The 109,334-nt window shown below is 50.1% G+C and overlaps 4 protein-coding genes and 1 non-coding gene across 6 annotated transcripts; 4 read left to right on the forward strand and 1 right to left on the reverse strand.

The window, feature by feature from the left end:
- The first annotated feature begins 15,113 nt into the window (after positions 1 to 15,113).
- POLR3H (RNA polymerase III subunit H) lies at positions 15,114 to 27,718 on the forward strand. Of its 2 annotated transcripts, XM_065887739.1 has the most exons (6): positions 15,114 to 15,224; positions 17,669 to 17,765; positions 24,188 to 24,274; positions 24,745 to 24,808; positions 26,225 to 26,426; positions 27,665 to 27,718. In XM_065887739.1, exons 1-6 carry the CDS (start codon positions 15,114 to 15,116, stop codon positions 27,716 to 27,718), a joined length of 615 nt encoding a protein of 204 aa, XP_065743811.1. The 2 variants fall into 2 exon arrangements, with proteins under 2 accessions (XP_065743811.1, XP_065743812.1); XM_065887740.1 differs by lacking the exon at positions 24,188 to 24,274.
- A 1,323-nt stretch (positions 27,719 to 29,041) lies between these two features.
- Positions 29,042 to 81,138, reverse strand: ACO2 (aconitase 2). Its single transcript, XM_065888395.1, has 18 exons — positions 81,080 to 81,138; positions 52,776 to 52,912; positions 48,419 to 48,677; positions 45,021 to 45,113; positions 41,070 to 41,228; positions 40,695 to 40,845; positions 39,252 to 39,356; positions 38,156 to 38,247; positions 37,008 to 37,113; positions 34,981 to 35,138; positions 34,697 to 34,770; positions 33,835 to 33,946; positions 32,819 to 32,941; positions 32,425 to 32,580; positions 31,305 to 31,496; positions 30,709 to 30,841; positions 30,088 to 30,209; positions 29,042 to 29,582 (listed from the first exon to the last, which is right to left on the reverse strand). Exons 1-18 carry the CDS (start codon positions 81,113 to 81,115, stop codon positions 29,445 to 29,447), a joined length of 2,346 nt encoding a protein of 781 aa, XP_065744467.1. The 5' UTR covers positions 81,116 to 81,138; the 3' UTR covers positions 29,042 to 29,444.
- Positions 81,139 to 81,644: 506 nt separating this feature from the next.
- Positions 81,645 to 90,648, forward strand: PHF5A (PHD finger protein 5A). The gene is made up of 4 exons (XM_065887750.1): positions 81,645 to 81,699; positions 82,127 to 82,150; positions 82,651 to 82,817; positions 89,991 to 90,648. The coding sequence occupies exons 1-4, from the start codon at positions 81,648 to 81,650 to the stop codon at positions 90,078 to 90,080; spliced, it is 333 nt and encodes a 110-aa protein (XP_065743822.1). The 5' UTR covers positions 81,645 to 81,647; the 3' UTR covers positions 90,081 to 90,648.
- On the forward strand, positions 83,693 to 83,765 carry TRNAR-CCU (transfer RNA arginine (anticodon CCU)). Its single transcript has one exon. It is a non-coding gene; the product is annotated as a tRNA-Arg (tRNA).
- A 13,515-nt stretch (positions 90,649 to 104,163) lies between the features above and the next one.
- On the forward strand, positions 104,164 to 105,195 carry TOB2 (transducer of ERBB2, 2). The gene has a single exon (XM_065887891.1). It carries the CDS (start codon positions 104,164 to 104,166, stop codon positions 105,193 to 105,195), a length of 1,032 nt encoding a protein of 343 aa, XP_065743963.1.
- Positions 105,196 to 109,334: the final 4,139 nt, after the last annotated feature.

Here is a 109,334-nt window from a genome sequence, read left to right on the forward strand (position 1 = left end):
GACTCCTAACCACTGGACTGCCAGGGAATTCCCATGTCCCCATTTTAGAGAGAAGAAAACTGAAGCAGTCACAGAAAAACTTGCACATGAATGTCCATGGCAGCATTACTCATAACAGCCCCAAAGTGGAAACCACCCAAGGGTCCAACAACAGATAAATGGATAAACAAAATGTGGTTAACCATAGAGTATTATTCAGCCATAAGAAGAAATGAAGTACTGATACATGTTACATTACAGCTGAACCTTGAAACCGTGAACCTTGAGATCATGATGCTGTGTGGGAGAAGCCAGTCACAAAAGACCATGGATTACATGATGCCATGCATGCGAAACGTCCAGAATAAGCAGACCCATAGAGACAGGAAGTAGATTAGTGGTTCCAGGCTTTGGGGAGGGGGAAGGAGAATGAGTAGTGACTGCTAATGGGTACAGGATTTCTTCTGGGGGTGATGAAAATGTCCTAAAATTGACTACAGTGATGTTGTACAGCTCTGTAAATACACTAAAAGCCGTTGACTTGTCCGTCTTAAGCGGATGAATTACATGGTGTGGGAATGATATCTAATAAAGCTGTTACCAGAAAGGAAGACAGGCAACAAAGCTACCCAAGATGACACAGCCAGGAAAGCAGGAGATGACGGGCCCTGCATCACAGCCCTGGGTGCCTGCTTCCCTAACTGGGTGAGGGTGGCCGGGGGCAGGGAGAGGAGCTCGGCCTCCCTTTCTGCAGGAAGCAGGGCGGCGCGGCCTGCCCACTGCACAGTTTTCCCAGGCCTGGTATTGTGCTTGGCGGTGACAGCCTGTGCTGGGAGGTCATGGCGGGTGGAGGGGAGGGAAGGAGGTGGGGGAGGGGCAGAGGCAGCCCACAGTGGTTACCAGGGAGATGCAGCTGAGCTGGGCCCTGCTCTGGCCAGCCAGGCCTCCAGACCCAAGACTGAGTGAGCGTGGCTCCCAGGTCTCATGCAAAGCGGGCAGTGGGGAAGGGGAAAGAGGCACTGATTTTCCAGGGTTAGGGTTGAGGGCAGCCCCCCTCCTTCCCTTCCCCCAAATGGGCCAGGCAGGAGAGGGGGAGGAGAAGGGGATGGAGTAAGAGCAGCAATAGACATTCATCCCCTCTAGCTCCCAGTCCACAGCCCCACCTACCCAGAGGGGCTCCCAGGGAGAAGGCAGGGAGTTGACCTTCGGGCAGGAGCTGGGGCTGGAGGGGCAGACGAAGTAGCCCCCACAAGTGCCAAGAGCACTGCTCTGCGATCTCCCCTCTCTCCTTCCTCTTCTGGAAAATGGGGATTACAAGAATCCCGCCTCCGAGAGCTTCAGTGAGGATGACATGGGATGGAATGGGGGAAGCACTGGGTAGGTGCTGGGTGAGAGGGTGCTCCTTCCGGACAAGGTGGCTAAGTTGGGCGTGGAGGGGAGAGGGAGTGGGCAGAAGGAGAGACCCGCCAGCCAAAGCCGCCCCTTATGCTCATCTTCCCTGTTTCCCCAAGGACTCACCCACACACTAGGTCCCTGCGCTGCCCCTCATAGCTTCTCCTTTCATTTAGTTCCTGCAATAGTCCTTTAAGGCTGGTGCTATTATGACCCCATTTTGCAGATGAGGAAACTGAGGCTCAGAGAGGCTGTCACTTACTCAAGGCCACACAGCAATTAATGTCTGAGCCAGGACTTGAACCAGGGGAATCCGACTCTGGAGCCTTGGAGTGGGAAGTCAGGAGTCCTGGGTTCAGCCCCTGCATTGCTACTGACTTGCTGTGTGATCTTGGACAGAGTCTTTCCCTCTCTGGTTCCTGCCAGAGCCCTGGACTTGAAGAAACTGCACAGTGCAGGGCAGCCTGGGAGACCAGGGAGAACGGAACAAGGGGGTGCTGAGCAAGCCTCCAGTTCAGACCCTTTCTCCAGAATATTGCCACAGAAGGGGGCAAGTGAAGACAGGGCTTTTATTGTCTGAATGCTATACACAGTCTTTACAAAAAGTCTTTACAGGACTTCCCTGGTGGCGCAGTGATTAAGAATCAGCCTGCCGACGCAGGGGACACAGGTTTGAGCCCTGGTCTGGGAAGATCCTACATGCCGCGGAGCAACTAAGCCTGTGGACTACAACTACTGAGCCTGTGCTCTAGAGCCTGCAAGCCACAACTACTGAGACTGCGTGCTGCAACTACTGAAGCCCATGCGTCTAGAGCCTGTGCTCTGCAACAAGAGAAGCCACCGCAATGAGAAGCCTGCGCACAGCAACGAAGACTCAACAGATCCAAAAATAAACTTTTTCTTTAAAAAGTCTTTACAGAAATTATTTTCCATTTTTAAATTTCCCCGTTGCCCTCAAAGGTTGAAATCACAATTGTTTCCATTTTACAAATGAGGAAGCTGAAGCTCAGAGAGGATAAGTGACTTGCCCAAAGTCACACAGCAGGTAAGTGACAGAGGCCAGATTTGTCTGAAAGCAAATGGTGCTTTTCCTGCGAGGATAAATTCTGTTCCTGGTTCAGCCAAGACAAGGCTGAAGTTTTCCCAAAAGAACTTTCCCTGAGAAAGGGGAAATAAACTCCGAGAGCAGAGAAACAGATGTGTCTGTAGAACATGTGCTTCAACTCAAACAGAGCTAAACCCTAGCTCCTGAGGAATTCGGTGTGCCCAACTGGGGGCATCTCTGGCCTGGAATAATGCCCTTCAGAACTAGCAGTTGGAGGGCAAGAGGACAGCTCAGGACCCAGAGGGCCCAGGACTGAATCCTGGCTCTACAGTGTCCTAGCTGAGTGACCCTCCCTCTTTGAGCCTCAGTTTCCCCATCTGTCCAATAGGGCAAATCGTAGCACCCTGTCCAGGTTATGAGAGGAGCTGGGAGCTGTGTCAATGGTCCACCTGTGAGTGTTTTGGTTCTGACCCTGCCAGCCAAGATCCTCTTCATTTCCCTGCAAGAAGATCAAACCCCAGCAATTCCACAGACAAAAGGGCCAGGGGAGCTGAAAACAAAACATCAGGGCTGTTCGGAGATAACCCTAGGCAAGGTCGTGATACAGCTTCACAGGGCTGTGAATGGTGACTCAGCCCTGACAGCAGGTGGCCATCAACCTGGTGTTGGGGCTCCTCCAATTATCAGCTCCCCAAAAAAGAACTGGGCAGGAGATGGCCCTCAGAGTCCTCTGTTGACCAAGCGAATCCCTCTCCTTCTGGGCAGATCAGGGAAAGCAAGGTGGCTCAACCACCCAGGGCTGTGTGACCTGGGGCAAGCACCTGCCCTTCTCTGGGCCTCAATTTTCTCCTCAGCTATATGAATCATCATTGGTCCAGATGACTCATGAGGGTCACTCCAACTCTCCTCTGAGGTTGTCAGAAACACGCACGTCACTGAATATGATTGCCAGGCTCTGGGACAACAAACAGGAGAGGAGACAGCCCTGCCCTTAGAGGGCCCCATTCCACTGGGGGTAGCAGATAGACAAGTAGAACACAGGGTGGTTAGTCCTGATACGACTAGATCACAGCCACCGGGACTTCCCTGGTGGCACAGTGGTTAAGAATCCGCCTACCAATGCAGGGGACATGGATTTGATCCCTGGTCTGGGAAGATCCCACATGCCGTGGAGCAACTGAGCCCGTGCTCCACAACTACTGAGCCTATGCTCTGGAGCCCACGAGCCACAGCTACTGAGCCCACGTGCCGCAACTACTGAAGCCCATGCTCCTAGAGCCCGTGCTCAGCAACAAGAGAAGCCACCGCAATGAGAAGCCCATGCACCGCAACGAAGAGTAGACCCCGCTCGCCGCAACTAGAGAAAGCCTGCACGCAGCAACGAAGAGCCAACGCAGCCAAAAATAAATAAATAATTTATAAATTTATTTTATAAAAAAAGAAAACAAAACAAAATTCAAGTAGTGAGTTTAAAAAAGAAAAAGATCACAGCCACCATCGTGTGCCAAGTGGTATGCCAAACCCTTTGCCCTGTTTCCTCATTTACTCCTCACAACACACCTACATGATAATTACTGTTATTAACCCTGTTTTTCAGAGGAGTAAACTGAGGCCCAGAGAGGTGAAGAGTCTTGCTGGGGTCACACAGCCTTCCGCACCCTGGAGACGTTTTGGGGGGCGGTGCAGAAAGGCCTCCGGTGGGAGGCGCAGCAGGTCCCTGAAAGCACCTGCCTCCCCTGGAGAGGGAAGAGAACAGGGCCTGGGGTTCTATTTCTGGCTTTGTGCTGACTCAGACTGTGACCTTGGGTGAGTCACTTGTCAACTACAGCAAGCTTAAAAGCAACTCCCTCAATAAAAACATCCCAGCCTGAGCCCCCATTGTGGAGGAACAGAGAGGGGGAGGAATGGGTATGGTGGCTTGGAAAGGGGAAGGGCAGGGAACACAGGGTGATGGTGGAAGGGCTTTCTGAACTTTGAGGTCTTGTCTGTGATGGGCCAGAGGAGGGTGAGGAAACAGCCTCAGAACCACCAGAGAGAAGCTGGCACTTCCCAGGCCCCTCCCCCTCTCCCAGCCTCCCAGACACTCCTTAAAATACATCAGTGCCAAAGCTGCTCTAGCAGCTGGAGGTGACCTAATTAAACCTGGTTCTTTCCCTCTCCCACATCATGTTTGTGTGTTTGTGTGTGTGTGTGTGTGTGTGTGTGTGTGTGTGTGTATTGCGGGGAGGTGGGGGTGCGCTGCCCCGGCCAATACTTGAGCTTAATTGAGACCCTTTAACTCTCCTCCTTGTCATGTCCCCAGGCTGCCCTGGGGGGCTGCTATGATTAAGCCCTTTGGGCCTCCTTGGTATTAGTGGGGGTAGGGATGCCATCATGGGCACCACGAGATCCATGCTCACATCCCAGCTCTGCTGGGCTGCGTGACCCTGGGCAAGTTGTTTTCCCATCCTGAGTCCCCCTAGAAAGAGGTACGGACTGGTCAAAGTCACATTTAGACTGGCCAAGCTTGCATTCAAATCAATATAACCCCAAAGCCCATGAGCTTTCCAGCGTGCCATGCCACTCCTCCTGGTGACCATCATGTCACTGGCTTTGGGGCAGGGGAAGAGCTCCCCGCTCCCATTGCTTTTTGCCTCCCATCCTAATGCTCTGCATGGACAAAGGTCTGAATTGCCCCAAGACCTCTTCCCACCAGGCTCTGGGTCCTGGTTTTGCTGGTTGTTACCAATGGATGTGACCAGCTCAGCTAAGCCCTGAGCTCCCTCTGCTGGTGCCACTCTCAGCGACTTGCCTCTAGACCAGCTTGCAGGTGTCCCCTCCCCACCAGCCAGCTGTGTGGGACCCCCCAGTCCCCCCTAGGGAGGCCCCCTCCAAGGCCAGTGGACTTCTGTGAACATTGCCCATCCATCTCTCTCCAGGCCTGGGAAAAACCTCCGTGGCCAAGATTGTCCCCTGACCTCTCCCAGGCCCCTGTGAGCTGGTTCCTGCTTACACCTGTCTTTGTTTTTTTGTTTTTGTTTTTGGAGGAGGGTCAGACAGATCCAGAGGGGTGGGGCAGATATGGGGAAATAGATGTTTTTGGAAAGGACTTAAAAGAAATGGTGGGGGGAGGTGGGGTAGGAGGCTGGGAGGAGGAAATATCCAGAATTTGGAGGACCCAGAGGCCTCTGGGATGGAGTCAGTTTTGGGGAACTGGCTCCCCATCCCCCAGGGGGCTGGAGACAGCCCCTTCCGAGGGAGACGTCTCCACAGGAGCATACCCAGGCGGGCATGATGCCAGGCTCTCAGAGAGGTTGCCCACCCTCCACCCGGGCGCACTTCCTCTTCCCCTCCCCCAGCCCCAGCGGATGCAGCAGTTCACACTCTGTATTTATTATTGTTCTCGCTCCGCATCTCCCTCCCCTCTGCCTGGGAAGAGTCTGCAGGCTGGCAGATTGGCAGGAACCTGCTGTCTCCCTTCTGGGTGCCAGCATCACCCCTTATCTCCGCCTGGACTCCTTGTGCCAGGGTCAAGCCACTGAGGAACTCGGCACTAAGCAAGGCTGCCCGAGTCCCTGAATCCCACGGCAGGGGACCCCGCAGCCCCTGGCTTATCACCCCTGCCCTCCAGGGGCTGCGTCCTGGCAAGGGTGGAGGTTACAGCCAGACCAGTGGGCAAGGGAGAGGAGTGGCCTTAGGAGAGGCAAGAGCTCCTGGTGGGGTTGGCTCTGAGGCAAAGGGGAATATAATAACATGGAGCCACCTCTCCAAGCCAATTGACACCATTATCCCCCATCACATCAGGGAAGAAATAGTCAGGATGAGACAGCTGCTCCAGGTCCAGCTGTCTGCCTGCCCCAGACGGTCCCTCCCGACCCCCAACCCAGATTCCAAGGGGAAAGACCTATTTTGCTCCCTGCTGCACTCTTTTTTCAGTGTCTGGTAGGAGACACAGTGATTTCTCCAGTCATTTCTCTCCCCCTGGCTCCCAGACAGGAGGCTGCGGCTTGGCAGGTGTCTGATGCTCTCTGCTTCTTGAGCCAGACACAAGTCCCAGACACACACCACACACACACACACACACACACACACACACCCTCTCACAGGGAGCCACACAGCCTCAGCTTCCCCTGGGGGCCAGGGAGAGGGAGCGCTCATGTGCTTGGCCGCCTGCCCCTCTTCTGTAAACTGAATGGGGCTGAACCAGCCCCAGGGGAGGTGCCCACCTTCCCAGTGCCCCCAAATCACGCCTCCCTCCTTCGCCCCTGCCAGAGCCAGTTTCCAGTGTGCCCTCTGTGTGCCCGCACGGTCTGGCCCCTTACCTCTCCCTGGCAGCTGAGGTCCTGGCACTGCCTCCTGCAGCTGGCTTCAGACTCGGCCTCTCGCGCGCGCTTGGAGCTGATGAGCAGGGGCTGGTCTGAAAGATGAGCTGTGTGTATGACTCTGTGTGTGTGAGTGTGTGTGTGTGTGTGTGTCTGTGTGTGTGTGTGTGTGTGAGCAGGCGGCACCTCAGGCCCCTCACTCACTCACTCACACACGCCTTCCTCCTGACGTCAGGAAGAGCTGGAGGGCGGGGCTGGGATGGAAATTTGTACTCCCTGCTTAAAGGGACACAGGACCCATCTCATCCGGCCCCGGCACCACCTCCTGAGTCAGGCGCAGGCAGTGCGAGAGAGTTAGCTGCGTCTCTCAGGGCCCTAAAGCTTCTTTTTCTGGAAAGTGGCTTTCATTGCCAGGCCAGGGTATAATTTGCCCTGCCAGGTGGGAGCCGTGGCTGAGGAATGCAGAGGAGGAAGAGCTGGGGACAGCCTGCATTCCTGGCAGTGCGGGAGCAAGTGGGGCAGTGAGTGTGTGTGTGTGTGGTGGGCCGCGGGGTGGGGGGTGAGTCTGGGAGAATGGAGGCCACAGCAGGGTCCCAGGGACTCTCAGACCTCCCTCTCCCCTCTGTACCCTCTTGTGTCTCCTGCCCTCCACTGGTCTGTCCCTCACTTGGCTCTGAGATCCTCGTGAGTGAACCCACGTGGGTAGGTCGCAGGAACCCATCTCTTCCTCTGACCCACAGCAGGCCCTTGAGCTATTTCTAGTGAATTGAACTGAAGAGGAGTGAACATTTGCTTCAGACACACACACACACACACACACACACACACACACACACACACACACGCACCACAGCCTGGGAAGCTCTCCAGAGGCCCTGGATGTGAGTCTCAGCCCCAGTGCTTCCAAGCTGGGTGACCTTGGGCAAGTCTCTTACGACTCTGGTCCTCCACACGCTCTGTAAAGTAAGGAAGGAGGCCCTTTCTGAGGCGGCTGTCGGAGGCTCCAGCGCAGCCCGTGTAAAAGCCCCGGCCTGGCTGCAGGAGGCCCCTACACACTGGTTCTTCTTCCCTCTTCCCGTCCCTTCTCCTCAGACTCGGCTTGGAAAGAACAAAGTCTGTCCCTCACATATCTTTAGTACTGCTGACACAGCATGGCATTTTCAAAAGAAGCCTTATTAAAAAAAAAAAGGAGTGGGGAGTTTTAAAGGAGACAATTAAGAAAGATATAAATACCTAATAAAAATAGCTAGTAAGAGGCATTGAGGGCACCCCACCTGTCAGGCAACCTGCTTTGCCCTCATTTAAAGCTCAGGACAATCCAGCAATGTATTATCGTCATCTGGATTTTGCTGGTGAGGAAAGAGTGGCTCGGGTAGGATGAGTGACTCGCCTGCATTCCTTATCTGGTTAGAGGGGTATTTGAACCAATGTGACCGCTTATCCATGCCCTTCCAGAACGTCCCAGAACAATCAGTTTTCTGATTCTGCAAGAGAGATGGTGATACACGTCAGCTGTTTTTACCTGAGGCCCGGAGTTCTGATTCTATTCCACCCAGTCTGAGGACCCTGTGCAGAGGACCCCATCCCTCCTCTTCTTCCTCTCTGCCTCCATCTCTTCTAAAGATAATAATAGTTTCCAAAGTGCCCGCCCAGGCATCATCCCACCTGTTTCTTATAACAAGTCTGTGAGGTTTACCTGGGTGAGGAAACAGGTGGCACAGATGGGCCTGGGCCCCAGGCTCTAGACCCATGATTTCCACACTCAGCCACTTGTTTTTCTGGAGAAGGGCTGGGGCCAGGGTGGACACCTGTGATTTTCCCTGCCCACCACCCACTGTCCCTTCTGGGGGGAAATGCCTCCCTGCTTTCACCTGGGGACTCCCCTCTCCCCTGTCTTGGTCCTCAGGACCCCTGGCCCAGGCCGGGCCAGTCAGAACCAGAGTCAGGCCTTGGGCTGGAATGCCTGGCAGGCTCTTCTCCCGTGGCTCCTGAGTTGGTAGAGTTTCGGCCTTGGGCTGTTGGTGGCTGGGCGTTAGAGCCAGCAGAGGGGAGTGGCCAGGGAGGACCTCTCTGAGGTGGCGACGTTTAAGCTGAGCCCCAAGTGACAAGAAGTATCTGGCCTTGCCACAATCTAGAGAGAATTGTGGCAAGAGGAGATGGTGTGTTAGAAGGCCCTCAGGTGGGAGTGAGCTTTGGCGTGATAGAGGACTGGGAAGGAGGCTGATGTGGCTGGAAGGGGTGAGGGAAGTGAGAGGTAGGGTATGAGCCTGGAGGGTGGGAGGCAGGGCCTCAAAGGCCAGTTCTGAGGAGACTGCGGCTTCGTCCGCTGGGGACAAGGCCAAGGCAAGGGCCAAGGGCCTGACCTGTCCCTTCACGTCCAGCCTCCAGTCTCTGAGGCCCTCCCCGCCCCACCAGCTGGCAAACACGTGCTGTGACTGCCAGGCCGCCAGGGAGCCATGAATGAAGGAGGCTGGGCTGAGGTTTGAAGTAGGGTTATGATTATTCTCGACAAAGACGAGAGGGCACGGCTGTTCATGCAGGAAAAGAGCAGCCTGTGGCACCACCCGCCTACCCACCAGCAGCTGAGCTACAAAGAAATCATCTGCTGAAAACCAGGGGCTCCGCCATGGAGGCTATTGCTGTGGAAACCAAGCATTCAAAAGCTCATCTCCTCGAAAGCCTCCGTCGCCTTGGAGAGACTGTAGAGGTGAGTCAAGGCAGAGCAGCCTCTTAGTCTTACTGATTCCAATCCAATTATAATCCCCGTTTTGTTGTTGACTGTCAGCCCACAAGTGGGGGCCAGTTCTGGGCTTATGTGGCCTTGAATCCACATAACCCTTTAAGGTACATACACTCCTAAGGTGTTGGTGCCGCTTGACAGATGCTGAAACTTAGGCACAGAGAGGATAAGAAACTTACCCAGCACCACACAGCTAGTGATAGAGCTGGAATTAAAACACAGGAATTCTGATTTCATTACATTCTTGTTCTTTCTGCTACACCACACCACACTGCCTTTGCAATGTCTTCAGTTCCCTGGATGCCCTTCTCCTCCACTGTGAGACTCATCTCCAGCCTCTACTAACGATTTTACCCAGTAAAGCAGAGTGGTCCTTCCCTCCTCTCTGGCTATGCCCCAGTCATCTTCTCTAATTCAACTACTGCCCTTCTGCCAGAGAAGATCTTTTCCTGCAGTTCTGACCACGTCATTTGTTCATTCACTCATACATTAGACAAATATTTACTGACTACTTACTATGTGTCAGATGGTCCAGGCTGGAAGACTGCAATGAACGAGACAGGTATATGCCTTGAGTTTACAAAGCTCCTGTTTCATCTAGGAAGAGACTTAGCACAAAGTGCACAAGCAAATAAATGTATAGTCACAAACTATGAAGACAACAAACAAGCAGGGTGAGATGAAGGAGACTAATAGGGCCAAGTCTACCTGCTGAGACAGAGGGCTGAGAAGGGGCCCGGTAAGCTGAGCCCAAGGCGTGAGAAGGAGCCAGCCTTGTCAAAAAGCAGGGAAGAGGGTTTCCCTGGTGGCGCAGTGGTTGAGAGTCCGCCTGCCGATGCAGGGGACATGGGTTCGTGCCCCGGTCCGGGAGGATCCCACATGCTGCGGAGCAGCTGGGCCCGTGAGCCGTGGTCGCTGAGCCTGTGCTCCGCAACGGGAGAGGCCGCAACAGTGAGAGGCCTGCGTACCGCAAAAAAAAAAAAAAAAAAAAAGCAGGGAAAAGTGTTTCCCAAAGAGAGAACAGCAAGGGAGAACTCCCAGAGGCAGGAAAGGACTCCGCATGTTCAAGGAACTTCAGGTCAGCAGTGTGGCTGGAGCAGAGGCCACATTGTGTAAGGTTTGGGGGACCTGGCAAGAGGCCCGCTCCTCATCTGAGATGAGACAGTGTCGCTGGCAGCCTCGCAGCCTCATCCAGGGTAATGGTCAGGGCAGGCAGGAGGACGGGGGTATGAAAGGCTCTCCTGGCCTTGCCCCTAACCTGGAGCCTACCCTTAGGTTGGTAGGTGAGGGTCTCCTTCTGCTGTAGCTGCTTGGATCCTCTCAAGTCACTAGGAGAAGCTCTCTGTGATGGGGTGAGGGGGTCCCTGGCCCACAGCCGGCCTCCCTTGCACCCTTCCCTGAGGACCTGGGGCTGGAACAGCCAGGCTGACCAGCTGACCTAGGTCTGGGATGGGCTGTGAGCCAGGCCTCTATCAGCCATCTGTCCACAGATGTGCGCTCCTGGACCTTGGGCCTCCAGACTTCTCAACCCTTAGTGCTCACCTCCACTCTCACCTTCTGAGCCAGGCTGTCCCTGACCGCCTTGGCCAGAGGAGCAGTTCTCACTCACTTGCTATCACATTATGCATGTGACCTTTCTCAGCAGCAGTGCCTGAGGTGATCTGTATTTGTTTCCCCATTTACTGTTGGTCCCCCTTGCTGTAGCACTAGCCCTCATGCACAGCAGCCCTAACAAATATCTATTGACTTTCTGTACTTTGCTTTTGGCTCAAACCAGAACAGAGAGCAATGTCCTGGGATGCTTTGTTTAGGTCCCTTCTAGAATCACCGTTCCCGGTGGTCCTCAGCTATGCCTCTGCCTCCATGGAAGGCATTTTTAAAAACATATTTATTATTTTTTTAAAATAAATTTATTTATTTACTTTTGGCTGAGTTGGGTCTTTGTTGCTGCGTGCGGGCTTTCTCTAGTTGCGGCAAGCAGGGGCTACTCTTCGTTGCGGTGTGCAGGCTTCTCGTTGCAGTGGCTTCTCTTGTTGCGGAGCACGGGCTCTAGGTGCGTGGGCTCAGTAGTTGTGGCACGCAGGCTCAGTAGTTGTGGCACACAGGCTCAGTAGTTGTGGCACACAGGCTGTAGAGCACAGGCTAAGTGTTTGTAGTGCACGGGCTTAGTTGCTCCGCGACATGTGGGATCTTCCCCGAACAGGGCTCAAACCTGTGTCCCCTGTATTGGCAGGCGTATTCTCAACCACTATGCCACCAGGGAAGCCCAAGGACAAAGTCCATTTTGAAGATGGAAAGTCGGATAGGATAGCAGCAGGTTTGTGGGGTAGAGACGACCAGGAGCGCCATTTTGGCCCAGGTTAAGCTTGAGTTGCCAAATGGGCATGTGAGCAGGTAGGTTTGTAGACTGTGCAGGGGAGCCCGCCAGTTTAGAGGTGGGTAGAGGAACCTGGGAGGTGGAAAGAGGATCCGGGTGTGTGAAGGAGGAGGGAGTGATCAGCTGGGATAAATGCTGCCCTTGAGGACTGAGAATTACCACTGGATTTGCCAAAGTGGAGGCCATTGTTGACCTTGAAAAAGCAGCTTGGGTTGAGAGGTAGAGCCAAAAACCTGACGGGAGCAGGTTGAAGAGAGGACAAGAAGAGAAGATTTGGAAACAGCAAATGCAGATGGCTCCTTCAAGGGGTTTTGCTGGTTAAAGGGAGCAGAAAATGGGGCAGTAGCTGGAGGGAAAGGGGGCCAAGAGGGTTTTTTTTTTAAGATGTGAAAAAAATCTTAATTGCTTTCTTAAATTTGAATTTTATTCAGTTTTTAATTTGAATAGGTAATATGTTCCTATGATCCCAAACATCAAAGATTCTGAAGGGCATTTGAAAAAACAATTCTCCTTCCTACCCCTGTCACTCTCCCATACCCCTCAGGCATTCAGTTCCTTGCCCTGGAGACAGCCAGCGTAATTAGTCCCAGAGCACACACTCATGCATGCGCGCACGCACACACACACAGCATTATTTTTCTTTTTATATGAATAGTAACATCCCATATAGACTGCTCTGTGCCTTGCATTTTTTAACAATATATTCTGAATATCATTCTATCTCAAGACACAGAGAGCATTTGCATCCTTTCTTATGGCTTTGCATTATTTCCCTCTATGGTGCACTGTGTATATTTTTTCATCCAGTCTTCCGCTGATGGACAATCATTTGAGATGGGTTCTATCATTATCTCCATTTTACAGAGAGGCAAGGAGGCGCTGAGAGGTTCACCGGCTCCACCACGGTTGCTAGCTAGTGCGCTGCAGCGTGGGAACTCCATGCCCTTAACCACCACTGCTCTCTCCTCATCCTCCTGGATTAGTTTCCAACCCTATTTCTCCTTCACTCCTACACGCTTAGCAATTATTTTGTTATCCCTTTGTTCATTCAATATGCACATATTGAACATATTTGCACAAGCGCTGGCCTTGTGCCAGGCACAGGGCTAGGCCCTGAGGATGCAGAGGGACAGGACAGAGAAGTCCTCTGCTGTCGAGGAGCTTGCAGACTAAGTCTTTGTGTGTTTTTGTAAGCTACCTCAAAGCTTCTGTGGCAGGACGCAGAGAATTAATAAAGAAGCCTGGTCCTTGTTTTAACTAATGAGGAAAGCAATCGTGCCCACAAATCACTGTTGCAATCCTATGAGCTGAATACTATAAAAAAGCCTGGGAACTCTGCAATTCTGGCCTCATCCCCTGAGCCTGGCCCTCCTCCAGTTTCCCATCTCAGTGAAAGGCCTTAGGCGTTGGCTCCTCCCACTTCCGTCCACAGGTCCTCCACCCTATCTCTGAGAGCACCCCCTGAAGACCTCTGGACTCGGCCCAACTTTGCTCTCCATGGCTACCAGCTTGCTTGGGTCTTCTCTTTCAGGGGCCACCCAGTAATTTCCTCCCTGGTGTTCTTGTCTCCACACCAGCCCCTTCCCATCCACTGTCCCTCCAGCTGATGTGTCACTATGTCATTTCCCCGTTCTGACCTAGAAGGTGCTGCCCTTGGGCTAATGTGGTGGCAGCATAGCCCAGTGGTTAGGATGATCATGGGCTCTGGAGCCTGAATCCCAGCTCTGCCACTTATTAGCTGTGTGACCTAGAACGACCCACTTAACCCCTCTTTGCTTTAGGTGAGGCAAAATGAGAAGAGATAAATGATAATGAGATAAATTAGATAACAATGGTAATAGCTCCTACCTTATACAGCTGTCGTGAGGATTAAAAGTTAATGGTTAGTATAATAATAAGGCCCTTGTGATCTGGACCCTGCCTAGGTCTCCAGTCTCACCAGTTGAGGGCAGGAGCTGGGATGTGTGGTGGCTAAGCTCCAGGGCAGCAATGAAAAGGCTCTCAGGGCAGTGGTTATGGTGGTGATAGCTGTGGGAATGGAATGAAGAAGGAAAATTTGAGAGATATTTGAGAAGAAGAAATAATGATCTCCTAAATACTTTTTTAAAATTTATTTATTTATTTATGGCTGCATTGGGTCTTCGCTGCTGCGTGTGGGCTTTCTCTAGTTGCGGAGAGCAGGGGCTACTCTCCCTTGCAGTGCATGGACTTCTCATTGCGGTGGCTTCTCTTGTGGAGCACGGGCTCTAGGCGCGCGGGCTTCAGTAGTTGTGACACGCGGGCTCAGTAGCTGTGTCACATGGGCTTAGTTGCTCCACGGCATGTGGACCAGGGCTCGAACCCATGTGCCCTGCATTGGCAGGTGGATTTTTAACCAATGCGCCACCGGGAAAGTCCCGTCACTGAGGTTTTTGTTTTGTTTTGTTTTGTTTGTCCCAGTATATTATCACTTTTCAGTTGAGATGTAATCTGCCTACAATTAAATGCAAAGATCTTAAGTGTTGAGCTGGATGGGTTTTGGCAATTATACACAAATATATACAATTATATACATCTCTGTAACCAGCCACTAAAAGATACAGAACATTTCTATCATCCGAGAAAGGTCCCGCCAGTCAATTCTCTCCGTTTCCAGAGTACTGTAGGGTCTAAGCACACTGTGTTTGCGTTCTGAAAGGATCACTCTGGCTGCAGCTTAGAGGACGGCCCGAGGCCAGCAAGGAGAGTACTTACCGGCTGGGCGAGAGATGACTGGATTGCACCGAGGTCGCCTAGCAACCTGAGAGCGCTGTCGCAGGGTTGACAGCTGCGCCTACGGCAGGCAAGGCCCCACCCCACCCCACCCAGGCCCCTCCCCCCAGCCCCGCCCCGCGCACGAGCCGGTAGACAGCTCCGCCCCGCGTCGGGGGGCGGGCCGAGGATTCTTATTGGTCGGTCCTCCGGAAGCTACCGGATTCGGAGTCTCGCCTGAAGTCTTGCCGCCGCCGGCTGCGTGTGGCTTCGCGGTGCGTGGCGGTGGCGCTTGGCGAGGGCTGTGTGTGGCTGGCCGCGCACCCCTCCCGCTCGAGCCCAAGACCCTGCGGCTGAGCCTCATTTTCCTCTCTTTGTAGTAGCGGAGCACGCCCCGCACGGGACACCCCTACGGTGCAGCCCCATTGCTGGCCTGGGGGCTGGTCACAGCTATTGGAACGGGACGGAGCGGGCTCGGGGATCCCCACTGCCCCAGGCTCCGGTGCGTGACTGACCCACCCGTTCCCCGAGCCCCCCGCGCAGGGTGGGATGTTCGTCCTGGTGGAGATGGTAGACACCGTGCGGATCCCCCCGTGGCAGTTTGAGAGGAAGCTCAACGACTCCATTGCCGAGGAGTTGAACAAGAAGTTGGCCAACAAGGTACTGGGTCCACGGGGTCGTGGGCAGGCCTTGGCACGGGAGGGCCCAGCACTGCCTACCCACCCGCTGCCGGCCTGGCCATGCCAAGCCTTGGAGTTGGGCAAATAGCTTAAAGTCTCAGAATTCGGTTTCTAAGCCTGTGCATGGGATGGGGGGTAATCCTTAACCCACTAGGATGCTGGCAGGAATCAAAAGAAAAACTGGGTTTGAAAAAGGCCTTGTAACTGGGAATTGCTAGCGTCCCCACTTCCAAATTACTTTGCAATCTAGGGCGAGTCCTTTACCCCCTCTGGGCCTCAGTTTCCATTTGTAAAATGGAAATAATAATTGCTGTCCAACCATGCATTGTTTCTGTGAAGATGGCTGGTAGTTTAGCTGTAAGGAGGTTTATCCATTCATTCCTGCAAAAAAATGTTTGTGCACCTTTTATGTGCCAGGCTAGCATGCCTGAGTGCTGGGTCCTCAGAGGCCTTCCCATGGCCTTTTCTGAAGCAGCCCTGCCTCTGCAGTTATTCTGTGCCATATCACTCTTTCCTTCTTAGCACTCACCACTCTTTTCTTATTTGTTTACTTGGTTACTGTTTTTCTCTTTCCCTCTCCATGAGGGCAAGTGACTGTTGTCTTCCCCATGGTATCCCCCATATTTAGCCAGAGTAGATGTTCCATAATTGTTTATTAAATGAATAAAACAGACAAGCTTCTGCTCTGTAGTGTGGTGGGGAAAGCTGATATGGGTGAGAGACTCCCACAGCTGAGTGTGTGATGAGAAGTTGAGGTAAATGTTATGAGAACAGGTGTTCACAAGCCTGTGGAATGAAGGAACTTCACCTACAATGAGGGAGACAAGAGGGTTTGCTAGGGAGGTGGTGCTTGAGCTGAGATCTGGTGGTGAAGAAGAACTAACATAGGGGATTTGTTTTTTTTTGGGGGGGGGAGGTTCTGGGCAGAGAGTAGAGCTGTGCAGGAAGCAGAAACAGGATGTGCAAAGGCCCTGTGGCAGGAGGGAATATCGCATCTATCATGGCATGGAGGGGCTGGTCTGGCCTGAGCACACAGAGAGAGGAGAGGCTGGAAAGTGGTGGGAGCCAGGTCATACAGGGCCTGCAGGACTTCATCGAATAATGGTCTTCAGCAGGAGGTAGTAGGCTGAGGAGAGAGCCGGAGGAAGATTGGCTGGCTGTAGGCAGGAGGCAGGTCCCTTCCATAGAGCCTGAAATTACAGAAGGTGGAGTGTACAGACCTGGGGATTTGTTGTTGGTGGAGAGAACTCATGGAGTCCTTAGTGGATGGTGTCTGATTACTTTGTGAGGTAAAAGGAGAAGGGACCTCTAAAGGACAAAGAGAAAAGGTGTGAAAGTTACAAGAGGGTATATAGTCCTTCTGTAATGCAGGTCCTTCTCTGACCTGTTCAGACAAATATTTCTCTTTTTTTTGGCCACGCTGCGAGGGTTGCAGGATTTTAGTTCCCTGACCAGGGATCGAACCGGGGCGCTCAGCAGTGAAAGAGCTGGACTGCCAGGGAATTCCTAGACAAGTATTTCTGTATTTGAATCATTGAGTCATTTGAGAGGAGGCCACACAGAATAGGTCCAAGGTCCAGCCAAGGGCACACATCTCCTTGTGCTTCCAAAGCCAGCCGACTCTGCCTCATTGCCCTGAGGTCTGGCCGGGACTCTGAGTTCTCTGAGCTTCTTGCTAATCCTTGAACAGTCCTGCAAGGTCTCTAACTGGGAGGTGATGACGCTGGTGTCAGATAAACAGACACCAAGCAGCTAGTCCTTTGCAGCATCCTGGAGTGGAGATGGGTCATGGGATGTCCTCTGCCTGTTCTCTGCCCAGTTTCAGGGCCTCCCATGTGTCACTCTGCCAGCCTCAGTCCCTGTGGCCCCGTCTGTGTGTCCGAGACTTTGTGAGCAGAACAGCGATTAGCTGTGGTCTGACATTTTAAACTGTGAGCTCTAGTATGGAACTGGGGCCTTGGAAAGTGTAGGTTTAACCAGGGGTTCCCCACCACTGATCCTTATTAGTAATGATAATGATCCTTGATTGGTGATTGTTATTTCTAGCAGGTGAGCTGGCTACTGAGCTAGGTACTTCGCAGCTGTTCTCTTGATTTAACAACCCCACAGCCTGGTATGTCCATTTTTGCAGATGGGGAAACTGAGGCTCAGAGAAGTGACCTTGGAGGTCACACAGGGAGTGGTGGAGCTGGCGTTGTAACCTGCATCCGTCATGTCACCAAAGACCTTGTTCTTTCCAGAGTTCAGCATCCTCCCCGAGTTCCTTACCTCAGGCAGTGCCCCAATGCATTTCCAGCTGTAAAACGGGGATGATCATACCTGCCCGGCGCGGGGTGGGGGTGGGAGGTGGGGGGTGGATCTCAGGAGAGACTGCGCAGGGGGCTGGGCCTCGAGGTCACGGGCTGTGTACACGGATGCCCACAGGTCGTGTACAACGTGGGACTCTGCATCTGCCTGTTTGACATCACCAAGCTGGAGGACGCCTATGTGTTCCCGGGGGACGGTGCATCACACACCAAAGGTGGGTGCCCTCCTTCTGGGCACTGGGCTTCTTGGGGCTCAGTTTTCTGTAGGGGGAGTCCTCGTCAGGGTGTTGGGAGACCTGGGGCCTAGTCCTGACTCTGCCAGGAATTTACTGGGTGATCATGGGCAGAATCTTCCCCTTTCTGGGCCTCAGTTTCCTGTCTATAAGAAGGGGAGGTAGACAAGGTGATTCTCAAGGCTTCTCCAGCTCTGAGATTGTGGCTCTGTGTCTGTGTCCCCTTTGGTCTTGTGTGTTATATGAGCCCTGCTCTGCCTGGCTCTCAGGCTGCTCAGGTAGGGTGGGTGGACAGATAGTGGAAGACAATTGGAGTAGGCATTGCTAGCTTAAAAGTGGGGAGAGCGGAGGGGAGCACAGCTGCCCCTCTTGGGGTGGTGGCTGGTTGGGGGTGGGAAACTTTGAGGGACACCAAGACATAATGGTTAAAAGTGTGGCCTCTAGGTTTAAATCCCAACTCTGCTACTTACTTGCTGTGTGTCCTGAGCGGAACATGTAACTTCTCTGTGCCTCTGTTTCCTCTTCAGTAAAATGCAGTTAACAGACTTTATTTTTTTATTTTTTAACAGTAGACGTTATTGTTGTGAGAATTACTAAGTTAATATGTACAAAGCTCTCAGGACAGGACCTTGGCACAGAGCAAGTGCTTGACGGCTCATCGACTTGAATTGTTTCTCCAATTCTGTGGGTCAGCTCGGTGGTGGTCTTCTGGGCTGGCTTGGCCAGGGCTGGATGGTATAGGGTGGTCTCATGTGTCTGGTGGTTGACAGACTGGTTGGATGGGGGGCTTCGGCTGGGTTTCACGTCTCTGCTCGGTGTGGTGTCCTCTTTCAGTAGATAGACTGGGCACCAAAGCACAGATGCTTTTCAAGCTTCTGCTTATATCCCATTGGCCAGAGCAGGTCACGTGGCCGAGGCCAGAGTCTAAGGATGGAGAAGGGCTTCCTCTGGATGGGAGGGGCTGCGGTCACATTGGCAAGGGATGTGCACCCCGGATGGGAGGGAGGAGTAGAGGGCGGGTCACCTTGAGGAGAGGGCTCAGGGAGGAAGCGGGGTGTTCTTCTCTCCCCTGCCTGGACAAACCAGATCAGAAGCAGAGGGCAAGGGCGCCATTGAGGTGGTCCAGGGCTAGTCGGGGTGCAGGCATGCCTCTCGCCTTCCGCTGGGCGCTCGCCCGCCTGCCCCAGACCCTCTGAGTCAGAATCTCTGGGGAGGGGCCTGCAGGGATTCTCACACAAGGCCGCGTTTCAGGAGCCCTGCCCTGGCCCGTACTGGGGGGGGGGGGGGGGGGCGGGGAGTGTCAGCCTCAGCACAGAGATGTCCAAGCATTCCAGATTGTGCTGTGAGGCTGCCTGGTGTGTGTGTCCAGGAATCCAGAGACTTAATTAGTTCTCACGGATGCCGTTGAACTCTGTGGAGAGCTGCGTGTGGGGACCAGGACGGTTTCGTTAGCAGAAAGACCAGTCGGTGATGTGGACACAAGGCCACAAGGGCTCTGAGCCCAGTCTCTGTCGTGGGACAGGGGCCTTGCTGTCCAGGAGACAAGTGGTCAGGGGGCCAGAACTTCAAGAAAAACTCAAAGGGACTTCCCTGGTGGTGCACTGGTTAGAAATCTGCCTGCCAATGCGGGTGACACGGGTTCGATCCCTGGTCCGGGAGGATCCCACATGCCGCAGAGCAGCTAAGCCCGTGAGCCCCAACTACTGAGCCTGTGCTCTAGAGCCTGTGACCCACAACTACTGCTGAGCCCACGTGCCACAACTACTGAGGCCCGCGCGCCTAGAGCCCGTGCTCCGCAATGAGAGGCCCGCGCACCACAACGAAGAGTAGCCCCGGGCTTCCCTGGTGGAGCAGTGGTTGAGAGTCCGCCTGACGATGCAGGGGACATGGGTTCGTGCCCCGGTCTGGGAAGATCCCACGTGCCACAGAGCGGCTGGGCCCGAGAGCCATGGCTGCTAAGCCTGCGCGTCCGGAGCCTGTGCTCTGCAGCGGGAGAGGCCACAGCAGTGACAGGCCCGCGTACTGAAGAAAAAAAAAAAAAAGAGTAGTCCCCGCTCACTACAACTAGAGAAAGCCCGCACGCAGCAACAAAGACCCAACGCAGCCAAAAATAAATTAATTTAAAAAAAAGAAAAAAAACTCAGAGAAAAAAGTTAAATATGAGGAAATTCTGTCCGTTCATTTGGTTGTGTCTGCTGCTTGGTGTAGGACTTCACTGCTGGTTTTCTTATCCACCCTGCTTCACCCTGGGTCCCCTGTGTTCTTGGGAACGAGGTACAGGAGTAGAGCCCAGGGTTAGGCCTGCCACACAGACCTGGAGTTGAATCCTGGCTCAGGCCCCCCTTCGTGGGGACCTCAGGCATGTGACGACCTTCCTCAGCCACACTCTCCTCATCTGTATAATGGGGTAACACTCGTGGCTACAAGGCTCCTCAGGGCCTGTTGAGCATCACGCAGGGTGTCTTTGGTCTGTGGTGGGGATCGGTGGCCAGGCTTCGAGGCTGAGCACAAGCCCAGGCCCCATTCCTGCCACTGCCTCGCCAGGGCTGTGGCCAAGGGTGTGCTGAGCGGGGCTCCGCACCGGGCCTCTGCGTTCGCTTAGAGGATTATTCATTTGCCAGTTGCCTTCTGCTTCTTTCTGTTTCTCCTCCTACTCAGGCCAGATTACTTTACCTGTCTCTCTGAGACTCATTCCTGGAAAAACGGTGTAATGATAATGGTACCCGCCTCACACAGCCCTTGCGAGGAATAAACGTGAAAAACCACGGGAGGCCTTTGGTCCGGTGCCTGGCGCGTAGTAGGTGCTCACGACATGTTAGCCTTTGTGACTGGTGACACTGGCCCCGACTGGCCAGCCTTATCCCTTGTCACTTAGGGTACCTTTCCTTGGCACCAGCCCTGTGTTCTCCATGCCTGCCAGGCTGGCTGGACTCGCCTCCTTCCCCTGCCTCTGGCTGAACTGGGGCTCCGCTCTGGGCTCTGGAGCAGCATGTCTTTGTGCCCACCGTTTGCTTTGCTCTTTTCCCTTGTTTTTTAAGTTGTGATAAAACACATATAACATAAAATTTACCATTTTTAGTGTATAGTTCGGTGGTATTCAGTGCATTTACATTGTTGTGTGGCCATCACCACCATCCATCTCCAGAACTTTATTGTCTTCTTTTTTTTTAAACTTATTATTTTTTTTAATTTAATTTTATTTATTTATTTATTTTTGGCTGTGTTGGGTCTTTGTTGCTGCGTGCGGGCTTTCTCTAGTTGCAGCGAGCAGGGGCTGCTCTTCGTTGCAGTGCGCGGGCTTTTCATTGCAGTGGCTTCTCTTGTTGTGGATCATGGGCTCTAGGCGCGTGGGCTTCAGTAGTTGTGGCATGTGGGCTCTAGAGCACAGGCTCAGTAGCTGCAGCACACAGGCTCAGTAGTTGTGGCTCACGTGCTCTAGAGCGCAGGTTCAGCAGTTGTGGCTCACGGGCTTAGTTGCTCCGCGGCATGTGGGATCCTCCCGGACCAGGGATTGAACCCATGTCCCCCGCATTGGCAGGCTATTCCTAACCAGTGCACCACCAGGAAAGTCCCTTTATTGTCTTCTGAAACTGAATCTCTGTCTCCACTAAACAACAGTTCCCCAGCCCCTGCCCCCAGCCCCTGTCCACCACCATTCTATTTTCTGTCTCTGTGAATTTGACTACTCCAGGTACCTCATGTGAGTGGAATCATGGTATTTGTCCTTTGTTGAAACGCATCATATCCTGAGGCAGCCCTACCTATCCTGGGACAAAGTTTGCTCGAGCCTACAACTAAGAATGGGTCTTCCTCTTCTTACTGGTCCTTCAGACCCATCCTTTTTGACTTTCCAGTCTTCCCACCTGCAGGCTAAACATCCCTAGAACTTCAGATGGGGGTCTTGGGAGGTGGCCCGCAACATAGCACCATCCCAGCTGGCCCTCCAGCTGGTCTGTGGCCTCCTATTTTATTTTATTTATTATTTTTTTTGGCCGTGTGGCATGTGGGATCTTAGTTCCCCGGCCAGAGATCGAACGTGTGCTCCCTGCAGTGGAAGCGTGGAGTCTTAACCACTGGACCGCCAGGAAAGTTCCTTCCTTTTTGTTTTTTAATTGAGATATAATTCACATACCATGAAATTCACCCATTTAAAGCATACGGTACAGTGGCTTTTAGTATATTCACCAGGCTGTGTGACTGTCACCACTGGCTAATTCCAGAACATTTTCATCACCCCCAGAAGAAACACCGTTCTCATTAGCAGTTACTCCCCGCTCTGCCAGCCCCTGACAGCCATTAATCGACTTTCTGTCTCTGGATTTGCCTATTTTGGATGTTTCATATGAATAGAATCGTAAAATACGTGGCCTTTTGTGATTGGCTTATTTCATGTAGCATAATGTCCTCGAGGTTCTTCCATGTTGTTGCATGTGTCGGTACTTTATTCCTTTTTGAGGCTGAATAATCTCCCATTGTATGGATATATCACATTTTGTTTATACATTGATCTGTTGTCAGACACCTGGGTGGCTCACCATTTGCTTCTGGAGGTAATTGTTCCAGCCTTGAGCTCCCTGGGCACAGGATCCTGTGTCATCCTGTCCCTGCAAGCCCAGTGCCCAAATCGGGCCTGGCACAGACCTGGCAGAGGCTCCGTGGGGATTTATTAAAATGAACCGACATTGAGTCATACAGGGGACAGGATTTTTCCACACTGTGCGTAAGTGACATCTGCCCTCATCTACCCTCTCCGAGGTCAGCATGCGGCTCTCCCATCTTAAGAAGGCTCAGAGGCTTGTATTTGTCTCCTCCCAGGGAGGGAGGGGCACCAGCTGCCTCCTCTCCTTTTCCCACACTTTCCTGCCTGGTGGAGCCATGGGGAAGCAGCCTGGTGGGGAGCTGGGGGCCAGGTGGACCCTGCTGTCCTTGGGGTGAGGCTGCCAGTCCAGGCAGCTGAGGGCATTGGTAGCAGAAGCCTGTGTTTGGGGATTAAACCCTTTCTGAGGAAGGCAGATTCAACCCAGTGTTCCTGTCTCATGGTTCGGGAAGACTTGGAGTTTCCCCTTGGCAGAACAGCTGTGTGACTGTGAGTGGGTGACTCAGCCTCTCTGAGCCACTTGCGCATGGTCACACTGGGGAAGCATGACATCTGACACAGGTGGATCGTGATGGGCACTGGGCGACTGCCAGGGGGCAGCCTTACGGTTATTTACTAGCCCTGGCGGAATTCAAGCCCTAGACACCACCTTTGGGGCTCGGTGGACACCCCGTGTGTGTGCGTGCACGCATGTGTGCAGGGCAGGGGGCAGGCGCTCAGCAAGGGGCAGCAGTGATGGAGTGACGGCTTCTGCCAGGCTGTGGAGTCAGAGTCTGTGATGTGGGCACAGACCTTACCTGATATTTTTCTTGGGGTCAGGTGAGTAGGGACCACATAGGACAGGACTTGAGAACCCACAGAGGCATTTTTGCTGGTTTATTGGCTCTTCCCCCACCCCAAATTCCAGAGCATTTTTAGCATCCTGTTCCAGGTCAGAGCTATGCCTGGGGCAAACTTTGCCAATCAGCGGGAGATGGGGGAACTTGTTTCCAAACCTGGTTCTCTTTGCCAGTTGCTTCTGCCCTTGTTAGAATTTAAAGGAGAGAGCCTGGGCTTCCCTGGTGGCACAGTGGTTATGAATCCACCTGCCAACGCAGGGGACATGGTTCGAGCCCTGGTCCGGGAAGATCCCACATGCCGCGGAGCAACCAAGCCCGTGCGCCACAACTACTGAGCCTGTGCTCTAGAGCCCGTGAGCCACAACTACTGAACCCACGTGCCACAACTACCGAAGCCTGCACACCTAGAGCCCGTGCTCCACAACAAGAGAAGCCACCACAATGAGAAGCCTGCGCACCGCATTGAAGAGTAGCCCCTGCTCACTGCAACTGGAGAAAGCCCGCGAGCAGCAACGAGAACCCAACGCAGCCAAAAATAAAAATAAATTTTTTTAAAAAAGAAAAAAAAGAACAGCAGCCCGGTAATTTAAAAAAAAAAATAAATAAATAAAGGAGAGAGCCTGGAGGAAGGCTGGAATTGACTTTGGGGTCATTGCTGGCCCAGAATCTGAGCTCAGGTGTGACTGATGGATTTGGGAACTGAGCCTCAGTTCCAGGGCCAGTGCTGCCGGCCTCTCACAACGGGGGCCAAGTTGTGGCCTTGCTGGGGACGGGGCCGAGGGTCCCTCTGGCTTAGCTAACAGGTCTAGGCCCACAGGCACCTGGCGTGGACTGCTGTGTGGCTTCTTGGTGCCGCCACGGGGTCAGCATGCCAGTGAGTGAGAGTGGACACTGGAAAGCACAGGCCACCCCAGCTGGAGCAGCCTTTCCTCATGGCCTGCTCATCACTGACACGCTTTCATTTCCAGTTCACTTTCGCTATGTGGTGTTCCATCCGTTCCTGGACGAGATTCTGATTGGAAGTATCAAAGGCTGCAGCCCGGAGGGAGTGCACGGTAATGTTGGCCCTGAGTCCTCACATGAGACCCGGGAGCACGCTGGGGGCAGATGGCGGGGCTGGCCTGCCTCCCTTTAGCTTCTGTGCTGGGCCTCATGGTCAGGGGAGGGGTCACATAGGGAAAGAGAACCTTCCCAAGCTGTCTGAGCAGCTTGTGCACAAGGGGGATACTCAGCCCCCTGTGCTATAACTGTGAGGACCTAGGCCAGCTGGGGGCCTTCACTGCAAGGCTGTGAGTCAGGACCTCAGGGCAGGCACTGGAGCTGGCAGAGGTGACTCGGGGCCCTTGGCATCTGCTGGTCCCTGTTGTGCAGTGTCCACCTCGGGTTTGGGTGGCTGCTCAGGCTATGGCAGAGGCGTGGGGCTCTGGGGTGGGGACGGGGCCCAGGGTTCCATGGGCAGCACAGGGTAAGGGCTTGCTTGTCCATTCTGAGCCCCGTCTCATGCTGTCACCTGCGTGTCTTCCAGTCTCTCTAGGGTTCTTCGATGACATTCTCATCCCTCCAGAGTCACTGCAGCAGCCGGCCAAGTTGTATCCTCCCAAGGTTAGAGTGGGTCATGGAGGAGCTCGGGCCTCTCCAAAGGAAGGTCCTCACTCTTCGAGGTGGCCTTGGGTCCTGTGACCTGATGCTGCTGGCCTCTGCCTACCCCTCTAGCTTGCATTTTGCTCTGGAAGCACTGACCTGCCTGTACTTCTCACACTGACTGGTGTCTGCACACCTGCGCCTCCATCTGGACTGTCAGGCCTGGTTCCAGCTCAGTGCGCTTAGGTTGTCCCTTCAGGAGTCATCTCAAAGGTCACCTCCCTCTAGAGGCCCGCCTGACTGGCCCACCTCCCCCCTTCAGCTAACATTTGAGGGCTTGGCTCTGCGGGTCCTAGGCTGGTTGAAGATTCCTGTTGCTGGCTCCCCCATTGTCCCTGTCCCGGCCCTTGCCTGCTGCACTGGGGTTGCTGTTTCTGTGGGTGCTCACCGAGACCGCTCACCAGGAGGGACCCCATCTTTTCCCGACTGTACCCGCAATGCCCAGCATGGGACCTGGCGCAGAGGAGGGGCAGGACCCATCTGCGGGGTTGCCATTAGAGGGCAGCATGTCTTTTCGGTGTGAGCTCTGCTGATTGGAGGGGGGCCATCCAGCAGAGCCGGCAGTAGGGAGCCGGGGTGCGTGCGTGTGTGTATGTGCGTGTGCGCGCATGTGTGCAGGGTAGGGGCTGTGTGTGGCTCTGGAACTTGTCAGAAAACCTGGCCCAGGCTGGCCTATCCCTCAGCCTGGTGACCTCCCATCCTGCCGTGTCCTCTTGGAAACTGGGCAAGTCCTTGGGCTGCCTGCTGTCAAGTGTCCTGAGGCACGGAGAGGGACGTGGAATTGCACTATGCGGAGAACGCTGGCCAGCGTCAGTGAGCACTCGGGCCGACCCGAGGGGTCCTGGGGAAAGCACATTACACGTGTGCTGTTTTATTACCTCCCCACCGCAGCCCTGGAGGGCAGGCCTTACTGTAATCTCTGTTTTACAGATGGGGACCCTGAGGCACCGAGAGCTTGGGCCTGGCCCCTGGTGGGTGGTGGAGCTGAGGTTTGAACTTGGCAGTCGGCCTCTGAGAGAGGACACATGGGCAGAGTAAGACCTCAGGCACCGAGGGGCTGTGGTCATTCCATGTTGAGGCAGAGCTCGCGCTGTGCTCTGGAGCTCCTTCCTGCTCTGGTGTCCCGTGGTGCCTGCCCGGGGTCCGTGTTCCCAGTCTGGATCCTGGTGCCCAGGAGATCCAGCCACTCACTGGGCCCGGCCCGACCTTGCCTCTCGCACACAGCGCTGGGCCTGCTTTTCCTGTGACTTTCCAGAGCATCTCAGCCTGGGATTGGATTTTCCTGGGGCGTGCCGTGGGAGGACTCCCCAACACTCTGGCTCCCCTGTGGCCTGGTTGTTGCCTTGACCCTGCGCCCCACCCAGCGATGAGGCAGAGCAAGTGTGGGTGTGGGAGTACGAGACGGAGGAAGGAGCGCACGACCTATACATGGACACCGGCGAGGAGATCCGCTTCCGGGTGGTGGACGAGAGCTTTGTGGACACATCCCCCACTGGGCCCAGCTCAGCCGATGCCACCTCTTCCAGCGAGGAGCTGCCAAAGAAGGAGGCTCCGTACACGCTTGTGGTGAGCTGTCCTCATAAGACTGCGGGGAACCGCGGGGCGGGAGGCCCCAGCAGGTCAGGGTGCAGGTCCCTGTTGTGGGGTCTTGGGCAGTCCCTTCTCCCTGGGGAGCCCCATTTCTGCAGGCCAGGGCAGCGGTAATTCTTTGTTTTTTCCTTATAAATTTATTTTTTGGCTGCATCGGGTCTTTGTTGCTGTGCGTGGGCTTTCTCTAGTTGCAGGGAGCGGGGGCTACTCTTGGTTGTGGTGCGGTGACTTCTCCTGTTGCGGAGCACGGGCTCTAGGCACGCGGGCTTCAGTAGTTGTGGCTCATGGGTTCTAGAGCACAGGCTCAGTAGTTGTGGCTCACGGGCTTAGTTGCTCTGTGGCATGTGGGATCTTCCCGGACCAGGGCTCGAACCCGTGTTCCCTGCATCGGCAGGTGGATTCTTACCACTGCGCCTCCAGGGAAGCCCAGGGCAGCAGTAATTCTTGCAGTGAGGTCATAAAGCTGCCATGGCTGTTGGGGAGGGCAGGGGAGTCAGACCCCTGCCCACAAGAGGGATGACACCAACTGGACAACAAGGCTGTGGGTCAAGGGGCTGAGAGAGAAAGAAACCAAGGGAGGGGTGGTAGGGCTGCTCCTACTACAAACCCACACGGCCTGAGGTGGCAGGGAAACTGCAACCGGCCAGATCTGACTTGGGTCCCTTTTGTCTTTTATCCTCATGAAGCCAGACAGTGAGCGACATATGACAAAAGTGGGATTTCAGGGGCCTGCCGGTAGGGTTTTCTGGTATAACGTGGGCCCCGTAGTTCACTTTTAGGGCAGCTGTCTTTGTCAGGATTGTGGGTGGCCCAAGGCTTCCCCTTTGTGTGTGTTTGGAGGCTGGGGCTCAAGGTTACTAGGCCTTTCTGGCAGAACTAGACCACGAGTGGCTCAGAAGCCAGGCCCAGGACTGGTCTGCTGGTGCCTGTGTGGGCCAGGCCTGGGGGCGAGGGGTGAGGGGCTGTACCCTCGGTAAACCAGCACTTTCCTTACATGCCTCAGGAGAGGCTGGAGCAGGAGAGGGGAGTCTGGACCAGCGGGGAGTACTGCTGCAGCTCCAGCATGTCCCCAGAGCCTCCTGGCTGGGGTGTGCCCCACCCTCCCTTTGGCCTGTGCTGGGCGCCTAAAAGGAAGGGCCCCCATTGCCTCCTGTCCAGGTTGGCTCCAGCTCTAAAGGTAGATGAAACATGCCTGTTCTCTCTCCCCCTGGCAGGGATCCATCAGTGAGCCGGGCCTGGGCCTTCTCTCCTGGTGGACTAGCAGCTAGCACTGGGGCTTTGACACTGGACCCTGCCCAGCCCTCGGGAAGGTGGTGCGGCGGGTCCTGAAGACAACAGGATGCCGAGGAGCAGGCTGTCCCCTCCCCTCCTCCTCCCAGACCTACCCCACTAAGTCCCACCGTCCACATGGACTTCTGCCTGTCAGTGACAACAAAGATATTTAATAAATGATGGCCACGTCAGTTGGGAGAGCCACCATTGTCTCAGTGTTCTAAGGTTACCGAGTTGCCACAGCTGGGACAGTTCCTCACCCCGATCACTTCCGGAGATGACTTAATGGCGGGACTTGGGGTTTGAGAGCTCCAGGCTGCCTCAGGCTGTGCTCTGGGCCAGCTGAGCTTGGTGGCTCCATAAAGTAACAGCAAGAGGCTGGCCTGGGGCAGCTGCCAGTTGCTGATCAGAGTCTGACCTTTAAGGGAAAAACCCTCTTCCCACCAGCGTGTGGAAGGTGGGGCGGCCTGGCCTCAGCTGACCAGCTCCATCAGGAAAGTGGGTGCTGTGGATTTTGCTGGCCCAAGGGGGTGAGGGCTGGTGACCTGCTGCTGTTACTCCCCCACCAGCAGTCCAGCAGGAAGCCTCGGGCCAGCTGTCACTTTCCGACCTTGGCCACACCAGGAACAAACACCCAGTGGGTGTCTGCTTGTGATGTGAGATCCTGGCACCAGGGCAAGCACCCCATCATTTACTCAGCAGAATGGCTTTGCCAGACTCCTTCTGTCCCTTCACTCATTTCTGCCAGGAATTTTTGCCGGGACCAGGACACTGTTTTGTAGCACCCACCCGACGCCATGTTTCTGTCAGGCAAGTCTTGTCCTGATGAAGGAATCTCCGTGGAGCCTGCCTCCTGCCCTGGCCTTTCTGCTCACAGGGACACAGGGCCGTGGAGGTATGAGTAGTGCCAGTGGGCAGTGCTCCAGGGAGAGGAGCAGTTGCAGAGCAGTGCCTGTGGCCGCCCTGTACTAGAAACTAGGGAGCAGTACACACATGGACTAGCTGTGACCTTGGACGTGGTGGTCTGTCTGTAAAACAGACACTCTCTGGGCATTTGAAAGGCAACTCGATGCCCAGGGGAAGTGGGGGCTGCATCTTGGGCCAACCCCTCCCCCCCGCCCCCATTGGGGAAACTACTGGAATGTGTGGGCGTGGGGAGGGGAGGCTGCAGGCGAAAGCAGGGCGGGAAGGAAAGTGGGAAGTCTGGTGATGGGTCCGGCTGTGGCGTGGCTGTCGGCGTCCACTGACTCTGGCTGTGAAGGACCCCCCGCCCCACAGGCTGGAGTTGGTAACAGCACAGACACCATCACTCACAAAGGAACACTCACTGAATCTGGATTCTTATTTTCCTTAGAAGAACAAAAGGATCTTTCGAACCCTTCAGCCACCAGTGAAATGATCATGCAGGAGAAAAACTTTAGATGGGAGTCTGTCGTTAAAAATAAATACCGTTGCCCAAAGCTGCTCAAGATCTGAATCAAACTAAAAACAGGAAGGTGGGGGGTTGATACGTTATTTTAAGAACCTCCCCACCCCCACCTGTGGGTCACTCCATGGGCGGACGGAAGAGAGGCCAGAAGGCCTGGCCACACCATCTCGGTGGTGAGTGAAGCCACGGCTGGATCGGATCAGATCTGGTTCTGGTGACGCAGAACTGCACTCGTGACACCGGAGCTGGGTCCGAGGAGCAGGATGGGCGGGCGCTGGTGGCAGAGCAGGACCTTACTTCTGCTGCAGCTCCTTCATTCTGTTCAGAGCACTGCCAGCGCGGAACCACTCGATCTGGGTCTCGTTGAAGGTGTGGTTCAGGAGGATGGTCTCCTGGGTCCCGTTGGGGTGCTTGATGATGCATTTCAGGGGCTGGGAGGAGGAGGGGGAGGAAAGCAGGTATGGGTGGCCTGGCTCTTGGGAACACGGCCCTCGGTTCTGGTAGAGGGTCAGGAGGTAGAGGGTCACTGCTCTGGGTCCTTGGGGCCAGCAAGGCGAACCAAATCCTAGGCCAGGTCTGGGCCTCGGTGGCCATGCTAAGACCTAGATGGCTTAACTCCTGGGGCCAAGAAGGTCCTGCAGGGCATGGGCTGTTGGCCTCTGAGTGCCAAGCCTGGGCTACTGAGTGGACGGTAGGAGGGCCTGAGCTGGCTCTACCCTCATCTCTGGGAAGGCATTTCCTTCCCTCTCTAGGGGGGTTACCTGGAGAATTTAGGGGCCCTTCTAGCCGGAACAGAGGCTCATGGGAGGAGGTGCAGGTAGGGCCAGGTTTAGAAGGAGGGGAACCAAGGTGGCTGCCCCCTCCATTCCCCTCCCCTCTTAGGAGGGCCCTGGGGGAAATGGGCTGGCTGGTCCACCTCCTTCCCTGGTTCCCTACCTTGCCAGGGGCAAAGTCCTTCAGGCCCTGGATGGTCAGCTTGTCCACAGGGTGAATCTTGTTGTAGTCGGCTGGGTCAGCGAAGGTGAGGGGCAGTAGACCCTGCTTCTTCAGGTTGGTTTCTAGAAGGCAGAGGGCACGCTCAGTCCATACACGGCAGGTTCCTTTCGTGAGGAACCTCACCGACCAAGTCTAGTTAAGGCTCTGGGAGAGGCACCCCTAGTCCTGTCACATGGGGACAAACCTGGGGCATCCACTACGAGGACCAAGGTGGCGCACTCCCAGTGACGTGGGGCCCTATGCAAGTGTGCTTTGGTGCCTGTGTTTCCTGAAGCCTGTGACAATCAGAGACAATCCTTTGACCACGTGCCCTGGATTTCAACTGCTACAAGTTTGGAAGCAAGACCAGCACATGCTAGAGATGGGAAGCCGTGGGTGTCAGAATCCACGCAAACCTGAAGGGGCAGAGGCTGGAGGCTGGTGATGGTGGGAAATGAGCTGCCGACACGCCCTAGGAACCAGGCGTGTGGCTCCAGGCCCCACTGGGCCACTGGCAGGTTGAGGAACCTTGGGCTGCCAGCAAGGGGAGGTGGATGGGGCTGGGATGGGGCTCCAGCTCACCGTGGATCCTGGCGAAGCTCTTGGTGATGATGGCCCGGCCCCCGAGGTGGCGAGGCTCCAGTGCCGCGTGCTCCCGGCTCGAGCCCTCGCCGTAGTTCTCATCTCCGATCACCACCCACCGGATGCCATGTGCCTGTCAGGAAAGTAAGGAGCGAGTTCATGAGGGAGAGGAGGGCACTGGCCCCCCTCCTGCACAGTCCTCGGGCTTCCTAAGGCTCACAGGTCAAGGAGCTAGAGAGTCCCCTCCTCACCTGCTCCCCAAGGACAGGTGAAGTTAGAGGTGAATCTGGCCCAAACCAGGCCCTGGGAAGACGTGATGAGACACGGGCCCTGGCTGTCTGCAGTGGGCCTGGGAAGGTGCGACACCCCCCCCGCATCAGTGCTCAGCCTGGAGGCAGGCGTGAGTGGGGGGCACAGTGTCGGGGAGAGCCCAGGGCAGTGGCGGTGACAGACATGGGACTGCCTCCGTGGCACTGGGACACTATTCAACTGCAGAGTTACTGGTATGGACTCCCCCTGTCCCTGAATCACCCACTGCCCCATGCAGCCACCAGGAGGTGCCAGAGGACCCCCATCCCTAACCCCCACCAACCCACCTTGTAGTAGCGGGCAGTGTCAGGGACGGGACCAAACTCCTGGGTGACGGCATTGCGCACGGAGTTGGCCTTGCCATTTTCGATGTTGATGGCACCAATGAGCAGATTATTGGAGATGTTGTCCAGGTGCCCACGGAACTTGAGCCAGGGGCCAGCAGCCGAGATGTGGTCAGTGGTACACTTCCCTTTGACCTGGGGTGGGTGAGCACAGAGAACAGAGGTCGTGGCAGGGCCTCTGAGTGGCGGATGAAGGGAGAGGCCCTCTCGAGGCAGGCAGCGGGACCCGGGGATGGGGACACGAGAAGGATGTCGGGCTGTGACACAGGGTCTACAGTTTTGGCGTCACCACTCTGGCCACGAGGGCTCAGGCAAGGCTGTCGCCCACCCCTCAGAGGGGGTAGAGGAGGCTGGACATGGAGGACACGTATGTCTGCTCACTCACCCTTTAGACCTAGGCCCTCAGGTAGGAGATGCCCAGGCTGGAAGACCAGCTACAGATCTCATACCAGACACAGAGAGGAGCCCAGGGATATGTCTGGGTTCTGGCTAGTGACTGATCAGTTTCATCTACTACGTGGGCCTAATACTGGCCGTGACACTGCCTGGAGACCCCACAGTTAACAGCATAATGCACGTGTGACATGGGTCTGAGGCCTCTGTCTGTACCACAAGAGCTTGTCTGCTCAGCTCCCAAACACAGGCCATACCCCCGATGCTCAACTGTGGGAACAGAGGAAATGACGTCTTCCGGAGCTTGTCTTGCAAGCCAGACGTGTGGAGACCTGGCTGTGCAGGGTCACATGTGCCCATCTTGCCCTCCCTGTGCTGCATTCACTACCCCCACCCACTGGAGGTGGCCCTCACCAGCTGGAGCAGGATTGCTGAGGGCCTCAGACAGCAGCTGGCCAGACTCAGTTCTGCCCAGCACGGGGCAGTGGAAGAGGGGACACAGATGCCCTCACTCCTCTGCAGCCAAACCTCCCTTCCTGCCCCCACCCTAATCTTGACTGTGTCCTCCACCATGGTCCATAGGAGAACGTGTGGTTTCACGGCCCTTCCTACCAATCAAGGGAGGGTGCCCTGGCAGCAGGGCTGTCCTCCCTGTCCCCATGCCACTGACCTTGATGAGGATCTGCAGGTCCTCCAGGTCTTTGCCATCCCACTTGTCAAAAGGCTCCAGGAGCTGCAGACGCTGGCTGGTGGGACTCACGTCCACACGCTGGCCGCTGCTGTCCTTAGGGGGGTGCTGGTAGGTGTCCTGTCCAGGATCGAACTCCTGCAGCAGGGGACAGGGCACATTGGGTGCCAGCCCCTCAGCCCCCATTCGGAAAGGCTCTCATGGAAGGCAAGCTCCCCCGAGCACCAAGCCGCTCTCTCCCGGTGAACACGGCCGCTTCACTCTCACAGACAGTGAGCGTCCCTCCTGGGCAGGAAGTGTCTCAGCCACACAGCGGCCCTGAGGCCCAGGCCGAGGCGGGCGTGCAGGACAGGTGGCCGTGGTGGTGCCTGCTCACCGCTCGGGGAAGCTCATCTGCGTCTGGAGCCTCCAGCTTGAACTTCTTGCCATCCTTGCCCGTCAGGAAGTCAGTATCTGGGTTGAACTTGAGGGTGCCAGCAATGGCCAAGGCTGTGACAATCTGAAATGGAGGTGGCCAGTTTGTCAGTCGGCACCAAACTCCACTCCCATTCCTCCACCTCAGCAGAGACCAAAACTGAGCTGGAGCCCAGGAAATTTCCAGATTCTCCACAGACCACTCTTCCCCTTAGAGGTGGGAGCTGCAGGAATCTCCCTGGGACCAGGGCCATTGGGCCCGCAGGGGACTCATGAACCCAAGGGTAATCTGGCCTCTACCACCCCCACTGGGGCCTGACCTTAGAGCCCCCTCGACCAGGGTCAGTGCTGGACCCAGAGAGGCCGGAAATGCGGCTGCAATGAAAATGTTCCTTAATGGGCACTGAAAACATGGGAAGGGCCATTTCTTCACAAAAGTATTTCTGGAACACTCATTCAAAAAACCAAGTTACAAAAGACTGGCCAAGTGCGGACAACCACTAAGTGCCCGGAGCACGCGGCTCAGTGGCTGTTCACCATGACAGCGGCCTCCCTCCCGGCTCAGGGACAGTGCGAGCACCTCCTGCGCTGCTCCTGGGCCGCCGACAGGACCCTGGGGCACAGAGGAGGGGAGCGACAGGGTCGAGGCCATAGGGCTGGGTGGAGGTGGGCTGCCTTCTGTCCCCAGGTGATGCTAAGGCTCCTGCTCACCATCGCAACTGTGCTAAATGAGACCTCAGGCTCCTGCGACCGAGCGGAGCCAGGTGGGGGGCACCAAGGGAGTTTGACGCCTGGGGCCGGCAAGGTTTATGGCTCTTGGTTTCTGCCCTGACAGTCCCTTGCCCTGTGATGCCAAGCCTCCCTCAGCAGCCCTGCGGGGTCAGACGGCCTTCCCCAGTGCCCCTACTCCCCTGACCGGCCAGCAGCAGGGCCCCGAGAGGCCGTCCCAGGTTAGGGCCGGGCCTGGCAGAGTCTCACCTCAGGGGATGTGACGAAGGCATGGGTCTCGGGGTTCGCATCATTGCGGCCTGTGAAGTTCCTGTTGTAGGAGGTGACGATGGTGTTCTTCTCCCCCTTCTTGATGTCCTTTCTGCCAGGTCAGAGGGGACAGAGTTAGGGATGTCTGGCCTTGCCACCTGGCCCATCCTGCCTAGCTCATGGCAGAGGAGGGGGAACTGGAAAGACCCTGAAAGGGTCACCTCCTCCCAGAACTCACACACACAGAGCAAGAGGGAACCTCGGGCATCAATGAGGTTTGCTTGAGACCACACGTAAGACAGAGGCCAGACCAAGGCCAGAGTTTCCTGACCCGGGCACTGCTTCCTTTCAAGAGGCTGCATCAGAGGTCACCACTGTGTGCATTACGATGAGGCCCCCCTGGCTTCTTCCTGCCACCCCAGGCTCGTCCAGGTGGCCACTCAGTGCTGCTGGGGGCTCTTCCTCTTTACTTCCAGCCCAACTTTCCAGTCCTTCCTGGAAAAGTCTTCTAATGTGCAACAGCCCCAAAGCCAGAGGCCTTGGGCTGGGAGTTTTCACTTCAACGACATCTCCCCTCAACATCTGGGGCTCTGTACCCCAGGACATAAAGGGCCGTCCTATCAAAATCGTGCTTCTGGGGCTTCCCTGGTGGTGCAGTGGTTGAGAGTCCGCCTCCCGATGCAGGGGACACGGGTTCGTGCCCCGATCCAGGAAGATCCCACATGCCGCAGAGCGGCTGGGCCCGTGAGCCATGCCCGCTGAGCCTGTGCTTCTGGGGCCTGTGCTCAGCAACGGGAGAGGCCACAACAGTGAGAGGCCCGCGTACCGTAAAAGAGAAAGAAAAAAAAATCGTGCTTCTCACCTGTCCCACTGGCCAATGCAGGGGCCACAGGCATTGGCCAGGACGATGCCACCCACGTCCCTCAGGATCTGTGCCTGCAGCAGGGACAGAGGACAGGGAGTTGTCAGGGGCAGGCTGGCAGCTGATGGGAAAGGGTGGTTCAGCAGCCTGAGGGATGAATAGCTGATGGGAACCCTGGGGCCTGTCCCAGCCCCTGCCTACAAGGCTGTGGTTTGTTCTGCCCTGAAGCCACATTACTCAGCAGTGGGGTGGGGGAGCCAGGGGCGGGATGCGTGGGCACTCACGTAGCCGTCCCGCTCAATGGTGGCACGGATCTGCTCAGAGCCTGGCGTGATGGTGAACTGGGACTTGCACTTGAGTCCATGAGCCAGTGCCTGCTTGGCCACAGCAGCTGAGCGCCCCATGTCCTCGTAGCTGGAGTTGGTACAGCTGCCGATCAGACCTGGTGCATCATAGGTGGTGAGGCCGGGAGTCAGGAGGAGAGAGTAACCAGAGCTCTCCACCTGACCGCAAATGATCCAGGTCTGGTCAAGAGTTCACCAACTCTGCTTCCAACAGAGACATGTTGGAAGCAAACTACCTAGCTGTTTAAGAGTAAAGGATAAGCTCCTCTTGACCCAGCCATTTAAGGGAAGAAGATGTGGCCAGTGAACACGACACTGAACATGCGTGGAAGCAGTACAAGCCACTCTTACAGTAGTACAGTCTGCATGTGTATGCACATCAGCAGGCCCACACTGAGACACTTACATGACTGCTGCTGCGTGAGGGCCTATAGGCCAATTTTCTTCTTTTATACTTTGTAGTATTCTCTGGCTTTCTACTTGGTTTATAATCAGGGGAAAAAGGATTCTTTTTAAAAAGTCTGGCTTCCCTGGTAGCACAGTGATTAAGCATCCGCCTGCCAATGCAGGGGACATGGGTTCGAGCCCTGGTCCGGGAAGATTCCATATGCTGTGAAGCAGCTAAGCCCGTGCGTCACAACTACTGAGCCTGCACTCTAGAGCCCACACTACTGAAGCCCGCGTGCCACAACTACTAAGGCCCGCGCGCCTAGAGCCCGTGCTCCATAATAAGAGAAGCCACTGCAATGAGAAGCCCACGCACCGCAACGAAGAGCAGCCCCTGCTCGCCGCAACTAGAGAAAGCCCGCACGCAGCAACAAAGACCCAACACAGCCAAAAAAGTAAATTAAGTAAATAAATCAGAAAAAGGAAAGTCTATCACAGTTACTCAGAAAGTCAGTAAAGACTGGATGACATCACACTGTCTACAGACAGAGACAGTCTCTCTCACCAGCTCAGGAATTTAGTTTCTAATTTTAAGCTACCGAAGATTTGTTTGTATTTACTTCAACTCGCAAGGCTGAACACATTGTATAGCACTTCATGCCAGGCACCACCGAAAGCTCTTACCACACATTAACTCGTCCCACTTCCCAGCAATTTTAACAGGTAAGTACAGTATCACCCTCGTTTTACACCTGGGGAACCGAGGCACAGGAGGTGAAGTGATTTGCTCTCAGTCACCCAGCTGTGAAGTGGCAGAGTCAGATTCATACCCAGGCCACCTGGGTTCATGTGCTTCACAGCCACACTAAACTGTGACAACAGTGATACCATGCCAGTGTGTCCGTATACGTAAAGCATGTAAAGTAAAATCAGTCGTCACGGTTGGTAAGAGGAAGTGTTTGTAAAACAGAAAATTACACACACCAGTATGTGCATGTTCACAGAAATACAGTATACCTGTCAAAGAGCTTCTAGAGCTGGTTCTGGCTGAGGGTGGAGATTAGGGGTGTTTTAAAATACTTCTTATTTGTCAATATTCTCTACACTGATATATATTTCTTTTTTTTTTGAAGATTTTCTTTTTTCTTTTTTTTTTTTAGGTTCCATATATATGTGTTAGCATACGGTATTTGTGTTTATCTTTCTGACTTCACTCTGTGTGACAGACTCTATGAAGATTTTCTTGATGTGGACCATTTTTGAAGTCTTTACTGGATTTGTTACAATATTGCTTCTGTTTTACGTTTTGTTTTTTTTGGCCGCAAGACACGTGGGATCTTAGCTCCCCAACCAGGGATTGAACCTGCACCCTCTGCACTGGAAGGTGAAGTCTTAACCACTGGACCATCAGGAAATCCCTCTATTTCTTTTATACCAAGAAAAAGTAATTTCTTTAAAAAGCCATAAGAAAAAAACCAACTACTTCAGAAAGTGCCTGGTCCGTTCAGGAAGGGCCCAGGCCACAGCCCACAGCCCTGGGTGGACCGCTGGCCCTGAGGCAGGGGGCGGGGGTGGCTCACCTACTCGGATGTCCAGTGGCCACCCCTCCTTCTCTGCCACACTGCCCACTTCTGCCACAGGGTGAGCCAGGTCGGGGGTGAAGGGCCCATTGATGTGCGGCTTCAGCTGAGGAAGAAAAGGCACAGGGAGGGAACCCAGCTTGGCGCGTGGACAGCCTCTCTTCTTCAGAGGCGGCCTCACTCCCGCTCACCAAGTCACGGTGGGCCTGGGAGGCCAACTACTGTTCTCACGGCTCAAACCTCAACCCAGGAAACGCCCGAGCAACAGGCACTGTACGTGCCGCAGCTCCTGGGATCTCTCCAACCCCGCACGGCTCGTCATCTCCAGCCTGCAGACGGCAGAGCGCCTGCCTTGCCCAAGGTCACGTAGCTTGGCGACAGCAGAGGCATGGGATGAATCAAGGTTGCCAGCTTCCTAAGCCCATTACCTCCCACACTATGGTGCTTCTGGAATCTTACGGCCAGATGCTTTACATGTGATGATACTTATCAATCAACGTGAAGCACTTAACGAAGTGCCTGGCACACAGTAAGCACTCAATAAATGTCAGCAACTGTTATTACACGGATTAGCTCATTCAGTTCCCATGACTGCCTTGGGTACACTGTGAAGTGAGGCCCACAGTGCTTGAGTAACTTGCCCAAGGTCACAGGCTTAAGTGGCAGAATCAAGATGTGAACTCATGCAGGTTGGCTTCAGGGCCTAAACCCTTGGCTGCTGTGCTCTGCTGCTTCTGCTCCTCCAGACTGCCCTTTCTCTGGCCTTCCAAACGCCACCCTGGCCTACAGGTCTCAGGGTGCCAGGCTCAGGCTTGGGAATCTTGGGCTTTGCCCTCTGAACTCTCACAACTCTAGGGCAAAATCTTGGCTTCTCCTAAAGCTGAGGTGGGGGCCAACTGAACACTTCTGAATCACCAGCCGTAGCCACCTCCACTCTCCCCTTAGCCACACAGCCTTCCTGCTGCCCCTCCCACCCCACTGATTCAGGCAGCCATTTGCAGGGACACTGGGGAACCAAAAGCCCAAGAGCCCTGCTGGGTGTGCAGCCAGGGACCTGCTCTGGCTCTCCCCAGGGCCCACCAGAAGTCCCCAGACGGGGCCTGAACCCCCCACCCTCAGAAACTCCTAGAACCAACTCCCGTCCTCACCTCGCTGAGGTTAATTTCTATCAGTTGGTCATAATGGCAGCCAGGGTCAGGTACCAAGTGATCCTTGAATTCATCAGCAAGGTTGGCAATGTCTGAAATCAACAAGGGAGGGAGACTGAAGCATGTAAAACAGAAATTGGCCATGAGACTCCATCCATCCATCCATCCACCTGCCCATCCATCCATCCATCCATCCATCCATCCATCCATCCATGCATCCATCCACCCACCCACCCATCCATCCATATGAACCACAGTTACCAGGCACCTGTCAAACACCAGGCCCTGGACACTGACTGGGCAAACAAAGGAACAAAACAAACAGTACAGGACACAGTTCCTGCCCTCGAGGAGCTCACGTCTAGCGAAGGAGCTATCAGTGAGCCGGAAGTCACAACATAATACAACAGAGGCACGCAGGAACACAGGGACACAGGGGAGAAGTAGTGACTGAGGCTCAGAGTCAGGGAAGGCTTCCTGGAGATGAGAAGCACTGAGTTTTTAAAGAAGGAGAAGTTACTTGATAATAAAAGCGAGGGAAGGGCCTTTCAGGTAGGACTCTGTGTGCGGAGAGCTTGGGAACAAAGTGACAAACTCCCCCCCAGGCCCCTAGCCTCTGGCTCCACCAATCATCCTCGCTCACCTCCCTTCAGAGGCTCCAACAATTCCTCCCCCAGGACCCATTTCCAACTCTGGGTTTCAAAGAAGCCAAGCTAGAACCTCAGGGAAGTTGCTGAGGGAGGCCTACAAAGTGGTTCTTGTTCCAGACGTTTTTCCTCCTCCCCCTGCTAGGGCAGGAATTACAAACAGAAGCAGATCCATGTCATTTCCAGAGCTTCCCACAGAGGGCACCAGGGACCAGGCCAAGAAGAACCGGAATTCAGACACCCTTTCAGGGGAAACTAAATTCCAATCCTGAGGCAGGGATATCTCACACTTAGATGCCAGACCCATTGAGAAGCTGATGAGAGCTACAGACACCCCACTCAGGAACAGTAACACGCATAACCTCTCACAGACCGTTAGAGGCTTCTCAGAGCCTCTGAAGCCAGTCCAGAGACACCAGGCTTAGGACTTAGGATGCCCACTGGCTCACCTGCCCGGCCTGTCTTGCTCAGGTACTTCTTCATCCTGTGGTTGTAAGGAAACACCGAAGTGGTGGCCCCAATTTCTGCACCCATGTTGCAGATTGTCGCCATGCCTGTAGAGAAACAGAGCCCAGGGGGCTGGCTGTGCAGCTAGGCGAGGGTCCCCCACACCTGCTAGAGGTGCACACACGTCTTCACACCAGGGAGCTGGCATCATTTCTTCCCTCACTCTCACTGCCCGTGTGGCCCAGGGTTAAAATGAGGCCCAGTGAAGAGAGGCCACGGGGCCAGAGCTCAGTGTCCCGGCTCTCAGGGTGGCTGCTGGGTAGAGTGAAGGGGATACAAGATTCAGCTCCTACAAGCCAAGTTCCAGTTCTAGGCCAGGCTGTCCCGCTCAGCAGACTAGACAGCCCCTATGTAATGAACACGGACCTGGCCAGACCACCAGTTGTTACTGTGTCCATCTGCAGGCGAGGGAGCTGGCTCAGAGAGGCCCAAGGTCATACCACAGAGCAAATGCAGCGTGGCCCGCAGGTCTCGGTCTGACTGCCTGGTGTGCAGGCCTGCACTGTTTCAGCTACAACACGGTGGAAATGTTTCTGGGTCCGCAGTTTTCCAGCAATAAGACTGGAATGACGTCCACTGCCTGGACCACAGACTGCCCGCAGAACTGGAAAGGCTACAGATGCCCTGACTGCTATCAGGACTCCAGCCTCATGGGGTTGCTGGGACATGGGTCTGGGCTTGTTGCCAACTTCCTAACTGAGCTGTCCAACAGCAGTAAGGGCTCCTTATAAGAATGAGCCCCACATCACTGGAGGGACACAAGGGCCAGCTGAACTGTAGCTCTGTGGGGCTGCTGTGGAGCCGAGGGAGGCCCCTAGGGAAGTCTGGACTGAACCATCTCTAAGGTTCATTCCAAGTCTACCTGGATTTCTGAGGGCCCAGGCACTGGGGCCAGATCACCAGGAGTGACGAGTAGGAAGGGGCTGGCTCCCACCTGGTCTTGGAGACTAGCAGGTGACGGCCTCTAATCCAAAGGAAGAGAGTGAGGTTCCAGCTCCAGCCAAGGGAAGATGTGAGAATGCGGCTGCTTGGAGACAGAAGCCCTGACTCTGATCCCCTTCCCACCACCACCTCCACCCTCTGTAGGTTCTTCTTCTGGATCACCCAAGGCAGCCCAGGGCCACAGCCAAGTTGGCTCAGCCCCTAAATCTGTGTGGCCACAGGGAAGTTACCTGCCGTCCTTGAGGGGCCCCAGTCTCCCGTTTAGTGAGGGACCTGGACTAGACAGTGAGGTCTCCCCTCGACCTCTAAGTGTCCATCCCAAGTCCCCAAACTGACTGGACAGATCCTCAGGGGAAGGCCATTCACTGCTTCTACGGCTCAACTACAGGCCCCATTGGGCCCAGCACAGGCTGAGAGCCATGTCACGTGGCCGCCCTCCTCACCAGTGCAGGAGATGGAGTCTACGCCAGGCCCGTGGTACTCCACAATCGCGCCCGTGCCGCCTTTTACTGTGAGGATGCCCGCCACCTTTAGGATCACATCTTTGGGTGAGGTCCAACCGGAGAGTGAGCCTGTCAGCTTCACACCGATCACCTGAGTAGGTGGGGCAAGGAAGCAGTTACAGGCCTGTGTATCATGTGCCATGTTCCAACCAGGAATCTACCTGCTGGAATTCAGCTTATTTATCCCTGCCTCCTTCCCAAAGAGATCTGAGCCTGACCTATTCTCTCATCCCTTTCAGGTCCCACATCTCCCATTCACCCCTGCCAACCACCCCTCTGCTGTCACCCCGAAATGAGCCCTTCCCTACCCCTCACCTTGGGGCACTTCAGCTCCCAGGGGATCCCAGCCATGACGTCCACTGCATCAGCGCCCCCAACTCCAATGCAGATGCCCCCCAGGCCACCACCATTGGGGGTGTGGGAATCAGTGCCAATCAGAAGAACCCCAGGGTATGCATAGTTTTCCAGAATGATCTGAAAAAGAATCCAAGATCTTAAGCTTAAAAGCCCTCAGGAGAGAATGGAGGTAGGGCTCCAAAGGGGTCTGCAAAACCGCCCCCTACCGACACTGGGCCACTGGGCCATTCCCAGGCACCCCTCCAGGATGGGGCCTCTCCAGTGTGGCCTGTACGAGCCAGAGACCTGGGAGACCGGTGGCCTGGGCTCACAAACTGCTCTGACAGTTCCTGACTGTATGACTTGGGCTTGTCAGTGCCTCTCTGCACCTCAGTTTCCTCATTTGTTAAGAACGGCCACACCACCTCGACCCCAGGATTGTGGCGAGAACCAGATGAACTAGGTACAAGAGTGTGTCGTGTGACAGGCCTGGGGACAAGTGCTGACCCCTGAAAGGTGTTCCCCTACAACACCCACTGCCTCACGTGGTGGACACAGGGAGTGTGCTTATCTGGCTTCTCAACAGGGCAGACAATCTTTCATGGCCTGGCTCCAGCACCCACAAGGAAGTACCGGGGATCCTACGGGAGCACAGGCCAGGAGTTTTTCCATCACTGAACTAAAAAGAAGTATAGACAACGCCTCCCTAGCCTCAGTGGCCTGGAGGTGGCTTTGAGAACAGAAGCAACTTGCTTAAGGAAGAGGATGACTTGCCGCATTACCTCTCCGAGTTCAGTGTTCCCTTCACCGAGGCACTCCTCCTAGCTGGGAGCTAGGAGCTGGCGGTGAGCATTTCTCCCCAGGATATTTAAAGGAGCTACGGGGGGGCAGCTACCCCAGTGCAGCCCCGCCCACCATCCTGACAGCGGAGGTGCTGGACACGCTGAGGCTGCAGCGGGACTGCTTGAAGAAACTGCAGCCAAAGGGCCACGCCTGGGTCTGCAGTCTGGCCGCACCACCTACCAGTAGTCACTTCACCCCTCTAAGCCTCAGTTTCCCATCTGTAAAAAGTAGCTGATAACAGTGCCCCCCTCACTGGATCATTGTGAGCACTTGATAGGCACATGTCCGTCAAGTTGTAATAATGCCTGAGAGAGGCATTATTTTTATTTATTATTTTGCAGAAAGATCCTTCACCTGAGGTTCTGTTGCTCACTGTCAGAGGCAATTATGGCCCAACACACACATAGGGATGTTGGGGAGGATAAATGAGATCAGAGATGCGAAAGGCTCTATGAACTGTCAGGACTGACGGAATGGTGGGTAGTCTCCCCAGAATATTACAGAAACCCCAGGGCCTCTGCCTCAGGCTAGGCATCTGCTCAGCAGACTCAGCAAGGGTCCAGGGGTCTCACCTCTTGGGAACACAGAAAGTTAGAAGACCTGGTTTCTCCTCCAGAAACGAGGCAGCTGGCTGGGAGAATAGGCCAACACAGAAGAAATCCCTAACAAAAAACAACTGTTGGAGAGAACGCCGTTCAACTGCTTCATTTCTCCAGCCCTCCTTTTCCTTGGCCACATACAAAGATTTAAAACTAGTTAATCTCTAAAGCTCCTCAAGGTTGTAAAAGTCTGATCCATGAAGACCAGACACACAGAATTCAGTGTGGTCACACCATGTAGACTGTCAGTGTGGTCCATGTCCAGAAGGGAGTGGTCAGCACAGACCCGAGGACTGCAGAAAGCATCACAAAGAAGCTGGTTGTGACAGTGGCCTCAGTGGTCGGCTGCATATGGTTAGGCAGACGGGGGTGTGGTGGAGAAGTGCATTTTTAGGCTGGACTAACATCTAGAACATAAAACTAGAAATTCAGCCATCTATCTGCATGACACATGTACACTGAGGATCTATTCTATACTGACCTGGCGCCAGGCCCAGAGCTAGAGAGGAATAAATAAGCCATAGTCCCTGTCCCCACAGGGCACACTCAGCATACACTGTGGCCATAATGTGAAGGGTCCCACACAGGATCACAAGATCCCCAGTGCTGGGCACCGGAGGGCCAGGACTTCACAAAGGTGACCAGAAAGCAGAACTGTGGAGGAGGAAGGGTCTGCCAAGGGACTCAAGGCAGAGGGAAAGGGATTAAGATTTAATCTGGACATGGCAGATTAAAGCTGCCTACTGTCAAGGGGGAGAGGAAAGAAAAGCTGCACAGAGATCACATGATTCCTGGGAACTTTCTTTCTAAAGAAATATATCAGGCTGTACACTTAGCTGGTGGCCACTGGCAGGTATGAGCTGCCATCATTCACAACCCCAAACTTTGGCCCAGAAGCTGCCAAAACGGCCTCAGCATTTGTACTAAGGTGAATGGAGGACACTTGGATTGGGGTCCCCTTGACGACAAAAGGCCAAGGTTGGGTCCACCTGACTCCCTCGCCCTGCTGCTGAGAGAGGCTCTCTGGCCTGCAGACCAGTGTGACATGCCATACCCGGGGAGCCCCTTCCTGGCAAGGGCGATGGTTTGAAAGGGCAGAGCAGTGATCTGTGGCTCTGGTTTCAGAGTGGGGCAGTGCTGGGAACCCATGCAGGGTCGGATTACAGCCTGACTCAGCTCATCTTGAAGGAAGGCCTGGAAGTGAGCCCTGGGATGGAGGTGGGGAGAAAGGTCACCTTGAGAAGGTACAAAGAGGCAGGTTTCACATACAGGATGGATGGCAAATGGACACAAACCAGCACACACCCCACAAACCAGTCAGAAGCCCTGAACAGACACCTTTGATGAAAGCTAATCACCTATCTCCCCGGAAACACACACACACACACACACACACGACAGAACTGCCTATCAAGAGAAAATCCATCCTTGGGAGACCATAGGAGAACTCCTGACTGATGTGGCCATGTGACCTTTGGCCCCTCCATCCTCCAGGACACCCACAATGGGCCAAAAGGCTCCGAGGAGCACTCTGTGCACTGAGAGGGGAAGAGCTCCCGGTGTGACGGGAGGCCGTGACACAGTACAGCAGTATGGAGCACTGGCTCCAGGGCCAGGCCGCCTGGATGCAAAGCCTGGCCCCACAATCAGCCAACTGGGTGCCCCTGGGCAAGGAGATTAACTTCTCCATGCCTCAGTTTCCTCATCTGTAAGGTGGGGACAATAAAACCACCAATCTCACAGGGTCACGGCGAGCACCCAGTAGGTTACCATCTGCGGAGTGCCTGGCACACGGAATGTGCTCATCAAGTGCTAGCTATCCACAGAACAAGGTATAATGCTTGTGGAAAAAAGCAAAACAAAAAACCATACAATACCATAATGCTTAGAATATGGTGTAGCACAAAACATGTCAACCTTAAAAAGCTGGTCAGAAGGGACTATTTTAATTTCTCACACGAAGAGTGAGAATGTATAACTTGACACAGTGAAAATTAATTTTAGGGACTTCCTTGGTGGCACAGTGGTTAAGAATCCGCCTGCCAACTGCAGGGGACATGGGTTCAAGCCCTGGTCTGGGAAGATCCCACATGCTGCGGACCAACTAAGTCTGTGCACCACAACTACTGAGCCCGCACGCCATAACTACTGAAGCCCGCATGCCTAGAGCCTGTGCTCCGCAACAAGAGAAGCCACCGCAATGAGAAACCCGCGCACTGCAATGAAGAGTAGCCCTGCTCGTCACAACTAGAGAAAGCCTGAGTGCAGCAATGAAGACCCAACTCGGCCAAAAAATAATTAATTAATTAATTTTGAAAAAAGAAAATTAAATTTAAAATGAAGGCGGAGGAGTCTAAGGGCTGATGAAAATGTCATCCAATTGCCCGCCTGAGCCCCGGGCTCCCACAGGCCTGGAGGTGCTCCCTGGTTCCCTAAGGGCAGCCCGCTCCCCTGCCCACCCACAAAGGCAGGCCAGGCCCTGCTTTACCTGGTGAATGATTCCAGAGCCAGGCCTCCAGAAGCCCACGCCGTACTTGGCACCTGCAGATGCCAGGAAATTATACACTTCCTGGTTTATGTCCTATTGAGACAAATCAATAACCAGGGCATTAGTGACACAGTTTGCTCATGCCTTCCCCCCTCCCCCATCTCTCCCCTCTGACTCTGAAATGCTGGCACTGTAAAGACAGGCCCTCTCCTGGAGGCCGTCTACAAATAATTCCGAAAGGGCTTGGACGCTGGCCCATAGTCTCAGCTGGCAGGCCCAGGAGAGAGAGCAGGGAACAGAGACAAAGCCCAGTTCTGTGACACCTGGCCAGGGAGTGGGTCCAAAACAAGTCCCTTCCCTGCCCTGGGTCTCAGTTTCCTTATTTGTAGAAGGGTCCCTCTGGCACTCAAGTCCTCAGCCAAGGCCAGCAGTGAGGGGTAAGCATGGGACTACAGGACTAACTGGGACATGGTGTGGGGGAGGGGAACTCTCAAAGGGAAGCAGTGGGACAGAGTGGACAGCCCGGTCCCACCACGCCTCATGTTGGGTGTTGTTTCTCCACTGGCGCCTCGGATGCCTCATTTGTAATCCTGGCTGACATTTACTGAATGTCCACTACGGAAATGGCACCACGCTAAACATCCTCACAACTCAGGGGAAGTATTGTCACCAAGCCCATTTTACAGATGCAAAAACAGAAACTCAGAGGTGAAATAACTTGCTGGAGATCCCAGGGTTAAACAGAGGAGCCAGTGTTTGAACCCAGGCCTGTCCAACCACAGAGCTGAGGGCTACGTTGTAATAGAAATAAGGCTACCTCCCTTACAGAGACTACATCTCAGAACACCTAGACCACTGTCTGGCATACGGTAGGTGCTCAACACTTGGTAATATGTTTGATGGGCCCCAAATGAAAGACCGTGAAATGGACCATGCTCTAAACAAACAAAACAAAAAACAGGATGGTACCCACTATACCTATAATTCAGAGACAACTTCCTCGGGGGAGAAGGGAAGGCTTCCCATCACATGGATGTAGGCCAGAGTTTATCTGGAAGACATGGCATGTCCCTGGATAGGTGAGACCCCAGGGACTAAAGGGATGGGACCATAGCGGACAGCACAGAGCTGCAAAGGAGGAAGTAGGAATAGAGACCTGCTAGCCTCTGGCTGTGGGACAGCCACGCTCCAAGACAGAGGAAGGACTCACTGTGGACTCCACTGGGCCCTCCATAAAACACTCTCAATACCGTGCAGCCCCGTTCATTTAAACTCCACACCAACCATGCATCCTTCTGAGGGCCCGTGTAGTTCCCCCAAGTAAAAGAACGGCAGACAAGAACTTAGGTATCCAAGGCAGTCTCTTTCTGATTAACAATATACTGGGTTTTTCGTTTATAAATCAGTCACCAATTGTAAAACTGGTACTGAGGGCAGGAGGCAGCTGGTTGTGTGTGCATTTGCTCATGTGTCTGCATATGGGAGGAGAGGCAGCACGGCGGCCAGAGTGGTGTGGCAGAGTCTCGACCAGAACTCAGCCTAGATACTTCTCCGGTGGTCTGTGTGACCCTGGACAGGTCACTCTGCCTCTCTGAGCTCCACCCAGAGGGACCCTTTACAAATACATGTAAATCTGACCATATCCCTCTCCTGCGTAAACCCCTCAGCGACTCCTAGGAGGGCGCCCACAGTCCTCAAGGCCCTGCCTGCACCTGGCCCCACCCACCTCAGAGTTCCAGGCCCACAGGCCCCCTTCCAGCTCCACAAAAGTACCAGGTTTCTTCCTCCTCAAGGTCTTTAGGTCGTCTGTTCTGTCTAGAACGTTCTTGCTTACCTGTTCACATCTCAGCTTACATGTTACATCCTCAAAAGAGGCTGTCCTTTCCCCAACAAAGTCTAAATCAGACATCTTTCTTATACTTTCAGAGTTCCACACTCTCCCAAATTGGCAGTTACCAATTTGTGTGATTGTTTAGCTTCTGTCTCCCTACTGGACTCTAAGATCCATGAGGGCAGAAGAAGGCAGAGCCCCTGTCTGTCATGTTCACACTGAGTCCCAGCACCTAGCACAGTGCCTGGCACATAATTAATGTTCAATGAACATCTGTTAAATAAATGAGGGAATGGGTCCTGAAATCCTATGATTTTGTGAATCTCATCTCTAGAAGGTAGATTTTAAAACTAAAAGTAAGGGGAGGGCCAGACCCTGAAGGTGGTGGCCCTGCTGCAGGCAGTCATTCACCCCTAGGGCTGAAGAGGACCCAGTTCCCAGCACTGAAGGATCCCCTGTAATGTTACCAGTTACCATCACCACTGCTGCTAACATGGAAACCACCAGACAGAAAGCTGGGCTCTTTCAGCTGAGTGGAGCCGCTGTGCCACCAGGACACAAACGAGCAGGCCAAGGTAGGAAGAAGGGGCTTGAATGGGAAAGCTGCCCTGAGCGTTTCCCATGGGTCTGAGAGGCTCTCTGAGCCGTGCTGACCCTGGGAGCCGAAGCACTTTCAATTGCATGCTCTGCTCTGTGCCCAGCCGGGCTGCAGCCCTGCCAGCATTCAGCTCCTGCCAATGGCCCCCCAAGAGCAGTGCCCACTTCCACTGTGAGGGACGGGGAGGGGGTGGGGAGGGTGGAGGCCCAGAGCTGGGAGAGACCTGCTATTGCCAAGAGTAGACACACACAAAGGCACCACAAGCAGAGCCTGGAGGAAGGAGCACAAATTTGGTTTCATAAGAGTGAGAGGAATCCAAGGGGACAACTCTTCAGTGTGGCATCCAGCCCCTTCTACCTTGTTAAGTGAAACTCACAGAAGAAAGCCCACAAAGGGGGTCAATCAGTAAGAGAGGGCCCTGAGTGGGAGAAGGGATAAGGGTCTGGTCCTAACCTCGCCCCCATGCAGCGTCCAGGACTTGATGCACGCACCTTGGCCGCCTCAAATTTACCAACAGCGACACTATTTGCCTCCCTCCCTGACAAGGTCCCCAGGGGCCAGGCGAGAGCACAAGTGATCACATGTGATGGTGGCAGCACGGGAACTTTAAAGTCCCTTCTCCAGAGCAAGTGGCGATAGGTATCAGAACCCAACACCTGCATCACTTTTCTTATAAAGTATTCTGTTTTATTACAGAAAAAGGACCTGAAAAGAATACCTTTATTATGGTAAGATTAAGGATGATTTTTGTTTTCTTTAGTTTTTCTCAGTATTTTCTAACAGCTTCACAAAGGGCAAATGGTATTTTTCAAAGTAGAAGAGAGCAAAAATAAAAAAAAAAACAAAAAAACTAAACTAAAGAGTCCATTAGAATTTGGGGGTAATACCCTAGTTCAAGGGTTTTGTCTCTCATCCCATGTCACACCCACTGGCCCCCTCCACGCCCCTCCCATGCTACCTTCAGCTCACCTTGGCCCGACGCAGGTCTTTCTCACCCCCGAGCTGGGCCTCGATCAGATGGTCACAGTGGATGGTGGACGGCACAGCCACCTTGGGCAGTCCACTGCTGATGAACTGCAACATGGCCATCTGGGCCGTGGCATCCTGCATGGCCACGCGGTCAGGCCGCAGCCGCAGGTAGGTCTTGCCTCGCTCGATCTCCTGGTGGGCTGGGTCATCCAGGTGTCCATACACGATCTTCTCTGAGAGGGTCAGAGGCCGGTTCAACCTGGCGGGAGAAAGGAGGGATGGCCTGGGACCAGCTGCATGGGCCCCCGTCCGCCACAGCCATTCCCTCTTCACACACACGGCGGGCACCCTGCACCCCACGAGGGTGGAGACGAATCGGTGCTGCTCACTGTGGTAGCTCCAGCACACGGCACAGCACCTGGCACTCGCTAGGTCCAAAACCACTTGATGAATGCCAACATCACAAGAGGCGGCGCGGTTTTATTTTTCCCTGAAGTATATTTGCTTTTTCCAGCATATTAATTGCTATCATCTGACGGGCACCTATTCCGTGTATGTCTCATCTTTTAATCCTTACTGTATCCTTGTCATTTAGTAAAACGACCATGAGGTAACAGAGAGCCAGCAGAGTGATGTTCGAAGCTCAAGTTCGCAGCCAGAGTCTCACCTTGGATGCTCTATTTCTCTCTGTTCACGGCCACCTCCCCCGTGCACTCAGCCCCACTGAGACAGAGACTCTGCACCAGCACCCCTCACCCAACCCGCCTCACGCTCCACCCGCAACCCTCCGCCTCAGGTGCTAGAGGCCTCGTTACCCTATTACGCTAAAGCCTTTCCTGCTGGCTCCACTCGCTCTCACCCCATGAAGACAGGTGTGGCTGTCAGCTCTCAAGAACAGAAGCTGCCTCTGGCCTCTCACGAGCCCCTCTTCCTAGACCCTGTTTCCTCGTCAGAGCCCCCGGGGAGGTGCCGCCCGGGCAGGACTCAGCTGCCTCCTCGGCACAGCCTCCCCCGCACAGACCGAGCTGGGCGCGGGCCAACTCTCACCCCCCCTCCCCCGACCTTGAGGCTCCCTGCTGCTGCTTGCCGCTGCAGCACAGCTGCCACCCCACGTGCCTGGACCTCACACTCTGCCTCCCACCGTTCTCAAAGCTTAGGCCAAACTTGAAGGCTCCTCGGGAGGGGCACAGTTCCACTCACACCCAACGAGCCACAAAAAAAAATATACAGGACGAGGAGTCAGAGGCTCTGGGTTTAGACCTGACCCTAGTACTAAACCCACCGTGTAACCAGATAAGCCACTGCCCCTCCCAGGGAGCTCCCAGTCCGTCTCTAAAGTCCAGGGCTCGTATTGGAAAGAGATAACAGATAGTACTTATATAGCACATACTTGTTTTTAAACAGCTTTATTGAGATATAACTGGTGTGTACTTAACCGCACATATTTAAAGTATACAACTGGTAAGTTTTGACATATGAATACACCTGTGAAATCATCAGCACAGTCAAGATAATGAACACTTCCATCACCCAAAAGTCTCCTTGTCCCCTTTTATAATCCCTCCCTTCTGCCCCCATCCCCAAGCAACCACTCATCTGCTTTCTGTCATCATAGTTTTATCTTAGCACTTACTTTTAGCCCAGAGCACTCTGATGTATATAACTCACTTTATCCTCACAGCACAGATGAGCAAACTGAAGCACAGTGAGGTGAAGTAACTTGACCCTCCCTGGTCATGAGCTAGTTACTGAGTGGAAGAGCTAGAATGCAAGGAGCCATTGTGGCTTTATACTGTCTCTCAATAACATCTGGAAACTCAGAACAACTTAACTGCCCGGCCTGCAGTTAAGTGTTCAATTACTATCATTACTGCTGTTGCTATTACCAATACGACTCTGCTGGGAAAGCGAGAAATGTCCTTCTGCTAGTCTGGGTTCTAGCCCCTCACTCCCAAGTTTACCTAACCCCTTGAGAGCAAGAGTTTCCTAGGGTGCTGGCTCTGTGGGCAACAGCAGAGCAACTGGCAATTCTAAAAATCTCTCAGTCATGAGAACCTTGAATAAAAATAGCACTGGCCTGAAGTACAGCCTGCCCCCTTTTTGTGGCAGCATCTCCAAGGCTGGTGTACAGGCAGTGACTCACTGCACAGCCCCTCCTTCTGCGTCCAGGGGAGGTGAAAAATAGCATATGAGCTTTAAAACCAAAGACCTTGACAGCAAACGCCTGAAGTTGTATAAAAAAGCCTGACAATGACAAAAGCCTAGGGACGAGTTCATCACCACATTTCCTTGAGGATTAACTGAGGATGGCAAGGTGGGTCCTCTATGCCCATCTGTCCCCACTTCACTGGATGACAGAGGCCCAGTTCCCAGGAACAGAATCAGGCCCCTCTGTCACAGGGTGGAGGAATCGTCCCCCTGCAAATCCCCTGGCCCTCTAAAACACTCTTACATCTATTTTAATCCACTAGCATCTTTTTAGAACAGCCTCACTTATGCTTTCTTTCTCTATGTAAGGGTTTCTCAACTATGGCACGACTGACAGTTTGGGCCAGATGACTCTTTAGTGTGGAGGCTGTCTTCTGCACTGTAGGATGTGTGACAGTTATTTTGGCCTCTACCCACTAGGTAACAGTAAACCACTCCCCACCCCAGGTTATGACAACCTACAATGTCTCTAGACATTCCCTAGGGGACAAAATCGACCCCTCACCCCACCTCCAGCGAGAACCACTCTTTTATGGCAACAGTGAAAATGGAACATCTCTTGTCTGTACTAATCTGGAAAATGCTAAAAGTTATTGATTGGACTTTCTGGTTAGTGCAGAGTTGGAATAAGAAGGCAAAGGAAAAATTTTAGGGGGAGGGTTAATTTTGCTGATAAAAATTAAAACCAAAGGGCAGTTTTCTGATTAATTTTTTTAAAGCAAAGACAAAATGGTGAACACTTTTTTGTCAAGTTATCTCAAAGCAAGCTTCTATGTTAACTCTCCTTCTAAGCATGATAAAGAGCAGGGGAGAAGTGTTTTGCAGACTAAAGCAAAATCTATTATTTTTCCACTGAGCTGTCATCTGAGAGCTCTAAGAATAAATAGTGTTTTCTGGGGAAAAAGTATTTTATAAGGTTGCACAGTGATGAGGACAGTGGTTTCAACCCTGACTACACATTAGAACCAGATGGGAACCTGGCCAGCACTTCTCACATTTTGATGTGCACTCCAGTCACCTGGGGCTCCTGTTAAAACTGCAGGTTCTGACTCAGTGGGTCTGGGGTGAGGCTTGAGGCTCTGCATTTCTAACAAGCTCCCAGTGCTCTTGTTGATGCCGATGCTGCTGATCCATGGGCCGCATTTTGAGTAGTAAGGCCTACACCACCTGAATCCGATGAACATCCTTGATGTACATTAAGAGTCTTTACTACAATTAGGTGATGCCAAGTTGCAGGCTACAGCAGATAAAGACTAAGATAGTCCCTTACCTGTAAAACTGAAGTGAGGATACCAGTAGAGAGGAAGCAAAGTGGCAACAGAGAGCAAGTGTGGGACAGTGGCCAGAGCACTGGACGAGAGCTGGAGACCAGGTCCCATCACTCACTCACAGTGTGGCTTTGTCCACCTGAGCCCATTCGTCAGCTATTAATGCGGATGGCGACACTGTGTACTCATACTTGTTCTCTCGTCCTCCCAGGGCCATGTCACCAGATAGGCAAGCGCGCAGCTCTGTCTGCAGCCATTCAAGTTTCAGGCGCAGCGCTGGTTGGCGCTACCAGCCCCCACTCCGCATCCTCTTGTGGTATCTTATTCATCCCTCCTGTGCCAGCATCTAGCCCAGAACCTGGCACACAGAACAGCAGGGCAAAGACAGCTGCCATTTTATCAAATGAGCAAAGAGAGGTCCAGAAAAAAAATATGCTCAAGATCCCACCTGAGATTCCTGCTGAGTCTCAAGGCTGAGCTCTCCCCTGGGCTTATGCACTGAAGGGGAAATATATGCATTTCTGAAGTCACTGGGCCCGGCAGATCCCAGAGAAATGGCCCAGGGCTAGTCGTCTGTCCTGGAAAGAGTGGGTGGAAGGTTTGGGCCACAGCACCGAAGAGTGCCTGAGACCTTCCCTAGGACCCACATCTCCAGGCTTCTTGCTAACAGACTTTTCCTTGGCAGAGAGGACAGAAGGTCCACCACTGATCTGGAACACCCTTCCTCAGCAGGGACCGCTGTACCCTAAACGACTTGATCCTGCCACCACCACGACCAACCATCCTTCCCCAAGCACCTCCTACGCTGCCTGACAGGGGCAGGCGGCACCAGAAGCACCAACACCCTCTCGCAGTCTCCGCAGCTCGCCCTGCAGCCTTACCGTTTGCGGACGACGTTAATGTTCTTCTCGAGCAGGTCATAGCGGATGTACTCACTGGGCTCAAAGTGGCTCATGGCCACCTCGGCCCGCTGGCACAGGACCGAGGCCACATGGTACTGCCGCACACCCAGGGCTTTCTGCAAGAAGAAGGACAGCAGCGACTGTCAGTGGAGTATTTAGAGCGGTCCACCCCTGAGAGACAGCGCAGAATGGTGAAAAAAGCAAAGAATTCAAGTGTCAAGAGCTATTCAGTGACTGCAGCCTCAGTTTCCTCACCTGAGGCACAGGGATGAGACAGTAGCCAAAAGGAACACAGCCTGTGGTAGCAGAAAAGTGTAAGGGATTTACAGTCAGAATTTCTGCATCAAAGTCAAATTCTGTCCACTTAAGAAAATTCTCTACCATCTGAGGACCAGAAAAGTTGGGCAATGGGGATACAACCAGCTGTAGCGATCATATAGTTACTGGGAAGGTTGAAGGAGAAAATATGTGGACGTTCCCATTAAGCTCTGAAGCACCACCCAAATGGTAGCTGCTATCCTGCCTGCCCTATAAGTTCCTTGAGGCTTGGGATCAAGCTCTGTCTGTCTTATTCATCTGTATCTGGACTACCTGGCACATATTTGAGATTTAATAACTAATGGTTGAATAGATGGAAAAATTAGTGAGGAAAACCTATGCATGAGCTTTGGATGTTTCCTCATCCCTTGAAAAGGTGGTGCCTAATCCTGCTCCCCTGGAATGTGCAGTAGACTCACCGACTGACTGGACAGAATGTGGCACAGTGATACGAGGGACCTCTGAGGCTAGGCTGCAAAAAGGATTGCTTCTGCATGGTTCTCTCTTTCTTTGATGGCTCTGGCGGAAGACAGTCACCACCGCTGTTAAAACATTTCAGCACGGCTTCCCTGGTGGCGCAGTGGCTGAGAGTCCGCCTGCCGATGCGGGGGACACAGGTTCGTGCCCCGGTCCGGGAAGATCCCACATGCCACAGAGCGGCTGGGCCCGTGAGCCAGGGCCGCTGAGCCTGTGCTCCGCAACGGGAGAGGCCACAACAGTGAGAGGCCCGCGTACCGCAAACAAACAAACAAAAAAACAGTTCAGCAGTCCTCAGAGAGGCCCACCTAGAGAGGAACTGAGGCCTCTTGCCAAAAACCAGCACCACCTCGCTAGGCGTGTAAGCATGCCATCTTGCAAGCCAGTGCTCCAGCCTCAGCCCAAGCCCTCAGATCACCAGGGCCCTGGCCGACAACCTGGACTGCAAGTTCTTGAGCGACTCTGAGCCAGAACCAAAAGCCAAGACGCTCCCAAATTCCGGGCCCACGGGAACTGTGAGCGAGAAACATGTATTGTTGTTTTAATCCTCTAAGTTTGGGAGCAACGACTTCTTATGCAGCAACAGATAAGCAACTGTTATGAAGGGGTCTGTATTAGTTCATTTTAAACTGTGGATGACAAACTTCACAGGGTCCATTTTGACCAAGGAGGAATAGATGAACCCAAAGAAGCGACAGAGGGAAAGAACAGTGGTGTTCGCCGTCTAGGAAGTCATACCCTTGGGCAAGGAAAGAAGCAAAGCTCAAGCCACTGCCCCAGGCTCCCTTCTGTATGTCACCAGAACATTTAAAGCCAAATCCTGCTGACCTCAGCATCTGAACCAATACAAATGCACAGCTGCCACTCGCTGTTCAGGTGGCCGGCGAGGAGGGCAGACCCCCTCAGGAAACAGCACCCCACCCGCCACCCCCTGATCAGAAGTGACCTCCCAGTGCAGACTGCAGATCCACCTGCCCTCCAGCTAAAAATTCACCAGGGGACCCTCACTCTCTGCCCTACTGGGTAGGGGTGAAGAACTCATCAATCAAAGGACTTTCTTTTTTATTTTTTTGGCTTCACAGCATGTGGGATTTTAGTTCCCCGATCAGGGAACAAACCCGTGCCCCCTGCAGTGGAAGTATGGAGTCTTAACCACTGGACCGCCAGGGGAGTCCCAAAGGACTTTCAACAGCCTGTGCAGAGGAGGAATGTGGGACACTGCAGCTGCAGGTACGGCCGCTGCTGCCTGCCGCTGCCATTACAGTGGGAGGCCCAGTGCACAGCGGCAGTCGGGGGGACCTGGACTTCAACCTGGCACGCCATTTACTATGTGAGCCATCTAGGACAATTTACCCTCTCTAAGTAATCATTTCCACACAGTGCTATTGTGAGGGCTAGGAGGTAACAGAAAGTACTTGGCACTGTTTCTATTATTACCCCTGTGCATTTATAAGCATACATTCAGCCTCCTGTGTTTTTCACACAAATGAGAAGCTATACAAGTTGTTCTGCAACTTGCTTTTTTCATTTATCAACATATCTTTGACATCTTTCCAATGTTTATACACAGATCTATCGTTCTCTTTTTGTAAATTAATTGCCCTTAACTTCAGTTTCCTTAGAAATAAAAATGAGTAGAACAATACCTAGTGTCTGGCCCAGTAAGCAAAACAAATAACTGTAATCATAATTATAGTGTAGAGAAAAGGTAAAGTAGCAAATTCCTAACAGTAAGGGGACCATTAAGCAATCTATGGACACATATCAATACTTAAAAATAGATTTAATAATGCTGATTGGAAAAAAAAGGACAAAATAATATGTTCATACAGAATACAACTTTGGGATAAAAAAAGAATATTTATTAGTGCCTAGTGTGAGATGAGCACCGTGCTAAGCATCTAATCCTCACAGCCACCCAGTGAAGCGGCGCCTATGATTAGCCTATTTTCCAAGTGAGGCAACTGAGGCTCTCATGCAGTGACCAAGGCCACAGAGCAGCAACCAGGACCCAACCCAGCCTGACTGGCCCACTTTCTGCTATTGCCCCAGGCCCTCACCCGAAGCTTTGCCCCTAAAATGGAGATAAACTCAATAGTGTTAATAACAAATCAACCAGCTACATGCTCAATCCTTAATCATGACACTGCTCTGCTTACCAACTATGTGCAAATGTCTGTTCACAACAGCTAGCGCTGCCCAAGAGGACTTCCTGCCATGATGGACACATCCTAGATCCTCACTGTTCAATACAGTAGCCACCCACCACGCGTGGCTGCAGGGCACCTGAAGTGTGCTGAGGTGACTGAGGAGTGGAATTTTTAATGTTACTCAACTTTAATTAAAGTTAAGTTGCCACATGGGACGGCTCAGGTTTATACATTAATAAGGATGGAAAGAGTTTTTAGGAAGCCTGAACCACCTGAATGTTCATCAAGTCAATTTTTCTAAAAAGCTATTTGGACCCCATCCCATGCCAGGAGTTCATCATCCCACACGACCACCAATCCATTTCTGAAAAATTTCAAAATATTCTCCCTCTCTCTGTTTCCTTGCACAGTCTGCTTTTTCAGGTAGCGGGGGTGTCTGCCCTCTGGACGGTATGAAATAAACGCAACCATCTTTCTCAGGATATTGCTTCCCAGACCTGAGGTGCAACAGAATCTCCTGAGTTTGTTAAAAATACACAATCCTGGGACTTCCCTGGCGGTCCAGTGGTTAGGACTCGGCACCTTCACTGCATGGGCCTGGGTTCAATCCCTGGTTGGGGAACTAAGGTCCCGCAAGCCACGAGATATGGCCCAAAACAACAACGTAACCCTAAACCTTACCCAGGTCAACAACTCAGCTGAGGGCGGGGGTCCCTCAACTATCTGAAGACAGGACTTAACCGTCCTCTCTAAACCCCCTCTTCTCTAGGCCAAGGTAGCCCTGAGTTTTTTCAACTTTTCCTTTACGTGGCATGTTTCTAAATCCTGCAATAGCCCAACCATGCCCTGTGCTAAGGGCAAAGGGACAGTCACTTCCTTTGCTGAGCTTGTGGCTGTCCACCTCACTGCTGACACATGCATCACTCCCTTCCTCCTAACCCCTCAATAGCCATCTTCCTCACTGACCGCTCAAGCCACACTGTACTACAGACTTGGTTTTCTGTGCAGAGCTCTACCTTAATCTTGGTTTAATTTCAGCACCAGTTTCTGTCTACCTCCAGCCCTCTGTGGTCTACAGGAGTCCGGGTCAGTCACCCCAGGTCCTGACAGGCTGGCCTTCCCAGTGCGTGTCAGCCACACACGCAGTAAGCACAACTCTCAGGCTGTTCATCCAAGTCTCAGTACAAATGTGACCCATTCCAGGCCAGGCTCCCCAGGATGGACGTTTGGTCAAGCCAACAGTGATCTATTTAGTGACAATCCCCAGGTCCGGGTCTTCAACCCACAACGATAACCACCTGACTGAAATGTCACTAAGCCATCACTTCTGTTTCGCGACTAGGGACAGCCTGACTGACCCGTCAGTTGCCCTACAGAAATAACACTCACACTCCCTGTTTCACTAATCTACTGATCGCAACAAAAAAGTAAGAAGATGTTAGCCTGGCTGTGAGACCTTAAGCAATTCACTTTGTTCCTCCAGGCCTGAGTTTTTCACACCTGTAAAGGGTGAAATCTCAGCCCTGTTCCCTGCTTCAGAGCCGAACTGTGAGAGGCTTAAAGTGTATGAAATGTCATGTATAACTCTGAAGGGGCTGATCATACTAATATGCTTACCCAAAGACTGACTTCAAGGGCAAGGATACCATGTATCATTCATTCAGGACCACATATATCTCACATATAAAATGAAGACTAGGCTATGGGTAGTCTTAGAATAAAAATAAAACAGCCTTACTTATTAAGTACCTGTTCCATGCCAAGCATTTTCTGTGCCTAATTTTGAATTCCATAGTGGTACAAGGTAATTGTTATTCCCATCTTACAGATTTGGAAACTGAAGATCAGAGAGGTTAAGTCAGAAATCTTACATGTGACAAACAGTGAATCCAGGATGCAAGTGCAGACCTGTCTCTTTCTAGAATGAGCCAATTCCCCTGGATTCTGCTACCCACTAACCCCACATAGCCTACCTATCCTTTCCCATTGGAAGGTAGCATGGTGTGATGGCTCAGATTGAAGACCTGTTGTCAGATTGCCCAACCCAGCAGCATCACTAACCCGCTGTGGCCCTAGAGAAGTTATTTAGCCTCACCAAGCCTTAGCTTCCCCACAGAGAAAATGGAGATAAACGTGTTAATAGTAAATGAAATAGTCTACTTTAAGTGCTTGGCACAGAGCGGGTTCATATGTGCTCAATGTATGTGATTTTTTTTTTATTAATTTATTTGTTTTTATTTTTGGCTGTGTTGGGTCTCTGCTGCTGTGCGCAGGCTTTCTCTAGTTGCGGCGAGTGGGGGCTACTCTTCATTGTGGTGCGCAGGCTTCCCATTGTCGTGGCTTCTCTTGTTGCGGAGCACGGCTCTAGGTGCATGGGCTTCAGTAGTTCTGGCGCACAGGCTCAGCTGCTCCGTGGCATGTGGGATCTTCCCGGGCCAGGGATCGAACCCATGTCCCCTGCAACGGCAGGCGGATTCTTAACCACTGCACCTCCAGGAAAGCCCTCAATGTATGTTATATTGTATTATTTTCATGGAGGAGACAGACACACAATTAGATGTGATGAGCTTGTGCTCCTTTTCTGGATTCTGGCAGAAGGGGTATCCTCTTCTTTTGCTTACTGAAAACATAGCTTTTGGCTGATCAGCATTTTTCAGAAGCCTTAGCTCATCTGGGCCTTTGACATTCTTGACCCCTTTCTGATGTATTCCAGCTGCCACAGTGTTTCTCCTTAGTTACTTGCCCTCCTTCCAACTTTGGCTAAGACATTCTAAAAATCTAAGCTGAGCTCTGTAGCAGCAACTCTTCTGTCTCTCCTTCAGACTACTTGCAATTTGTTAGAACTTGCCTTGGAAAACCTCCCATCCCTCTGAAACCCCTTCTGCTTACGGGATCCTGGCAGAGAGACCTCATCTATTTTGTCTCTGAATAATTCAGAAACTTGCTTTCCTCCAGGGCACCAAACATGCTGAACTTCCGTAGCCAGTACAAAGTCTAAAGGGATCTGCCACTGGGCCTTTGCACATGCCGTTTCTTCTGCTTAGAATGTTCTCTGCCCACCCCCTTCTCAATCTATCCTTTGTGTAGGTAATTCCCATTGATCCTTCAAGTTCCAAATTAATTTCACTTTCTTAGGGAACCTTCTTGAACTCTCAGACCAAGCAGAGCCTCCTATTATCTATGCCCATTTACTACTTTCTGACGTTCACTCGTGAGATGATATCTGTCTCCACTAGTCTGTAAGACCCACTAAGGGAGGGACTGTGTCTGTTCATTCATAATAAAATTCCCCATGCCTGAACGCCAGGTCTGATACACAGGTGCTACATAAATATCAGTTAATTAAACCAATGAATGTTGCTTTTACTTTACCAACCAGTTCTTCCTTATTGAGCAAGGTTAAATACAGAGCAAGTTTGGTTAACCTTGTGAGAACAAATAGTTAACAGGACAAATCAATAATTTGCCAGGCTCAGATGCTTGTGGTTAGACTGTAAACAGGTTGAACATTTTTGAAAGACAATTACGCAATACCTATTAAAATGTAAAACATTTGTACCTTTTGACTAGCTTTCCCTCTTCCAGGAAGCTATCTTATAAAAATACTTAAATGAGTGCAGAGACTAGCAAAGACGCTCTCTACATCACTGTTTTTACTTATTTATTTAGACAACTGTTCTTTGTCTAGCTTCACATTTGGATTGATGGTCTTCGTTGCCACGTGCGGGCTTTCTCTAGTTGTGGCAAGCGGGGCTGCTCTTTGTTGCGGTGTGCGGGCTTTTCATTGCGGTGGCTTCTCTTGTTGCAGAGCACAGGCTCTAGGCGCACAGGCTTCAGTAGTTGTGGCTCACGGGCTCTAGAGGGCAGGCTCAGCAGTTGCGGCGCACGGGCTTATCTCCGTGGCATGTGGGAGCTTCCCAGACCAGGGTTCGAACCCGTGTCCCCTGCACTGGCAGGTGGATTCTTAACTACTGTGCCACCAGGGAAGTCCCCATCACTGTTTTTAAAAGAACAATACAATTGTCCAAAAATAGGGCACTGATTGAATAAATTCTGGTTCATCCACGAAGGAATGCCATTCTACACCTTTTTAAATATTCAAGAATAAGATGATGGTGGTGGTCTAACAACATTGTGAATGTAGTTCACGTCACTGAAGTGAACAGTTAAAAATGGTTAAAATATCAAACTTTATTATGTATTTTACCATGATTTAAAAAAAGAAGTAGAAGGGACTTCCCTTGTGGCGCAGTGGATAAGACTCTGAGCTCCCAATGCAGAGGGCCCTGGTTCGATCCCTGGTCAGGGAACTAGATTGCACATCATGCTGCAACTAAGAGTTCGCATGCCACAACGAAGGAGCCCACCTGCCACAACTAAGACCCGGTGCAACCAAATAAATACATAAATATTTTTTTAAAAGAATATTTAAAAAAATTTAAAAAGAAGTAGATCTACCTTTACTGGCAGGAAAAAAATTTCATGACACATTCAATGAAAATAAGAAATAGCAAAATAGTGCCATGGTATGGGCCCATTTCTGTATAATAACAGTAATTAACGAATGTAAATATGTTTAGAAAAAAATTGAAATGATATGCCTAAACTGTTCACAGCAATTATCTCTAGAGATTAGAATTATGGGCACTTTTATGTTCTAGCCTAAGTATTTCTGTAACTTTTAAATGCTGCATGATATATGCGAGTTTCTTTTGTAATCAGGGGGGAAAAAAAGAATGAACAAGACAAATTGGTGCAGAAAAGCATGCTGACTGTAGTGTAGCATACACAGCAGGATCAGTCAGGAGCACTTAGACAATAATCAAGTGTTCTGGTTTTTAAAAATGTGCAAACCCTTTGTTTCAGCAAGTTAACTTACAGGAATTTATCACGACTAAGTAAAAGGAAAAAAATGTACCTTCACACTAGAGGAATCTGGTTACCACCAGCTCAACCCAGAGATCAAACAGCATCACCAACAGCAAGACTACCTTACATTCGTGCCTCTGGATGGGACAGCGTCACCTATGAAGAATTCTTGTCAAAAAATGTTTAACCTGAATCTAAGAAAGCTTTGGGACCTTACTTCCAGTTTAAGGGAAATGCAAGGAATAAAAGAATAATCAATTACATCCAGAATACGAAAGGTCTACGAGAATCTGGGGTAGTCCCTTGCAAGTCAATGTCATGGGGAAAAACGGTGTGTGTGTGACGGGGTGGGAGTGGGGAGGTGCTGTTCTAGATTAAGAGACTAAAAAAGTAAAATCAGGGCTTCCCTGGTGGCGCAGTGGTCGAGAGTCTGCCTGCTGATGCGGGGGACATGGATTTGTGCTCCGGTGCGGGAAGATCCCACATGCCGCGGAGCGGTTGGGCCCGTGAGCCATGGCTGCTGAGCCTGCGCGTCCGGAGACTGTGCTCCGCAACGGGAGAGCCCACAACAGTGAGAGGCCCGCGTACCGGAAAAAAAAAGTAAAATCAATGCAGCATGCAGACTTTTTTTAGAGATAGCTACCAAAGACATTTTTGGGAGAAGTGGGGAAGTTAAGAAAATGATACTGTAGTTATATAGCTAATTGACTTAGTTTTAAGAGATAAATGTTGAAGCTTTTAGGAATGAGGTGTCACAACACCTTTAATTTCTTCTGAAATGGTCCAGAAAAAAAAATAATAAAAAATATATAGATGGGGGGTGGGATGAATTGTGAGACTGACACATATACACTATCGATACTATGTATAAAATAGATAACTAATGAGAACCTATTGTATAGCACAGGGAACTGTACTCAATGCTCTGTGGGGACCTAAATGGGAAGGAAATCCAAAAAAGAGATATATATAAACGTATAAGCTGATTCACTTTGCTCTACAGTAGAAACTAACACAATATTGTAAATCAACTATACTCCAATAAAAATTTTAAAAAATATATATAGATGAAGCAAATAAGGCAAAATGTTGATAACTGTTGACTCTAGATGGTAGGTATATGGGTGTTCTTTGTACTATTTTCTACTTTTACTTATGTGTAAAAATTCATGACAGAAAATCTTTTAAGTAAGGCATCAAGTATGGTTAAGTCCATGCACTAGACATAATGGCTTAAATTTCCTTCTTGATTTTTTTCTAAATTTTCCACAAATGAATCATTATAATACTTCTTATAATTAGAAAGAATGTAACCAACATTAGTTTTTAATTAAAAATTAAATGCTCAGAACCAAAGATAAATATCCTTGCAGACTGCGTGCTGTGGACTAAAAGCAAAGTAATTCAATCTTTTCAAAAAGCAGCTTGTCAAAAAAAAAAAAAAAAAAAAAAAAGCAGCTTGTCAATAAGACATCCACAGGAACATCCATACCTTTGACTCAGTAATTCCATATCTGAGACTCTATCTTCAAGAAATAACTCCAAGTATGTAAAGGAAATGAACATTATAAAAAATGGTTTGGGTTAAGACAGAAAATTATTTTCTCCTATAATTCCCCAAATTTGTATTAAGGTAATACTGTGTGGATGGAAAGAGACTGACAGCAAGCTGTTTTTAGCTGATGTAGAGAGAACCAAAGTTCCCTAATATCACTGTAGGTTTCTTCTTGAACTCCAATTTTGAAATCCAACATTCAGGTGAAGGTATCAAGCTCAGAGTGCCCGCCCCATGGGTCATTTCTCTGTGTGCAGTATGGTGGACAGTGAGATTCCCCCTGTGACAGGAGGTGGTGGGGGCCAAGAAGGAACATTCAGGGGTTGGGAGTCCAGAGATCTGGCCTCCGAGTTAGGTCACAATGCACCCCTGTACAAATAATCTAGCCTTTCTGTGCCTTCTTTTTCTAAAAAAATATTTATTTATTTGGCTGCGCCAGGTCTCAGTTGCAGCTCGTGGGATCTTCGTTGCTGCATGCAGAATCTTTAGTTGCGGCATGCGGGATCTTTAGTTGCGGCATGCGAACTCTTAGTTGCAGCATGCGGGATCTAGTTCCCTGACCAGGGATCAAACCTGGGCCCCTTGCACTGGCAGCGAGGAGTCTTAGCCACTGGATCACCAGGGAAGTCCCTCCATTTCTATAAAATGGGAGAAGCAGATCATTCTGGCTGCATCAAAATCACCTGGGAGGTTTCACTGAAACAGCTTCTAGGCCCTAAGGGCACCCAGACCTCTCAATCAGAATCACCTGAGGTGGAGTTCCTTAAGCATCAATAAAGATTACAGGTTACGCTGATACAGCCATATCTGGGAACCACCGGACTAGATGTTCTCCAAAGTTCCTTCCAGCTCAGAGATTCTATAAATATTCCTCCCCAGTAAACAGGCATCAGATAAACCCACTTACTCCCAAAGGCCTAGGGGAAAGCATAGCAATGGCAGAACAGATTAATCTGTACCAAGGAAGAAAACCCCCAGAGCTCAGGTCTTTCTGGAGTAGCCACAGCCTTCGCCTTCCTTTACAGACAGATGTGGATGTAAAGGTATGCATATGTGCACACATCAAATGCAACCCAGCGTGGTGTCACAGAAAGCACACCAGATTCAGAACACTACCCATTTATTATTAGCTCCCTGCATGGTCAAACTGTTTACTCTATTTCAAAATACTTATAAAATATGGAGAATAATCCCTGTCATTTAACAAATAATGCCAGAAATTGTTTCCACATGGCTCCCAAACTTTTTCAAGTTAAGGCCCACGAACAAAGTAATTCTTTTTGGTAAACAGACCAGGTTGCTGCTGGAAGACAACTGGCAGCCTTAGTTGCTGGGGGATCGGGGTGGGGGGATCATTATCTCTTTACACCTGTATGTTATTCGCTACAGCACACCTGGGGAAAGCTTAGCTGTATCACACTAGACTCTAGAACACCACCACGCTCTCCCAGCCCTCAAGACCACAGTATGGTGGGATAAGACAAACAGAAGGTGTGGTAGTGTGTTAGAGTGGCTATTGTATGCGTTAAGTACAGGGGAAATACGAGTGTTCGGGTGAAAAAGAGGCTAAGGCCTCCTCAGGGCTCAAACAAGATCATGTTTGGGTTCAAATCAAAAACATTGGCTACAGATGCAAAAACCAGAGAGACTGAGTGATCTGCTCAAAAATCACATGGCATTTGTGGAGAGTCATCAGGGAAGGAGGAAGTCATTCAAAGTCCACTGTATCCTAGCAACATCCATATACTGGCCACGGGATGTTCGGAGCTAAAAGGAGCCTTTGAGAGGGGACTTCCAAATTTTGACTGAAAACACACAGGCACAAAACACATTTTATGTTGTGGCCCAGCAACAGGTACTGAGAGTGTGTGTAATTCACACGAAGTTTCACTAAACAATACCTGACATGTGCAGTGTACACTGATACTTTTTATTCTCTATTATTATTTTCATTGTGGTAAAATCTACCATTGTAACTATTAAATGTACAATTCAGTACATTTACAATGCTGTGCAACCATCACCACTATCTAGTTCCAGAACCTCTCCATCACCCGAAGCAAGCCCCGGACACACTGAGCAGCTGCTCCTTTTTCTTTTCACCCTCCCTGTCCCAGCTGCTGGCAATCACTGACCTGCTTTCTGTTTCTATGGATTTGTCTGTTCTAGATATTTCATGTAAATGAAATCATACAATAGGTGGCCTTCTGTGTCTGGCTTTTTTCATTTAGCATTCTATATTATCTTTTTTTGAAGGCCACTTGCACCCCATTAATTTCATGATCCAATAACAGGTCGACATAGGCAGTCCGAAAACACTATCTTAGAGAACTTCCAATTAAAAATATTAGTTACATAAAATGTATGGTGATGGACGTTAACTAGTCTTATTGTGGTGATCACTTTGCAATACGTACAAATATATAATCCTCATGCTGTGTACCTGAAACTAATACAATGTTGTATGTCAATTATAACTCAATTAAAAAAAAAATTACATGGGCTTCCCTGGTGGCGCAGTGGTTGAGAGTCCGCATGCCAATGCAGGGGACAGGGGTTCGTGCCCCGGTCCAGGAGGATCCCAAGTGCCACGGAGCAGCTGGGCCCGTGAGCCATGTCTGCTGAGCCTGTGCGTCCGGAGCCTGTGCTCCGCAACGGGAGAGGCCACAACAGTGAGAGGCCTGCGTACCGCAAAAAAAAAAAAAATTACTTGCAAACATCAAAGGCAAACAGCGACAACGAATGACAGTCACTGAAGGCGTTTGCAGAGCATCACCAGGCTCTCTGCAGCTTTCCACCTACTGTACCAGAGGACCCCAAACCTCAGCCCACCCACTTGATGCCTGCCTGCACACAACTATCCACCAGGAAAATGGAGAAAATAAAGACAATGTAGCAAGTTTTTTTAAAAAGTCAAATTTATTACATTTAAAACATGTTCTTTGTTCTGAGTCTTTCCTTCCTATACCTTTGATGTTAAAAAGGCCCTTTTAAGAAATAATGGTGATAACAGAGAATGATATAGTGGTTTTTTGGTTTTGGTTTCGGTTGTTGTTGTTTTGGTGTCCTTACTTCAAAATATTTAAAACCTGCAACCTCACATTGATCCTCTCAATTCTGTCTGTACACTTTGGTGCCCTCTATTACACAACTTTCCCAGAACAAGACTGTCTTTGGGGGATAGTAGCAGTCACTGGAGAAGTAAGATACAAGGATGAAGAAAAAGCTAGGTTTTTATATTAACTTTATAATCTCAGTAGCAGCCAGAAATATGAGAAATGATAAGCAGGGCTGACTCTGGTGAAAAACATCTATCTTCACTGTCATTCTCTCTGTCTCCCCTCCCTCCTACCACCAAACCTTACCCATTTGTTTACTCATTCGTCTGTCCATCTATCAACTAGTTACTGAGTGACTACGGGTGCCAGACACTGTCTGAGGCACTAAGGATACAGCAATGAACAAAATGGTCCAATACTCCCTGCCCTCTTGGGACTGACATTCCGGGAGGATAAGGGCGGGGAGGGGACAGACAAGTAGACACAGAGAAACAAGTAAAACCTCAGTCAGACGTCGGTAAGTGTCATGAGAGAATGAAGCAGGAGCCCTGGGAGAGGGAGCCAGGGAAGTAGGGGGAGGTGCAATTTAAAGTAGGAGAGTTGGGAAGGGCTTCAGTGAGAAGGTGACATTGAACAACAACCTGACAAAAGGTAAACGTACAGGTAATCTGAAGGAAGAGTATTCTAGACAGAAAGTTTAAGGATCCTCCAAAGTGAGGTAGTGCCCGTTGTGTTCAAAGAACAACAAGGAGAGACATCTGTATACCCACGTTGATAGCAGCATTATTCGTAAGAGCCAAAAAGTGGAAGCAACCCACCCAAGTGTCCATTGATGGATGATGGAGAAACAGAATGTGGTACATACAATGGAATATTAGTTAGACTTAACAAAGGATTTGTAAAAGCCTAAAAAAGAATCTGACACATGCTACAACACAGATGAACCTTGAAGACATTATGCTAAGTGAAATAAGCCAGTCACAAAAGGACAAATACTGTGTGATTAGTTATATGAGGTACCTGGAGTAATTAAGTTCATAGAGACAGAAAGCAGAAGAGTGGGCGCCAGGGGTTGGGGGAAGAGGGAAATGGGGAGTTAGTGTCTAATGGCTACAGTCTCAGTTTGGGAAGGTGAAAAAGTTCTGGAGATGACTGGTGGTGATAGTTGTGCAACAATGTGAATGTACTTGATGCTACTGAACTGTACACTTAAAATTCTTAAAATGGTAAATATTTAAAAGTAAAAAATATATAGGGGGGAAAAAAAGGAACAGCAAGGAAGCCAGTATGGCCAGAGCAGAATAAACAAGGAGGAGTACAGTAAGAGGTAAGACCAAGATTGCATAGGACCTAGGGACTTCCCTGGTGGTCCAGTGGCAAAGAATTCACCTTGCAATGCAGAGGACACAGGTTCGATCCCTGCTCAGGGAACTAAGATCCCACATGCCATGGGGCAACTAAGCCCATGTGCCACAACTACTGAGCTCGTGCACCTCAACTACAGAGCCTGCGTGCCGCAAACTACAAAGCCCACCCGCCCAGTCTACACGCCACTAGAGAAGAGAAAACCCGCACGCCACAACTGGAGAGAAGCCCATGCACAACGAAAGATCCTGCATGCCTCAACGAAGACCCACATGCCACAACTAAGATCTGACACAGCCAAAAATAAATAAAACAAATAAATAATAAACAAATCTTTAAAAAAAAGAAAAGGTGGCACAGGACCTTGTAGAATACAGTAAAGATTCTGGACTTTACTCTGAGTGAGAAGAGAAGCTAACAGAGAATTCTGAATGAGAATTACATGGTCCTACTTATTTATAAGGACCATTCTGGCTGCTGTACATAGAACAGAAGGAAGCAGGGAAACCAGATAGGAGGCCAACACAATATCCCAGTCAAAGATGGTGGTGATTTGGACCAGAGTGGTAATGGTGGAGGTGGTGAGAAGGGGATGGAGTCTGGATAGTCTCTGAAAGTACTAACAACAGGATTTGCTAACAAACTGGCCAAGAGGCATGAGAGGAAAGTCAAGAATACCACTGAGGTTTTGGGCCTGAGTAACTGGAAGAATGGGGTTGCTATAAACTGAAATGGGGAAGGCAATAGGAAGAGCAGGCTTGGGGGTGAGATCGGGAGTTTTTCTGTCCGACACCCAAGTGGAGATGTCAAGTAGGCAGCTGGAGTCTCATCCTAAATCCCATCCCTCTAGAACTTGGCTAATTAAATGGTTCATCTAGAATCACAGATCAAAACCCAAAGTGTCCCCAGATCACCAGATATCTTTTCTTCACGTGACAGATGAAGAATGCCCCAGGTCACATACCTAGTTAACAGCAGTTTGGAGCAGAACTCAAGTCACTTAATTCTCAAGTCAACACTTTTTCCACCACACTACCACCCTAATTAAAACTGAAGCAGGGACTTCCCTGGTGGCACAGTGGATAAAACCCCACGCTCCCAACGTAGGCAGCCCGCATTCGATCCCTGGTCAGGGAAGTAGATCCCACATGCATGCTGCAGCTAAGAGTTCACATGCCACAACTAAGGAGCCTGTGTGGCAGAACTAAGGAGCTGGTGAGCCACAACTAAGGAGCCCTGGAGCCACAAGTAAGGAGCCAGCCTGCTGCAATTAAGACCCCATGCAACCCAATAAATAAATAAATATTAAAAATAAATAAAGTGGGCTTCCCTGGTGGCGCAGTGGTTGAGAGTCTGCCTGCCAAGGCAGGGGACACGGGTTCGAGCCCTGGTCTGGGAAGATCCCACGTGCCGCGGAGCAGCTGGGCCCGTGAGCTACAAATACTGAGCTCTGCGCGTCTGGAGCCTGTGCTCCGCAGCAAGAGAGGCCGCGACAGTCAGAGGCCCGCGCACCGCGATGAAGAGTGGCCCCCGCTTGCCACAACTAGAGAAAGCCCTCGCACAGAAACGAAGACCCAACACAGCCAAAAATAAATAAATGGATAAATAAATTTTAAATAAATAAATAAATAAAGTTACTTTTTTAAAAAAAACTGAAGTAGTACTGATTCATTAAACAAATATTTATCCAGCCCCAGACTTTGTGCTGTGGTGCCTGAATTAGTGAGATAAGCAAGATGACACAGTCCCTCCCATTGCTGAACTTACAATCTGGTGAAGAAGACAGATATCAAGTAATCACTAGAGAAACTACGGAAGCAACGATATGAGAAGTGCTATGAAAGAAAGGTTAAGCAGCTATAACGCTATAACAGTATAAAGCTGGAGAACCTAATCTAGACTAGGGGAAGGGCTTTTCCAAGAAAGTGATATTTAATCTGAGAACTGAAACCTGACTAGGAGTTAGCCAGGCAAAGAAAGTGCAGTTTAGGAAAAGGAATCCAGGGAACCTGGCAGGCGGAGAGAACAGCATGTGCAAAGGTCCTGTGGCAGGGAAGCACCTGTAGTTGAAAGAAGAAAGAGAAAGCCAGCTTGGCTAGAGCAAAAGAGAGCAAAGGGCAGTGGAAACGGCAGAAAATAAGGCTAAGACGTAAAATGGAGCTAGGTATCACGACGGACCTTGCAGGTGTACGAGAAAAGCACCGCAGCAACCTTGAACTATAGTTTATCTGAGTCTTGGCAGAATACCTTGGAACACCAGACGGTAGAAGGCCTCTAAAGGAGTTGTGAGGCCCTCTCCCACTTGCTCCTTATCTCCCTGGGAGGCAGTCATGAGACAGTTTCTCCTCGCGTCCCAGGATCTGATGAGGTACAGAGCTTTCTGCCCTGGACTCTTCAAACTAGAGCTGCAGGATATAAACCCGCTTAGTGGCATCAAGGCTGTCACAGCTTTCAGTGCAGTCATCAGCTCCTTTTGTTTTGGTGCCACCCTTTTCGGTGTATGCAACTAGGACCCAAGGAGCTGGCAACTTCAGCTTACTCTTCTCAGTCTGTATATAAGTAATGAACCGTCAGAATATGAAAGTGGTTCATTGTACCTTTACCAATCAATTGGTCAGGCTTTGATTTTTTCGTATGGGCTTTACAGTAGGACATGTTAAATGTTTAACTTGATTCTAAAAGCAATGGGAAGAACTTTCCTGGTGGCACAGTGGTTAAGGATCCGCCTGACAGTGCAAGGGACATGGGTTCAATCCCTGGTCCGGGATGATCCACATGCCACGGAGCAACTAAGCCTGTGCACCACAACTACTGAGCCTGCGCTCTAGAGCCCACGAGCCACAACTACTGAGCCCATGTGTCACAACTACTGAAGCCCGCGCGCCTAGAGCCCGTGCTCCACAACAAGAGAAGCCACCACAATGAGAAGCCCGCGCACCGCAACGAAGAGTCGCCCCACTCACCGCAACTAGAGAAAGTCCACGTGCAGCAACGAAGACCCAATGCAGCCAAAAATAAATAAATAAAATTTTAAAAAATAAAAGCAATGGGAAGTCACTGAAGCAGGATTATATCTGCATTAAAAAAAAAAAGTTACTGTGGCTGCCATGTAGATAATGCATTCAAGAGGGGTAAAAGTATTCAATGGAGTAGGTTGATGGTGGCTTATCATGTAACCTATTTCCTATAAGCACATTTGTATTTTAACACTTGAACACCTATTCTGTGCCAAGCAACAGGACACAGATACCAAGAAGAATAAGACAGTCCCTACACTTATATACCTTAGTTTGGCCACAATCAGCAGTAAATGTAACCCACTGTGACCTGCTTGAGGAAGGAAACACACACAAGGGGCAGGAGTACAGGAGAGCGAACAATTAGCTCTGCTTGGGAGGCCCAGGCAAGACTTCCCTGACCAGAGCTGTGGAGGATAAATAAGGGTTTGCAAGGCACTCAGAGGACAGATAGTACATAAAAAGATACAGAATCATCAAGTGAAGTGTGCAGGAGCTACAAGTCACTCAAAATGGTGCGAGGTAAAAGACAAAGCAGGAGATGGTGGAAGGTCAGGCTAGAAACCCAGCAGGTTTGATTCAGGAGGCTGAATTATGACCTGTGGTTTATTTACACAGTGAAAAGAACTTAGATATAGCTCAAAGGCCCAGCTCCACCATTTATTAGTTGTGTGGTGTCAAGCAGGTTTCATCTTTGAACCCAGTTTCTTTCTCTCTTTTTTTAATTTTTATTGGAGTACAGTTGATTTACAATGTTGTGTTAGTTTCAGGGGTACAGCAAAGTGACTCAGTTATACATATACATACCTCCACTCTTTTCTAGATTCTTTTCCCATATAGGCCATCAGAGAGTACTGAGTAGATAGACTTCCCTGTGCTATACAGTAGGTCCTTATTAGTTATCTATTTTATATATGAACCCAGTTTCTTCACTTGGAAAAAGGGAATAAATACCCACAGTATTAAGTGAGGTCTGAAATTATGTGAGTGAGCTCCCAAATAATAGCAATTATTATGTAAATGCTACAAAGCAGGTTGTTGGGGTTTTTTTGTTTTGTTTGTTTTTTTTAAGCAGGTTGTTTTTTGTTTTTTAAATAGCCTTTACTAGGGTTTTTCCTCCCATTCAAAAAAGGAGGACAGATTTCATGGAGAAAACTTAGACAACACATAAAACAACACAATTTTACAACTCCCCACAGCCCATCCAGGAGTACTTACCCCAAGTCCCCTCCATCAGACCCCCTGGCCTGATGCCAGGTACCCTGTGGTGTTTAACAGCGACTCCAAGAGAGGCACTAAACACCAGTCTGTGCTGAATCTACACCTCCCCATAGTCCCTGGCACCAGGATACCTACTGAACCCAAACTGAACAGGTGGTAGGGCTGAGGTTTCTAAGCAAAGACAATGATAATAATAATAATTACTAGTAGTAGTAGTAATAGTGATACTTAATACTTTCTATTGAGTGCCAAGTTATAAGCACTTTACATGGATGAACAGCCCTACTGTATACAAGCTCCATTTAACAGATGAGGAAATTGAGGGCAGGAGAAGCATAGTAACTCACCCAAGGTCTCACAGATACACCAGCACTCAAAGACAGCCTGGCTCTAAGCCGAAACACTGAGCCTTCCAAGCACCAAGTGAACCCTGGCAATTCTAAGTATTGATTTGGATACAAATGAATTAAAGAAATCAGATAAAATCAAAATGGAATAGATGCCAAACTGTTAACAGTAGCTATCCCTGGAGGGTGAAATTATGGACAATTTTTTACTTTTTATATGTATTTACTTTGAACTTTGAAAATCAGAAAAAAATTTAAAGAAATATAAATTTATAACACATGTATTATTAAACATATTTTTAATTTGGATTATAACATTTTAAAAATACTAGATGGAAATATACTACAATGTTAATGATTGTTATCTCTGGGTGGGGGTGGGTTATCTCTGGGTATTACAAACAATAATAGGTAAATTTTATGGTATTCTTTATACTTCTATATTTTCCAAGTTTCCTACAAGGGGTACCTTTACAAATATGAAAAAAAAGTAAGAAATTAATTTTACCTTAAAAATAGATATTACTGAGTCTTATAATATCTGACTACTGTGGTTGGAGTATGAGTAGTCCACATCAGTATTATTTAAAGAAGGATGATGACTTGGGCGTATTTTTTAAAAAATAACTTATTGGGGTTTTGTTTTTACTTCCTAAGTCCAAAAGTAAAACATACTCAATGTTTGGTTCAACCTGGCCCCAGGGCCCAGAGACATTCCAGAGATCATCCATAGGCCATCCACACAGATGTCACAACAACTAGGAAATGGGAAAATTTTCCCCCATGCTTGGAGCCCAAGTCTTGGGGCTCATGAGATTCTCATGAGTAAATACCAGGCCCTTATCTAAAACAGATACTTCCACTAAGCCCTCAGTCTCCATTTTCTCAGGAAGTAGGGGGCCAAGGGCAGCCTCAAGGCTGAAAACCTCTCTTCAGCAACCTCTACAAGCCCCTGATTCAACATGATTAATCCAGGAAGCTCATTTTCTTCCAGAAAGTCTGTTCCACTACTAGACAATTCTAATACTTTACAACAACAACAAATGCTTCTGAACTGAAACACACCTCCACTAAATCAGGCACAGATTCTAGCAATGGAAATGTGGGCTCAAATCCCAGCTCTACCCGCAACAAGCTGTGTAACCTTGTGTGTTTTTACTTAAGCCCTCTAAACACAGCTTTTTTCATCTGTGAGTGGGAATAACACCTTCACAGGCTGTAGTGAGGATTAAAGGAGAGTACCTACGTGAAAGTACCCAGCACACTTCCTAGCTCCATCCTCTGGAACCAGATCAAATGAGCTTAATCACTCCTCCACACTTCAGCCCTTCAAATCACCAAAAACCATAATCGTGTCTTCTCCATTCTAAGCATTCCTATAGTACTTCCTCGTTATAAAACTCCCTCTACTTGGGTGGGAGTCTCCCATCAGGGTGACCAGCAGCCAGGTGCCCTCAGATCTGTTTTGGAGTAAATCACAGTAGCTAACACACTGCTCCATGCCAGCCACTCTTATAAACCTTGCTGGACAGAGCTCAGCCTCCCTAACTGCCCTGAAGATGGAGAGGCTCAGAGACAGGAAGTAGCCTGCCCAAGGTCACACAGCTGGGAACCTGCTGAGCCCATGCCCTTCTCACTATGCTACAGTGTCTCCCAACCTCCACAGGCCCAGCAGCCAGGTGGGCTCAGTGCTCCATGGTGGCTCAGTCCCAACTGTTCAACGCCTCTGGTGGAATCTGGCTTCTTGGTTCGATAGCGCCCCCTCCCTTGCTGGATGGGATACAAATCTCTAGGGCTCTCATGGAGTAAGGGAGGCTCTCCTGATCCTGCATTTACTGACACAGAACAAACTGTGAAGGAAGGAATACAACGAAAGCGGACCCACCAGGGAGTCTGGTAAGAAATAAAATGAAAAGAAACAAACAAAACTGTGCCAAGCAAGATCACAAAGGTTATCTTATGTCATCTTCCCAACAACTGTGCCAAGTGGGATTGTTATAGGTCATTCTGTCTTCTGTTTTAATGAGAAAATGGAGACTCAGACAGATAAGAAGGTAAATAATTGCACTAAAATGTAAGCTCTATGAAGGCAGAAAACTTGTCTAATCTGATCACCACTCTATATTCAGAGCCTAGGACACTGAAAGAAGAACCATGATTTGAACACTAGTCTCTTCATCTTGCTTTCAAATTCAAGTTGTGAGGGCCTCTGGCAGAGGCTGTGCTGAGCCATTAGTGCCTGTTCACGGAGCAATGAACAGTCCTTTTAAGAGGCTTGGAAAGGGGGCAGGGAGCCATGTCTCTCCAAGACACAGCCGCTAAATGGGCTCCAACGCAGTAAGGGGTTCCTTTAAGTAATGAGATGACAGATTCACTCATCTGCCTAATTCTCCTTTGCTGCTGTCTGGAGCAGAGACGCTAGGCACACTGTACATACAAATCCCAAACCCTGCTCTGGCCCCCCGGGGCAGCAGCCCTTTGAATACTTACAAAGGGCATCCTCTGTAAGCTCAACAGGCAGCCTGTGAGGCTGACCCACAGCTCTGGCCTCTCCCTCTCAAGCTCTGCTGGTATTTGGGGCAGGAGGCAATCATGGCCTCAAATAGATCCATATGCAAACAGGGCACGGAGCCAACCGAACTGTGTCCCCTCTATCCAGCCCACTCTTCAGAGATCTAGTTTCTACTCTCCATGCCCAGGGGAGTTCTCTGGGGGAACAGCTTGAGTGGTAAAAAGCCTGAGTTCTGCACTCAAACAAACCTGCATTCAAACTCTGGCTCTGCTGCATGCTGGTTGTGACCTCGGGCAAGCCGTTTAACCAGTGAGGGTCTATTTCATCATGGTGACAACAGGCTAATGACACCCACATCTTAGGGTTCTTGTGAAGATCAAGTGAAGCAGTGTTTGTCCAAGACCTAGTTCAGTGACTGGCACAGCGGGGCTGACAGCTCATTATCAGTATCTCTAATGCCAACGGTGCCGCGAGGCAGACTAAACATGCCACCACACATGCAAGTTCCTGGATGGTCTGGCCTGAATTTAGCTCCACCCAGCTCGCCCCCTCCCCTTCTTGCTTCAGCCCAGTGTATTATAGTCAGGCCCTTGTCTTAAATCAGCTCTGCAGCTCTCAGTGAGCAGCAACAACAAAACAGTAACAGCACACACGTCCAGCCGAAGGTGAAGGAGCCCAGCTACGAAGCACTGAAGTGTGGCAGTTACAGGAATCCCCGAGGCCTCTCTGCAGACCCCCACAACTGGCCACAGGATCGAAGCTCCCACCCGGAAACTGCCTCGCCCTCTGCAGGGTGAAGGCAGAAATCCTCCTAACTGGGCCTAAATTCCCCGAGGAGCTTCATGGTAATGCAAATGTAATTCTAAAGCACATCTTCTCAAGCTGCCCTTCAATTTAGAGAATCAGAAAACAGGAAGCCAGTGGATTCATTTGTGCCTCTTCTCCCAACTCTCTTAGGACAGTACCCAAAAGATTCTCCTGCACAACTACTACATACCCGATATCCATGGACAGCACGGGAGGAGCAAGCAATTTTCCCAGAGCCAGTCTTTTTTATTTTTTATTTATTTATTTTTTGGCTGCACTTCACGGCCTGCAGGATCTTAGTTCCCTGACCAGGGATCGAACCTGGGCCCACAGCAGTGAAAGCGCCGAGTCTTAACCACTGGACTGCCAGGGAAATCCCAAGAACCAGTCTTGAGGATAATGCTGTGGCAAGGGAGGCTGTAGACCATCTCCAGGACTGAAGACACAGACTAACTTTCACCAAGTGCCCATACCCTGCATCAGATTTCCCCCAAGTATACACAGTCCTATTTAATACTCAGAGGCAGAAGATACTGTGTCTATTTTACAGGTGAAGATACTGAGGCTCTGGAACGTAACTATTTTGCCCAGGGCCACACAGCAAAGCTGGTGCCCTTTCCTTTGGCCCAAGCTTTTCAGAATGAACCCAAGAAAATCATTCTCCATGCCTTTTAGGATCCCCTAAATAAAGAAAGGCTTCTACAGGTTCATTCTGGAACAATCTAAGGAAAAAGTCTGTCCTTTGTCTCAGTATTAGAAAAGGCCTATTCTTAAAATAACATTATAAACTATTCACAAATTTTTATAGTGTATTAGAGTTCAAAGAACTTTCCAGGGACTTCCCTGGTGGTCCAGTGGGTAAGACTCCACACTCCCAATGCAGGGGGCCCGAGTTTGATCCCTGGTGGGGGAACTAGATCCAGAATGCATGCGCAACTAAGAAGCCTGCATGCCGCAACTAAGAAGCCCCACATGCCGCAACTAAAGATCCCACGTGCCACAACTAAGACCCGGGGCAGCCAAAATAAAAAAAAAATAAAATAAATATTTTTAAAAAAGAACTTTCCAAATATTATTAGGCCTTCAGGACCCTTCTTAATTGGAGGGTAGCTATGAATTGCCCCATTTTGCAGATGTGTAACCTGAGAGCCACAGAGGGTAGAGACCTTGCTCGAAGCCACGTGGTAAGTATGTGGTAGACGAAGTCTCCTAAGGTTCCTGATATTCTATGTGCTGCCTTTTTTTTTTTGGTTTATTTTTATTAAAAATTTTTTTTTCCCGGTTTTATTGAGATATAATTGACATAGCTGTATAAGTTTTAAAGTGTACAGCATAAAGATTTCACTTACATCATGAAATAATTACCACAATAAGTTTAGTGAACATCCATCATCTCATATAGATACAAAATCAAATAAATAGAAAAATATTGTTTTCCTTGTGATGCGAACCCTTAGGATTTACTCTCTTAACAATTTTCATATATAACATACAGCAGTGTTAATTATATGTATCATGTTGTACATTACATCCCTAATACTTAATTATCTTATAACCAGAAGATTGTACCTTTTGACAAACTTCATCCAAGTCCTTCCTGTCCCACAAAGCAGCCTCCCTGCAGTCCCTCCCCTCCTTTACGCTGAGAAGCCCAGAGCCTACCACTGCCTTCCAAACCACCTGCTGGGAAAATAAGGTGTGTCAAAGAACACTGAGCCAATGAAGACAGACGGCTCAAGCCCCAACCCTCATTCTAAATACTTCCCAGATGACCCTCTTGGAGACACCAGGTAGCAGAATAATGCCCAAGATGAACAGGGCTCACTTCAGACATGAAGCTCATACTCAAGTGAGGGACCCTGTGGCAAGACACTTGACCCCATCCAGCTTCCTCACCTGTGAAATACAGATACTTATTGAATTTATAAAGGAACTTCGGCTCCTGACTAAGTTTTGCAAGTACTATGCAAACACATGACTACTGAATTCGAGTTCACCCATCCATCGGTTACTCAGACCCCAAACCTAAAAGTCATCCTTAACTGTTCCCTGTCCCTCACACTCCACATCCAACCCATCTGCCTCCAAAATATCTTCACTACCAGAACCCTAGTCCCAGACACCTTCAACACTCCTTGGATAATTCCAACAGGCCCCACTGGTCTCCCTGCGTCCTCTTTCGTCCCTCTGTGGTCCTTCGTCCCTCAGTGGTTCATCATCCACGCAGCAGCCTGAATGATTCTTCTCAATCATAAATCAGATCCTGTCACTTCACAGTTTAAAACCTTCCAGTGGATTTTCATTACACTTGGAGTAAAACCCAATTTCCTTACCAGAGCCCACATGACCCTGGCTCCTACCTCTTGCTCAGACCTTCCTCTCATCACCTCAGCCACACTGGCCTTACTTCTTACCCTCAGACCCAACTCAGGTGCTTTGCACATACTGCTCCTTCTACATCAAGTCTCCCCTCCCATAATGCTGAAGGGCCGCCTTCTTATCATTTTATGTCACCTCTTCTGAGAGGCCTTCTCCAACCACTCCAGTTAAAGCCATGCCACATCCTCACGTCTATTCTCTCTACCACACTATTCTGTTTTATCTTCCTTGTTCCACTTCATAACTACAATTTTCTTGTCTACTTGTTTATTTTGTCTCCCCAGAACTACACTACAAGCTCCACTACTCCTGTTCATTATTACACTCTCAGTGTGTAGAACAGTGCTAGGCACATAGCAAGCTTTCAATAAACATTTTAGGAACAGCTGGTTCAAAAGGCAATGGTGGGGGCTTCCCTGGTGGCGCAGTGGTTGAGAGTCCACCTGCCGACACAGGGGACATGGGTTCGTGCCCTGGTCCGGGAAGTTCCTACATGCCGCAGACCAACTAAGCCCGTGTGCCACGTGCCACAACTACTGAGCCTGTGCTCTAGAACCCGTGCGCCACGTGCCACAACTACTGAAGCCTGCGTGCCTAGAGCTCCGCAACAAGAGAAGCCACCACAATGAGAAGCCCGCGCACCACAACGAAAAGCAGCCCCTGCTCACCACAACTAGAGAAAGCCTGCGCGCAGCAACAAAGACCCACCACAGCCGAAAATAAATAAATTAATTTTTAAAAAAGGCAATGGTGTGCTCCCCTCTTCCTCTGCCCAAATTTAAGATTGGAAGTTTGTTTACTCATCCATTCAATCATTCATTCATTCATTCAGTTCAAATCAACAGCTGACTATAGGACACCTGAGAAGGTACCACAGTGAATAGGGATGACCTGTTTCCCAATTCAAAGCAAGATTTTTTTTTTAAACATGGCACTTTATACAGGCACTTATAACTTCTGCAAATGTGTCAGACTTCTTTGTAGTTAACTGCTGTTTCAGATTTACATGCAAGAGGTTACGTGACTTCCCCAAGGTCACAGGATGAGAACTCAGCATCCCAGTATCTCAAAGCAAAACCAAAATCTAAAATGTATCTGGAAGTGCCCAACCATTTTTATTTACCATCCGTGGTCATTTACACAAAATTTAAAAAACCAGAGAGTAAATGTGGCTTTTCAAAATTTTCACCTCCATTTTCTTCACTGTTTCTATCTTCCTACCTGGTAGCAGGTACTGTCAAACAATAGAACACTTTAAAGAGCACTGTTTTCTGGTTATGGACCATTAATGGTACCCTGGTTGACAGGCTGAGTCTTGATGCCAAAGGGAAGCAGTACTATAGTGCAGGTGCTGGGACCTCAGCCTTGGGAGTCAGAAAGGAGCAGATTCAAATCACATCCACTAACAACTAGTGATAAGGCCCTAGACAAGTCTACTTTAATTTAATTAACAAACAATTATATAGCACTTACTAGATGCCAGCAGGGTTCTAAATACTTTGCAACTATGATTATTAGATAAGTCAGACATACTATTATCTGTATCTTACAGGTAAAGAAACAGGCATAGAGAGGTGAAGTAACTTGCCCAAAGTCACAGCAAGTGAGTATCAGTCACCATTCAAATAAGATAGTGTGATGCCAGAATCCATGCTCTTAGCCATTACACTATGTTTCTGCTCTAATCCTGTTTCTTCATCTATAAGACAGGGCTAATAAATCTGCCATCTCTCACAGGATCATGTGAGACTACCGGCACACTAAGGTAAATGTTAGCTACTCTTAGTGGTAGTAGTAATTGCCATCATTCTATCATCTACCTTCACCTTTGGTCCAGCCAAGGTCCAACCAAGACCTTTGGTCTTCTGCCCAAAATACTTTAGCTGAGAAAGATCTCCAAGGTCCTCTGCAGTAGAATACATTAGAATATACTGACGTTTCACGAGAACAAAAACTGTCTGCTTTTTTTGCTTCACTGTATCCAGAGGAAGCAGTGGATACTCAGTAAATATGTGGTGAATAAGGTAGTAATAAATTGAATGCATAGACCGGGTTCTGTAGACACGACAACTAAAGTAGTACCATCACTTCTCAAATGTAGCTGAACACAAAAGAGGTAAATTTACAAGGTTTTCAGAGCATAGTGGTAGCTGGCCGTTACTTAAGACAGCCTGGCTATTAGGAGACAGTGTGGTATAATGCTGTTCATTCATCTTAGCTAAATGAACAAATAAGGAGACCCAGGTTCTCAAGGTCTTGGATTGTCTATCTGTAAAAGAGGAAGGTGGACAACATGATGATCATAAATATATTCTACTTTCTCATCACTTTATAACAATCATCATAACAATATGAATGGAAGCCGGCCACCAAAAACTCAATAAATGTTTGTCAATGAACATAATCCCCAACTGACAGATGAGGAAACTGGGATTCAGTTCTCAAGTTCAAGGTCACTTGCACTGGGTAGAATAGAAACTATAGTCCAGATCTCTTCCTACACAGGTCTAACACTCATGCATTCCAAGATCCTTTGTGATATCAGTCCTCTCTTCCAAGTTCAATAAATCTGTAATAATTTATCTTATCAAATAATCTCGCCTAACTTCACTACATCATGGGTCAGGAGGATCAGAAAGAAACACTATTTCCACTTTGTTAACCTGGAGAATCAAAAGATCTAAAGAGATAATTAGCAAATCCCTTTTTTTGCCCAGAATTTAGAGATCATAAAATAAATGATGATTTCGCTTTAAACCATATGGTTTACTTTTTTTTTTTTTTTTTTTTTTTTTCTGTACGCGGTCCTCTCACTGTTGTGACCTCTCCCGTTGTGGAGCACAGGCTCCAGACACACAGGCTCAGTGGTCATGGCTCACAGGCCTAGCCACTCCACAGCATGTGGGATCTTCCCGGACCGGGGCACAAACTCGTGTCCCCTGCATCAGCAGGTGGACTCTCAACCACAGCGCCACCAGGGAAGCCCCAACCGTATGGTTTAAATTTAAGCAATGTGACTTAAAAAAAAAAAACTTCTGGTAACACAATACTTTTTGAGAGTACAGTACAAAACTTCTTTTTCAATTCTGTAATCAGAGTTGTGCTACTTGATCCAAAGTAGAACCACAAAGTTAAATGTAAAAGGCTGTCAGAGAATATCTATAAATGCTTGCTCATTTTATTTTTATTAATGAAATACATGCCTGACATTGAATCTGAGTATAACACCTTCCTAGTATTGCCAAGTTAGGAGTGAAAAAACATCTGGCAGTCACAGTCAATTTTCTAGATGGTTCATAACAGGACAGTCAAGGTCAAATTGTTGAGTATTTTACCCTCCCATCTAGTAACTGAAAAGCAACTAATTATGAACTCAAAATACTCCATTCTGGTACTCTCACAAACACAAATGTCAGCTCCAGGATCACACTCGGGCTCAGAAAGTTCTGAGGGCAGGCTGACATGAACAAGAACATAGGGATAGTAGGGCAGATGCTCAGGCCACAGCACTTGGGTAACACTCAGAGAGAGCAGAAACTTTTACCTACTTTCTAGCAGTTTCATCATCTATCAAATGAGAACAGTCATCTCACGAAATGATTATATGAACCAAATGACATGATGAGGAATTAAGTCTTGCAATCTTGTGCAAAGGTGAGAGACTACAGTTATCGTTACTAATTACTACGTCTGGGCACGGACGAACTCCTGGCTATATGTTCCGCAGGATCCCCACAAGATGGAATAGGTAATAGTTTTTTTCCTCCAAACTTCAGGTTTGGCAACCACGGATGCACCTGGCTTGCAAGGGTCTGCTGCTGAGAGATGAGAAGTGAGGCCTTCGGGCTCTGGACCTAGTGGACTCAACAACCACCGCGCCCCCCAGTCACCTTGTCCTGACCTTGAGGAACGGCAAAAGAAAAAGAAACCCTACAAGGGAGAAAGTGCGGCCCTCAAAAGAGGTGCCTCCACTCTTCACCTGGCCGCCGCTTCTGAGACCCACGCTTCCAGCGGGGCGGAGACAAGGCTGGGAGAGCTGACTGAGCCGGGGACGCCTTGACCTCGGGCGAAGGGCCCAAGGCAGGGACAGGTACACGAAAAGCCGGGCGGACGTCGGGCCCGCCTCGCCTTGCCTCGCCCACAGCCGCAAGCACAGGAGGAAGCACCCCGCCCCCGTGAACCCAGAGGGCCCTCAGTTCGCTCTCACCTGCAGCCGGGTCACCAGCAGGCTGTAAGGCGCCATTTTGTGCACTGACAAAGATGAGGTCGCTTGAAAATGACGTGCACACGGCGTACTTAAAGCCTTCGGGCAGAGGGCGTGGCCTGAATAGAAACGCAACACAGTGAAGGCTGGGCCTCGCCAGAGGCTCCGAGTCCTGCGAGCGCCTTGGGCGGAGCTCCCGTGTGAGGAACCTACAGGGGAGAGGACAAAGCTGCATAAAAGCACTTGCGGAAATAAATACCGGGAACAAGGATGTCTTATCGAAGTGCAAGCTTCATCTTTGCACTTTTCAATTTGTATCTTCCATTCAGATCTCGAAAGGTTTTTGTTTTTTTTTTGATGACTTTCATGCACCTGCCAGGACCTGACTCCCCAGTTAGGACGGAAACTTGTCTTTGAAATGTGATCGCGCGAGAACGACCGGGGCTTGGTGCAAAGATTGTAAACGCTGATGGAAGCCTAGAGAACCAATCACGGCGACCAGGAGGCAGGAACAATGGAGGTTAAAGGTCGGCCGGAAGTTCTCTAAGTTTCCGGTGGCATAGAGGGAGCTATGGCTAAGCATCACCCGGACTTGATCTTTTGCCGCAAGCAGGCTGGTGTTGGTGAGACGGCCTCCTGCCCCCGACTGTCTCGGTGGGGATAGTATTAGAACCTGAGGAGTCCGGGGTTCCCATCACTTCCTTAGGGTCTTGCCTCGGGGGTGCCACGTTTCCCGCCTCACGGTCGGTAGTGTAGGAGCGCGTGGGTTTATGGTCTCTGATGAAAAGAGGGCGGGGCGTGCGTGTTGGGAGCCGGAGGCGGGCTGCCGGGATGGGGTCAGGAGAAATTCTGTTTGCCCAGGACCTGAGAGGGACTTCGGGAGGGTGTGGATTTGGTTCGGATTGAAGTTTATGAGGATAAGATGGAAAGACTTCCTCAGGGATCACTGCAGTCCCTGCTCCTGTCCCCACCTCAAGCTCGAGGATGTTTGTCCCCTCTTCGTCAAAACCTTAATCCTAATTGTACTCTTTACCGTCTTTCATCTTGCAGCCATTGGAAGACTGTGTGAAAAATGTGAGTGGAAAACGCCTCCCCAGACAGCCCACCCGTCCCACTCAGTTTCTGTGGAGCCAGCCAACGGGCATTTCCAACGGTGCCACTAAGAGGGCTTTGAGTAGATGTGACTGGAAGCATGTTAACACAATGCCAGGCTGCAACTAAAGGCCACCACCCCACTCCAACTTGCACATTTTAGACACTAATTTGAGAAAAATCTCTAGCTGTGGACCAGAAGTAGCATGACCCCGTCCCCAACACACACAGCGTTCTGCCAGTTAATCATACAGACTTATCTACCAGGTGCTATTCTAAGCTCTTTACCCATTAGTTGATTGACTTTTCCTGTGTGTTGTGGAGATTGAGCTGGACACTAGGTAAGCCAAGTTTTGTGATGCCAAAGCAGCAGGCCCTAAAGTCACCATCAGAAGACCAGTGTATTTCCCCATTAACAGGAGGAGGGCAAAGGACTTGAAGTACTTGCAAGTGGGCATAACTTCATTCTCTTTTCCTCACAGGTGATGGCAAGTGTGTGATCTGTGACTCCTATGTGCGTCCCTGCACCCTGGTGCGCATATGTGATGAATGTAACTATGGCTCTTACCAGGGACGCTGTGTGATCTGTGGAGGGCCTGGGGTTTCGGATGCCTATTATTGTAAGGAGTGCACCATCCAGGAGAAAGATGTGAGTATATACTAAGCTTTTCATCTGATCCTTCCTTGTATTTAGTAACACTTTGCCATCCACTCCTATGGCCTGTAGATGACTATGTTCATCTAGTCATCTAGGTTATAATTTCTTCAAGGTCTGTGAGCCAAACTGGATGTAGTCCAACAAAACGCACTTATTTTGCATCAAGGACAAAAATGCAAGAGAAGCAAATGTTTGTCAGCACTAGCAATTTGGAAAGCCCTCTCTTCCTGTGATGTCTCTCTCTCTCGTTATTTTTTTTTTCTCTCATTATTTTTATTCAGAAATAATATCTTTTTTTTTGGCTGCTCCCCCTGGCTTGTGGGATCTTAGTTCCCCAACCAGGGATTGGACCCAGGCCACGGCAGTGAAAGCCCAGAATCCTAACCACTAGGCTACCAGAGAATTCCCAATATCTTACATTTTTAAGTCCTAGCACAGTGCATGGTGTGTAATAGCCACTCAGTAATTCTCTTAACTATCATTAAGGACTATTTGGGTGGATGTGGTGACTTCTGAACTTGGGACAATTCAAGTTGATTTCAGCTGTAAGTGGCTAGAGAATGCTTTTGGTTTGATTTTGCAGAATTGATTGCAATTCTTCTTATGACATTTTTGCCCCTTGACATTGTGTGGTGGCAGTGGCTAGTTATTCAACTTCTTGAGCCAGATGCCAGGGTAGAAGGATGTAGGTCTATACCAAAAGTAGGCTTCTTGGGGAGAGGGGTGGGAAACCCATGAATCAGCTTTTATTCTTCTTATGACACAATAAAAGGAATTGTGATACATTACCAATAGCCTAGTATAAGGTATCTGCTTACCTAATCTAGGATAAGGCGTAAGGCAAAAAATAAATAATTCCTGGGACTTCCTTGGTGGTCCAGTGGCTAAGACTCTGCTCTCCTAATGCAGGGGACCCAGGTTTGATCCCTGCTCAGGGAACTAGGTCCTACTTGCCACAACTAAGCGTTTGCATGCTGCAATTAAGAGCCTGCAACTAAAAGATGCTGCATGCCCCAATGAAGATCCAGCAGATGGCAACAAAGATCCCGCGTGCGGCAACTAAGACCCAATGCAACCAAATAAATAAATAGATAGATAAATAAATAAAATCTTTAAAAATAAGAATTTTTTTTTTTTTTGCGGTATGCGGGCCTCTCACTGTTGTGGCCTCTCCCGTTGCGGAGCACAGGCTCCAGACGCGCAGGCTCAGTGGCCATGGCTCACAGGCCTAGCCACTCCGCGGCATGTGGGATCTTCCCAGACCAGGGCACAAACCCGTGTCCCCTGCATCGGCAGGCGGACTCTCAACACTGCTCCACCAGGGAAGCCCCTTTTTTTTTTTTTTTGTCTGCATTGCCTGGCTGTGGAATCTTAGTTCCTGGACCAGGGATGAAACCCAGGCCCCCTACAATGGAAGCACACAGTCCTAACCACTGGACCACCACGGAATTCCCAAAAGATAAATAATTCTTAATATTTCCTTATGCAAAGAGTAGGTAGTTTTATATATATATATATATATATATATATATATATATACACATACATACACACAGACACACACACATACACACGCTATCTCTCTTATTCTTCACAGTAGCTTTGTTAAATAGGGATTATTATTATCTCCATTTACAGCCTCTCACCCAGCTGATAAGTGGCAAGTCCAATCTATCTGACTAAACCTAGTGGTGTCCTTTCATAAGTCCTTTTCTCTTTCTTTAACCCAATGTATTATTTATTTAGTTTTGGCTGCATTGGGTCTTTGTTGCTGCGTGCAGGCTTTCTCTAGTTGCGGCAAGCAGGGGCTACTCTTCACTGCAGTGCGCGGGCTTCTCATCACAGTGGCTTCTCTTGTTGCGGAGCACGGGCTCTAGGTGCGCAGGCTTCAGTAGTTGTGGCTCACGGGCTCTAGAGCGCAGGCTCAGTGGTTGTGGCACACGGGCTTAGTTGCTCCGCGGCATGTGGGATCTTCCCGGACCTGGGCTCGAACCTGTGTCCCCTGCATTGGCAGGTGGATTCTTAACCACTGCGCCACCAGGGAAGTCCCCTTTCATAAGTCCTTTTGATGGGATGTGCCTGTGTTGAGGAGAAGCAATTCAGCCACCTCAGCAACCTTTACATTTGGATCCTGTCTATCTCTAATAAGTGGGATATATCAGACCAGATAAAACTTTCTTAACATCATTAATTCTTCTGTTATTTAGGGAGATGAGAAAGGTCATAGATAAAGTACCAGAAACATAATTTCACATGGTGATTTGAACATCCTCTTGTCCTAAACTGTGATTTGCATTTACCTTTGACTGTCAAATCATATCCTGCTTGATCTGATCCACTCCCTTTATAGAAAGGACCTTGGTTTGTGTATTTGTCTCCCCTTTTCCCTAGTTCTTGGTGTACTCCCTGGCATGTACTGTAAGTATGGTCCACATTTTTGTTGCTACCTCTGTAAATCATGCATAGGGTTCCCCCTACAGAGTGTCTGGTATATAGTAGGTGTTTGGTAATTATTTATAGCCTATATACCACGGTGAGACAATATCAGTGAAGAGAAAGTACAAACAATTCTTAAACTAGCTAAAACTAGCTAAAGAGTCCATTAAGGACAACATTTTCTTGAACCTTTCCATGGTTGTAGCTAGAGGTTTTGTTTTGTTTTGTTGTACCTAGAGTTCTTATCTGGCTTATGCTTGGCAACCAGAGAGTGCTTAATAAGTGTTAATTGCTGTCTGATTCCTCTGCATGCGGTATGTGACCTGATCTCTCTGGATCCTTGTGCCTCATTCTATCCCTGAGAATTATTCTAGATGTCACCACTTCCTCTACTTCACGTGTACAGGAATGTTCTGAGGATATCTGAGATGGTATCTAGCTCACATTTACTCAGCAGTAGTTTCCAACGAACACAAAACAGTCCAGTGATATGATCCAGCCTCTCAGCCTTACAGATCATCATGTAGATTAAGTACCTAAGACTTTCCTATGCAGAAATCTTCCTGCAACCAAAGCAGCCCCTGTTATTGTTCTCTTCCTGCAACTTCCATAATTTATAAGGGAATTAGTCGAGTAAACTAAGCTGGGTGTTCTCCATAGTTTTTCAAAGCTTCAAGAATACTCAGGGGCTTCCCTGGTGGCGCAGTGGTTGAGAGTCCGCGTGCCGATGCAGGGGACACGGGTTCGTGCCCCGGTCTGGGAAAATCCCACATGCCGCAGAGCGGCTGGGCCCGAGAGCCATGGCAGCTGAGCCTGCGCGTCCGGAGTCTGTGCCAGGGAAGTCTTCCCACCAGGGAAGTCCCAATTTGTAGTTTCTTATGTGTGGCATCATATTGATCTCCCTTCGCCCTTGACTCTTTTATGCCTTTTACTTAACCATTTTCTTTAACTCTCCCAACAAGAAGACAAGAAAAATAGTAGCTAATATCTTTGGAGCACTTGCTATGTACCAGGTACTGTGCTGGACATTCTTTTCCAAAAGTTCTGTATGATACAGATGAGGAAACGAATGGCTTAAAGGTGTTCAGCATCTTAGCCCAAGGTCACATGACTAATAGGTGGCAGATATGGGATTAGAACCCAGGTCTATCTAACTCAGTTTCTCAACCCTTTTTTCCCCCATTATTGTCCCCCCCAAAGGAGAAAAGTTAAAATCTAATTTAAATTAAATTTTCTTGGGAATTCCCTGGCAGTCCAGTGGTTAGGACTCTAGGCTTCCACTGTAGGGGACACGGGTTTGATCCCTGATTGGAGAACTAAGATCCTGCATGCTTCGCGGCATGGCCTAAAAATTGATTGATTAATTAATTAATTACATTTTCTCCACAAAAAGAGGAACTGAATGCTAAGGAGTAAGATTTTGTTGGGTAAGAACAAACTTCAGATCGCAAACCACTATAATAGCGAAGATGTTTTCATCCCCACTGAGGGTGCACGGTCTGACTCAGAGCACTTAGTCTGACCGCCTCACGGTCTTGGTCTTCTCAGGGTGGGTAAGGATGTGCCCCTCCCTCTCTTGCTATTTCTACCATTCTCTTCTCCCCATTTAAGTAAACAGCGGAGCAGTCAAATATATGCAAAAGTTATTTGATACTTTTCAAAGCTAATTCACAAGTTTACCATGCTCTACAGCTTCCAAAACCACGGGAAAGTTTTGGTTCTTGCCTCTGGGAAGCCCTGTTAGAAAAAACGCCAGACTGGGAGGTAGAGAGCCCAGGTTCAGGTCTTGGCTTTGCTACTAACATGCTGTGTGTGGCTATGGGAAAATCTCCACCAAAAGGAAGCATTGAATAATAATCCCTGTTACCTTATGGATACATTTACTGAAAGCTTAAAAGCTTTTAAAATTAAAGTTTCAAATAGAAAACATGATACTCTTGTTAAGGTCTCAAACCAGTGTACAGTCTGGTTTTTACATTGTAGGTATTCATTGAACAGTTGCTGAAAGAATGAATGAAGTTTCATCTTCTAGTTTCTGTTAATAAGGCAGGTCTTGCCTGCTGTTCATAATTCTTTGCTACCAATTGTAAGAAATGGAGATGTGGACGCATTTTCTGTAATCATGTTTTTCTGATCTCAAAATTTTTAAATTGCCTTTGGTTCTGTACATATTTCCCCGTTGTATGTTATATTTTGGTACGTGATTAGCATTGGTTTTTTAAAAATAAATTTATTTATTTTTGGCTGCGTTGGGTCTTCATCACTGCGTGCGGGCTTTCTCTAGTTGCGGCCAGCGGGGGCTACTCTTCGTTGCGGCAGGTGGGCTTCTCATTGCGGTGGCTTCTCTTGTTGCAGAGCACGGGCTGTAGGCATGCGGGCTTCAGTAGTTGTGGCATGTGGGCTCAGTAGTTGTGGTGCACAGGCTTAGTTGCTCTGCGGCATGTGGGATCTTCCCGGACCAGGGCACGAACCTGTGTCCCTTGCATTGGCAGGCAGATTCTTAACCACTGCACCACCACGGAAGCCCTTGAGGTTTCTTAACAGTCCTTCCATCTTCCTTTTCATGCTTTCCATTCACAGGCATATTCACAAAAGCCAGCCAGTTCCGATGCACACATCCTCACCTCTTCACAACATTAGTGGAATTTGGGAACAACCACGAGACCCACCGGAGATGTGTAGAAAATAAAAAACAGGAGTTTAGGCAAGAAAACAGGAAACTTATAAGTCAGTGAGAGAAAATGCCATAAAAGCCAAAGAGCTAATAATCCAATGCGTTGGTTTTCCGATTTTTTTTTCAACTTTTTAACATGCAGAGTCCCATCTTCAAAAAGTATCTTACACAGAAGCCGCATGTGCGTGTGTATTTGTGTTAGGTTGAACCGTCATGAAATTGCTGATATTTATTTTTGGCAATTTCTTATAAGTTATTACGGTCTGGCTATATGCTAGGCATTGTTCTAAGTATATTGATTCTTAATTCTGTAAGGTGGGTTCTACCATTTAATATGTGACTAAAAAGAGACACAAGGAGGTTCATAACTTCTCAAAATTCAGGTGACCTATCTCCGGAGCCTACAACCTTTTTTGTTTGTTTGTCTGTTTTGGCTGTGTTGGGTCTTCGTTGCTGAGCGCGGGCTTTCTCTAGTTGTGGTGAGCAGGGGCTACTCTTTGTTGCGGTGCGCAGGCTTCTCATTGCAGTGGCTTCCCGTTGCAGAGCACAGGCTCTAGGTGCACGGGCTCAGTAGTTGTGGTGCATGGGCTTAGTTGCTCTGAGGTATGTGGGATCTTCCTGGACCAGGGCTTGAACCCCACGTCCCCTGCATTGGCAGGTGGATTCTTAACCACTGCACCAGGGAAGTCCCTACAATCTTAATATGAGTGAGAACACAGCTGCACAGATTGGGGGGTGAGTCCTACTGTCACCTGGCACCTCTCAGGACTCTCTAGGGCCCTATAAATACAGTTCATATACATTGACCTGATCCAGTCATCTTATAGCTGGATACAAATCCAGACAGAAGTGGTTTGCCCACAGTCACACAAGTCAGTGAGGCAGAGTAAGCCTGAACAGGCTATCATAATACCATAAAATTTCAAAGCATCCCTAAAGGGCTTAAAGCACTGTCGTGTTTAATAGCAGGCTACCTGGGGCCAGGAGAGGCAGCTCTTCCCACGTTTGTACCAGGACTTTGAGTACAGATTACGTGGCTTACTTGAGTTCCCCCAGCAAGCCATTGGTGGGGCTGGGCCCACAACCTGGCTTACTTAGCACACCAAACTCCACAGATGGTAGTTCTCAGTGTAACACATGGTACATGTTTTCTAGAAAATAATGAAATGTTAGTGTTGGCTTTGTGTGGTTTCAGAGATTTTTGTACAGTGTTGATATCAGTCCCCAAAAAGAGAAATCAGCTGAATTAGAAATTAGGCATTAGAGATGCCTAAGGACTTGATTCATTCATTCATTCTATAGCCCAGTGTCACAGGAAACAGCTGCCTTTGACATGGGTGTTTAATAAAACCCTGAGATCTAAGAAGGTTTCTTCCAGTAGCAATTCCCCCAATTTTCCTCCCATCATCCCCAGTCAACTGATGGAGTCATCATTCCTGCAAAACACAGCTTCCCAAGGGCTTCACTGAAACCACTCAAGCTCACAAAACGGCCAGGGGAGGGTGTCACTACACATCAGAGTATGAGCCGTCAACAGCTGTCTCTGGCACAGGAGCACTTTTCCCCCAAGACCATGTGTCCGGTTAAGTGAATTGATACGGACACACCAAACTCAGTATTCTCTTACGATATTTGAAATGTAAGGTACTATTTCCTAAAGTCTTTAGTTTTTTTTCCCTTGGTATTTTCTCCTTTCTTGGGATAGTGAAAGAGAGCTAGGAAGCTTGATCTGTAGATGATTATTACCATTTCTTACCTCTCACTTGGAGAAAATCCTTTGAACACCTTAAAGAGTTTTAGATTCTACCTCCACTATATCATATTAGTAACAGAAGTGGGCTAAGAATCCAACATTATAAGTGCAGGCCACTGGATAAACGGTGGACAGACCCTGGGCACATTCTCGGTGTTTAGTAAATACTTGATTGATCAAATAGGATAACTGAACTGGTAAGATGAATGGCTAAACCATTAATCCAAAAGTTATATTTATCTTAAATCCCTCTCAGTTCAAGCTCAGAGACTTTTAACAACTTATCTGTTCTGTTTTCCAGAGAGATGGTTGCCCAAAGATTGTCAATTTGGGGAGCTCTAAGACAGATCTCTTCTATGAACGCAAAAAATATGGCTTCAAGAAGAGGTGATTGGTGGGCTGCCTCTTCCTCCCCCCATCAAGCTGCTGCAGCTGCCAAAAGAAATGCCTACAGAAAGGAAGTGGAGCACAGAGCGTCACCTGAATTGTCTATTAGTACACTGGCCCCTTTCCACCCTTTCCTCTCCTCTCACCCAGCCATGGTAGGAATGGAAAAAAAGATTCTTCGCAGAGCACTCTGGCAGACTGTACCACAGACAAATTAATAGATTGGTTCATGGCATTCCTTAAATTCAAGAAGCAAGGCTGTGTTAATCCACATCGAGAAGTTCTGTACACCAAAAGCTTCTAAAACAGGAATGATATATTATTTCAGTCTTCTGTTTGAGGAGCTGACTGTGAGGCTAGCTGCAGTGAGAAGCATGGCCTTGCAGCAGCTCTGACGGCAGCTGTCCTTGATGAAACATCTGCAGTGCGATGGGGGCTCTCAGAACAGTCAATGTGGGCATTTCATCTTGTAACACCCACCAGGTGGTGCTGCTTCATGTTATTTTTCTTCTAAAACTTGGAAACCCTTTCTGTTGCTATTGTATTCATAAAGTAGGTGTTTATTTTCTGGTAGTCAGCCCCTTCCCAATTTAATTTTAACTCTAGGAATTTTAGTCACCCAGGAATTTGTGATTCAAAATAAAGGTACTGGGATTCATTAAGCACCTTGTTCTCTTATTACTACTGGAATTCAAAACCACCCATGCCTTTTATGATAGGTAAACCAAAGTTATTTTTAGAAACTTTGCTGTTTCCCCTTCCTGTCCAACTTGAATTTTGAACTGAAGAGATGGCTTCCAGTAATGGTGAAGGGAATGAGACAAAATGTACTCGAATGAGTTAGGAGAACTGAACTTGGTTGATTTGTTTCACAAAGTGCATATATACTCACATTAAGGATATGAGGGGAGGGATTTCCCCGGTGGTGTAGTGGTTAAGACTACACACTTCCAATGCAGGGGGCATGGGTTCAGTCCCTGGTCAGGGAACTAAGATCCCACACGCCTCTCAGTGCAGCCCCCCACCAGAAAAAAAAAAGGATATGGGAGGTTGGTTTAAGTAAATTCAAATTCAGACGCATCCTTTACCCTAACTCAACTACCTGTACTTTTTGTCTGCTAGAGGCAATAATCAAGTTAACCTGAGGAGCCACATTCATAATTGGAGACTTCCAGTCAAGAAGGTCTTTGACACCATGAATTTGAAAAAGGTTGTGCGTCCTGCAGATTCCAGGGGCCTGGCCCAGTGTTACACTGCAACTCAGTGGCAGGTCCAAGTTGAGATGAGAGCCTTCTGACTTCCTATCAGGGTTTTATCTTGGATCAATAAAACTTGGTTATTTGTAATGTATTGAGTGTCCAAAATAGAATTAAGATAATCTCTGCCTTTAAGGAATTTAATAATTGAGCTTGCCAGAAATAGCTCGGTGTAACACAGGGGACACACAAAGGAAGGGTTCTGGGCCTCGCATGGGGTACTTCGGGAAGGCTAGGGGAAGGCCACAGCCATAGGGCTGCCACGAGGGCTCCTTTCAGTTCCTCAAACTGCCGTTTTCCCTCCTGCCGCAGTGCTTTTTACCTGTTTTTTACCTCTAAAGCTCTGCTTCCCTTCTGCTCAGCTAACTCCTACTCATCCTTCAGACCTTAGCTAAGTATTTCCTAAAAGATGCCTCATCCAACCCCCAATCTAAGTTCCTCTTGTTATACTCCCACATAGCACCATAAGCATTTTGTCTATAGCATTTGGTAATATTGACTGTCATCTACTAGGCTGTGTTCCATGGTGGCAGGAGGCAAGTCTGTTCTGCCCAGCAGGTAGCAGGTTCTCAGTATTGAATGAATAACTGAAGTCATAGAAACCAGATAATAAACTGGGCTTTGAAGGCCATGTTGGAACCTACAGGCAAAGTGGGTAGGGTCTGCAGATAAAGATATTTGTGTGGGGGAAACAGTTTGAATGGGGTGATATGTTTGGGGAGCTCTGAGCAGTTCTAAAGCATCAGGTGAGGGTTACGGTATATAACATGAGTTGCAGAAAACAGATAATTTTCAGATTATAACTAGAATCTGTCATTTGATTCTATAGTAACTTTAGTTTTAACGTGTAATATAAATCAAAATGTTTTGTTTTGCTAAACAAATCAGTTTCTAGAATTTGTTTATTGGGACTTCCCTGGCAGTGGTTCACACTCTGTGCTTCCAATGCAGGGGGCACAGGTTCAATCCCTGGTGGTTGAACTAAGATCACACATGCCGCATGGTGTGGTCCCCCCGCCAAAAGAAACATTTGTTTATTAACCACCTTGGTCTACATAACATCTTGCATCTCCAGATGTTTGAAAAGCTACTCCTTACTTTCAGCAAAACACCACCTTAACTGTGCTCTGTGAGTCTTAGTGTGTATGCCTCTAAAAGTTCTTGCAAGGGAGCTTAAAATTTAATGCCCAGTAGGATTTCCACACTGATCAACAACAGGACAAGTTCAACCTCAGTCTGGTGAATTCTGCTGAACTCTGTTCCTCTGTCACCTAATTTTATAATCCCATTCTCCATCTGTTTGCTCTCTGAAGCCAAGAGAATGATACAATACAACGAATAAGTTGAAAACTTCTTAAACAGCATTCAAGTTCAAATCCTTAGTTATCGTCTACCTTGGACTTTAGAATAAGTCCTTTTCAGTTTTAAAAATTAGAATGATAATACTGAATTCTTTATTGGGAAAACATTGCTTACAAGCTGAATTTTAACCTCGAATAGTATATAGTTCTGTGAAAAGAATTAGAATGATCTCAGCCAACTGTGTATGGCCCCAAAAAATCAGAATGGGCTTAAAAATTACTGCTTTTCTCCATTGTTGAAATAAGCACTACCTACACAGGTCTAGTTGAAATAACTGAACTCATCATAGTCTAAGAAAGTGGTTCCATTTCCTGGGTTTATGATTATTACTATTAAGTATTCAGGGTTTGATACATTCATTTCTAGGATCTAAAAAGGATGGGTGTCTTCCAGCTTCTCAGATATACTCTGTACACATATGGTAATTTAATCTCCTTTAAACATTGCACTTTTCATGTGCTCTTGCTCAAAAAAAAAAAAAGTATAAAGAGAAATGTGTGGGCTTTATTTTCGGTCCTGTATTTGAATTCTAATCTGCTATGGACCTTTAGTGAGGTTTTCGGTGCTTTTTTTTTTTCTCATCTATTAAATAAGGATATTAATGCCTCCCTCTTTGGGTTGTAAGAATTAAATGTGACCTCGTAAGTGCCTGACCCTTACTGGGAAGGCTTTACATCATAAATGGTAGCTCTTTTACAGTGAGCCTTTACTTCATAGATAAACATTTAAGTTCTAGCACTGAAGATCCTCCATATGGTTCCCTCTCTTCCCTACCCCTCAGGTTTTCCTCTATTCATTCTCTGCTGTTGATTAGGCAGCTGAAGGGGATTCCTCACACACAGCCCATCTTCTTGGCTCTCTATTTCCTTTGTTTGAAATACCACTCCACCACCGTTGCATCATCCAGCCAAGTCTGTACCTTTTCCTTCTAAGCTCCTAACATCTCATGAATGCTTCCAGATGTACCATACCCCACAACAATCTCTCATGCCTAGTACATATGTATAACAGAAAAATTTCATGAAACATTTACTGTGTGTACAGTATTTTCAATTTATTCTGCTCTAAAAAAAAAAACACTTATTAGAAAAATGGGTCACAAATTCAGGAGTCTGGGTGAGTAATATAAGTGATTAGAAGGGAGGGGTGGGATTTCCCTGGTGGCCCAGTGGTTAAGACTCTGCCCTTCCATTGCAGGGGTCACGGGTTCCACCCCTGGTTAGGGAACTAAGATCCTGCATGCCAAGCGTTGCCGCCAAGAAAAAAAAAAAGGCATGATGATCACAGTATGTGGCACTGGGCCTCAGTGTCTGTGGGATAATAGGGAGTGGTAGGGACCTTGGAACCAGAGAGCACAGGCCCTGTCTAAAGAAGACAGTTGCTGTTCAAGTCCAGACAATTGCCAGCCTAAATACCCAGTGTTAACAGATCTTTTGAATTCAGGACAAGTGGCAAATTAAGATACTTTTGTGCAATCTCCCAATTTTTAAGTGTTGTCAATTCTTTTTTTTTTTTTTTTTTTTTGGATGGGTACCATTTTTAAAGTCTTTATTGAACTTGTTACAATATTGCTTCTGGTTTTTTTTTTATGTTTTGGTTTTTTGGCCCCGAGCCTTGTGGGATCTTAGCTCCCCCACCAGGGATGGAACACACACACCCTGCATTGAAAGGTGAAGTCTTAACCACTGGACCACAAGGGAAGTCCCTGTCAACTCATTTTTGAAATTTTAATGTGTCAGTATATGCCAAGGCAATACATCCACCAGATATGGACCTTGGCCTGCCAATTAGCAGCTTCTAAATTAAGAAAATTAACTTCCCGGGGAATCAAATTCAACTGACTAAATTTCCAAGAGATTGTATGTCACTATATTTTGACCTGTAGCTCTTTATAGTTTGAAGCAAGGACATAAAGGTGAAAGATTCTTTGCCTTGGTTGGAATTTTCCTGCCTTAAAAAAAAAAGGACTCCAGTTCCCATCTTTTCCCAGTTATTCAGTTCCTTATCAACTCTATCCCCAAGTGGCCTCTCTGCCACCACCAAGGCTACAATGATACTTTCTTTGAACACGGTAGTTTTAGTGTCTTAGCCAAAGACAGGTTTGTTCACTTACCTTGTTTACTAGAATTCACTCACATCAGGTCAGTACATAGCAAATCATTTGCCCTTGGCATTCATCCAATCACTCTTTTCCAAAGCTAATTTCTGTTGCGGCTGTCTTTGCTCCTGCCCAGTTGGAGGAGTGGATCTGAAGAATCAAACTGAGGAACTATTTTCTTGGATAACTTAAAAGAAATTACAAAATTTCTCACCCCAACATGTGTATATGAGAGTGTGACTCACCCCTGAGAGTTAACTGGGGCTAATTATGACTAGCCTGACTTGTCACAACAAAACATCTGGCATAACTTGCTTACTCTCAGACAGGGGAGCTGCCTCCACCCTCTCCCGAAGCACACGCTTACTCCTGAAGCTCACCATTTTGATAACAAAGCGTATGCCTGTCAACGTATGATTATTCCAAATGGGAGGGGACTCTGGAATGCTTGAGTAGGAATTCAGCTCACAATTAAGCCCTGGCAAGATGAAATCACACGTTGGGGAGAGAAAAAACGTCCTCCTCACAATGATAAATGGAGACATCAGCAGTTAAGAATGGTGATTGCCTTTTTCCCCTCTATTTTATTTTTTCCTATTTATATGCTAACCCTTTACCCAGGGATCCCATTTACCAAGGAAGCTGGATTTCTCAGTTTTGTTTCAGTGATATTCCTCAAGGCTGGTGTGTTTTCAGCACTGCAGGGGAGATTCGAATAAATATAGGAACGCGCAAAAATTCAACACCTTCCTTCCAGGGATTCACTCCGCTCTCCCACAGCCTGCAGTGAACGGGAGGAAATGTATACCCTTTATCTACTTATATGGACTCCATCCCTCCTTCCTGTGATACCCTAGGAGAATTCGTTTCAACTCACTCTCACCTTTCTCATCCTGTCTTGTAAGGTTTCCCAGTAGGATGCAATTTGGCCAGAACGGTGACCTTTAAATTAAGAATAGTACCTATTTGAGACAGGCTTTACATACAGTATCATATTTAATCCCCGCAAGATCTCCATTTTAAGGATGAGAAAACAGGTTTGATGATGTAAAGAGATTTGTTGCCATTAAATCAAGATAAAACAGTTGGTGTTGGAACTGGGATTCAAACCCACCTATTTCCACAGCTGCCTCTACTAAATGACTACAAATACCAGCATCCCTTGCAATGCCCCAATGCGCAGACGTACTCTCCCCGAGGGCCAGGCTCCTTGGCTCTCGGCCCCCACTTCCCCTTCCTAGAGGTTGGATCGAACACCCAATCAGATGCTGCCGCTCCCTCTTCCCCACCAATGGGAAGGCTGTTGCTAACGTACCGGTTATATTTTTAGCTCTCCAGTACTCTGGCACCCTGAGTCGGCCGGGTCTCGCTGCCCGGTTGGAACTCGCGACGCTAGGGGAGGGGAGGGGAGGGGAGGAGAAGGGAAGGGGAGGGGAACGAGGTAAAGGAGGAAAAAGAAGGGGAGGGGCGGAGTGGGGCTAGGCGGAGGAGGCGTGTGTGTGACGCTCTGGAACTCGCTGACGCACAAGCAAGTAGTCCCTTGAGGTGCCTCAGGGGCTGAAGCGCTCAGAGTGTGGGGGATGGGAGCTCTCGCGCTCAGGTTCCCTCCCCTTTTCTGTCCCCTTGGAGTTTGCCCTCCAGTCCAGCGTTTCTCTACAGGAAAGAAAGCGCACTTAAACCCGCACGCTACCGTTGCTCTCTGCCCCTGCCAAAAAAAGTGATCAAGAAAAAAAAAAAAACCTGCAAACCGTTCGTAGCTGGAAACTTTCGCATCTCGCCATCCCACGTGGGTTTGGCGGCTGTTGGGCTGGAACTGTCTGGAATGAAAATAAAGACCGGGGGTGGGGAGAGTTGGGGAATGGGCGATTGAAGAAGGGATGGGAAGACTTAAGGCGCAAGCTCCCAGCGGCCCCGGGCTTTACTACCTGGCAGTCCAGTCCGCCTATGACCTCACTGGGCACAGGCCTCCCTATCCCCAACTCCGCGACCCGCACCAAGTAGCCGAGTGGCCCACGTGGCCATAGCCCGGGCCGGGGGTGCCGAGCGCGCGAGGGTGCCGGGTTCGGCGAACCTGGGTCAGCCGCCCGAGGGACCGTCGGGTGCGCAAGCGCGGCGCCTCTGGCACGGGCAGGGCCTGTTACTAGAAGACATGTGGCTCTGGTGCCCCTTAGGGTCGCCAACCTGGGAGAAACTACGGGTGCGTCCGCAGAGGAGCTGAGCCCCGCCCGGAGCGGGCAGGGGACAACTCGCGCGCCTGAGCGGAACCGGCGCTGGCCCTGTCCGCGCCGCGAGGTTAACGGGCGCCAGAGGCGGCAAGCGGAAGGTTAATGTGTCGCTCAGCTCCTTTTCCTGGCCGTTCGGCCTCTCCTCGCCCCCTCTTCCTCCCGCTCTGTCCGGGCCCAGGTTTCCCCCTCGCCCTTCCCTCGACGTTACGCGTCCCCCGACGAAGCACCAGGAGCTCGGAATATTCGGGCTAAGCCGCGTTGATATAGGTCTGAAACCCTTACAGATTTCCACTCAGCCGGCTGGGAAGTAGTCCCGGCCCGGCACTCGGCCCCGCCCCTGCAGGGCGGAGGGACGCATCACGCAGGGGTGGGGAAGCCGGATCCGTGCGCAGGGTTGCTAAGGGTGAAACTTTTCATTGACTTTGCTCACTTCGGACAGGGGCGCGGGAAGGAGCGGGTCGTCGGCGGGGAGAGCCGAGTGGCTTGGGCGACGCGGGGCCAGAAGGGCAAGACCGTCCGCCGGCCACAGCCGGGACCGTATTCCGCCCCGCGACACGAGCAACCCTCCGGTCCTCCATCCTCGCGCCGTCGCCGCTGGCCGGCCCGCCCGCCCTCTGTCCCCCGCCGCTGAGCCCGACCTCCAAAAAGCTGAAAGAATTATTATTGAAATCATAGCCCATACCCCCCTCACTCGCTCCCCCATCCTCAACGAAGAAAAGGACACATCGGCTCCCGGGAAGGGAGAGCAACCTACGCCCCGCGCCCAGGACCACCCTGGAGGAAGAAGCCGCCCCGCGGCCGGCACACCGCCCCGCCGCCGCGGAGACCCGAGTGAGTGAGTGGGGGGCGTGCGGGCGGGGGGCCCCCCCGAGACCCAACAGGCCCGACGCCTTCCCCTACCCCCGCCCCACTCCCGCTCTCCGCTTTGGTGGACTCCACGTTGCTGTCGCCCCCCCTTTACACCTGGCTAACATTTTCCGTTCCCCTTCCGCCTCCTCACTGGACCCCACCTTTTCCCCGTGCTCTTCTTTCCCTCACGTTTGCTCTCATCCTGGGGTATCCCAGAGCCCCTTTCTTCCCCTGTTCCAAGTGTGGCCACCTCCTGGGTGCGGTGCATTTCCTCCCTTTTCCCTCCGTTCTTCATATCCTAGAGAGTCGCTAGATTTTCCTCGTTCCCCGCGAAAACATAACTCCCACCACCATTAAATAAAATCAGAAGAAGGAAGGGGATCCAGGCCTTGTTTTTCTGCTTTTCCCGTGTGCGGGGAAGGAGGGTGGTAATAATTAATAGGGCTTATTTTTGGCCCTGTGGAGCCTGAGGGATGGAGGGTGGACACCCCCCTTTTGGACAGGTCAGTGGTGACTGTCCTCTGGCCGCCGAGCCAGAATTTACCATTTGGCTTTAGCTCTTTATCCACGTTAGTGTTTTAAGGGAAAACTGGGCGGAAAAAAGTACCCTTACAGCAGTATCAGTGAGTGGATTCAGGTTGACCCTGGTGAGGTGCCTGGGAGGAAGAGCCTTACTCCTAAGCTCCTGTCCAGAGGATGGACTGTGCCCTTGACCAGAAAGGGAGGGGGAGGAGGAGGGAACAGAGAGAGGAGGGGCAGCTGGCAGGCCTTTCCCACCCCCTAGAGGAACCAGAACCCCACACAGTAGGCGTCAACTCGTGGGCTAGCCGAGGGGGGTCCCTGGTGTCTGCTCAGTATCTAACCTTTCTTTTCTTCTTCCTGCCCACCCTACCCTGGGAGTGGGTCCCTCATCTTTGATTTAACCGCAGAAAAACATCCCTATTGCGTTCTTGGGTGCCTGCCCCCATCCCCCTCTTAAGCGGAGGGGGAGAGAAGCTTGTGTGGGAGGAAGGATTAGGGAGGTTTAACACCCTGCAGGGGAGCTTTGCCGAGGATCTGGTAAGTCTGGTCAATAGAGCAGGCCTTGCAGTGGAAGGAGACTCATAAACAATTTTTAAGTATTAGAAAATGTTGTCAGATGTACAGTTTTTTCTTCCCTGCCCGGGAACTCTTTCCCATTACCTAGCCGGGTCTGGTTACTCGGGCTTGGATTAGAAGAGGGGTGAGGCTTGGGCCCTGCTGGCGTCGGGCCTTCTGATTGTCCGCCCGGCGCCTCCCCGCAGCTTAAAACTGGGAATTTCTTTGGCCGAGAGGACGGGAGAACTGGGTTTATTCCTGCCGTTCCATTCCTGGTTGTGAGGTGCTACAGCGGAGCCCGCTGGGCGTTAAGTGAAAAGGCTCTTTCTCTTTGAATCCGCCGTCCCTACAGCAACTCCAAAGGGAAACCACCCAGCCCAAGGAATACAGATTAAGTGGCAGAGGTTTGGGGAGGGGGAGGGATGTGACTCCTAACTATCCCGGCCTACCGCCTTCACCCAGAAAAAACTCATTAGAAGCTGTTAATTCAATTGTCTTGCGAGGCAGTGAAGAGAGAGGAAGAAAGAAAAGTTCAGTTTTTCGGGAAACCGAGACATGGATATGGTGGGCGACACAATACGGGGAGTAGGCCTTATGGGTAGAATTTATATAAAATGTATTAGGCGGTGGGCGGGGGAGGGGGGGGGCGCCAGTCTGCCACAACGCGCATGTGCATCGGAAACTTTTCCTCGGTTCTCCCACCCTCCTCCACCTCCCCTTACTGGGCATGCGTAGTTCCCCGGCTGAGTCTTCGCAAAGTACGCAGGGAAGTGTAGTGTGCAGAGAAAGTAGGTCGTTTGCTCCAACCTGAGCGTGAGGTTTCTGAAGACTACAATTCCCAGAGCGCAGAGTGCACCTTTGCCCCGGGCCTCCCCGTGTATGTTGGGGTTCAGTCAAGTCTTCCTGGCTTCAGAGGAACCTGAAGAGGCCTAGAAATGGCCCCCCCTTTTTTTTTTTTGGCCGCCCAGCGGGGTTTTGTAGGATCTTAGTTCCTGACTGGGGATGGAACCCAGGACGTCGGCAGTCAGAGCATGGAGTCTTAACCACTGGACTGCCAGGGAATTCCCAAAAGGGCCCTCTTAGTCGGAAGGAGTCTCGCAGTCAGACTTGGGCTTGCACAGTCCATGTTTTGGGGAGATGGTGTGGGACACTGGGGGGGGGGGGTGCAGTCAGTTGGCACAAGTCCTGGTAGCCTTTCAACCACACCCACCCGTCTGCCTCCGAGACCAGTGTGGTGGGGCCATCCCCTGTCCCGCCAGAGCCGGGCTCCCACTGCCCAGCACCCGGTCTGTGACACCTACTGGCCCTGTCAAAATTGAGGACCCTGAGTCCTCTTTCCACACTCATTTGAATCTGGTAGTGCTTGATTGTCCTATGATTTGGATGTTAAGGCTTGAGGTGCCTGAATATTTTACAGGTGCTCAGGGTTTGGGGGCCCAGTGGGTTCCCTCACTATCCCTCCTTTTCCCCTTTAAAACAACTTTTTCTTCCTAAAAACTGTCCTTCGAGTTTTTGTGAAGTTCTCTGGCGTCTCCATTTACCATATCGTTGACTTGCAGCCTCCTTTCAGCTTCTTTCTCCCCTCCCCCGTACGCGGGCCTCTCACGGTTGTGGCCTCTCCCGTTGCGGAGCACAGGCTCCGGACGCGCAGGCTCAGCGGCTATGGCTCACGGGCCCATGCCGCTCCGCAGTATGTGGGATCTTCCCAGACCGGGGCACTAACCCGCGTCCCCTGCATCGGCAGGCGGACTCTCGACCACTGCGCCAACATGGAAGCCCTCTTCCCCCTTTTTTGACATTCTCTTGAGCACTTACTCCTTTAAAACTCAACACAGGGATCTGAATCCAGGATGAACTTTGTTGCTGGAATTAAAGCAAGTGAAGGAGGATAAGATTCTAAATAAAAGGGGACAGAATTTTACTCTCATATTTGCAACTTTTTAATATGTTGACAAAAGGTAGATTTTGCTGTTGTTAAGCACTTAGCCTTTTTTTTTCTTTTTGCCACATTTCTGGCCTTTTGTGCCTGAAAAGACTTTGAGAAAGTCTTTGAGTCCTCTCCTGCGGCTTAACTTGAATCTACTTGTTCCTTTTATTGAAGAGTGGTTATTTTTAAGCTAATTTTACCACATTGTATGAATATTTAATATATAAGCTCTAGAATTTGTCCAATAGCCTTAAAAAAATGAACAAACTGATGTGAGTGGTCACTCCTATCTTTAGTTAAAGACAGCACCAGTGCTTTAATCCTCTGTTCCGTAAGCTTCTTGAAGTCAGAATTAGAGCTTGAGCTGCTACAGCAGAAAATCTCATTCTGGTTGTCCGTCGTTTTTGTAAGGTTCCACCCCACAGCCATCTGGCCTGGCCTGTTCTCGAGTTGAAGAAGCGAAGGTGGCATTATCTCCTTCTGATTTGTGCAGCAGCATCACTGAGATATAAATTGGTGTGCCGCTTTTTTTTTTTAATAAATTTATTTATTTCTTATTTAATTTTGGCTGCGTTGGGTCTTCGTTGCTGTGCGCAGGCTTTCTCTAGTTGCGGCGAGCGGGGGCTACTCTTCATTGCAGTGCCCGGGCTTCTCATTGCGGTGGCTTCTCTCGTTGTGGAGCACGGGCTCTAGGCTCACGGGCTTCAGTAGTTGTGGCACATGGGCTCAGTATTTGAGGCTCGTGGGCTCTGGAGCCGCAGGCTCGATAGTTGTGGCACATGGGCTTAGTTGCTCTGCAGCATGTGGGATCTTCCCGGACCAGGACTCGAACCCGTATCCCATGCATTGGCAGGCGGATTCTCAACCACTGCACCACCAGGGAAGCCCCTGGCGTGCAGCTTTAGTTGCTAATGCTGCAGAAAATGGTTAGCTGGGCAGGGCTGATGACAGTGATTCTATTGTATTTTGGGGTAGGAGGCTTATTTCCCAATGACTTTGGCCTGCATTTAAAATGCTCCCATTTTGAGGCTGAACTGTTCAGGGGAGGTGATTTAGAAGGCAGTTACGCAGCAGAGTCTGAGAAGGCATAGCAGGGTGCAGGAGCCCTTTGGACTATGTGGCATGCCAAGAGGCCATGTGGTTCCTTGGGAGAAGGGTCATATGTCATGTTCAAGTTTTACTTTTCAAAAATACTTTGAAGACACTGTCTTTAACTCCAGGTCCATTCTTGGGAACCAGTGCCAACTTTCTTTACAACTATTTAGTCTCATGTGTGTTGGACACTTCTAGTGGGCCACTGTGGCCCTTACAGGCCTTTGTTCTTGAGGGGAGGCCCGTGGTCCTGGTAGCTATCTTTGCGTCTGGTGATGAATCCAATCCTCATAAACAGAAAGCTCCTTATCTTTATCATTCTTCTTCTCTTTAAACCTAGAAGGACCCTGGAATTGATCTTTGGCGACCAGGAATAGACATCTGAAGACACATGGAGATTGTCTGTATTGGAGGCTGGGATAGATGGGGAGAAAAGAGTCACCTGAATCCTGAGCCTCCCTGTGGAGGGCTCAGGAGAGGCCATGCTCGTGGCACTTCTTTTGATGCCCCACGTGACCCTTTGTCTACTCAGACCTGAAGTGAGGGAGGGGCTAGACATGGCCAGCGCCATCAGATACTCCACATTAACCCAGTGCGTTTTCTCTGATACTCACCCCGGAGAGCTGTGCCTGAGGGTTCCATCCTTAAAACGCCCTGGGGAGCCATGGTCCCAGGCCGTAGCCAGTTGGGTCAGGTGGTCCGAAAGCTCAAGATCCTCAAGCCTAGAATTAGCACCTGGATACTGTGTGCTGGACCCAGAAGGGATTTTAATCAAAATCCAGCTCCAGGGACAAAAGATGCCCTTGACGGATAGTGGATCAGTCTTGTCTCTGTGCTGAGCTCAGCAGCACATTCTCACCCAGAGGTCTGGTTAGGAACGTTTTCTCGCTCTGTCGGCCCTCAAAGATGGCCCTTTTCAGTTCAGTTCTCCCATGGCATGAACCTGGATCTGCCCTTTTGGAGAAGGTGAGGCAATTAAGATCACTGGCTCTCAGGACCTCACAGATCATCTTCCTGAGAAATGAGGCTGGCCCAGACCTCAGGAATAAACCTTTTTGACCTCTGTGGATCTGGCTGTGAGAGAATCCCAAAATAACAAGCTGAGTGTTTATGTTGGGCTGCCTCCTCTCCAGGGATCTCCAAACACGTGATGAATCTGGTCTGGTGCCAAGGACAGGTGGCCAGACAGTCCCTGGGAGACTGAGTGATGATGGGTCCCCAGCTGGAGGCTGTAGGGTGATGGAAAATTTCTTCTCTCTGCCCACCTCATCACCTACACTCTAGCCAGAAACTATAGAGATTTCCCTCAGGCCACACCAGTACTGCTCTTAAGGCTTTGTTGGCCTACAGGGCCCTCTTCCCTCTCCTTTCCTCTGCTTCCCTAGGGCAGCCCCTAGTCAGTAGTTTCCTTGTTGGTCCATGCCTCTGATTGTGATAGGTCTTGACTTTTTCCTGGGGATCACGCCCCAGTCTCCATTCTTGGAGGCTGTCTGGACGGAAATGCTCACCTTGGTTACACTGTTCTGCAAAAGAATCAGCTCTGCAAACCCAGAGTGAGCCAGAGCACACGCACACCCAGGGAACTCAGGATAACAAATTGGATGCGATCGGAGTCCTGGCCTCCCGTGAAAAGTTGGCAGTGCTGCTTCCTGTTCAGTGACCTGTATCCCTTTCCATTTAAGGGGTTGAAACTAAAGATTTTAAACTCCTGTCTTGGCCTGTGACAGTTTGGAAGTGGGACTTCACCAAGATATTGCAGAGACAAGTTAGCAAGAGCCTTCCCTTCTCCATCTGATTTAGGAGCTCGATTTTTTTGGTGTCACTCATAAAGTGACCTGAATTCTCAAAATATTGGAAACCACAGTACCCCTATTTCTTTAGAAGTACTTAAAAATATTTATCAAGTGCCGACTAAAATATCATGTTACTGATGAAACTAAGGCTCAGAAAAAAGTGACTTGCCCACAGTCACACATATAAACCTGTCACTAGTGGAGCAGAAATGGGACCCTGAGGCTATGTGATCCAAAGTTGGTGCTTTTCTGTCTGATGCCCACTGGCTTTCTGCATATCTACTCATGAAGCCTTTCTTTCTCATTTTTCAGCGTTGTCTGGAGCCCAAGGCTGCCCACCTTACATTTCCTACCACTGTCCTGGGCTTGTGCACGTACCTGTGCTGATTCTCTGCCTAGGAAAGGACGATGCAGCTGGAGATCAAAGTGGCCCTGAACTTCATCATCTCCTACCTGTACAACAAGCTGCCCCGGCGCCGGGCAGACCTGTTCGGTGAGGAGCTAGAGCGACTCTTGAAAAAGAAATATGAAGGCCACTGGTACCCTGACAAGCCACTGAAGGGCTCTGGCTTCCGCTGTGTCCACATTGGGGAGATAGTGGACCCCGTGGTGGAGCTGGCCGCCAAGCGGAGTGGGCTGGCGGTGGAGGATGTGCGGGCCAACGTGCCCGAGGAGCTGAGTGTCTGGATCGACCCTTTCGAGGTGTCCTACCAGATTGGTGAGAAGGGGGCTGTGAAAGTGCTCTACCTGGATGACAGCGAGGGCTGTGTTGCCCCAGAGCTGGACAAGGAGATCAAGAGCAGCTTCAATCCCGATGCCCAGGTGTTTGTGCCCATCGGCAGCCAGGACAGCTCCCTGTCCAACTCCCCGTCACCGTCCTTTGGCCAGTCGCCCAGCCCCACCTTCATGCCCCGCTCCGCTCAGCCCATCACTTTTACCACCGCCTCCTTCGCAGCCACCAAGTTTGGCTCCACCAAGATGAAGAAGGGGGGCGGGGCAGCGGGTGGGGGGGCGGGGGGCGGGGCAAGTGGCCAGCAGATCCCCCAGCAGCAGCCCCGCATGGCCCGCTCTCCCACCAACAGCCTGCTGAAGCAGAAGAGCCTCTCTCTGTCTCTGCATTCACTGAACTTCATCGCCACCAACCCAGCCCCTCAGTCCCAGCTCTCACCCAATGCCAAGGAATTCGTGTACAACGGCGGTGGCTCTCCCAGCCTCTTCTGTGATGGGGCCGATGGCCAGGGCAGTGGCACCCCGGCCCCCTTCGGGGGCAGTGGGGCTGGCACCTGCAACAGCAGCAGCTTCGACATGGCCCAGGTGTTTGGAGGTGGCGCCAACAGCCTCTTCTTGGAGAAGGCGCCCTTCGTGGAAGGCCTCAGCTACAACCTGAACACCATGCAGTATCCCAGCCAGCCGTTTCAGCCCGTCGTGCTGGCCAACTGACTGCCCACCTGCCCACGGGGCCAGGAGCACCCAAGACCACAGAAAAGAGAAAGGAAAGGAAAGGCCAAAAAAAAGAGGAAAAGAAAAATACACAAAAGGATTTCCAGTCTTCTCACTCTAACTTCTAGAAACATGACCCAGCCCGGGCATGGAGTGGGAGGGGCCCCTGAAGCCCTGAACGGTGTTTAGCTCAGCCCCCTGCTGCTCTCCTGCCTGCCTCCGATTTATTCGGTTGGTTTGGGTTTTATATTTCTTTTTCTTTTTTTCTTTTTTACATGTAGTTTTCTATATAACATCTTTAATTAGTGGCTTCCTGTGCTAAGAATGGTCCAGATGTGAATTGCTGCTCCCTGCTCCCTCCCTCCCTCCCTCCCTCCCTCCCTCTCTCCCTCCCTCCTTCGCATGCCTGGTTTAGGGTTGGTGTGTCCCAGCTCACAGGGAAGGAAGACAGTGGCTGGGGCCTGGCCCTCCTCAGAACGGGGAGAGACTGCCCCGTGTCACTGTCTTCATCACCCAGCTGTCCTCTCACTCAGCTATCCAACCTCAGCAGGCCTGCTTGGGCCCTGCCACCCAGATAAGTCTGACTCCAGCCCCTGCTTCCTCTCAGGCCTGGGCCCTAGGGAGCTGCCAGCTGGCCACTTGACACCCTCCCCCTAGAGCTGAAGTCTGTGACTCCAGGGAGGTTAGCACTCTGGTGTCCCTTTCATCTCTGTCCTGTGGCCCCATGCCACCATTCCCACCTGGCCCAGACCATCACCGAGGCCCTGGAGACCCAGCCATTGGCACATGTGGCCTCTCTCGTGTAGCCCCTTCTTTCCTGGGCCTGAGTTCTTGGGTAGGGAGGTGGGGTGAGTGTAGGTGTGCGTGTGCATGCGTGCGTGCGTGATTTGCTCTCCTGTTTTAAAGGATTCCGAGCCATGTGAAACTTCCCCTCTGGGTGTGATTCTGGGTCGCAGCAAGTGTTTATTTATGTGTGAGGGTGGGGAATGCATTGGGGGTGGGTTATCAGTCCTTTTGTGGGGTGCTTCACGTGGTGGCGCCAGACTGGCTGAGCCTGACGCTTCCAGAGGAAAGCACTGCAGAAGGAACTGGTTTCCAGACTGCGGAGGGATCTGCACTTTTGTTTTTGACCAAAAAAAAAAAAAAAGGTTAGCAGTGAGGGGCTGAGGGAATGCCAGCCTCTGATACCTAAGAGAAGTCCCTGGACTCGGACCCTCCTATTGTGTGACCTTAGCCCAGGGTGGGAAACGCTTACCTGAGCACCCTGGGGGGGTGGGAGTTTTGGGTCAGTGCCTGTAGTGGGCAGTCCAAAGCCTTGAATTGAGACTTTGGTCTTTTGGCTGTAGATGTTGCTTTAATGCATTTCTTCCCCTGCCTGCTTGAGAACCTCTTGGTACCTCTTGCCATCCCCTCACTGTCCGACCCAGGCCCACTGGGCCCAATGCTGATCTCGAGCAGGCTGGGCTGGACAGGCGCTTGGCCACGGCAGGTGTTGTGTCTGGATTCTTGAAGAGCCCTCCCCACCTCTGCTGGAGAGAATTTACCTTGACCCAACCCTAGTGGGCTACCTTCCACGCCACGACGCTTTGGCAAGTGGGCACGTAGCATCAGGGCCCCCATCACCAAAGCCTTTGGCACCCCACCCTCTCCTCCCCAGTGACCCCAAGTTGGCAACTGCTGTGGCAGCGGATCCGGCCCAGACGGACACTGCCAGCCTCCTCTCCCTGCAGTGGGCACCAGCTCTACCTCCCCGCGCGGGGCAGTGCCCTGGCTCCTTGGCCCGGCACCGTCTGTCCCCCCTAGACTTCTCAGGGGCCAGCCCCGTCTGGGCCACCCTCTCCCGAGCCCTCAGCTCCCACACAGGTGACAGGCCCAGGCTGCTCTCTGGGAAAGGTTGGATGCTGCCTTATGCCCCCTTCCAGCCCCTCTTCCCCCACTCATGCACACAGGCACCCACCACACCCTGGGCGGCTTGTTCCTCACCACATACAGGGAGGGGGAGACCAGCCCCTTAGTGTCTTTTGAAATACGAAGAAAAATGTGTGATCAGGAGCATGACTCCTGTGCTGGGCTCTTGGGCCCATTTCAGTCTGTCTCAAATCTAGGCATTTTTGCTTCAACTTTATTTTTTTTTTTTAAGAAAACAAAACAAAAATCTGCACTAATTTACCTGGTTTCATAGGAAAACTTTTTTTTTTTATTTTTTACATTTTTTGGTGTCTGTTTGTATTGAATAATTTGCTACAGTTGTAAAATGTAAGAGGTATATATAATATATGTATATTTCTAACGTAAAGGTAATTTTTTTCTTTTCAAGATTTTTTCTTAAGAGGAGAGAAAGATATTTTTTCAGGAAAAACAAACTTTAAAATAAAAAAAGAGGAGAATAAAACCTATTTCTCCCCTTTCCCCATCCTCTCTCTGTCTACCCCCCTTTCCCAGGAACAAGTCAAAAGGTGGATCGTCTTGTAAAGGAAGTAAACTTTTAGTCCAGAATGATGTCTTTTTCTCAGTGCAGTGAGCTGTAGATTCTCTAGTTTGACCCCTGGGGATGGGAAGGGGGGCACTGAGGCAACATGGAGAGGAGCTCGCGGGAGCAGGGTAATGAATTTGTTTTCTTTAGTGAAGGAGGAATACAATCAAGTGTTTTGTATTCAGAATGTTGTGCAATATTTTGGAATGGAACATTGGTGTGTTTAGAGATTTAGTTTAAAAACAAAACAAAAAGATTGATCAAATCTGTACAGTTTATATTGTTCCAGATTTTTTTAAGTTTGTATTAAAAGCATGATATATAATAACCTGCTTGCTCCCTGCTTGTTTTGTTTCTGGGGCCCCTTTTGGGATAGGGAGAGTTGGAGTGACCCAGCCCCTGTGAACTTCACGAAACGATTGGTCATCCTCACCTGACCCCTGGGTGGGCACAGTGTCACAGGCCCCTTTTACCACCTCTCCCCTCGGCCCAGGACACTTCGGGGTGCCCATTCCCACAGGGCCTTTTCCACACGGAAGCAGGTTCCATGAGGTTGGGAACTGCCCCACTCCCTCTGCTGACAGGTGGTGAGAACAGGACACACCTCTTCTGGTATTTGGCCATCAGAGACCACTAGACCCTTAGGAGTGGGCAAGGATGAGAAAAGCCTACCTAGGTCAGGTTCCATCCAAAAACCTGGTGCTTAGATTCTCGACCCTTCTCTTGGCTGGGTAATTCTGGAGCTGTTTCAGGGTTGACGGGGCCTGCCTGAGCCCGGGGCTAGGGAGGAAATCGGCGTCTCCTCCCTCTTCCTTGGTACCTGGTGCCCCTCCCCAGCAGTGATGCACATCAGCCTCGCAAGGCCCAAGGGTTGAAGATGTCAGCTAGGTATTTGTTGAATCTTATTTTACACTCACAACAACCTGGTGGTAACAGGTATTATCTCCATGGTACAACTGAGAAATGGGCTCCAAGTTAGATTACCTGCAAAATTCATAAAACTAGTAAGTGGGGAAGCTGAGATTTTTGCCCCATGTGTGACCTTTTCATGTATAAAACTGTGGAAACTGCTATGGAAGAGTGCCACTGGGGTGTGGGGGGAGGGCTGCCACTAGGTGTGGGAGAGGTGACAGGCCTGGGGGATGCCACCTCCATCCAGGCTGGGGCAGGGGGCAAGCAGCTCTTCTGGGGCATCAAAAGGACCGGCGTTTCCTCAGGCCCCTCACCCCCCAAACAGGCCAACACCGTCCCTCCCCACCCAAGTGTATGAACTGGGCCTAGAAGCTCTCAGGCCAGACATCCCACATCTGCACAAGGTCCCAGGAGCCCTTGATGTCTGGCCCCTCCATGGGCCGCTTCCTTCAACAGAGTCTGTCGAGGAGAGAGAGGCCCCAGTCCAGGATGCCCAGGCCCTGGCAGAGCTCTCCCTTTCCTCTGCCCTGGCAGGGAGAAGCCCAGCCTGTCTCAGTGTCCCTGTGCACAGGTTGCCCATTGCCTGTGGGCCCCAGGTCCCCTCACATACTCATTCCTATTTATGTTAATATAAATAAAACACCTAGCACAGGTTCTACTAGAGTAGGGGCCCATACCCACTCCCACTCACCCATACCCACTCACTCATTCCCACTCCCTGTGCACATGCCAGGGAGCTGACAGGCCTGGGGGA

Source organism: Phocoena phocoena, chromosome 11, assembly GCF_963924675.1.
Source record: "Phocoena phocoena chromosome 11, mPhoPho1.1, whole genome shotgun sequence".
NCBI lineage: Eukaryota > Metazoa > Chordata > Mammalia > Artiodactyla > Phocoenidae > Phocoena > Phocoena phocoena.

Coding starts and splice junctions, on each gene's coding strand:
- POLR3H (XM_065887739.1), top strand. CDS start 15,114: ATGTTCGTCCTGGTGGAGATGGTAGACACCGTGCGGATCCCCCCGTGG. Junction 24,275..24,744: donor CAGCCCGGAGGGAGTGCACG/GTAATGTTGGCC, acceptor CGTGTCTTCCAG/TCTCTCTAGGGTTCTTCGAT. Junction 24,809..26,224: donor CTGCAGCAGCCGGCCAAGTT/GTATCCTCCCAA, acceptor CGCCCCACCCAG/CGATGAGGCAGAGCAAGTGT.
- ACO2 (XM_065888395.1), bottom strand. CDS start 81,115: ATGGCGCCTTACAGCCTGCTGGTGACCCGGCTGCAG. Junction 45,114..48,418: donor AAGACCTGCGTCGGGCCAAG/GTGAGCTGAAGG, acceptor TTGTCTCAATAG/GACATAAACCAGGAAGTGTA. Junction 33,947..34,696: donor TGCATTGGCCAGTGGGACAG/GTGAGAAGCACG, acceptor CTGACCTGGCAG/AAAGGACATCAAGAAGGGGG.
- PHF5A (XM_065887750.1), top strand. CDS start 81,648: ATGGCTAAGCATCACCCGGACTTGATCTTTTGCCGCAAGCAGGCTGGT. Junction 81,700..82,126: donor CCGCAAGCAGGCTGGTGTTG/GTGAGACGGCCT, acceptor TTCATCTTGCAG/CCATTGGAAGACTGTGTGAA. Junction 82,151..82,650: donor TGGAAGACTGTGTGAAAAAT/GTGAGTGGAAAA, acceptor TTTTCCTCACAG/GTGATGGCAAGTGTGTGATC.
- TOB2 (XM_065887891.1), top strand. CDS start 104,164: ATGCAGCTGGAGATCAAAGTGGCCCTGAACTTCATCATCTCCTACCTG.